The 128516-nt window shown below is 46.1% G+C and overlaps 3 protein-coding genes across 3 annotated transcripts; 2 read left to right on the forward strand and 1 right to left on the reverse strand.

The window, feature by feature from the left end:
• The first annotated feature begins 33150 nt into the window (after positions 1-33150).
• On the forward strand, positions 33151-46711 carry LOC140077509 (cytochrome P450 2B11-like). Its single transcript, XM_072124755.1, has 9 exons — positions 33151-33335; positions 35292-35454; positions 35536-35685; positions 42095-42255; positions 42328-42504; positions 42682-42823; positions 43342-43526; positions 45002-45079; positions 46598-46711. The coding sequence occupies exons 1-9, from the start codon at positions 33162-33164 to the stop codon at positions 46709-46711; spliced, it is 1344 nt and encodes a 447-aa protein (XP_071980856.1). The 5' UTR covers positions 33151-33161.
• Positions 46712-51135: 4424 nt separating this feature from the next.
• LOC140077510 (cytochrome P450 2B11-like) lies at positions 51136-87054 on the forward strand. Its single transcript, XM_072124756.1, has 9 exons — positions 51136-51235; positions 54737-54843; positions 67169-67331; positions 67413-67562; positions 75129-75289; positions 75367-75543; positions 75792-75933; positions 83780-83914; positions 86879-87054. Exons 1-9 carry the CDS (start codon positions 51136-51138, stop codon positions 87052-87054), a joined length of 1311 nt encoding a protein of 436 aa, XP_071980857.1.
• Positions 87055-92976: 5922 nt separating this feature from the next.
• LOC140076887 (uncharacterized) lies at positions 92977-109822 on the reverse strand. Its single transcript, XM_072123670.1, has 5 exons — positions 109686-109822; positions 97754-98012; positions 96309-96342; positions 94473-94593; positions 92977-93272 (listed from the first exon to the last, which is right to left on the reverse strand). The coding sequence occupies exons 1-5, from the start codon at positions 109726-109728 to the stop codon at positions 92977-92979; spliced, it is 753 nt and encodes a 250-aa protein (XP_071979771.1). The 5' UTR covers positions 109729-109822.
• Positions 109823-128516: the final 18694 nt, after the last annotated feature.

The following is a 128516-nucleotide window of genomic DNA, read 5'->3' on the forward strand; positions in this document are numbered from 1 at the left end:
TGATAGCTTGAGGGGTGCAGATTTGAAAATGGGTTGGTTATATAGGGGGATTTTAATACTAAATATTTAAAATTTCATTCAAAACAGTATTTATCCCCAAAATAGTAAATTCTGAAAATATGGAAAATCGCTATTCGATTTGTAAGCCACACGACATCAAAATGAATTATCCAGACATTTCAAAAATTATGAAAATGTAAAGTAGACGTATGGGAAACGTTTTACGGCAAGTTATTTAGGTGGCAAATCGATCTGCCTGAAAACGCAATGATTTTGAATTTCGAAAATGGCAAATTTTTCAAAAAATTCATCATTTTTTCTTTTTTTTCCAAATAAACGGAAAACTTATCAGCCAAAATTTACCACTAAAATGAAGTGCAACATGTGGGGAAAAAACTTTCTCAGAATCGTTTTGATAAGTAACAAAATTCAAAAGTTATAACAATATAAAGCGACGCAGGTCAGAATCCAAAAAATGGGGATGAGCCTTAAGCTATAAACTGGCTGCGTCCTTAAGGGGTTAAAAAAATAATAACTCTTCTGCATCCCCTTCTAATGTTTTTTCATATACCTGATCAGTACTGGAGTTTATTTGTGACTTTTTAACCACGTTTTTCTCCAAAATGGTGACTTTTTCATGTGTCTACATCTGAATTTAAGATCAATAACCCCCTGTATATATTTTTATTTTTTTTAGCTTGTGTTGGGTTCCTTGTTTGTAGGCTTTCTTTTATTATTTCAAATAAAATGTTTAAAATGTTCAAATAAAATGTTTTACCATTTTAAAAAATTTGTATGTTTTCTGCTTTGAATTTTTGTCATTATTTATTGATATTTGCCACCGTTAATTAGCAGCAATCGGAGATAACCAATCGCACCCCGTGTACCCTACTATATGGGATCAATTGAGTGCAACCAGATGAACTGTTGTATTGTGAGGTACCAGGACTCCGAACTTCATTCCTAAATCAATTGAACTGTTCAAGAAATCGATCAATACTAGAGATGAGCGAGCACTAAAATGCTCGGGTACTCGTTATTCGAGACGAACTTTTCCCGATGCTCGAGTGCTCGTTTCGAGTAACGAGCCCCATTGAAGTCAATGGGAGACTCGAGCATTTTTCAAGGGGACCAAGGCTCTGCACAGGGAAGCTTGGCCAAACACCTGGGAACCTCAGAAAAGGATGGAAACACCACGGAAATGGACAGGAAACAGCAGGGGCAGCATGCATGGATGCCTCTGAGGCTGCTTAATCGCACCATTATGCCAAAATTATGGGCAACAGCATGGCCATGACAGAGTGACAGAATGAAGCTAGATAGCATCTAAAACATCCAATAATTGACCCTGACACTATAGGGGACGGCATGCAGAGGCAGCGGCAGGCTAGAGAGTGGCATGGCGACATACCCTAAATGGACTCAGGCTTCAAACCAATGGGTGGCAGAGAGGAACCAAAGGAGGTGAGCAAGAAGCGCTGAAATAATATCGGTACATGATAAAAGTTTGCCAGTATATTTTGTGGATTACACAGCAGGGGGGCGACAAAGTTAACATGGAAGCCATGAAAACAATCCAAAATTCTGCCTGACACAGCTCGTTTGATAAGGGGACCATGTATGGAGGCAGTGAACTAGTAGTAGATTAAAGGTGCTGCAGTTAAAACTATGTTAGTTGGATCTTGGCATGGAGCTGGCGCTCCGCTGCCAGGCGAGCTTTCGCCAATCCAAGCCCCTGTCTCTAGGCTACTCCCCAAACAGCACTTCTAAGAACCTTTTGTATAAGATCAAGTGTAGTAGCGTTCTTATAAGTTTAGGATATGGCGGGTGAGAGAATGTAAACAGATGCGCAAGAAGCGCTGAAATAATATCCGTAAATGAAAAAAGTTTTCCAGTATATTTTGTGGATTACACAGCACGGTGGCGACAAAGTTAACAAGTTTGATGTGGAATGCCCTGTAATAGCTCTTGGGCGGTGTGCCTTTTATCACCTAGGCTCAGCAGTTTGAGCACCGCCTGCTGTCGCTTAGCGACGGCACTGCTGCTGTGCCTAGAGCTACCGACTGATGGCGCCATGCCCACGGATGGTAATTCGGAGGAGGTGGAGGAGGGGTGGGAGGAGGAGGAGGCATAGTAGGCCTGAAACACCTGGACCGAGGTAGGCCCCGCAATCCTCTGCGTCGGCAGTATATCACCAGCCCCAGGGTCAGACTCGGTCCCAGCCTGCACCAAGTTAAGTGTAGTAGCGTTCTTATAAGTTTGGAATATGGCGGGTGAGGGGGATGTAAACAGATGCGCAAGAAGCGCTGAAATAATATCCGTAAATGGTAAAAGTTTGCCAGTATATTTTGAGGATTACACAGCAGGGTGGCGACAAAGTTAACAAGTTTGTTGTGGAAGCCATGAAAACAACCCAAAATTCTGCCTGACACAGCACGTTTGATAAGGCGGCCATGTATGGAGGCAATGAACTAGTAGTAGATTAAAGGTGCTGCAGTTAAAACTATGTTAGTTGGTTCTTGGCATGGAGCTGGCGCTCCGCTGCCAGGCGAGCTTTCGCCAATCCAAGCCCCTGTCTCTAGGCTACTCCCCAAACAGCACTTCTAAGAACCTTTTGTATAAGATCAAGTGTAGTAGCGTTCTTATAAGTTTAGGATATGGCGGGTGAGGGGAATGTAAACAGATGCGCAAGAAGCGCTGAAATAATATCCGTAAATGGTAAAAGTTTGCCAGTGTATTTTGTGGATAACACAGCAGGGTGGCGACAAAGTTAACAACTTTGATGTGGAATCCATGAAAACAACCCAAATTTCGGCCTGACACACCTCGTTTGATAAAGGGACGATGTATGGAGGCAGCTATATGGACGACTTTTGAAGGTAGCAATGGAGACAACGTGTGGAGGCTGCTATGGAGACAATTCAATTTGGATAGTGCCTGTATGTGGCAGTCCAAAAAAGTTTTCAAACCAGAGGAGCAGGTAGGTGGCCCTCCAGAAAAATGGAATAGATTGAGTGCCTGTATGTGGCAGTCCAAAAAAGTTTTCAAACCAGAGGAGCAGGTAGGTGGCCCTCCAGAAAAATTGAATAGATTGAGTGCCTGTATGTGGCAGTCCAAAAAAGTTTTCAAACCAGAGGAGCAGGTAGGTGGCCCTCCAGAAAAATGGAATAGATTGAGTGCCTGTATGTGGCAGTCCAAAAAAGTTTTCAAACCAGAGGAGCAGGTAGGTGGCCCTCCAGAAAAATGGAATAGATTGAGTGCCTGTATGTGGCAGTCCAAAAAAGTTTTCAAACCAGAGGAGCAGGTAGGTGGCCCTCCAGAAAAATTGAATAGATTGAGTGCCTGTATGTGGCAGTCCAAAAAAGTTTTCAAACCAGAGGAGCAGGTAGGTGGCCCTCCAGAAAAATTGAATAGATTGAGTGCCTGTATGTGGCACTCCCAAAAATTGTTTAAAACAGAGGACCGGGTCGGTGGCCCTCCATAAAAATTAAATGCATAAAGTACTATAGCTAGAGCCAGTGGGCCCTGTCAAAAAATAGCCAGTTTCCTCTGCTTTACTGTACACAGAGGAGGAGAAGGAGGAAAATGAGGAGGAGGAGGAGTGCATAAATTATTCAGGTTGAGCTTCCTTCACCTGGTGGAGATTGGAAATTAGGAGAAATCCAGGCTTTATTCATCTTGATAAGCGTCAGCCTGTCAGCGCTGTCAGTCGACAGGCGTGTACGCTTATCGGTGATGATGCCACTAGCTGCACTGAAAACCCGCTCGGACAAGACGCTAGCGGCAGGGCAGGCAAGAACCTCCAAGGCGTACAGCGCCAGTTCGTGCCACATGTCCAGCTTTGAAACCCAGTAGTTGTAGGGAGCTGTGTGATCATTTAGGACGATGGTATGGTCAGCTACGTACTCCCTCACCATCTTTCTGTAAAGATCAGCCCTACTCTGCCGAGACTGGGGACAGGTGACAGTGTCTTGCTGGGGTGACATAAAGCTGGCAAAAGCCTTGTAAAGCGTACCCCTGCCAGTGCTGGACAATCTGCCTGGTCGCCTACTCTCCCTCGCTACTTGTCCCGCAGAACTACGCACTCTGCCGCTAGCGCTGTCAGAAGGGAAATACTGTTTCAGCTTGTGCACCAGGGCCTGCTGGTATTCATGCATTCTCCCACTCCTTTCCTCTCCAGGGATGAGAGTGGAAAGATTTTGCTTGTACCGTGGGTCCAGGAGAGTGAACACCCAGTAATCGGTGCTGGAATAAATTCTTTGAACGCGAGGGTCACGGGATAGGCAGCCTAGCATGAAATCTGCCATATGCGCCAGAGTACCAACGCGTAAGAATTCACTCCCCTCACTGGCCTGACTGTCCATTTCCTCCTCCTCCAACTCCTCTTCTTCTGCCCATACACGCTCAACAGTGAAGGACTCAACAATGGTCCCCTCTTGTGTCTCGCCAACATTCTCCTCCTCTTCCTCCTCATCCTCCTCCACCTCCACCTCCTCCGATATGCGCTGAGAAACAGACCTAAGGGTGCTTTGGCTATCAACAAGGGAATCTTCTTCCCCCGTCTCTTGTGAGGAGCGCAAAGCTTCCGACTTCATGCTGATCAGAGAGTTTTTCAACAGGCCAAGCAGCGGGATGGTGAGGCTGATGATGGCGGCATCGCCACTGACCATCTGTGTTGACTCCTCAAAGTTACTCAGCACCTGACAGATATCAGACATCCAAGTCCACTCCTCATTGTAGACTTGAGGAAGCTGACTGACCTGACTACCAGTTCTGGTGGAAGTTGACATCTGGCAGTCTACAATCGCTCGGCGCTGCTGGTAAACTCTGGATAACATGGTCAGTGTTGAATTCCACCTCGTGGGCACGTCGCACAACAGTCGGTGAGCGGGCAGTTGAGAGTGGCAGCATCTGTGCTGGACTTCCTGAAATGCGCACAGATGCGGCGCACCTTCGTGAGCAAATCAGACAGATTGGGGTATGTCTTGAGGAAACGCTGAACTATCAGATTTAACACATGGGCCAGGCATGGCACCTGTGTCAGTCTGCCGAGTTGCAGAGCCGCCACCAGGTTACGGCCGTTGTCACACACAACCATGCCTGGCTTCAGGTTCAGCGGTGCCAGCCACAGATCAGTCTGCGCCGTGATGCCCTGTAATAGTTCTTGGGCGGTGTGCCTTTTATCGCCTAGGCTCAGCAGTTTGAGCACCGCCTGCTGTCGCTTAGCGACGGCACTGCTGCTGTGCCTAGAGCTACCGACTGATGGCGCCATGCCCACGGATGGTCGTTCGGAGGAGGAGGTGGAGGAGGGGTGGGAGGAGGAGGAGGCATAGTAGGCCTGAAACACCTGGACCGAGGTAGGCCCCGCAATCCTCGGCGTCGGCAGTATATGACCAGCCGCAGGGTCAGACTCGGTCCCAGCCTCCACCAAGTTAACCCAATGTGCCGTCAGCGATATATAGTGGCCCTGCCCGGCAGCACTCGTCCACGTGTCCGTGGTCAGGTGAACCTTGTCAGAAACGGCGTTGGTCAGGGCACGGATTATGTTGTCTGACACGTGCTGGTGCAGGGCTGGGACGGCACATCGGGAAAAGTAGTGGCGGCTGGGGTCCGAATACCGAGGGGCGGCCGCCGCCATGAGGCTGCGAAAGGCCTCGGTCTCTACTAGCCTATAGGGCAGCATCTCCAGGCTTAGCAATCTGGAGATGTGCACATTAAGGGCTTGGGCGTGTGGGTGGGTTGCACTATATTTGCGTTTCCGCTCCAGCATCTGGGGTATGGAGAGCTGAAAGCTGGTGGATGCTGTGGAGGATCGTGGAGGCGACGATGGGGTTTTTGTAGCAGGGTCCTGGGCAGGGGGCTGACTATCAGCTGACACAGGAGAAGGAGCAGTGGTGTGCACGGCCGGAGGTGAACGCGCTTGTTGCCACTGAGTGGGGTGTTTAGCATTCATATGCCTGCGCATACTGGTGGTAGTTAAGCTATTAGTGGTGGAACCCCTGCTGATCCTGGTTTGGCAAATGTGGCACACCACAGTCCGTCGGTCATCCGGTGTTTCCTTAAAGAACCTCCAGACTTCTGAAAATCTAGCCCTCGCCGCAGGAGCCCTCGCCACGGGAGCTTCACTAGTTGACACATTTGGCGCTGATGCACCAGCTCTGGCCCTGCCTCTCCGTCTGGCCCCACCACTGCCTCTTCCAACCTGTTCTGGTCGAGGACTCTCCTCCGTCTCAGAAGCACTGTGTTCACCCGGCCTCTCAACCCAGCTTGGGTCTGTCACCTCATCATCCTCCGATCCCTCAGTCTGCTCCCCCCTCGGACTTCCTGCCCTGACAACAACTTCCCCACTGTCTGACAACCGTGTCTCCTCATCGTCGGACACCTCTTTACACACTTCTTCCAGTACGTCAACAAGGTCATCATCACCCACAGACTGCGACTGGTGGAAAACCTGGGCATCGGAAAATTGCTCATCAGCAACCGGACAAGTGGTTTGTGACTGTGGGAAGGGTCCAGAAAACAGTTCCTCAGAGTATGCCGGTTCAAATGGCAAATTTTGCTGGGAGGGGGCAGACTGGGGGGAGGAGGCTGAGGTGCAGGAGCTGGAGGAGTGCCGATTTCGGTGACATGGGTGAACTGCGTGGAAGACTGACTGGTGGACAAATTGCTAGAAGCATTGTCGGCAATCCACGACATCACCTGTTCGCACTGTTCTGGCCTCAACAGTGCTCTACCATGAGTCCCAGTAACTTCAGACATGAACCTAGGGAGTGTAGCTCTGCGGCGTTCCCCTGCTCCCTCATAAGCAGGTGGTGTCTCACCCCGCCCAGGACCACGGCCTCTGACCCCTGCAGTAGTTGGACGCCCACGTCCCCGCCCTCGTCCTCTACCCCTAGCCCTCGGGTTAAACATTTTGAAAATGAGAGTTATAACTTTAATTTTTTTTTTTACTTTTTTTTGTGTTTTTTTTTTTTGTGTGTTTTTTAGTTTTTAAAACCAAACGATGCTATCCTATTGCTATGGCTATTTTCTAGCCAAGTATGAAAGCACACTGCTATGCCAGATGAGATGACGCTGAGTTATTAAAAAAATAAACGTAAAATAAAAAAGGAAATGGCAGACTGTGCCTAATTGAAATCCAACCCCGGGCCCTAATAAGTTTTCCCACTTCGGTCTTTGCGATGGATATGTGCGTCATTAAGCGCAAAACACAGTGGTCGCAAGTCTCACTCCAAATTGCTCACAATTTGCTAGTAGATGCACTGCAGCAAGTACAGCCACCAGCAGATCAACCAGAAATCAAATATATAGAACGCTACTGTAGGCGTAAGTAAGCCGTTTGGATTCTCCTATGGCTATTTTCTAGCCAAGTATGAAAGCACACTGCTATGCCAGATGAGATGACGCTGAGTTATTAAAACAATAAACGTAAAATAAAAAGAAACTGGCAGACTGTGCCTAATTGAAATCAAACCCCTAATAAATTTCCCACTTTGGTGTTTGAGGTGGATATGTGTGTCACTAAGAGCTAAACACAACGGTCGCAAGTCCCCCTGCTAATTCCTCACAATATGGTACTAGCTGCACTACTAGTGCCAGCAAGCCCAGCCACAAGCAAATAAAAAAAAAAAGTATAACGTTATTGTAGCTCTAAGAAGGGCTGTTGGGTTGTTGTAGAATCACTCCTGCCTAACAGTAAGCTAATAGAACAGCCTAACGCTTTCCCTGACCAGCAGCAGCTCTCTCCCTAGCGGCATCCAGACAGAGAATGATCCGAGCAGCGCGGGCAGCGGCTAGTCTATCCCAGGGTCACCTGATCTGGCCAGCCAACCACTGCTATCGACGTGTAAGGGTACCACGTCATGCTGGGTGGAGTGCAGAGTCTCCTGGCTTGTGATTGGCTCTGTTTCTGGCCGCCAAAATGCAAAACGGCGGGAGCTGCCATTTTCTCGAGCGGGCGAAATACTCGTCCGAGCAACGAGCAGTTACGAGTACGCTAATGCTCGATCGAGGATCAAGCTCGGACGAGTATGTTCGCTCATCTCTAATCAATACCAACACAAAAAAAATCCCAATGCCAGCCTCACCCGTCCCCACAACCCACCCGAGTAATATGTTCTTCTTTTGTGTTTCTTTCGTTGTGTAATGATTTAATAGTTTTGGTGCCGTAATGTTTGATATGTTTATCTTGCTCGGATAGTTTGTCCAAAACAAGTTCCCCAAGGATTAATAAAGTTGTTTTGTATTGAATTTCATTTGATACAATAGATGTAATAGATAGATATGGATATGGATATAACAGAAGTTTATAAAACAGCACGTGTGGGTGATGCCCTTTTGGGACGGATCATGGCTTCCCGATGATGTCACGGGGAGCGACGATCCTCACCAAAACGGCAGACAAGCCCACAAGCCTCCAGGATATGGATGCAACATAAAAAATCCACATGCACATAAAGGTTTAACACCTGAGATCAGTGCCAGCTTTGATTGAAGGTTTAACTAGTTGTGTTCCCGGTTCTGTTTAAGTAGCCAAACCCAGACCTAACAGAAGTTAAGTCTCAGGTCTGCTCATCACTAATTATCACCCTACCATTTATGGTCAGAAAACGTGTAAATCGAGATTGGCCAAACATCTAGGTCTTGTATGGAAACCTGAGCCAAGATGCCAAACACTGAAGCTGTCATCCATAAAGGTCATTGGCTTCTTACCTCTTCGTGCCCTGGTGATGTTTGCACAGTAGGAAGAATTTTAGGGGGTCACCACAAACCCAGAGCAGTAAAGTACTGTGGGTAACATCTGACCTGATCTCTTAAGACCTTGACTTTACCTCTATCATATTGCTTGATTTCCTCTCACATGAGCTTCACTGGTTACTGTCCCATTTAGTCGCCATATTTGCATGTCAAAAACAAAGCCCACTTGCGAAACCCGGCCCATCACCTCTTTATACATGGCTTTCAATGTCAAACAGAAACCTGGTTTAAGGTCTTTTATGCCGCATCCTCAGTCAAGCCAAATCTTCATTGCAGCCCATGCGTACAACGCAAACATTAGGCTGTTGTGACCCTTGTCAATAATCAGTTTGACACCTCTGACCTGGAAGGTCCCATTGGTCTCACTTATAGGAGAAGAACTGTATGACACATAATTGTCATCTTTGTAATACAATGAGCCACATGGTCTATAAGGATAAGAAGAGGGACACTGGGTCAGGAGTTTTTCGAGGTAGAAAGGCGCTGCATTCATTTGGTATTTGACAAATAGCACAGTGGGGCAGATTTACTTACCCGGTTCTGTTGCGATCCAGCGGCGCGTTCTCAGTGGAGGATTCGGGTCTTCCGGCACCGATGTCCACTAGGTGTCGCTGCTGCGCTGAATTCCGTCGGAGTTCACTGAAGTTCACCGTCATACCCTGGGTGCAGGTAAGTGCGTGTCAAGTGACACAATTTTTTTTAAAAATACGGCGTTTTTTCCGAATCCGTCGGGTTTTCCCGACGGCCACGCCCCCCGATTTCCGTTGCGTGCATGCCGGTGCCGATGAGCCACAATCCGATCGCGTGCGCCAAAACCCCGGGCAATTCCGGGAAAATGGGCGCAAGACGTTAATATTCGTGTAACTCGACGGAAAAACACGATTCGGGCCCTTTGTAAATGACCCCCAGTGTCTTTATTAAGACAACACATATGGATCCAGTTCTTGGATCTTCTTCAGGCATAAGACATGCAGAACATTCTCATTTGCACAAACATACATATATATATACATTCTAAACAGGAAACATGATCCATCTGATTGACGATCAAAAACGGATGTACGACACTTGATTGACACTAAGATGCACAAATGGTTAACCATTGTTTTTAGTATTTACCATCTAAAGATTTAAAACATACTAATTATATATCTAAGTAAAAGTTGCATATAATTTGCCAACAAGAACCAGAACCACTCTTTGCTTTAGTCTACAGCAGGGGCTATTGTCAGGAACTGTATTGTCTTACTTTTTTAGACCCCAAACACACACAGCTATATCATAATGGGGCCAGTGTTATACAGGTACACCCCCGCGTTACGTACAAGATAGGTTCTTTAGGTTTGTTCTTAAGTTGAATTTGTATGTACCTTATATACTCGAGTATAAGCCTAATTTTTCATCACAAAAAATGTGCTGAAAAACCCAAACTCGGCTTATACTCGAGTCAAAAAAATAAATATATCTAAACTCACCTTTCTGGCGACCCCTGTATATCTTCTGTGCGATCTGTCCGGCAGCGGCGGCAGGCTATATACACTGGGGCAGGGTCTGGCATGCTATATACACTGGGGCAGGGTCTGGCAGGCTATATACACTGGGGCAGGGTCTGGCATGCTATATACACTGGGGCAGGGTCTGGCAGGCTATATACACTGGGGCAGGGCCTGGCAGGCTATATACACTGGGGCAGGGGCTGGCAGGCTATATACACTGGAGCAGGGTATGGCAGGCTATATACACTGGGGCAGGGTCTGGCAGGCTATATACACTGGGGCAGGGTCTGGCAGGCTATATACAGTGGGGCAGGGTCTGGCAGGCTATATACACTGGGGCAGGGGCTGGCAGGCTATATACACTGGGGCAGGGCCTGGCAGGCTATATACACTGGGGCAAAGCCTGGCTGGCTATATACTGGGGAGGCTGTGACCAATGCATTTCCCACCCTCGGCTTATACTTGAGTCAATAGGTTTTCCCAGTATTTTGTGGTAAAATTAGGGGCCTCGGCCTATACTTGGGTCGGCTTATACTCGAGTATATACGGTAAGTCGGAACTTTATAGATTATAATCTTAGCTCCAGGCAAAAAAAATTTTTTGTCCCAGTGACAATTGGATTTTTAAATTATTTTTGCTGTCATTGGACCAAGGATTATCCATTAAATGTCATTACAGACACCTTACAGCTGATCATTTTGGTTTGGGACTAAAATAAACCATCCAGAGATCTTCACCAGAGGTCTCATTTGGCAGAGAGCTCCATCTGTAACTAGGGGTCGTCTGTAAGTCGGGTGTCCTTAAGTAGGGGACCACCTGCAGTTCAGATCAGCTGTCTGGACTCACTGAAATGGAGAAGGAGGTCCTAAGGGTGGTATCCTCTTAAATGATACCTAAACACCTAAAAAGGTAATAGGACAGGAGTCGTATTCATGAAATTTCCATTTTGCTGGTTTCCTTGGAATTCCTGGAAATAGTGTTGGGATTTCTGCTCTCGTCATCTGTCCTGTGACTCCTGTATTAGTTAGAGGGGTCAGAGCGTTACTCCATTGTCCCATACATCAAGCACCATCTGTAATGCTGTGTAGGCATGGGAGAGGTCAATAACCTCTAACCTTCCTAACACAAAATTACAGACATTACCTGACAATCCGGCCACGAATACTGACCTGTGGTCAGAACATATTGTAAAGCACATGGACACGCAATGTCAGCAACTCACCCAAATTCAAATTCCAAAAGTTCACGCTGTGTCTGGAATGTTGTTATTAGAGATGAGCGAACACTAAAATGCTCGGGTACTCGTTATTCGAGACGAACTTTTCCCGATGCTCGAGTGCTCGTCTCGAATAACGAACCCCATTGAAGTCAATGGGAGACTCGAGCATTTTTCAAGGGGACCAAGGCTCTGCACAGGGAAGCTTGGCCAAACACCTGGGAACCTCAGAAAAGGATGGAAACACCACGGAAATGGACAGGAAACAGCAGGGGCAGCATGCATGGATGCCTCTGAGGCTGCATAATCGCACCATTATGCCAAAATTATGGGCAACAGCATGGCCATGACAGAGTGACAGAATGAAGCTAGATAGCATCTAAAACATCCAATAATTGACCCTGACACTATAGGGGACTTCATGCAGAGGCAGCGGCAGCAGCGGCAGGCTAGAGAGTGTCATGGCGACATACCCTAAATGGACTCAGGCTTCAAACCAATGGGTGGCAGAGAGGAACCAAAGGAGGTGAGCAAGAAGCGCTCAAATAATATCGGTACATGATAAAAGTTTGCCAGTATATTTTGTGGATTACACAGCAGGGTGGCGACAAAGTTAACATGGAAGCCATGAAAACAACCCAAAATTCTGCCTGACACAGCTCGTTTGATAAGGGGACGATGTATGGAGGCAGTGAACTAGTAGTAGATTAAAGGTGCTGCAGTTAAAACTATGTTAGTTGGATCTTGGCATGGAGCTGGCGCTCCGCTGCCAGGCGAGCTTTCGCCAATCCAAGCCCCTGTCTCTAGGCTACTCCCCAAACAGCACTTCTAAGAACCTTTTGTATAAGATCAAGTGTAGTAGCGTTCTTATAAGTTTAGGATATGGCGGGTGAGGGGAATGTAAACAGATGCGCAAGAAGCGCTGAAATAATATCCCTAAATGGTAAAAGTTTGCAAGTATATTTTGGGGATTACACAGCAGGGTGGCGACAAAGTTAACAACTTTGATGTGGAATGCCCTGTAATAGCTCTTGGGCGGTGTGCCTTTTATCGCCTAGGCTCAGCAGTTTCAGCACCGCCTGCTGTCGCTTAGCGACGGCACTGCTGCTGTGCCTAGAGCTACCGACTGATGGCGCCATGCCCACGGATGGTAATTCGGAGGAGGAGGAGGTGGAGGAGGGGTGGGAGGAGGTATAGTAGGCCTTTGAGACCTGGACCGAGGTAGGCCCCGCAATTCTCTGCGTCGGCAGTATATGACCAGCCCCAGGGTCAGACTCGGTCCCAGCCTGCACCAAGTTAAGTGTAGTAGCGTTCTCATAAGTTTGGGATATGGCGGGTGAGGGGAATGTAAACAGATGCGCAAGAAGCGCATGATGCGCATGGAGCTGGCGTTCCGCTGCCAGGCGAGCTTTCGCCAATCCAAGCCCCTGTCTCTAGGCTACTCCCCAAACAGCACTTCTAAGAACCTTTTGTATAAGATCAAGTGTAGTAGCGTTCTTATAAGTTTAGGATATGCCGGGTGAGGGGAATGTAAACAGATGCGCAAGAAGCGCTGAAATAATATCCCTAAATGGTAAAAGTTTGCCAGTATATTTTGTGGATAACACAGCAGGGTGGCGACAAAGTTAACAACTTTGATGTGGAATCCATGAAAACAACCCAAATTTCTGCCTGACACACCTCGTTTGATAAAGGGACGATGTATGGAGGCAGCTATATGGACGACTTTTGGAGGTAGCAATGGAGACAACGTGTGGAGGCTGCTATGGAGACAATTTAATTTGGATAGTGCCTGTATGTGGCAGTCCCAAACATTTTTCAAACCAGAGGAGCAGGTAGGTGGCCCTCCAGTAAAATGGGATAGATTGAGTGCCTGTATGTGGCAGTCCCAAAAATGTTTCAAACCAGAGGAGCAGGTAGGTGGCCCTGCAGTAAAATGGAATAGATTGAGTGCCTGTATGTGGCAGTCCCAAAAATGTTTCAAACCAGAGGAGCAGGTAGGTGGCCCTGCAGTAAAATGGAATAGATTGAGTGCCTGTATGTGGCAGTCCCAAAAATTGTTCAAACCAGAGGAGCAGGTAGGTGGCCCTGCAGTAAAATGGAATAGATTGAGTGCCTGTATGTGGCAGTCCCAAAAATTGTTCAAACCAGAGGAGCAGGTAGGTGGCCCTGCAGTAAAATGGAATAGATTGAGTGCCTGTATGTGGCAGTCCCAAAAATGTTTCAAACCAGAGGAGCAGGTAGGTGGCCCTGCAGTAAAATGGAATAGATTGAGTGCCTGTATGTGGCAGTCCCAAAAATGTTTCAAACCAGAGGAGCAGGTAGGTGGCCCTGCAGTAAAATGGAATAGATTGAGTGCCTGTATGTGGCAGTCCCAAAAATTGTTCAAACCAGAGGAGCAGGTAGGTGGCCCTGCAGTAAAATGGAATAGATTGAGTGCCTGTATGTGGCAGTCCCAAAAATTGTTCAAACCAGAGGAGCAGGTAGGTGGCCCTGCAGTAAAATGGAATAGATTGAGTGCCTGTATGTGGCAGTCCCAAAAATTGTTCAAACCAGAGGAGCAGGTAGGTGGCCCTGCAGTAAAATGGAATAGATTGAGTGCCTGTATGTGGCACTCACAAAAATTGTTTCAAACAGAGGACCGGGTAGGTGGCCCTCCAGAAAAATTAAATGCATGAAGTACTATAGCAAGAGCCAGTGGGCCCTGTCAAAAAATAGCCAGTTTCCTCTGCTTTACTGTACAAAGAGGAGGAGAAGGAGGAAAATGAGGAGGAGGAGGAGGAGTGGATCAATTATTCAGGTTGAGCTTCCTTCACCTGGTGGAGATTGGAAATTCTGAGAAATCCAGCCTTTATTCATTTTAATAAGCGTCAGCCTGTCAGCGCTGTCAGTCGACAGGCGTGTACGCTTATCGGTGATGATGCCACCAGCTGCACTGAAAACCCGCTCGGACAAGACGCTAGCGGCAGGGCAGGCAAGAACCTCCAAGGCGTAGAGCGCCAGTTCGTGCCACATGTCCAGCTTTGAAACCCAGTAGTTGTAGGGAGCTGTGTGATCATTTAGGACGATGGTATGGTCAGCTACGTACTCCCTCACCATCTTTCTGTAAAGATCAGCCCTACTCTGCCGAGACTGGGGACAGGTGACAGTGTCTTGCTGGGGTGACATAAAGCTGGCAAAAGCCTTGTAAAGCGTACCCTTGCCAGTGCTGGACAAGCTGCCTGCTCGCCTACTCTCCCTCGCTACTTGTCCCGCAGAACTACGCACTCTGCCGCTAGCGCTGTCAGAAGGGAAATACTGTTTCAGCTTGTGCACCAGGGCCTGCTGGTATTCATGCATTCTCACACTCCTTTCCTCTCCAGGGATGAGAGTGGGAAGATTTTGCTTGTACCGTGGGTCCAGGAGAGTGAACACCCAGTAATCGGTGCTGGAATAAATTCTTTGAACGCGAGGGTCACGGGATAGGCAGCCTAGCATGAAATCTGCCATATGCGCCAGAGTACCAACGCGTAAGAATTCACTCCCCTCACTGGCCTGACTGTCCATTTCCTCCTCCTCCAACTCCTCCAACTCCTCTTCTTCTGCCCATACACGCTGAACAGTGAAGGACTCAACAATGGTCCCCTCTTGTGTCTCGCCAACATTCTCCTCCTCTTCCTCCTCATCCTCCTCCACCTCCACCTCCTCCGATATGCGCTGAGAAACAGACCTCAGGGTGCTTTGGCTATCAACAAGGGAATATTCTTCCCCCGTCTCTTGTGACGAGCGCAAAGCTTCCGACTTCATGCTGACCAGAGAGTTTTTCAACAGGCCAAGCAGCGGGATGGTGAGGCTGATGATGGCGGCATCGCCACTGACCATCTGTGTTGACTCCTCAAAGTTACTCAGCACCTGACAGATATCAGACATCCACGTCCACTCCTCATTGTAGACTTGAGGAAGCTGACTGACCTGACTACCAGTTCTGGTGGAAGTTGACATCTGGCAGTCTACAATCGCTCTGCGCTGCTGGTAAACTCTGGATAACATGGTAAGTGTTGAATTCCACCTCGTGGGCACGTCGCACAACAGTCGGTGAGCGGGCAGTTGGAGGCGGCGCTGCGCTGCCCTGAGAGTGGCAGCATCTGGGCTGGACTTCCTGAAATGCGCACAGATGCGGCGCACCTTCGTGAGCAAATCAGACAGATTGGGGTATGTCTTGAGGAAACGCTGCACTATCAGATTTAACACATGGGCCAGGCATGGCACATGTGTCAGTCTGCCGAGTTGCAGAGCCGCCACCAGGTTACGGCCGTTGTCACACACAACCATTCCCGGCTTGAGGTTCAGCGGTGCCAGCCACAGATCAGTCTGCGCCGTGATGCCCTGTAATAGCTCTTGGGCGGTGTGCCTTTTGTCGCCTAGGCTCAGCAGTTTGAGCACCGCCTGCTGTCGCTTAGCGACGGCACTGCTGCTGTGCCTAGAGCTACCGACTGATGGCGCCGTGCCCACGGATGGTAGTTCGGAGGAGGAGGTGGAGGAGGGGTGGGAGGAGGAGGAGGCATAGTAGGCCTGAAACACCTGGACCGAGGTAGGCCCCGCAATCCTCGGCGTCGGCAGTATATGAGCAGCCCCAGGGTCAGACTCGGTCCCAGCCTCCACCAAGTTAACCCAATGTGCCGTCAGCGATATATAGTGGCCCTGCCCGGCAGCACTCGTCCACGTGTCCGTGGTCAGGTGGACCTTGTCAGAAACGGCGTTGGTCAGGGCACGGATGATGTTGTCTGACACATGCTGGTGCAGGGCTGGGACGGCACATCGGGAAAAGTAGTGGCGGCTGGGGACCGAATACCGAGGGGCGGCCGCCGCCATGAGGTTGCGAAAGGCCTCGGTCTCTACTAGCCTATAGGGCAGCATCTCCAGGCTAAGCAATCTGGAGATGTGCACATTAAGGGCTTGGGCGTGCGGGTGGGTTGCACTATATTTGCGTTTCCGCTCCAGCGTCTGGGGTATGGAGAGCTGAACGCTGGTGGATGCTGTGGAGGATCGTGGAGGCGACGATGGGGTTTTTGTGCCAGGGTCCTGGGCAGGGGGCTGACTAGCAGCTGACACAGGGGAAGGAGCAGTGGTGTGCACGGCCGGAGGTGAACGGGCTTGTTGCCACTGAGTGGGGTGCTTAGCATTCATATGCCTGCGCATACTGGTGGTAGTTAAGCTAGTAGTGGTGGAACCCCTGCTGAGCCTGGTTTGGCAAATGTTGCACACCACAGTCCGTCGGTCATCCGGTGTTTCCTTAAAGAACCTCCACACTTCTGAAGATCTAGCCCTCGCCGCAAGAGCCCTCACCACGGGAGCTTCACTAGTTGACAGTGGCGCTGATGCACCAGCTCTGGCCCTGCCTCTCCGTCTGGCCCCACCACTGCCTCTTCCAACCTGTTCAGGTCGAGGACTCTCCTCCGTCTCAGAAGCACTGTGTTCACCCGGCCTCTCAACCCAGCTTGGGTCTGTCACCTCATCATCCTCCGATCCCTCAGTCTGCTCCCCCCTCGGACTTCCTGCCCTGACAACAACTTCCCCACTGTCTGACAACCGTGTCTCCTCATCGTCGGACACCTCTTTACACACTTCCACTACGTCAAGAAGGTCATCATCACCCACAGACTGTGACTGGTGGAAAACCTGGGCATCGGAAAATTGCTCAGCAGCAACCGGACAAGTGGTTTGTGACTGTGGGAAGGGTCCAGAAAACAGTTCCTCAGAGTATGCCGGTTCAAATGCCAAATTTTCCTGGGAGGGGGCAGACTGGGGGGGAGGAGGCTGAGGTGCAGGAGCTGGAGGAGTGGGGATTTCGGTGACATGGGTGGACTGCGTGGAAGACTGACTGGTGGTGGACAAATTGCTCGAAGCATTGTCAGCAATCCACGACATCACCTGTTCGCACTGTTCTGGCCTCAACAGTGCTCTACCACGAGTCCCAGTAACTTCAGACATGAACCTAGGGAGTGTAGCTCTGCGGCGTTCCCCTGCTCCCTCATAAGCAGGTGGTGTCTCACCCCGCCCAGGACCACGGCCTCTGACCCCTGCAGTAGTTGGACGCCCACGTCCCCGCCCTCGTCCTCTACCCCTAGCCCTCGGGTTAAACATTTTGAAAATGAGAGTTATAACTTTTTTTTTTTTTTTACTTCTTTTTGTTTTTTTTGGTGTTTTTTTGTGTTTTTTTTTTTTTTTTGTGTTTTTTGTTTTTTTTTGAGTTTTTAAAACCAAACAATCCTATCCTATTGCTATGGCTATTTTCTAGCCAAGTATCAAAGGAAGCACACTACTATGCCAGATGAGATGACACTGAGTTATTGCCTAATAGAAATCCAACCCCTACTGAATTTTGCCACTTCGGCCTTTGCTATGGATATGTGCGCCACTAAGCGCAGAACACAGCGGTCGCAAGTCTCACTACAAATTGCTCAGAATTGGCAAGTACATGCACTGCAGAAACTACAGCCACCAGCAGATCAACCAGAAATCAAATATATAGAACGCTACTGTAGGCTTCAAGAAGCTGTTTGTATTCTCCTATGGCTATTTTCTAGCCAAGTATCAAAGGAAGCACACTACTATGCCAGATGAGATGACACTGAGTTATTGCCTAATAGAAATCCAACCCCTACTGAATTTTGCCACTTCGGCCTTTGCTATGGATATGTGCGCCACTAAGCGCAGAACACAGCGGTCGCAAGTCTCACTACAAATTGCTCAGAATTGGCTAGTACATGCACTGCAGAAACTACAGCCACCAGCAGATCAACCAGAAATCAAATATATAGAACGCTACTGTAGGCTTCAAGAAGCTGTTTGTATTCTCCTATGGCTATTTTCTAGCCAAGTATCAAAGGAAGCACACTACTATGCCAGATGAGATGACACTGAGTTATTGCCTAATAGAAATCCAACCCCTACTGAATTTTGCCACTTCGGCCTTTGCTATGGATATGTGCGCCACTAAGCGCAGAACACAGCGGTCGCAAGTCTCACTACAAATTGCTCAGAATTGGCAAGTACATGCACTGCAGAAACTACAGCCACCAGCAGATCAACCAGAAATCAAATATATAGAACGCTACTGTAGGCTTCAAGAAGCTGTTTGTATTCTCCTATGGCTATTTTCTAGCCAAGTATCAAAGGAAGCACACTACTATGCCAGATGAGATGACACTGAGTTATTGCCTAATAGAAATCCAACCCCTACTGAATTTTGCCACTTCGGCCTTTGCTATGGATATGTGCGCCACTAAGCGCAGAACACAGCGGTCGCAAGTCTCACTACAAATTGCTCAGAATTGGCAAGTACATGCACTGCAGAAACTACAGCCACCAGCAGATCAACCAGAAATCAAATATATAGAACGCTACTGTAGGCTTCAAGAAGCTGTTTGTATTCTCCTATGGCTATTTTCTAGCCAAGTATCAAAGGAAGCACACTACTATGCCAGATGAGATGACACTGAGTTATTGCCTAATAGAAATCCAACCCCTACTGAATTTTGCCACTTCGGCCTTTGCTATGGATATGTGCGCCACTAAGCGCAGAACACAGCGGTCGCAAGTCTCACTACAAATTGCTCAGAATTGGCAAGTACATGCACTGCAGAAACTACAGCCACCAGCAGATCAACCAGAAATCAAATATATAGAACGCTACTGTAGGCTTCAAGAAGCTGTTTGTATTCTCCTATGGCTATTTTCTAGCCAAGTATCAAAGGAAGCACACTACTATGCCAGATGAGATGACACTGAGTTATTGCCTAATAGAAATCCAACCCCTACTGAATTTTGCCACTTCGGCCTTTGCTATGGATATGTGCGCCACTAAGCGCAGAACACAGCGGTCGCAAGTCTCACTACAAATTGCTCAGAATTGGCAAGTACATGCACTGCAGAAACTACAGCCACCAGCAGATCAACCAGAAATCAAATATATAGAACGCTACTGTAGGCTTCAAGAAGCTGTTTGTATTCTCCTATGGCTATTTTCTAGCCAAGTATCAAAGGAAGCACACTACTATGCCAGATGAGATGACACTGAGTTATTGCCTAATAGAAATCCAACCCCTACTGAATTTTGCCACTTCGGCCTTTGCTATGGATATGTGCGCCACTAAGTGCAGAACACAGCGGTCGCAAGTCTCACTACAAATTGCTCAGAATTGGCAAGTACATGCACTGCAGAAACTACAGCCACCAGCAGATCAACCAGAAATCAAATATATAGAACGCTACTGTAGGCTTCAAGAAGCTGTTTGTATTCTCCTATGGCTATTTTCTAGCCAAGTATCAAAGGAAGCACACTACTATGCCAGATGAGATGACACTGAGTTATTGCCTAATAGAAATCCAACCCCTACTGAATTTTGCCACTTCGGCCTTTGCTATGGATATGTGCGCCACTAAGCGCAGAACACAGCGGTCGCAAGTCTCACTACAAATTGCTCAGAATTGGCAAGTACATGCACTGCAGAAACTACAGCCACCAGCAGATCAACCAGAAATCAAATATATAGAACGCTACTGTAGGCTTCAAGAAGCTGTTTGTATTCTCCTATGGCTATTTTCTAGCCAAGTATCAAAGGAAGCACACTACTATGCCAGATGAGATGACACTGAGTTATTGCCTAATAGAAATCCAACCCCTACTGAATTTTGCCACTTCGGCCTTTGCTATGGATATGTGCGCCACTAAGCGCAGAACACAGCGGTCGCAAGTCTCACTACAAATTGCTCAGAATTGGCAAGTACATGCACTGCAGAAACTACAGCCACCAGCAGATCAACCAGAAATCAAATATATAGAACGCTACTGTAGGCTTCAAGAAGCTGTTTGTATTCTCCTATGGCTATTTTCTAGCCAAGTATCAAAGGAAGCACACTACTATGCCAGATGAGATGACACTGAGTTATTGCCTAATAGAAATCCAACCCCTACTGAATTTTGCCACTTCGGCCTTTGCTATGGATATGTGCGCCACTAAGCGCAGAACACAGCGGTCGCAAGTCTCACTACAAATTGCTCAGAATTGGCAAGTACATGCACTGCAGAAACTACAGCCACCAGCAGATCAACCAGAAATCAAATATATAGAACGCTACTGTAGGCTTCAAGAAGCTGTTTGTATTCTCCTATGGCTATTTTCTAGCCAAGTATCAAAGGAAGCACACTACTATGCCAGATGAGATGACACTGAGTTATTGCCTAATAGAAATCCAACCCCTACTGAATTTTGCCACTTCGGCCTTTGCTATGGATATGTGCGCCACTAAGTGCAGAACACAGCGGTCGCAAGTCTCACTACAAATTGCTCAGAATTGGCAAGTACATGCACTGCAGAAACTACAGCCACCAGCAGATCAACCAGAAATCAAATATATAGAACGCTACTGTAGGCTTCAAGAAGCTGTTTGTATTCTCCTATGGCTATTTTCTAGCCAAGTATCAAAGGAAGCACACTACTATGCCAGATGAGATGACACTGAGTTATTGCCTAATAGAAATCCAACCCCTACTGAATTTTGCCACTTCGGCCTTTGCTATGGATATGTGCGCCACTAAGCGCAGAACACAGCGGTCGCAAGTCTCACTACAAATTGCTCAGAATTGGCAAGTACATGCACTGCAGAAACTACAGCCACCAGCAGATCAACCAGAAATCAAATATATAGAACGCTACTGTAGGCTTCAAGAAGCTGTTTGTATTCTCCTATGGCTATTTTCTAGCCAAGTATCAAAGGAAGCACACTACTATGCCAGATGAGATGACACTGAGTTATTGCCTAATAGAAATCCAACCCCTACTGAATTTTGCCACTTCGGTCTTTGCTATGGATATGTGTGCCACTAAGAGCTAAACACAACGGTAGCAAGTCCCCCTGCTAATTCCTCACAAAATGGTAAAAGATGCAAATTAAAATAAAAAAAGTAGAACGTTATTGTAGCCCTAAGAAGGGCTGTTGGGTTCTTTGAGAATCACTCCTGCCTAACAGTAAGCTAATAGAACACCCTAACGCTTTCCCTGACCAGCAGCAGCTCTCTCCCTAGCGGCATCCAGAGACAGAATGATCCGAGCAGCGCGGCCAGCGGCTAGTCTATCCCAGGGTCACCTGATCAGGCCAGCCAACCACTGCTATCGACGTGTAAGGGTACCACGTCATGCTGGGTGGAGTGCAGAGTCTCCTGGCTTGTGATTGGCTCTGTTTCTGGCCGCCAAAAAGCAAAACGGCGGGAGCTGCCATTTTCTCGAGCGGGCGAAGTATTCGTCCGAGTAACGAGCAGTTTCGAGTACCCTAATGCTCGACTGAGCATCAAGCTCGGACGAGCATGTTCGCTCATCTCTAGTTGTTATCTATGTAGATACAATGTTTAATTTAATTATAATGATAAACATGGAATAAAAAGTTACTGATGTGACGGATGGGATGGGTCAACCCCGTAGGCTGTTGACGGCACATATCAAAAATCATTGATTCAACAATGGGGCAATTCGGCGCAAAAAGGAAATATTGGGGAAACCCTACAGAATCGCGGTCCGTGGACCCTTAGTAAATGTGCCCCATTGTTATATAATGCTGGATCTAGCTCTGATTGATGGTACCTAGACTGGTCAGTAGGGGGAATAGTGGATAGAGCAACTATTGATAATCTATCTAGTCTTCTATTTCTCCGTACCCTCCCGGCTCTGCCTCTTCCATATAGAGCATTACAATTCACTGCATATATTTTTTGAGCCTTTTCATCTCCCAACACGTTTCTCCCTACATCGCGGATCACCAGGACAGTCAATACATGTTTCTTATTGTGAGAAAATAATAAACCTTGTGCCACATGTCCTGATGGTGGCCGGCGAGAAAACATTGAGTATAAAAGGACTAAGCTCTGCCCCCACCCGCCTACTCTATGACATCATCAAGCATGCCCATTGGTCCCGACATGGTGACCAATCACAATGCTCGAGGGGAGGGGACAATATCGGAGCTGTTATATCCTCAAAATACTACAAATTGTGACAATTTCATTCCAGATCTCCACTACTGCTGCCAACATTGTCGCTAGGGTTCCCTATCACCAAATAAAATGTTATTAAGTAACCAAATAACCAGAGCAAAACATTGATACTAGTGAATGCCCTAATTCAGGTCACATGTGTACAAGCTGGAATTTACTTTCCTGCCCGCTATTATATCTCCATGTCATCTTTCGTACAGGCGTCTATCTCTAGGGTGATATATATATATTGTGTTGATATAATAATTTCCCGGTTCGGCATTCATTAAGGAATAAACTCCCAAGAAAATTGTGGCCCAATATATCTTGTTGAATAGGCAGCTATTCCATCATATCATACTCGCAATATAACCTTTGTGGGGAGTCCTTAAAGGAAACCTACCACTTTAAAATTAGCCTTCTCAGGATGAGCTGATGCCGGACCACATCTTGACTAGAAACAGAAACCGCTGTATTCCTGGATAAAGTTTTTGTAGCGGTATATTCAAATCCCCCTTCGTCGCACCACAATATTGCTGTTCGCTCCATGCATGCAACTGTTGTGACGTCAACGAGCTCTCGGGCTCACCCACGCATGTGCACCACCGCCTTTTGGTGCGGTCGTCTTCCAGTGCAGCTGTGCGAACGACCATGGCTTCAGACGGTCGCGCGCATGGAGCGAACAGCAATATCATGGTGTGCCGAAGGGGAATTTGAATATAATGCTAAAAACTATTTTTCCAGGAATACAGCGGTTTCTGTTTCTAGTCAAGATGTGGTCCGGCATCTGGTCATCCTGAGCTGTTGCAAGGTATTTTTAGGTTAGAAGGCTAATTCTAAAGTGGTAGGTTTCATTTAAAGGGGTTTTCCCACGAACAAACGAAGTTAGGCCCTATTTCCGAGCGCCACCACCCCACGCGATGTGTGGGGGTCTCAGCACTGGTTCCCTTGGAATACCTTTAAAAGTAAGATTTGCATACTCTACAAATAAACTCTTTGTGATCTGCTGGATAGTCGAAAATTGGACTGGTGGTTCTTACAACAACCTAAATGTCCACATGTTACCGGCCTAATAAGCTAGGGAAAAAGGAAGGCCACCTCTGGAGTAGTAGTTTAAATGTTAGTCTTGTTATTGTGCTAAGATAAGGGTACATCCAGACGTGTTACTTACCCCTCCCGGGTTTAAACTGTCTTTCTGGCCAATAACCTTATTCCTGGGGTCAATCTCCAGTTCAAAAAAACATTAGATTTGGCAGCTGCAGCCAACACCTACACCTTGTATATTGTCCTCACTCATAGATACAAGCAGATTGCATCATTAGCCTTCCCTTCGTCCTCAGAAAAGGTCAAAGTGTTTATAAAGAACGTGATTGGTCAAATGCGATTGATTCCTTATCTCATGTTACTTACGGCAGTAAAACAATTCCATCTGATCTGACCTCTCGCTTGCTGCCCCTTACCCCCCTCACTCAGGTTATAGTTATCATCCCAGTTTTAGTTTGTATTCTATTTCACCCATCTGTGTACCACGGGAGATCACATGCGATGGGTGAACATTTTCTCGATCACAAAAACTTTTTAAAAGCTTCAGAGCCTTCCCTAATATGTAAATGTATTTATCGGATCATCTTCAAAAAACACAATGGGGCACATTTACTAAGGGTCCACGGACCGCGATTCCGTTGGGTTTTCCTGCATATTTCCGTTTTGCACCGAATTGCACGGGGTTTTTGGCGCACGCGATCGTATTGTGGTGCATTGGCGCCGACTTGCATGCAACAGAAATCGGGGGGGACAACCTGACAACGGACAAACCGTCGGATTCAGACAAACCGCAGAATTAAAAAAAAAATATATGTTGCAGGAGGAAGAAGGTGAACTCCTGTGGACCTCGGCGCAGAAGCGACACAAATTGGACGCACAACCTTAGTGAATTGCACCGGACAGGTTATGATGCCCCCTCTCCCCCGGCAAAATGTTGAGAGGAAATCACCTCTGCCTTATAACGTAATTATCACCTAGTCCCTAGGCCAAATGTCCCCCCCCCCATGTGTGTGCTCTGTCCCATGAATAGAAAAGGTTACTTGATGGAGTCACCAAATCTGAATGTGTGTATTACGTCTGCAAAACGTCTGTTTAGATTATGCATAACTATACGTCAAAACCAGCTTTGATATAGTTCATATATTTTGTTTTCTAGCCAATGAATCTATGCTCTATTCTCTGATACTTCTCGGGTGTCAAGAGCCATGGATTTCGGAACCAGGAATCCAACAAGAGGTAATCGGCAATTGGCTAAAGATTTCATAGTGGTGTTTGGTTTGGCTAGATTAGAAATTCATGCTGGGGAATGTGCTGGACATATCTTCTCCTTAGGAGACCCCTGGAAGAAGATATGACATAATTAGGAAACATGTCCCAAAGACCACACCTTGGTACAGGTGTAGCCACGCCCCTATCACATGACAAAGGGGACGCATTAGGTGGTTATTCAAAAAGAGCCTACCAACAATGATTCAGAGTCAGTTCCAGGTGATGCCACTAAGCTTTGCAAAGCTGTCCAGAATTTCATTGTTTCTCCTTCCGGGATCTCTTTGCCAATCTAATTAGTAAGAGGCCTTTATTTTGTCTCCTTTGACTGTTTTGCTTTTATATTTGTCTGTTAATTTGATCATTGTTTGCAACCTGTAAGCACTGTGCCTTTGCATATTAAATTGCTCTTTAATAAGTTCTTTGTTGTGGCTCTAGACATCCCCCTACCTTTGGAGATGTGAATTACCTCTAAGCTGTGTTACCCCATGAGTTAGAAGTTAGCTCTAAGCAGTGTGTGTCAGGGTATATGGAGGGGTGTGTATCTGGGTATATGCATGAAGTCCAGGTGTTGGCATCCCATTTGCCCATAATGTATGGTTGGTGGCAGCTAGGAAGTGCATGGAATAATCGTATGACAAAAGAACAGAAAGGCTCTAGGGGGTTCGCAGTGTGGTTTTTTGTGGTGCGTAGCATTAAGGTGAGTGATGAGTGGTTCCCCTAAAAAAACAGGGTGCTAGGCTCTCTATTGCAAGTTCACCCTGTGATGTAGCTCGAAAGTGGAGGTTTGTCACAAATGGTCTAGGTGCTCATTACATTATCTTATAAGGCGGAGGTGATTTTCTCTCAACATTCAGCTGGGGGCAAAGAGACTTCATAACCCATAATTCATCACACCTCCCCCTTTTCCAGATGGCATGGGAGATCAATCCACATATCATCTCACAAGACCATCTCCATTGCGATTTGTGTTGAATCCCCACATCATGGGGTGCACTTGCACTAGAGAGCCTTACAATTTAGTACATAAAACTCCGCCCACCTGTGCAAGATGGCATCTTTACTCTAAATTCTACTCCCCTAGCATCTAGCACCCAACTTACAAATCTAGCAACACTTAACACAACTATGAAATCTTTAGCCAATTGCCTAATTGTATTAATTATAACTGTACAACTGTATGACAGAAGAGCTCCTGGGGTCATTCCCTAGTACATAAACACACAACCTACACCATGTGTATTGTCCTCACATATTGACAGAAGCAGATTGCATCATTACCTTTTCATTTGTCCTCAGAAAAGGTCATGGAGAAGAGTGGAGACAGTGGAGACATGTTGTGGCCAAACATGAAAGCCCAGACTCCCTACTCTAAAGTTGTCATCCATAAAGTTCATTGGGGTCTTTAGTATCAGGTCAGGACTTTTGACAGTATCTTTCTTTTTTTTTCTGGGTTTTGGACTTGTTACATTTAGTGTGATGTATCAGACAAGAGTTTCTGTTGTTGTTTTGCACCTTTAAAAAAAAAATATACTAATTCTTCTACAACCAGCTTCAGCAATTTGCAACTTTTTTTATACGTACATATCTGGATTTTAAAGATCCGGTGCAACACTGACAAATTCTGGCGCAGCTAGAGTGGGAAAGTCAAAAATATGATGCAAATATGCAAATGTATGCATATATGCCAAAAGTGTAGAGCGTGTTGTGACTAGTGATAAGGAATCTTGGACAGCAACAGTATCCGTTTTTTGGCCAATCAAGCAGCTTACAGACCCTTCGCAACCATAGACATGTCCTCTGTAGGCATGCTTGTAATGGGCCAGGCTGGACATGTGACTGTGCAGTATAAGAGCAGGGTCACATATCCAGACACGTCATTACACACAAGACACAGCTAGGGAGAGGTCAGGCAAACAGACAAGGGCTTAGGAAAACCATCAACTGTCCTTTTCAGGGCACTTGGATGTATAGAGGAGGCTCCTGTTAGTAGGCACATATTATTATTATTCAGCTTCATAAAAGTCAAAAATCAGCAACAATCATACCTTGAGTGTAAAGTTACTCTTGTTAGTGAATAATGACCATTAATCTGTGGATCATAGACACGCTCATCATTGTGAATAGCGTGCACTAATAAGTGCATTATAAAAATGCTCATCATAGTGGTTAGAGAACATTACAATGTACATCATAGAAGTGCTCATCGAAGAAAATAGCATGCATTAATACATGGATCATAGAAGTACTCATCATATTAGATATCATCAACTAATACATAGATAATAAAAGTGCTCATCTTAGTGATAAGTGACTATTACTACGTTGATAAAAGAAGAGCTCATCATAGTTATTATTGACATAAATATATGGACACACATTAATACTTTGATCGTAGATATGCTCATCATAGTGGTTAGAACACATAAATATGTGGATTTCACAATTCCTCATCATAGTAAATAGTGCACATAAATATGTGGATCAAAGATGTGCTCATCATAGTAAATAGCACTCATTAATAAGTGGAAAATAAAATTACTATTCATAGTAAAAAGTGTGAACTAATATGTGGATCATAGAAGTGCTCATCATAGTGGAAAGTGTGCATTAATATGTGGATAATAAAAGTGCTCATCATAGTACTTGGTGTGTACTAATAAGTGGATCAAAGAAGTGCTCATTTAGTGAATAGTGTGCAGTAATACATTCATAATAAAAGTGCACATTATAGGGATAAGTGTGCACTAATACATGGATTACTGAAGTGATCATAATGATTAGCAAGTATTAGTATGTGGAACATAGAAGTACTTATCATAGTGAATAGTGCACATTAATACCTGGATAATAAAAGTGCTCATCTTAGTGAATAGTGCACATTAATACCTGGATAATAAAAGTGCTCATCTTAGTGAATAGTGCACATTAATACCTGGATAATAAAAGTGTTCATCACGGCGATCAGTGTATATTAATATTTAAATCATAGAAGTGCTCACCATAGTGAATACCCTGATAGGCCACACGAAGTTGAGGCATTGGCTTATTACATGGTAGACAACAACTTCTGTGGGATTATCTTCACCACGCTCTTCCTCAGGTGGAAATGCAGAGCCCTCCATCTCACCCCCTTCAAAGTTGCAAAGCAGTTTCAGCACTCTTTGCACAGCAGGAGTCTATAGCTACATCATCAACTGCTATGGCCTGCGTCCATTGATCGGTAAAAAGAAAATCTGGTCACAGGATGCAAGGGACAGAACATGTGTCATTCATCAGTCCACAAAGCATGCCCAAAGCCTTTACAATCTAAGCACCTCATATATGACCAGGCACCAGCAGGTAAGCTGCAGTACTTGAGACACCAAAAAGCCTGGAAACACCTAAGGCTAGTTTTAGATTTCTGTCCAGTCTAGTCACCAAATTTGAGAGCCAATTTTCCCTATCGCTATGTTTTTATATTGCCAGAAAAGAACAGAAGAAATCCGGAGCCCCAGATGAAGCCACCTGGCGAAACTCGGCCTTTTTATCTGAAGATTCTTTGTTCCCTCTCCGGATCAGAGCGGAACCAACATTGGCGGAGTTTGAATTTCCGAGTCGGAAGACCTGACACTCGCACCGCATTCCAGTGGGAGCCGCAGGATCCACGGGCACTTCGAGTTGATAAGAACGCTACACCAAGGGGGGATAACGCGCAAATAAGTTTTTTTTGCCTCTACTTGGGTATATGTGTTTGGAAATGGAGAGGTACTGTGTTTTTCCCTATTGACTGTTTTATCCAATAATACTGAATACATACTGAGGACATTGATGCAGAGGGACATTTGTATTTTAATATTTGGGGACTTGAATTCACTGAAAACATCACTACTAACAATAGAGTGTTTTTGGATATTGTTATTTTTCATCAGCACGGTGGCTCAGTGGTTAGCATTGCAGCCTTGCAGCACTAGAGTCCTGGGTTCAAGTCCCAGGGTCAACATCTGCAAACAGTTTGTGTGTTCTCTCTGTGTTTGCGTGGGTTTCCTCCAGGTCCTCCGGTTTCCTCCCACACTCCAAAACATACTGGTAGGTACTATAAAAATGGCTTACAAACTGGGCTGGATCATGGTGGAGGTCCCTCAATGCATATTATAGTGGGATACCCCACTGAATGTAGCCCAGATAGGGGTAAACATTACTGCTCTAAATAATCATTAAAATCCTAAACTTTCTCCTACTTACACATTAGCCTTGCTGGCACAGGGGCAGTAGTAATGACTAGTCCTACTTGCCGCACCAGTCCCACGCGCCACGGTATCCCTGAAAGTTCTGTTTCCTCCTCTCACAGGTCAGGCCTAGAGGAAGTAAACCTAGGACTTGGCTGGCAACCACTTCAGTAAATCAGTGTTAGGTCAAGCTCCAGGGGTAGTGAACCCACTGGACCACTGCGGACGATGATGACCTGGGACCGGATTTTAAGTTGCACCCGGTTTTCACCAGAGCCCGCCGCAAAATGGATTGGACTTGCTGCAGCATGGTGCCACCAGGTCCTTACAGAGGTGCGAGTTTGTCCGCGGTGGCAGCCAAGGCGAGGTGCAAAGATGTTAAACAGAATCATTGTCAGGACAGGCAGGAGGTCAGGGCGGGAAGCACGAAATCAGAGTCAGGGTCGAAGCAACAGGTCAGGGCAGGCAGAACAGGATCATCGACAAATACGGGGTCACAACTGGAAATCACACTAAGAATGCAGGGCATCAGGGAACAGAGAACTTTTTCAACGGCACTAGGCACGGGGTGTGTAGGAAGAGGCTGGCATATAAGGGATTCTGGGAGGAACCAGCACCATTCAGCAGTGCCCTTTAAATCTTCGTAAAACCGGCGTGCGTGCACCCTCGGATTCAGAAACGTGCACTTCACACATTGGGGCAGATTTACTTACCCAGCCCATTCGTGATCCAGCAGCACGTTCTCTGCGGTGGATTCGGGTCTTCCGGCGATTCACTAAGGTAGTTCCTCCGCCGTCCACCAGATGTCGCTGCTGCGCTGAAGAGCATCGGAACGCACTGGAGTACACCGAGCCGGGCTGAGTGAAGGTAAGTGCGTGCAGAGCGCCAATTTTTTATTTTTTTTTTAAATGCGGCGGTTTTTCCGAATCCATCGGGTTTTCGTTTGGCCACGCCCCCCAATTTCCGTCGCGTGCATGACGATCGCGTGCGCCAAAAACCCGGGGCAATACAGGGAAATATTCGGGTAACACGTCGGGAAAACGAAAACACGAATCGGACCCTTAGTAAATGACCCCCATTGTTACTATTCCTCTCTACTCCATATGTAATTCTTGTCATATGTAAATGTCATTATAATTTTATACTGTTGTATATACTATTATTATAATACCTCCCAAGTTTTGGTGGAGAGAAAGAGGGACAAAAAGGGGCACTTCGCATAGGGAGCTGCAAAAAATTTCGTGCTGTAGACCACACCCATGGCCAAGCCTATTGCCCCACCCTCAAGGATAGTACACTATTAACCGTAATGTTTGCCCAAATAGTATAATGCCCTTTTGTGGCCAACCCCCATGTACCCATAAAATATCCCCCCCCCTCCTTTCTGTGGCCTCACACACTTATATTGTGTACTTCTATCAAACTCCCCTTCAAGTTGGGGCCTCATGTCCTCCACTCCCCTCATATTGTGGCCCCCTGTTCTCCACCCCCCTTATTAAGTGGCCCCATGTCCTCAATGTCCCTTTGGCCTCCTTTTCTCCATTGCCCTCATATTGAGGCCTCCACCCTCTATCTTTTTTATATTCTGTCCCCCTGTCATCTGTGCCTTTTATATTGTGGCCTCTGCCCTCCTCCTATAATTGTATTAACCCCTTTACAACCAGGCCCTTTCCGTTTTTGTGTTTCCATTTTTCACTACCCAGCTTCATAAATCTATATGTACCGGCCAATAGGGTACTTTAACCCTATGTTTTTTGATTGATCTCACCATATACTGCCTCTGGCACATTGTAATAGATCTACTGCATATTAACAGCCTCTGCCGACTGTAAGGGGTTAAACAACAAAAAAAAAACTTTTTTACTTACCTTAGCCTTGTTCCCTTGCAGAAGTCCTGCTTCCTCTTCTTCCGGCAGTGATATAACTGGATAACTAAAGGGAAGCAGACGAGTATGGAATTAGCAGGAGGCTGATCCCTCATCCTCCTGGTCCCAATGCCTGGGCTACACCCACCCATCTATGCTAATTAGGTTTCCTCCTTACTGTTTTATGCCAGTCCAATATTTTGATAAAGGGTTATGGTGTCCGAAACGCGCCGTTTGGCAATATTGCTCTATGTTTGTATTAAAATTTTCAGAATTTTATCATTTTATAAATCCGTTTTAGTATAGATTGGGAGTAGATTCAGTGTTTCTACTGGTGTAGATATTCCCTATTGGAAAAGAGAGTAATCTCTCCAAAGCCAGCTGTGGATTCTACTGGGCTGGTGTGATGTCTGGGGCAAAGCTGGGTCTGTTCAGACCCAGCAGCTCTGCTTAACCCTTGCAGTGCCAGTTCCTACTGAGGTAGCGCTATGCAGTGAATAAAGAAGAGGGCAAAAGCTGTACTTCTACCTTTTACCTCTGGTCTCCGGCTGTTTCTAACAGCTACAGATCGGGTCCTGCTCCTGTGATTAGTGCAGGAGCAGGGGAAACTGCAGCGATGCAGAAACTTGTTGCACACATAGGTGTCATCCACTTTGGGCTTGTATTCATGAATTGGTTGCCATTTAACATAACCATTTGACTCTTCAAGGGTTTCTGACAAGATATAGAAATCATTTCACAGCCTTCTGTTTTGTTTGTGGATCAGCAAAAAACAAAAGAAATACGGGTAACACATGGACCATTTTCACAGACAAACTCAGAACCTGAACACATACACAGAGACCACAAAAATGGACCATGGTCTCGCTAGGGGTCATTTACTAAAGGCCCGTTTCTCGTTTTCCCAACGTGTTACCTGAATATTTCCGATTTGCGCCAATTTCCCCTGAATTGCCCCGGGATTTTGGTGCACGCGATCAGATTGTGGCGGCGCATCGGCGCTGGCATGCACGCGACGGAAATCGTGGGGCGTGGCCGAACGAAAACCCGACGGATTCGGAAAAACCGCCGCATTTTTTTAAAAAAATGTGTTGCGGAGCTTGCACTTACCTTCACTCAGCCCGGCTCAGTGTACTCCAGTGCGTTCCGGGGAACTTCAGCGCAGCAGCGCCACCTGGTGGCCGTCGGAGGAACTGCCTTAATGAATCCCGGCCGGACCCGAATCCATCGCAGAGAACGCGCCGCTGGATCGCGAATGGACCGGGTAAGTAAATCTGCCCCAATGTTTACAAAACCAGGACAGCCCATGTTCCTATGCAGGTAGTCTTACTGTGTAGAATATTTGAGATAAAAGACCTGTTAGCCACATAGATACAGTCTTAAATCTATTCGTTCAGCTCAAGAAAAAAAGCAAGAAAAAACAAGTGTTACATTCATATTCTTGTCAAAGGAAATCAACAATTTGAAAAAACACCTAGAAATACTTCAACTCCTCTTCATCCCCATTCCGGTGATGTTCTTCTCTAGTCTTCACACTCCAGGATCAACTAAAAAAGAAACGTATAATTAGCCAACCAGAGTGCAAGGACAGGATGTCCGGCACTCCGGGCTGCTAATTATGCACAGGCCCTGCACCACCCTCATTCATGCTGGGAGCATAGGTGAGGGAGGTGACATTACGAAAGAGGGTTGAATTCACGCCCCTCCAGTGACATCACATTCCTGTTCCAGCGTTTTGTCCCCACGCTTCGTGCTCCAAATGATATGTTTCTTTTCTAGGTGATCCCGGGGATGTCAAGACTAGCAAAGTACAACGCCGAGATCAGGATGAGGAGGAGCAGAGGGGAGTATTTCTAGATGTTTTTGTGTTTTTATTAACTGGTTGATTTCCTTTAAGTATAAGTTAATTTGATTGACTTTGTGATCTAACTAAATTTTTGTGCCAAAACAAGGAAACCATATAATTTCACAAAAATTTTTGCAACTGTATGCTCCATAGAAATAAGACATTTTTGTTCCCAGATTTGTTATTTTGAAACCTTTAGCTTTGACTCGCTGCTAGGTGACCAGACACAGGTCGGAGTATTTTTAGCTCTCAGGAATGTCCACAATACAAAACGTGCTTAATCTATTTCAACATAATAAAATATATTGCCAAAGTTGCTCGTTGCTTCTGATCCCTATTTACATGACCAGTAGGGCAGTAGCCGTGATTACCCAAGCCCCAACTAGGAGGTTGTATAAAACAGAGATTGTGAGATAAGCAGCGATACACTTATCCAGGAGAGACCACAAGAGAACATGCTTCTAGCTACAGATCTTCTCCTCCTCGTCATACTATGTCTGGTCTGGACAATATGGTGGAAACGAAAACCTAAAGCTCAACCAAATCTTCCCCCCGGTCCTCCGCCACTACCAGTGATCGGTAACATTCTCGAAGTGAATCCTAAGGAGCTGGTGCACTCGTTCAAAAAGGTATCTAATGGGGGTTCACAATAGAAATGTAATTTAACACAAAAATTTGCACAAAAATAGTTATTTCAAAAAATACCACTTCACAAGGGTCGTAGAATTTGTAAACAGGGGCCCAATTTTATGCAGAAACAGCTATTCCTTTTATTGCATTTCAGCTTTGCTCAAATCGACAGAAATGAGATAAAAGTTGAAAAATTTGAATATTTATGCTCATTAAAGGGGTTTTCCCACGAAAGAAAATTCTCCAATCTCAACCCCCTAGTGATGTTTACACAATACAGATCATTTTTAACCCTTTACTTTACAATTTGACAAGTTTTATTGCTGTTTTAGCTCCTATCACTGAGTGATGGTCAGTGTAAGATTCCAGAGTGTGAATGGTGACTCTCTAAGCAGACACTTCATGATCCCTTTAGTTCTGTGAGCTGACAATGTGGACTGATAGAGACAGGTTGGACTTGCTGCATTTTTGTTAATAGCAGTGAATTAGAGAATGTGTTATTTTGTTATCCTGAGTACATTTAAGTAACTTGTCCCCGTGGGAGGAATAAGGTTTGCCTTGGCAACTGTTAGATCTAACAGTGGCTGCCATTAAAAGATGCTTTTTGGTCCTGCCTTATGCTGGCCTGAAATGGACCTTAATTATGGTGCTGGTCCAGGTCATGTTGATAATGGGTTAAGTTTTGAATAATTAACCAGATTCAGGTTTTTGCTGTTCGGGAACAATGCCAAAAATGTTTAATTTTTAACGGCAGATTCTTCAATTATGCTTTATTTTTCCCTTGTTCACATGTGGGATTCATCCTAAAACACTTAATTTTGTAAAAAAAATCTATTTTTTCTAAAAATTATGGGGGTCATTTACTAAGGGCCCGATTCGCGTTTTCCCGACGTGTTACCCGAATATTTCCGATTTGCGCCGATTTTCCCTGAATTGCCCCTGGCTTTTGGCACACACGATCGTATTGTGGCGCATCAGCGCTGGCATGCACGCGATGGAAATTGGGGGGGCGTGGCCGAACGAAAACCCGACGGATTCGGAAAAACCGCCGCATTTAAAAAATGCACCAGGAAGAGATCAGTGAACTCCGACGCAACTCTGCGGACCTCGGCGCAGCAGCGACACCGGGTGGACTTTGGGCGCAGGACCTTCATGAATCGCCGGAAGACCCGAATGCTCGTCAGAGAAGCCGCCGCTGGAACGCGAATGGACTGGGTAAGTAAATGTGCCCCAATGTGACATCATAGATTTGCCCACAATGCTACCCATGTGGTCAATTACACTTTAACTCTATAGGTGAACATGAACTATCCATAGCTGTTGGAGTCTCCCACATACGTAGATGTTCTGCTTAATTCTGATTGCATGACACATTATTGTATCTGTAATACAAGAGTGGTCATTGATGGCAGGTTCTCTCGACCAGGTGGGAGTCATCACCTCCACTTATAAAGTTATTTTCATCTGGTTGCAATCTCCAAGCAATATTTGTATAAATAAGATACAAAGAAAGACCTTTCTCTGGCCTTCAATGACCTAATATAGGAGCCACCATGGACCTGAAGCAAAGCCAAAATGTATCTATCTTCAGAAGATATTGAAACAGGGGCGTAACTACAGGGGTAGCAGCCATAGCAGCTGCTATGGGGCCTGCAGTGTCAGGGGGCCCCAACATCTGGAATATTTTGTGTGAATATGCTATGTATGTATTTGTGATGTGTATATGCTGTATGTCTGTGTATATGATGCATGGGGTTATATGGTAGTGTATGTATGTGTGTACATATGGACTATATATACTGTGTATATATTTTTTAAGGGATAAGTGGGGCCCCATTCAGAAATCCACAATGGGGCCCTGCCTTTCCTAGTTACGCTACTGTATTGAAACAATTATTGTCCTAGGTACATCACAAATTTGTGAAATTTGACCTTAATTTTGATTACTTCTCAAGTTCCAGGACAAGTATGGCCCAATATTCACCGTATACTTTGGATCTAAGCCAACGGTCATGCTATGTGGATACGATGTGATACAGGAAGCCTTGGCAGACAACAAGGATGTATTCAGTGGAAGAGGGAGGATGCCACTGCATGAATTTTCTCTGAAGGGATACGGTAAGATGACATCTCAGAACTTGGAGTTTTTCTGTGAACACGAATCATATTTCAGAAGCCAATGAGTATCTTCTCTTCCAGGAATCATAGTCAGCAATGGCGAGCGCTGGAGACAGATGAGACGCTTTGCACTTACCACCCTTAGGAACTTCGGGATGGGTAAGAGGAGTATAGAAGAGAGAATCCAGGAGGAGGCGCAATTTCTTGTGGAGGAATTTAGAAAAACTGAAGGTATGGAAACACTTAAAGGACATCTACCACCGGGATGAAGGACTGTAAACCAGGCACACTGACATACTGGTGTGCGCCCGTTTTTTTAAGCCATTTGCTATGAGAAATATAAAATTTGAATTTAAAGGCAAAGTATACTAAAGTATAATTGTGCTACAATGTCTAACTGCATGCAAACAAGAAATATGTATAGATAAATTAATCTACCACCGGGATGAAGGATTGTGCATCAAGCACACTGACATACTGGTGCTCTTCTTTTAGCTTCTTATGCCTTGGTTTTTAAAGAAAAACTTTATTATGCAAATGAGCATAACACCATGGGTGTTAATGAAGCCTGAAGCCTCTCAGACACTTTGCATAATGTTTAAAACCAGGCTACAAGCAGCTGAAAGAAGAGCAGATCGTCCAGAGGGGGCGCACACCAGTATGTCAGTGTGCTTGATGCACAATCCTTTATCCCGGTGGTAGATTAATTTATCTATACATATTTCTTGTTTGCATGCAGTTAGACATTGTAGCACAATTATACTTTAATATACACTCACCGGCCACTTTATTAGGTACACCTGTCAAACTGCTCGTTAACACTTAATTTCTAATCAGCCAATCACATGGCGGAAACTGGGATTTTCACGCACAACCATCTCTAGGGTTTACAGAGAATGGTCCGAAAAAGAAAAAACATCCAGTGAGCGGCAGTTCTGTGGGCGGAAATGCCTTGTTGATGCCAGAGGTCAGAGGAGAATGGGCAGACTGGTTCGAGCTGATAGAAAGGCAACAGTGACTCAAATCGCCACCCGTTACATCCAAGGTAGGCAGAAGAGCATCTCTGAACCCACAGTACCTCGAACTTTGAGGCAGATGGGCTACAGCAGCAGAAGACCACACCGGGTGCCACTCCTTTCAGCTAAGAACAGGAAACTGAGGCTACAATTTGCACAAGCTCATGGAAATTGGACAGTAGAAGATTGGAAAAACGTTGCTTGGTCTGATGAGTCTCGATTTCTGCTGCGACATTCAGATGGTAGGGTCAGAATTTGGCGTCAACAACATGAAAGCGCGGATCCATCCGGCCTTGTATCAGCGGGTCAGGCTGGTGGTGGTGGTGTCATGGATCCATCCTGCCTTGTATCAGCGGCTCAGGCTGGTGGTGGTGGTGTCATGGTGTCTTTGGGCCCCTTGGTACAACGCCACAGCCTACCTGAGTATTGTTGCTGACCATGTCCATCCCTTTATGAGCACAATGTACCCTGTAACATCTGATGGCTACTTTCAGCAGGATAATGCGCCATGTCATAAAGCTGGAATCATCTCAGACTGGTTTCTTGAACATGACAATGAGGTCACTGGACACAAATGGCTCCACAGTCCCCAGATCTCAATCCAATAGAGCATCTTTGGGATGTGGTGGAACGGGAGATTCGCATCATGGATGTGCAGCCGACAAATCTGCGGCAACTGTGTGATGCCATCATGTCAATATGGAGCAAAATCTCTGAGGAGCTTCCAGCACCTTGTTGTATCTATGCCACGAAGAATTGAGGCAGTTCTGAAGGCAAAAGGGGGTCCAACCCGTTACTAGCATGGTGGACCTAATAAAGTGGCCGGTGAGTGTACTTTGCCTTTATATTCAAATGTTATATTTCTCATAGCAAATGGCTTTAAGAAATGGGTCTTCCCATTCGAGAAAATGAAATCTTATTGTTTTGATAATAAAAAGTTATTTAATTTTCCAATATACTTTCTGTATCCATTCATCACGGTTTTCTAGATTCTCTGCTTGCTGTCATTGTGACCAGAAGCTTTCTATAGAGCTAGAAAACCGCGATGAATGGATACAGAAAGTATATTGGAAAATTCTGGAACCTTTTATAATACTAACAATAATATTAATTTGCTGTAACTTGCTTTAAGTACAACCACCTAAGACCTGGATAAGCGATGGCTCACGGATATTGACTGAAGGTGTTGATATTTATGGACATCTAATGTCCCATGGTCATACATTATTGTTACATATAGACAATCCAGATTACTTTAGACAATATTTTGGCTGGGCACTTATGTATTTTCAATGAGACAATGGGGCATATTCATATGGGTATATATGGCATATGGGTATGATAGCCCACCGGACCGGACCAATTGAAGGTAAGCGCGTCCCAAGCGACACTTTTATTGTTTTAAATGCGGCGGTTTTTCCGAATCCGTCGGGTTTTCGCTCGGCCACGCCCCCCGATTTCCGTCGCGTGCATGCCGGCGCCGATGCGACACAATCCGATCGCGTGCGCCAAAAACCCGGGGCAATACAGGGAAAATCGGCGCAAATCGGAAATATTCGGGTAACACGTCGGGAAAACGAGAATTGGGCCCTTAGTAAATGACCCCCAGTGAGTCAGTCGTCTGCGCGGCGTTTGTTCTACGCTCGTCCGGCCGCTCTCCCCCCCCCCCCCCCTTCACTCCGCACTGGTGTGAAGTTGGCAGATTATTTACATACTTTGCACTTCTGCAAACAAAAAGGTCCTTTGACCTAAGTGAAAACGATTTTATTAAAATGTAACTTTTATTGATCGTTTATTTTAAACCATAAGGAATATTTTCCAATGTGTAGGAACAAGCAAAAAAATATTAAAAATAGGAATGGTGGGAAAAGAAATTGAATTTTCAATTTCCAAACACTTATTGGGTTCGCTCCCTTTTGTGTTTTGCAATTTCTCATTCATTCCCGCTCCTATTTCTGCTATCATTGCAGCCATTCAATGCCTCTGTGTTCTGGCATTGTTGGCTCTTTCTAATCCTCAAACACCACTCATTCTAAAATTGCACACATTCAAACAGCCCCCCCGACATGTTTCGGCATGAAATGCCGTCTTCAGGGGGTAACGGGGCTGATCTGAGGCAGATTGTGGCAAATAATCGCAAGTGCTAGCAATAAGCAATATTGACGTGCTCAGAGGTCCTGATAAATATGCCCCAATGGGTGTAAGACACTTCCATACACTGACTACTTATGTACCGTGAGATCAGAGGGACAGGCCGATGCTTCCTTCCCCCAATATTTTCTGTTGCCGAAAAAGTCTGCAGATCCCCCTATCATAAGATCATCGATTTGAATGCTTTTATCGTTACGTGTATTAGCTGCACCATCCGTTCCAAAACGTCCCTCTATTCGCAGTTGGCAGAAAAGGTGGAATTGTTTTGTGTGTGTGTGAACTGTGGCTTAGGTTTCTCCTGTGTTTGGACTTATGGAGCCACACTCTGCTCCCTGCACTGCAGCCCTGTCCTGCAAGGGTTACTAGTCTGATGGACAGCTGCTGCTGGAGCCATGTCCGGGAACTGCCTTATACACCTACCTGCTCCCATCAGACCTTGCTGGTTATTCAGTCTCCCGGTTCTCAAGTGCTCTCACTATTGTGTTGTTTGCTATTCAATGGGGCAGATTTACTTACCCGGTCCATTCGCGATCCAGCGGCGCTTTCTCTGCAGTGGATTCGGGTCCGGCCGGGATTCACTAAGGTAGTTCCTCCGACGTCCACCAGGTGGCGCTGCTGCGCTGAAGTTCCCCGAGGCCCGCCGGAATGCACTGAAGTTCACCGGCCTATACCTAGTGAAGGTAAGCGCAAGTCCTGCGACACTTTTTTTTTTTTAAATGTGGCGGTTTTTCCGAATCCGTAGGGGTTTTCGTTCGGCCACGCCCCCTGATTTCCGTCGCGTGCATGCCAGCGCCGATGCGCCACAATCCGATCGTGTGCGCCAAAATCCCGGGGCAATACAGGGGAAATCGCTGCAAATCGGAATTATTCGGGTAACAAGTCGGGAAAACGCGAATCGGGCCCTTAGTAAATGACCCCCTATGTCTGCTTTTCCTGCCGGCCATTCTGTTTGCTATACGATTCTGTACCTTTTTCACCATCTTGGTTTGACCCGAATTTCATATATAAAAAGTTTTCTCCTCTGCTTCTACGTTCCTCTATATACCGATAAAAACGCAGATGAACTAAGAAGCCGGTTGGGATGAAGCCGCGTGTGCATCTTTTAAAAAATAAAAATTAAACGTTTTTACTATTGAAGTATTGCTTTCTATCTCTTTCGGGAGAAATTGGCGTTATCTAGTGACGAGCGGAACCTAAAGCACAAGTCGGAAGACTCCCATACCTGCACCAGTATTATCCGTGAGCTGGACAAGTAAGACCAACAAGTAAGACATCTTCCCGAGGAAAGAGTTTGGCAATAAGAGATGTTACCTCTACTCATAAACCCTGAGCTAAAGTTCTAAAGTCACCGTCCATCCATTTTCATGGTTCATCTGTGTATTTATCGGTATATAGAAGCAGAGGAGAAAACTTTTTATCTATGAAATTTTGGACTTTGTGTTATTTTCTGACTTTTGATTCCATTAATTTCCTTCTGCGCGGTGACCTTCTATTCTAGCGTGGTTTTTTTTGGTGTTTATTTTTGTTCTACTTGGTTTCGACCCGTTTTTTCTCCAATTCCACTGTCTTCCCTGTCACCTTGTACGGACACTCAGGGACTGTTAAAAAATACTATACAAGAGGGATGATGGCACTCCTTATATTCACAGAGCAGAGGGTTCAGTCATCAGGCTTTGGAGTGCATGGGTTCCATGTGTATGGAGATAAATGTCTTCAGTGGTGCTCTAATCCTCTGGATGAGAACAGAAAGTCCAATATACGAAAGGTGCAATATAGAGAATAAGGATGGCACTCACCAGACTGTAGGGCGGGGCCTCAGTCTGTCTCATGGACGAATAGGCTGGCCGCCCGCCGGGACCCACAGAATCGTGGAGGATATGTCACTATGCGACAGGTGCAGCAACCAAACACATAGAGGTAAGCCCAGCTGTTGTGTACCCATGTGGGCAAATCGCCCTTGTATTGGTTTAGGGTGCCATTAGCCTGTCACTGAACTGCCTGGTAATAGGACACGCCCCATGGAGGCGTGCTCGCGATGTCTGTCAGCATTTAAAAACCCTATGGCTTTTAATCACTTCACACTTGGGGCTGGAAGAAGCGCAGCACAGCACGAAACGGCCGTTGCCCTCTCGGGGGTATTCAGCTCCCAATCCTTCCCTTGCACTTATGTTTGTGAGTATTTGTACTTGATGCAATAAAAGAAGAAATGTATCCACATCTACAGTCTGGTGAGTGCCATCCTTATTCTCTATATTGCACCACTCAGGGACTGTTAGTTAGATTCCTGATGGTGGCATTGGTTTCGACTTTTATGTCATAATATAGAACCCGATTTCCAGTAAATTAATAGAAATACTATACCATGGGCCACATTTATCACTCGTTTTTTCTGTTGTTTTTGCGCCTTTTCATTCAGGCGCACCGTTTTTGCGATTAAACGCCAAACTAGCCGCGCAGCACAAATAACCAGCTTTCCCTCATCTATCTTACCAATCCAGATGTTTTGCTGCGCCTAATGATATTCATCACTTGCAACGTTTTCATTTAGGCGCAAAAACGGGCACAAAAACACTTCAGACCGAAGGTGGCGTTATCTGAGAAGAAAGCACTGAGCCCCTTTGCAGAAGAGCTCATTTCTAGCAGCAAAGCTCAGCCAGACACTAGAACATATAATAGATACAATTAGATACATTACAGACACTGGAACATATAATAGATACATTAGATACTCTGCAGACAGGAGCTGCAGACTCTATTTACAGTTCATCACCTTCTATTTACAAAACATTCTGCAAAACCCTGAGCTCACAGCAAGAGAGAAGAGAACTTTGCACAAGTTTGCAGATACGACATACAAGTGTCCCCCATGTAATTCTGCACAGTATCACCAGTGTGTCTGAGGGGGATATTGTGCAGAATTACAGGGGTGCAGCAGGAGACTAGCACTGGGGGATCCCCTCCAGGAGAAGCCCCTGCTGAGGAGGTCACTGGCTGCAGGGTGTCACACACCTGGGTGCTGCTGAGGAGGTCACTGGGTGCTGGGTGTCACACACCTGGGTGCTGCTGTGAGTGTTATCTTCATTCTGGGCTGTGGGAGAAGCAGAGAGGAGCTTGTAGCAGGATGACATGTAAGAGCCCGAATCTAACATTGCACCTAAACTGCGCCAAAATTGCGCCTAAACTGTGTTAATGTAAAGTGATTAATAAGAGGCTGGAAATTACCTTATCACAGATGGTTGTAGCTTGTGATAATTCTGGCAAAACAGTGCGCCTGAATTTAGGCGCAACTACTACACTTAGGCGCACAAAAGTGATAAATGTGGCCCCATGTCTTCTATTACTATAATTGAGCCTCAGATATTTACAAAAAAACTATAAAAAGCGGTCTAATGTAGGGTCAACTCATAGAACAAGTGTGCAGCCTCACTAGTGCAATAGGTATTCATGTAAATATTTTATTTCTCACTCTATAGGGAAATTGTTTGACCCGACGTTTCTCCTCGGTTGTGCCGTAGCCAACATCATCTGCTCTATTGTATTTGGGAAGAGGTCTGATTACAAAGATGAACGTTTTCTGTTTCTTCTGAAAACCATCTCGGGGGCTCTTCGGTTTATGAGTTCTGGATGGGGTTTTGTAAGTACTAATATACACTTTTTGTCGTACAGCTCTTGTGCCGCCTCTATCCTGACTGATTTTATATTGTAGGTTTTCTACTACCTCGGAAGAATCATGTTCTATATGCCTGGTCCTCACCAGAAAGGTCTTTTGCATCTGACCAACCTCAAAGCATTTGTTCTAGAGAAGGTGGAGGAAAGTCTGAGAACACTTGACCCGGACTCTACGAGACACTTTATAGATTGTTTCCTGGTTAAGATGCAGGAGGTAGGAGGTCATAACCTTATACTGCAAGATGAAGACTTTAAATTGGTTGACTCTTAGGTGCCACCATGGTCCACAACTATAATCCCGAGACATCATCCTCCTAAACATGATCTCCATGTATAAATATAATAAAAATAAAAATAATAATAAAAATAATAAAAATTTGTTGTTGAACAGGATCAACAAAATCCTGATACAGAATTTCATCATGAGAATCTTGTAGCATCTTCCATGAACTTGTTCTTTGCGGGAACTGAGACCACCAGCACCACCCTACGATATGGCTTCCTGATTCTCCTAAAATATCCAGAAATTCAAGGTACATGACTTAAAATCATATAAAACTTATGATACATTGGGGCAGAATTACTTACCCGGTCCATTCACGATCCAGCAGCGCGTTCTGTGCGGTGGATTCGGGTCTTCCGGCGATTCACTAAGGCAGTTCCTCCGCCGTCCACCAGATGTCGCTGCTGAGCTGAAGTTCCCTGAGGTCCGCCGGAATGCACGACCCTATACCTGGTGAAGGTAAGCGCGATTCCCGCAACACAATTTTTTTTTTAAATGCGGCGGTTTTTCCGAATCCGTCGGGTTTTTGTTCGGCCACGCCCCCCGATTTCCGTCGCGTGCATGCCGGCACCGATGCGCCACAATCCGATCGCGTGCGCCAAAATACAGGCAATACAGGGAAAATCGGCACAAATCGGAAATATTCGGGTAACACGTCGGGAAAACGCGAATTGGGCCCTTAGTAAATGACCCCCATTAGCTCTATAGCCAACATTTTCCTCTTGTAATCATGCAGACCAATAAACTCAAAATATTTTTCCTGTCTAGCGAAGATCCATGATGAAATTGATCGTGTGATAGGTGATCGACAACCATCAATAGAGGATCGTTCCAAGATGCCTTACACTGATGCGGTAATCCATGAGATCCTAAGGTTCATTGATATTGTTCCCACTGGGGTTCCCCATTCTCCAACAGAGGATATCTCACTTCGTGGCTATACTATCCCTAAGGTAAACATTGCGGCTTTCGACAATACCAATATGTAACCTGAGCACTAAAACTTTCAGCTACTAAGACTTGGTTCACACCATGTATGGGCAGTAGGTTTTTGTACAGAGATAGCAAAAATTGAGTACATAAATGTCTACCTTGAATTCCACTGCAAAAATTTGTACGACATATCGTATATACTCCAGTATAAGCTGTCCCAAATATAAGCCTAGGCTCCTAATTTCACCACAAAAAAATGAGAAAACCTATTGACACGAGTATAAGCCTAGGGTGCGAAACACATTGATAACAGTCTGACCCCAGTATATAGCCAGCCACTCCCCTGAGTATAGCCACTTCAGCCCACCTGCCTCAAGTATATAGCCAGCTCCAGTATATAGCCAGCTCTATGCTGAACACATACCTGCCACTGCCGAAAGGAAGAAAATATCTGCAAGGGGCGTCGGAAAGGTGAGTATTGACTTTCTCTTTTTTTTTTTTTTTTTTAAATAAGAGACAAAGGGTATTTGGTTTCCAGCTCACCATTCGTTGTCCACCGGCTGTGCGGGTTGCTGGCTCCGGGACTTTGAGATCAGGAATAAGAAATGCAACTTTTTCTTATTCCTGATCTCTTTTTTTTTTTACTTGAGCATAAGCTGAGTTTGGGGTTTTCAGCACATATGCTCGGCTTGTACTCAAGAATAAGAGTACAGGCGGTCCCCTACTTAAGAACACTCGACTTACATATGACCCCTAGTTACATACAGACCTCTGGATGTTGGTAATTTCCTGTACTTTAGTCCTAGGCTACAATGATCAGCTGTAACAGTTATCACAGGTGTCTGTAATGAAGCTTTGTTGTTAATCCTGGTTCTTATGACAACCCAACATTTTTAAAATCCAATTGTCACAGAGACCAAAAAAGCTCTGTCTGGGATTACAATGATAAAATATACAGTTCCGACTTACATACAAACTCAACTTAAGTACAAACCTACAGACCCTATCTTGTATGTAACCCGGGGACTGCCTGTATTTCCCAGAGAGAGAAAAATAAGCTAGGTTGGTTTAGAAAATGTAAATCTAATGTGTATGTGCACATTTGAAGGGGATGACCAATTGACCTTATGTTTTGGGGACAGGATATTAAGTAATTTACCAATATACATCTATTACTAGTTCTGCTCCACTTTCTTCATATGTAAAGTGAAGCCTCCTGTCCTCAGCAGCCAGAGATTCCTGACCATAAAATGGGCGCAGATGGAGGGTCATGTGATCTCTATCTGTCCATGAGCAATCGCCCTGCCAGGACCTTATTATAGTACATATGAATATAACATTAAGGTCCTGGCAAGTCATTTACTTTCGTCGCCATATAATTTAACCTCCACAATAGTTAAAACATAAGACCGTCAGCACTTTTTCCCAAGCATAATATTTGTCTTAATTTTTTTCTGTACAGATAAAAAAAAAAAATCTAATCTTCTTTGTTTAGGGCACAGATGTGTTCCCATTATTGACCACTGTCCCGCCCATCCCGGCATGCGCGCAACGAAATCCGGGGGCAATTCAGGTACAATCGGCGCGAATCGGAAATATTCGGGTAACACGTCGGGGAAAACGCGAATCGGGCCCTTAGTAAATGACCCCCAATATGTATGTGTGTGTGTCCAATTGAGTGAGGGCAAATATGGAATGTGAGCTGTGATAAAGTCTGCTGAGTGAGCCATACCTTATAATAGGGTGCAGGTAGTGCCATTTGGACCTGTTCACTCAAGGACTATAGTGTGAACACAGCCACCCTTGTGGCTAAACTATAGTCCTAATACTAACCACATCAGGAGTGTGGAATGAATATACAGTCTATACTATCTAAGACTTACCTCTGAGACAATCAAGTGGCCACTTGAGACCACAGACTTGCGGCCTCTCAACTCAAATCACTATAGACATCTTGTTACCACACACTCAACATTGCTATGAGCATAGCTGGTTCATGCTCTACCTGTATACATATCTGTGTGTGTACAGAGAATGGTCCGAAAAAGAAAAAACATCCAGTGAGCGGCAGTTCTGTGGGCGGAAATGCCTTGTTGATGCCAGAGGTCAGAGGAGAATGGGCAGACTGGTTCGAGCTGATAGAAAGGCAACAGTGACTCAAATCGCCACCCGTTACAACCAAGGTAGGAAGAAGAGCATCTCTGAACGCACAGTACGTCGAGCTTTGAGGCAGATGGGCTACAGCAGCAGAAGACCACACCGGGTGCCACTCCTTTCAGCTAAGAACAGGAAACTGAGGCTACAATTTGCACAAGCTCATCGAAATTGGACAGTAGAAGATTGGAAAAACGTTGCCTGGTCTGATGAGTCTCAATTTCTGCTGCGACATTCGGATGGTAGGGTCAGAATTTGGTACAACAACATGAAAGCATGGATCCATCCTGCCTTGTATCAACGGTTCAGGCTGGTGGTGGTGGTGTCATGGTGTCTTTGGGCCCCTTGGTACAACGCCACAGCCTACCTGAGTATTGTTGCTGACCATGTCCATCCCTTTATGAGCACAATGTACCCTGTAACATCTGATGGCTACTTTCAGCAGGATAATGCGCCATGTCATAAAGCTGGAATCATCTCAGACTGGTTTCTTGAACATGACAATGAGGTCACTGGACACAAATGGCCTCCACAGTCACCAGATCTCAATCCAATAGAGCATCTTTGGGATGTCGTGGAACGGGAGATTCGCATCATGGATGTGCGGCCGACAAATCTGCGGCAACTGTGTGATGCCATCATGTCAATATGGAGCAAAATCTCTGAGGAGCTTCCAGCACCTTGTTGTATCTATGCCACGAAGAATTGAGGCAGTTCTGAAGGCAAAAGGGGGTCCAACCCGTTACTAGCATGGTGTACCTAATAAAGTGGCCGGTGAGTGTATGTCCACCTTTTCACAAAATGTATCATTTAGATTCAATCTTAATTTCCGAATAAAATTTCAACTATATTCTCTTCCCTCGTAGGAAAACGGATATGTCCAGGAGAAGGTTTAGCTCGTATGGAGATCTTCCTATTCTTTACCACTCTCCTCCAGAAGTTTACCATGACCACGGAGACATCTATAGAGGACTTAGATCTAAGCCCCGAGTTAAGCCGAGCCGTCCACCTGCCCCGTTTCTACAAAATGTCCGCTGTTCCTCGTCATTAACGTTTTTTTTTTATCTGTTACGATCCCTGCATGACTTATCGCCGCTGCTACCACCACAATTTTATAGATATCAGCTTGAAAATTTTTATATTATTTATTGTAAGCAGTTTCTCAAAGTTATAGGAGATAAGGTTCGAAAAAAAGTGTCAGTCGATCAGTTCCAACTCAACAAATTATGGAACAAAATTGCTCTCAAATACAAATATGGCAGCCAAAATAAATGTCTGGTGGCAGCCCGTCCCTCATCCTAGCCCCACCCCCATAAATGTAGATAATAAAAAGGATGCCCAAGATCTAAAGGAAATCTACCATCTGTTAAAGATAAACCAGGTAGAGAGAACAGAAAAACACAACAGGAGAGGACGGCGCCATGTGGAATATCGTAGGGATCACTGGATGGTGATAGAGAAGAATACTGCTCACCTGAGAGCACCTTGTTACGGTGCGATTTGCAGCCCAATCTGGGGAAGGGTCCCAGGTCGTATGGCAAATCAATGCCAGTAGTTAAAGTAGATGAGTGACTTGGACTAGAAGCTCCCACAGCTCCAAAAACCCCAGAAACCACAAAATGAGGCCGGTATAAACAATCGAGTGAAAAATCGAAAAATAGGGGGGAGAAGTTAACGTGGGGCGCTAATCGGCCAATGAGTGTCCACAATAGTGATAAATAGTTGGAAATATTCAGTTTTCTATTTAATGAAAATACTTTTATTATAAAATAAATAAACAGGAATAGAAAAATCTTAAAATACACTGATAAAAATAATGAGGCACATTTACTTACCTGGCCACAGTAGTTTCCGAAATACGAAGTGTCCGGCGATCATGCAGTCCGGCGAGATTTACTAAAATCGTGCGCCCGATATCCTGCATGTGTCGCTTCCCCGCTCAGGTCCCTGGAGTTCACCTTCTTCTTCCTGGTGCATGTTAGTGCATTGTCCGTGTATAATGTGCTGTGCAGGGAGTGACTAAGATCTTGCGCCTGATATCCTGCATGTGTCGCTTCCCCGCTCAGGTCCCCGGAGTTCACCTTCTTCTTCCTGGTGCATGTAAGTGCATTGTCCGTGTATAATGTGCTGTGCGGGGAGTCACTAAGATCGTGCACCAGATATCCTGCATGTATCGCTTCCCCGCTCAGGTCCCTGGAGTTCACCTTCTTCTTCCTGGTGCATGTAAGTGCATTGTCCGTGTATAATGCGCTGTGCGGGGAGTCACTAAGATCCTGCGCCTGATATCCTGCATGTGTCGCTTCCCCGCTCAGGTCCCCGGAGTTCACCTTCTTCCTGGTGCATGTAAGTGCATTGTCCGTGTATAATGCGCTGTGCGGGGAGTCACTAAGATCGTGCGCCCGATATCCTGCATGTGTCGCTTCCCCGCTCAGGTCCCTGGAGTTCACCTTCTTCTTCCTGGTGCATGTAAGTGCATTGTCCGTGTATAATGTGCTGTGCGGGGAGTCACTAAGATCCTGCGCCCGATATCCTGCATGTGTCGCTTCCCCGCTCAGGTCCCCGGATTTCACCTTCTTCTTCCTTGGTGCATGTAAGTGCATTGTCCGTGTATAATGCGATGTGCGGGGAGTCACTAAGATCCTGCGCCCGATATCCTGCATGTGTCACTTCCCCGCTCAGGTCCCTGGAGTTCACCTTCTTCTTCCTGGTGCATGTAAGTGCATTGTCCGTGTATAATGCGCTGTGCGGGGAGTCACTAAGATCGTGCATCCGATATTCTGCATGTGTCGCTCCCCGCTCAGGTCCCCGGAGTTCATGTAAGTGTATCAAACGGCACCCACCCCACCCACCCCCGATTTTTGTCACATGAAAGCCAGCCCAATTGTGACACATTCCCCAGTTAAATACCCATCACAGCGGCGCAAATCCCGGAAATGTCTTATTTCAGAAGAAGGTGCGATTGGCGGTACCCTTAGTAAATAAGTCCCAAAATATGTCTAGGTAAAGCGTTTCGGTTAAAAAATATATAAACCATGGATACTCATAGATTCAGGGCCGCCTCCTAAAATCAACTTTTAAAATTATGCCAATGAGCCAAGAGGGCTCTGGGAGGTACTTAAGGATGATAAATTGTATGTATTTATAATCCTCTACATGGATGATAATAGACTTTTTTTATATTTCTGTTTTTGTTAAATTAAAATATTTAAAAGCCTCAATCAGGAAGGTCCTCCTGAAAATTGGACTGTTGTTTCTTATATCAACCCGGGTCTACACATTGGGGGTCATTTACTAAGGGCTCGATTTGCGTTTTCCCAACGTGTTACCCGAATATTTCCGATTTGCGCCAATTTCCCCTGAATTGCCCTGGGATTTTGGCGCACGCGATCGGATTGTGGTGCATCGGCGCCGGCATGCACGCGACGGAAATCGGGAGGCGTGGCCGAATGAAAACCCGACGTATTCGGAAAAACCGCCGCATTTAAAAACGGAAAATGTGTCGCGGAGCTTCCACTTACCTTCACTCAGCCAGCTTCGGTGTATTCCAGTGCGTTCCGATGCTCTTCAGTGCAGCAGCGCCACCTGGACGCCGGAGGAACTGCCTTAGTGAATCCCGTCCGGACCCGAATCCACCGCAGAGAACGCGTCGCTGGATCGCGAATGGGCCAGGTAAGTAAATCTGCCCCATTGTACCAGACTATGAAATGAGAGCCAATTGAAGGCCACACCTTGAGTAGTAGTTAAAATGTTAGTCTTGTTCTTCTGCTTAGATGAAGGTACATATGGACCAGGTCCAATCGGTGTTCTGAGACAGGTGGAGAAATCTCTTGGTCTCATTACAAAATAATCACGTCCTTGACTTCTGCCTGATACAAAGTCGCCCAAACTGATGATGACGTTACATAATAGGGCATTGGTGTGCAAGACATTTCATCAAACAAGAACAAGTGGGGACACGATCTCTGCTACAATTCTTCTCACTCAAGTTTCTAATCTGTAAAATTTGGGTAAAAAATTTGAAGCCAAAAATAGAGACAAAGAAAGCTCATGGGGATTTACTATAAAAGAAATAGAGCAAGAAATTCCGGTGAGGTGACTGCTCGTCTGGTCCAGCTATGGTTAGTGCATAACCAATCTGCTCACAGTAACATGCAGACTGCTGGTGGCTCACTTCAGTTGGGGATGGGGTAGTCTTCTAGAGAATCCGGCAAAAATGCATCCGTGTCATGGAGTCCCGGCTGACCCTAAGCAAGGAGCACCTTTTTCCTTGTACATTTTAGTTGCATTATTTTGTATAGAAAACCTCAAGCAGAGCAGAATTTATCACAGTATACATCTGCAGTAAACATCTGCAATGTGTTCTTCACACACATATATATTGTTCTTCACATGCTATTTTGGGCGCACCGTTCCGCGCGTATCTTCCGACAGGTAAGCAGATGTGCCGAACATCTGTAATCTATTCTGCACTGTGTTCTGCACTGTGTTTTTCTCTTAAATGATCCTGTGTTCACTGTTTTCACTGTGTTCACTGGTTTTATTCTATTCTTCACTGTTCTTCACATCTGCTAACTTGTCGGGAGATAATATACACGGGGAACAGTGAAGAATAGATCGCAGATGTTTGCAACTTATCAGAAGACATTATTTTTCAATTAAATAACACATTTTAATCCCAAACCATGGTCCCTTTGAAAAATGCTCGAGTCTCCCATTGACTCGCGCGTGAAAAATGCACCGAAAACGCAAAAAAACGCTAACAACACACGCAAAAACGCTAAATACTCCAAGGAAAAATGGAACAAAACGCAGCCAAAAACGTCAGTTTTTCACGTATTGCACCCTGACGTGAAACGCAACGCTAGTGTGGAAGGGGCCTAAGTGCCCTCTCCACAAACTGCTCGTCCTCCTCGATTTTGAATTAAAAAACTCCTCCCACCTCCCTCCTCTACACTGCTTCTTGCTCCGCCTCCCTACATACTCTTGCGGGCCGAGCAAGTGATTCGCGCGATTACGCTGTCCGCATCAGATCGCGGACATGCGCAGATAGGAGTGGAGAAGCACTGACCGTCTCCAGTCTATCTGCGCATGCTGTGGGTTCAGCACAGGGTTGGACAGGTCTGTAAGAGTATGTAGGGAGGCGGAGCAAGAAGCAGTGTAGCGGAGGGAGGTGGGAGGAGTTTTTTAATTCAAAATCGAGGAGGATGAGCAGTTTGTGGAGGGGGCACTTACTTTGAGAAACAATGACCACGCCCAGGGGGCGACTAGGCAGGGAGCCAGGTAAAGTTTTATAAAAGTTATGCAAGTCAGAAATCTAGTGGAAACTGGATTCGGATATGCTTGGGATTGACTGTGGGCACGTGGGAGAACTTAAAAGCAGTGTTCTGGTGACAGGTTCCCTTTAATGTGTCTTGGATAGAAAACTAAAATTGAGAACGAGGACGGACATTAGTGAGGACACTCTCCTGGAACACCATGGAATATTTTGACTCTATACAATCAGTGGGGAATTTCTTTGAAGTCAATAGAGTTGACCTGGAAATCAACATGATGGAAATGGATGGCATTGATTTTGGTAGAAATTAAAAACCTCCTCTTATTGGGGCACATTTACTAAGGGTCCAAACGCCGCATTTTCCTGGGGTTTCACGTTTTTTTTCCGTTTTGTGTCGAATTGCCCCAGGTTTTTGGCGCACGCGATCGGATTGTGGCGCATGAGCGCCGGCTTGCATGCAACACAAATCGGGGGCCGTGGACGTCGGACAACCCGGCTGATTCGAACAAACTGCAGAATTTAAAAAGGAAATTGTGTCACAAGATCAGCACTTACATGCACCAGGAAGAGGAAGGTGAACTTCGGCGGATCTCAGTGGGGAAGCGACACATGCAGGAAATTGGACGCACGATCTTAGGGAATGGCGGAACACCCGAATCCTCGTCGGACATTCCTGATCGGTGGCGTCAACGGGACGGGTTAGTAAATATGCCCCATAGAGGATAAAAAAAATTCAATTTACATTCCATCATACAAATACCAAGTTGATTTTCTCAGCCTTATGGCCAAACTTATAAAATAGTGGTAGGAAACGGCCCGTAACAAAAATTCGGAAAAATATTGCTCCGGCGACGTTAGTTGATTTCCCACCAACGTCAATACGTTCAGTTTTGGTAAAAATTTGCTCTAAAACTTAGCGTCTATTTTGGATCTCCGCTGATGGTGATGCTTCATGAATATGATGTAGTAGAAGAGGCTTTAACCCCTTAATGACCAGGCCCCTTTTCCATTTTTTCACTCCCTACTTTCAAAAATCTATAAATTGCTTCACTTCATAGTGATGGTATTTCATATTCCATGCCGTGTACTGGGAAGCTGGAAAAAAATTCCAAATGCAGTCAAACTGGTGCAAAAATGCATTTTCTTGTGGGCTTGGATTTTTGCAGGTTTTACTCTTTATTCTTTGGGTCGTTATGATCACGGGGATAACAAATTTATATTGGTTTTATAATGTTTTAATATTTTACAGCACAAAATCATTTACGATAGTCGGCTCACCATATCCATATGTCATCATGCACATCTTGTATAGAAGGACAGCAAGCAGAAGAACAGCGAGGATTTAATACAGAAAGTATATTGGGAAATATCCCGACTTTTCATCACACAAACAATATTAATTATTTGCTGTAATGTCCTTAAATTGGACAACCCCTTTAAATGTTAGTCTTGTTCTTGTGCTGGGATAAAGGGACGGATGGACATACTACCCGCCCCTCCAGGGTCTGACCTGTGTTCCAGGACAATATCCTTACTCCCGGGGTCAGTCTCCAGTTCAGAAAAACATCAGACCTGGCAGCTGCGGGCAGAATCGTCCTCCGAAAAGGTCACTGTGTAGATAAGAACGCGATTGGTCAAACATGAACGCTTTGTTATGAAAAATGCTGAGACCACAGGAATAAGGGCAGCACCGTGGCTCAGTGATTAGCACTACAGCCTTGCAGCCCGGTGGCTCAGTAGTTAGCCCTACAGCCTTGCAGCCCGGTGGCTCAGTGGGTAGCACTACAGCCTTGCAGCCCTGGGGTCCTAGGATCAAGTCCCGTCCAGGTCAACATCTGCAAAGAGTTTGTATGTTCTCTCCTTGTTTGCCTGGGTTTCCTCTGGGTCCTCTGGTTTCCTCCCACACTCCAAAAACATACTGGTAGGATGATTAGATTGTGAGCCCCATGGGGACAAGGACTGATCTGGCAAGGTCTGAGTAGCGCTGCGTAATCTGTGTGCGCTATATAAATAAAGGAATTATTATAAAATACACATCAGTTTCATTCATATTTGCTAATAAGTTGTTTGTGGATAAGAAAAAACAGTTGACCAATGGGTAACACATGGACCATTTTTGCAGACTTACCCAGATTGATGATCGATGTGGATCACAAAAATGGACAATGGATTCATTGTTTACTGAACAAGAACAGCGCACGTTCATTTGTAGCCTCATTGTCAGGCCTGGCGCCAGCACCCGGCCAACCTGGGCAAGTGCCGGGAGCCCGGGGGTACTGGGGGGGGCACACTCGGGCCCCCGGATCAATTGTACCAGTGTCGCTATAAGGGTTAGGGTTAGTAGGTTAGAGTTAGGATTAGGGGTTAGGGTTAGTAGGGCTAGGGTTAGGGTTAGTAGGGTTAGGGTTAGGGTTAGTAGGGCTAGGGTTAGGGTTAGTAGGGCTAGGGTTAGGGTTAGTAGGGCTAGGGATAGGGTTAGTAGGGCTAGGGTTAGCGTTAGGGTTAGTAGGGCTAGGGTTAGGGTTAGTAGAGCTAGTGTTAGGGTTAGGGTTAGTAGGGCTAGGGTTAGGGTTAGTAGGGCTAGTGTTAGGGTTAGGGTTAGTAGGGCTAGGGTTAGTAGGGTTAGGGTTAGGCTCTGTCGCCCAGGGGCCCACTAAAACCTGGAGCCGGCCCTGCTCATTGTGCACAATATTTGAGAGGAGAAGGCTTGTTGGCTACAAAGAAAAACTCTTAAATCTTTGAGTTGAGCTCATGATAAAAGCGAGCAAAGCTAGTGCCACACCTGACCATGGTCAGTGCTGGTATTGCAGCTCAGCTGTATAGAAATGAATGGAGCTTAGTTGCAATACCACCCACTACCCATGGTCGGGTGTTTTTTGAGGAAAGCAGCCATGTTCTTCGACCCCTTTAAGTATAAATTACTTAGATTTCCACTATCATTCATTGGGACTTAGCTAATTGTATTTTAGTGCCAAAAACACGGAAATCTATACAATTTCACTTAACTTTTGCAACTGTATAGAAATAAGCCATTTTTGTCCATATGACCCTTCAGCTTTGACCAGACGCAGGTCGGAGTATTTTTAGCTCTCATGAATGTCCTCAACACAAGTATTAGGAAATACTGTAACCTCGTGTTCAGTCCATTGGTTCAGTCATATTAAAAAATATTGCCAAAAATTCTTCATTGCTCCTGATCCCTATATACATGACCAGAGGGACAAGAGCCGGGATCCCCGCTAGGAGGTTGTATAAAAGAGAGGTCCTGAGATAAGCAGCGCCTCACCTATCCAGGAGAGACCACGAGAGAACATGCTACTAGCCACAGCTCTTCTCCTCCTCGTCATACTATGGGGCAGATTTACTTACCCGGTCCATTCGCGATCCAGCGGTGCCTTCTCTGCGGTGAATTCGGGTCCGGCCGGGATTCACTAAGGTAGTTCCTCCGACGTCCACCAGGTGGCGCTGCTGCGCTGAAGTTCCCCGAGGCGCGCTGGAATGCACTCAAGTACACCGACCTACACCTGGTGAAGGTAAGTGCAAGCTCTGCGACACTTTTTGTTTTTTAAATGCGGCGGTTTTTCCGAATCCGTCGGGTTTTCGTTCGGCCACGCCCCCCGATTTCCGTTGCGCGCATGCCAGCGCCAATGGGCCAAAATCCAATCGCATGCGCCAAAATCCCGGGGCAATTCGGGAAAAATCGGTGCAAATCGGAAATATTCGGGTAACATGTCGGGAAAACGCGAATCGGGCCCTTAGTAAATGACCCCCTATGCCTGGTCTGGACAATATGGAGGAAAGGGAATCCTAAAGCTCATCCAAATCTTCCCCCCGGTCCTCCGCCACTACCAGGGATCGGTAACATGCTCAAAGTCTCAAAGTACATCCTAAGGCGCTCATTCAAGCAGGTGACTCATTTGGGTAACAATAGAAATCGGGGTTAATTCAAAAATGATATATAGGCGGTGCTCGGGTCACGTACAAGATAAGTTCTGTAGGTTTGTTCTTAAGTTGAATTTGTATGTAAGTCGGAACTGAATATTTTATCATTGTAACCCCAGACAAAAAATGTTTTGGTCTCTGTGACAATTGGATTTTGTAAGTAGGGGACCGCCTGGATTTCCAAAGTAGTTATTTCATAAGATACAACATAATTAGGATTTGTAAGATCTGTAAACCGGGGGGCCACTTCCTGGCAGTCACTAGATGTGTGGACTGATATTGTGTCCCAACCCATTTTTAACATATTGGGAGTCATTTACTAAGGGCCCGATTCGCGTTTTTGCAACGGGTTAACCAAATTTTTCCGTTTTGCGCCAATATTCCCTGTATTGCCGCGGGATTTCAGCGCACGCGATCGGATTGTGGCGCATCGGCGCCAGCATGCACGCAACGGATATCAGGGGGCGTGGCTGTAAAAAAACCTGACGGATTCGTGAAAACCGCCGTATTTTAAAAAAAAAGTGTCGAGCGGAGGACGGTGAACTTCAGTGCATTCCGATGGTCTTCAGTGCAGCAGCGACACCTGGTGGACGTCGGAGGAACTGCCTTAGTGAATCCTGGCCGGACCCGAATCCACCGCAGAGAACGCGCCGCTGGATCGCGAATGGACCGGGTAAGTACATCTGCCCCATTCAGGGGCGGACTGACCATTGTACCCACCGGGAATTTTCCCGGTGGGCCGGTCGGTCCTGGGCCGGTCCGGGGCCGGTCCGCACTCCCTCCTTACAACTTTTAACATAATCTATAGTACCGGCATCGTACGATGCCGGTACTATTGATTAGTACACAGACGCAGCACCGCTGCTTCTGCGTCTGTGTACACCCGCAGCTACACAGGTCGCGCAATTGACGTCATTGCGCGACCTGTGTAGCGTGGAGGAGGCTGACACTTACCCTGTCAGCTGTCCGGCCCTCCCTGCAGCTCCGCGGCTTGGTGTGGAGGCGCGGAGCAGTGACGTCACTATCCCGCGCCTCTACACCAAGCCACCGAAGACCGAGGGAAAGGAAGAAACCTGCTCCAAAGAGGTGAGTATGATGTTTTTTTTGTTTTTTTTTAATGATAGAATGGGGCAATAATTATGTCTGGGGCGGGGGGTGCATTAGGGCTGGCAGGGGACATAAATTATATGTCTGGGGTGGGGGGGCATTAGGGCTGGCAGGGGGCATAAATTATATGTCTGGGGTGGGGGGGCATTAGGGCTGGCAGGGGGCATAAATTATATGTCTGGGGTGGGGGGGGCATTAGGGCTGGCAGGGGGCATAAATTATATGTCTGGGGTGGGGGGCATTAGGGCTGGCAGGGGGCATAAATTATATGTCTGGGGCAGGGGGGCATAAATTATATATCTGGGGCAGGGGGGCATTAATTATATGTCTGGTACGGGGGGGGGCATTAGGGCTGGCAGGGGGCATAAATTATATATCTGGGGCGGGGGGGGTCATTAGAGCTGGCAGGGGGCATAAATTATATGTCTGGGGCGGGGGGGGGGTCATTAGAGCTGGCAGGGGGCATAAATTATATGTCTGGGGCGGGGGGGGGCATTAGGGCTGGCAGGGGGCATAAATTATATGTCTGGGGCAGGGGGGCATAAATTATATGTCTGGGGCGGGAGGGGGCATTAGGGCTGGCAGGGGGCATAAATTATATGTCTGGGGCGGGGCGGCATTATTCTATATCTGGGGCTGGCAGGGGGCATTAATCTATATCTGGGGTAGGCTGGGAGTATAAACTCTATGTTTTGGGTAGATTGGGGGCATAAATTCTATGTCTGGGGTAGGTTGGGGGCATAAATTCTATGTCTGGGGCAGGCTGGAGCCATTAATTCTTTTTCTGGGGTGGGATGGGGCCATTAATTCTATGTCTGGGGCAGGCTTGGGGCATTAATTTTATGACTGGGGTATGCTGGGGCCATTATTATTACACCTGGGTCATAGTCGGAGCTCTATCAATACTGGGGTGGGGTGGGGGGGTAAAGGAGGTTTCAGGAGAGAATATCCTTACCATTATGGGGCACTATTTGTGTGGTACTAATATTCTTTGGGGCACAGTATTGGTGGTAGCAGAAGAAGGGACAATGGGAAAGTGCAGAACATAAGACGTCTGTGTGGTAAACTCTGCAGGAAAGCTGTGTACCAGGAGGAGGAGACAAGGTGATGGAGGAACTAATGGAGAAGATGAGGAACGAGAACAATCCGAGGAAACGTCACCTGATGTCACTGGATGCAAAAGGTGAGGATCTCATGTGTTTTCTGTAGCTGCATATGATACATACTGATTTTTTGCATGTTCGCTTCTGTGTATATATGTAGTATTATAGTAGTTATATTCCTGTACATAGGTTGTAGTATTATAGTAGTTATATTCTTGTACATAGGGGGCAGTATTATAGTAGTTATATTCCTGTACATAGGGGCAGTATTATAGTAGTTATATTCCTGTACATAGGGGGCAGTATTATAGTAGTTATATTCCTGTACATAGGGGGCAGTATTATAGTAGTTATATTCCTGTACATAGGTTGTAGTATTATAGTAGTTATATTCTTGTACATAGGGGGCAGTATTATAGTAGTTATATTCCTGTACATAGGGGCAGTATTATAGTAGTTATATTCCTGTACATAGGGGGCAGTATTATAGTAGTTATATTCTTGTACATAGGGGGCAGTATTATAGTAGTTATATTCCTGTACATAGGGGGCAGTATTATAGTAGTTATATTCTTGTACATAGGGGGCAGTATTATAGTAGTTATATTCTTGTACATAGGGGCAGTATTATAGTAGTTATATTCCTGTACATAGGGGGTAGTATTATAGTAGTTATATTCCTGTACATAGGGGGCAGTATTATAGTAGTTATATTCCTGTACATAGGGGGCAGTATTATAGTAGTTATATTCTTGTACATAGGGGGCAGTATTATAGTAGTTATATTCTTGTACATAGGGGGCAGTATTATAGTAGTTATATTCCTGTACATAGGGGGCAGTATTATAGTAGTTATATTCCTGTACATAGGGGCAGTATTATAGTAGTTATATTCTTGTACATAGGGGGCAGTATTATAGTAGTTATATTCCTGTACATAGGGGGCAGTATTATAGTAGTTATATTCCTGTACATAGGGGGCAGTATTATAGTAGTTATATTCTTGTACATAGGGGGCAGTATTATAGTAGTTATATTCTTGTACATAGGGGGCAGTATTATAGTAGTTATATTCTTGTACATAGGGGGCAGTATTATAGTAGTTATATTCCTGTACATAGGTTGTAGTATTATAGTAGTTATATTCTTGTACATAGGGGGCAGTATTATAGTAGTTATATTCCTGTACATAGGGGGCAGTATTATAGTAGTTATATTCTTGTACATAGGGGGCAGTATTATAGTAGTTATATTCTTGTACATAGGGGGCAGTATTATAGTAGTTATATTCTTGTACATAGGGGGCAGTATTATAGTAGTTATATTCCTGTACATAGGGGGCAGTATTATAGTAGTTATATTCTTGTACATAGGGGGCAGTATTATAGTAGTTATATTCCTGTACATAGGGGCATTATTATAGTAGTTATATTCCTGTACATAGGGGGTAGTATTATAGTAGTTATATTCCTGTACATAGGGGGTAGTATTATAGTAGTTATATTCTTGTACATAGGGGGCAGTATTATAGTAGTTATATTCTTGTACATAGGGGGCAGTATTATAGTAGTTATATTCCTGTACATAGAGGGCAGTATTATAGTAGTTATATTCTTGTACATAGGGGGCAGTATTATAGTAGTTGAATTCTTGTACATAGGGGGCAGTATTATAGTAGTTATATTCTTATACATAGGGGGCAGTATTATAGTAGTTATATTCCTGTACATAGGGGGCAGTATTATAGTAATTATATTCTTGTACATAGGGGGAGTATTATAGTAGTTATATTCCTGTACATAGGGGCAGTATTATAGTAGTTATATTCTTGTACATAGGGGGCAGTATTATAGTAATTATATTCTTGTACATAGGGGCAGTATTATAGTAGTTATATTCTTGTACATAGGGGGCAGTATTATAGTAGTTATATTCTTGTACATAGGGGGCAGTATTATAGTAGTTATATTCTTGTACATAGGGGGCAGTATTATAGTAGTTATATTCTTGTACATAGGGGGCAGTATTATAGTAATTATATTCTTGTACATAGGGGCAGTATTATAGTAGTTATATTCTTGTACATAGGGGGCAGTGTTATAGTAGTTATATTCTTGTACATAAGGGGTAGTATTATAGTAGTTATATTCTTGTACATAGGGGGCAGTATTATAGTAGTTATATTCTTGTACATAGGGGGCAGTATTATAGTAGTTATATTCCTGTACATAGGGGCAGTATTATAGTAGTTATATTCTTGTACATAGGGGGCAGTATTATAGTAGTTATATTCTTATACATAGGGGGCAGTATTATAGTAGTTATATTCTTGTACATAGGGGGCAGTATTACAGTAGTTATATTCTTGTACATAGGGGGCAGTATTACAGTAGTTAAATTCTTGTACATAGGGGGCAGTATTATAGTAGTTGGCTTGTATATGGGAGAAGGTATTATAGTAGTTTTATTTTGTATACAGAAGGCAGGATTGAATGGGTTATTCTAAATGTGTTATTGTAGCAATATTCCTGTACATAGGAGGCAGTATCAATATATTCTTTCTCTGAATTGTACATGTATGGCACAGGGGAAAGGTATATAAGGCTTATCGGGTCGTGTGTTTGCATCATTTACTGATCGACAGGTCACATTAGATTCACTTACTAGCAAAACATGTTCTTGTTCTTGTTCCATCTACCAACAATTTGTCTGTTATAACCCCACCCACATTATATGACCACACCCACTTGTTTTGACTCCGCCCATAAAATGGGGCCACTTTTATAGTTTTTTTCAGGGCCGTTTTAAATTCCCAGTCCGCCCCTGGCCCCATTGTTCCGAGTGTTTCTCTTGTTGAATCTGTTTCTAAAAGGCAAATTATACTAAGTAGAAATGTTTTCATAGCATCAGAACCTGTGTTCCCTTTGATCCTCATACCTAACCCCCTAACATTACATTACCACATTTCCGCCCTTCCAACATTTCAAACCTGGGAATACAAACAATTTCTTTTAAACCTCTATCCGGCAAAAACTACAGAGGATCCAACCTCCCTCTCCGGGCAGAATCACCACCACCCCATACCTCACCCCATCTTTGATGACCTGACCCTAACACAGGGGTCCACAACCCACGGCCCACAATTTTTTTTGTTTTTACCGTGATTCGCAAAGTAGAACAGAGTGCAGGAGGGAGGGGGGAACTAGGGGCAGCAGGGGGGAACTAGAACTGGGGGCACGATGGGGGGGGGACAAGAACTGGGGGCAGGAGGGGGAACTAGAACTAGGGGCAGGATGGGGGGGACAAGAACTGGGGACAGTAGGAGGGGGGCACCTAGAACTGGGGTCATAAGGAGGGTGGGTGACTAACTGGGGGGCTGTTTGGGGGGCTAGAACTGGGGGCAGGAGGGGGGAACTAGAACTGGGGGCAGGAGGGGACTAGAACTCGGGGCAGCAGGGGGTAACTAGAACTGGGAGCAGGCGGGGGTACTTGGACTGGAGGCAGCAGGAGAAACTAGAAATGGAGGATGCGTGGGGACTAGAACTGGGGACTTGGGGGGGGGTAGAACTTGAGGCTGCAGGGGCAGACTAGAACTGAAGGCAGGAGGGGGGAGGCTTTTGCTGTTTAGGAGCATTGCCAAAAATTTTGCAAAATTAACAGGTAATTCTTCACTTATGTCAACAATTAACTTGATCTGAAATGCATTTTATTTTCCCTTGTTCACATGTGGAATTCATCCTAAACCACTTAATTCTTAATTATGTGAATAAATCTTCTTTTCCTAAAAATGTGACATCATAGACTTGCCCACAATGCTTAGTGGATTATAATCTAGATGGTTTGGGTGGTAGCCCGATTTCCAAGGCTTCTAGAGGACCCATGGCCACCCAAACCATCCACCAGGTTTTATTCTGAGTAGGACCTTCACCCATGAAATCCTCGGACATGTGTTTCTTCTCCCAGGACACACATAGACAAGAGCCAAGGGTCAGGGAACCACAGGCAAAAGGGACACATCCTCCATTCCCCAAGAAGCTTGATCCTAGTAGGATATTTAGGAACTGAATACCGGACTTATAAGGGCTATAAAACATTAGACTTTAACTCTAAAGGTGACCATGAACTATCCATAGGTGGTGACTACATGCTTTTCATCTGGAGTCTTCCACATAATCATTGTGTTTAGTTAAGATTGCTTGACATATCACTGCGATCTATAACAAGACAGTGGTCATTGATGGCCAGCGCCCTTGACCAAGTGTAAGCCATCACCTCCACATATAAAGTTATTCCTGTCAGGTTCGCTAGGGAGATTGCTGGGACTTCTGGTGGTACCAGCGGCGTTCTCCGAACCCCGGCGCGTATCCGCGCAAACTCCACTTCTCGTCCTGGGCAGCGGCTGCTAAGATCTCGCGCTGTCTAGGAGTGGCTGGGACTTTGAACCTCTGCTTGGTGCCTGGTTGTTCTGCACCATGAGGGGTTAATTCCCAGATGCTGTCCAGCTCCTATCAGGTTCTGGAGGTGGAGTTCTGGCTGCATAAATTGCAGCTTCACTAGTCACCTGTGCCAGTGTTTGAAAATCCCTTTCTCCACTCGCTGCTCTAGGTTGTATTGCTCAGTATCTGTATCTGTATTGTTGTTACCTCGGCTAGTTTTTGACTTTGACTTTTTGCTTACTGATTTTGCTATTGACGTACCCTCTCGTTGTGACTCCGGCTTGTTTACGATTCTTTTGTGTTTTATGTTGTCAGTCTGTTTGTGTTTTCCTTCCCACACTTATTCCAGTGTATCTCGAAGTCTTCAAGTAGTCGCCCCACGGTTTAGCGTGGGGGGGCTATAGGAAGGGACAGAGGTTGGGGCAAGCTCAGGGCTCACTATCCCCTGTCTTTTGTGTACCAATCTTAACAGAAACACTGGCCACACATAGGTCTGCATCCTGTATCCGACCTGCTACATTCTCTCCTCCCATGGAGCCTTTGTCAGCTGTGGTCACTCAGGTCCAGACCCTAACTCAGTTTGTTCAGGATCTAGCCTCCCGTCTCCAAATTCAGGAATCTATGCAGGTTCCGCGGCAGACATCACCGCAGGATCCACTGCCACCCACACCTGAACCTAAGGTTCCTCTCCCTGACGTGTTTTTTGGTGACCGTAAGAAATTTTTTTCATTTCGGGAGGGCTGTAAACTTTATTTTTCCTTACGTCCTCGTTCATCGGGCACAGAGATTCAAAGGGTGGGCGTGGTAATTTCCCTGCTGCGTGGGGATCCGCAAAATTGGGCCTTTTCTCTCCCACCTGACTCTCCATCCCGTTCTTCTCTTGACGCTTTTTTTTCTGCTTTAGGCCAGATTTATGACGAACCTGACCGCCGAGCACTTGCAGTTTCCCACCTTAGATCTCTGTGTCAGGGAAAACGGACAGCAGAAGATTATTGTGCCCAGTTCAGACAGTATGTGACTGACTCGCAATGGAATGACTGCGCCCTAAAAGACCAATTTATGTCCGGACTGTCAGACCGAGTACAGGACTTAGTCTTAGCTTATGCCGAGCCTCAGACATTAGATGATGCTATGACTCTGGTCATCCGAGTTGATCGTCGCCTAAGATCCAGGCGATCACCTCAGGTGTCCTCTGACTGTCAGCCAGCGGCCAGTCTGTCTCCAGGTAGTCCAGAATTGGAATCCATGGAGTTGGATAGCATCTCTCCTGCACAGCGGAAGCAACATCGACTGAGACGTCATCTTTGTTTCTACTGTGGAAGTCCTGATCATCTGGTCAACACCTGTTCCAAGAGGCAGCAGCAGGAAAACTTCCGCTCCTAAGCAGTAGTCGGGGGGACTGCTTAGGAGCTCAGGTACTCCCAATTGTGTCTAGAATGTATTTACCTTGTACTATTAAGTTTCAGTCTGTTTCCTGCACTGGTCGCGCCTTTTTGGATTCAGGTGCTGCGTCTAATTTAATCGATTATAAGTTTGTCTCTCAGTTTTGCATGTCATTGATTCCATTGTCCACTCCTATCCAGATGTCGGGTGCGGATTTGACCCCTCTACAGGCAGGGTTGATCAAATTCCGAACCCCGCAGATAAAGCTTATGGTAGGAGCTATGCATGAAGAATGGTGTTCTTTCCTAGTTATGGAAAACTTGTCTGAAAATGTCATCCTTGGTCTACCCTGGCTCCGGATCCATAATCCGGTAATTAATTGGGAAACTCTGGAGCTGGTTCATTGGGGTCCTCACTGTAAGGATCACCTGTCCAAAGTTTCATTATGTACAGTAATGGCGGAAGATCAGAGTCTTCCAGGTTTTCTCTCTGATTACTCAGATGTGTTTTCAAAACCCTTGTCCCAAGTCCTTCCTCCTCACAGGGAGTTTGATTGTAAAATTGACCTTCTTCCTGATGCTAGATTGCCAAAGGGTCGTATATATAACCTGTCAGTACCAGAACGGGAGTCACTGAAGAGTTATATTGATGAGAGTTTGGCAATCGGACATATCCGTCCCTCTGAGTCGCCCACTGGGGCCGGGTTCTTTTTTGTTGAGAAAAAAGATGGTGGTTTACGGCCGTGTATTGATTATCGAGAATTAAATAAGATAACGGTAAAAAACTCAGGTCCTCTCCCCTTGATCCCGGATCTCTTAAATCAGGTTTCTGGGGCCCAAGTTTTCTCTAAATTAGATCTCAGAGGGGCTTATAACCTGATTCGGATCCGAGAAGGGGATGAGTGGAAAACCGCATTTAATACACCTTTGGGGCACTTTGAATACCTGGTTATGCCTTTTGGTTTGAGTAATGCCCCAGCGGTTTTTCAAGGGTTTATGAACTCCATCTTTCATGATTATATCGGTGTGTTTATGGTGGTGTATCTAGACGATATTTTGATTTTCTCTCCTGATATGGTTTCTCACCAGCAACATCTCCGCCAAGTACTTACCAGGTTGCGCAAAAACCACCTCTTCGCTAAGCTGGAAAAGTGTGTTTTTTGCGTCCAGAAGGTTTCCTTCTTAGGTTATGTTGTGACTCCCTCTGATGTACAGATGGATCCGAGTAAGGTTCAGGCGCTCACGGACTGGGTTCGGCCTACCAATCTCAAGGCCCTACAACGTTTTTTAGGTTTCGCTAACTATTATCGGAACTTTATAAAGAGCTTTTCCGTGATCGCCAAACCCCTCACGGATCTGACCCGTAAGGGTGCTGATCCGAACAATTGGTCCCCTGCCGCTTACTCAGCGTTTGAAACTCTAAAAGCGGCATTCTCGTCAGCCCCGGTTTTGGTTCAACCTGACCTCTCTCTACAGTTTGTTGTGGAGGTAGATGCCTCCGAGGTTGGAGTAGGTGCAGTGTTGTCTCAGGGGTCTTCCACCCTCACCAGACTTAGGCCCTGTGCATATTTCTCTAGAAAATTTTCTTCTTGTGAGAGGAATTATGATATTGGTAATCGAGAGCTCCTTGCCATTAAGTGGGCATTTGAAGTCTGGCGACACTTTTTGGAGGGAGCTCTTCATCCGATAACTGTGCTCACGGATCATAAGAACTTAGTATATTTGGATACTGCTAAGTGCTTGAACTCTCGTCAGGCTAGGTGGGCCTTGTTTTTCTCTCGCTTTAATTTTGTGGTCACCTACCGACCTGGGTCAAAAAATGTGAAGGCTGATGCCTTGTCCCGTAGCTTCAGGACTCCTGAGCTTCCAGAGGCTGCTGACAGTAATATTTTGTCTCCAGGGGTTGTGCTGGCAGCTGTCTCCTCCCACCTCTCCTCTCAAATTTTAGCAGGACAAAGATCCGCACCTAAAGACCTTCCGGAAGGCAAATTATTTGTTCCTCCTTCTTGTCGTTTGAGAGTGTTGGAGGAGACGCATTGCTCGGTATTGGCTGGTCATCCGGGAATGCGGAGTACCTTGGATCTCTTAAAGAGAAGTTACTGGTGGCCTCACATGACTAAGGATGTGCACGCATTTGTCCAAGCCTGTCAGGTCTGTGCGCGAGGAAAGACTCCCAGGAGACGTCCTGAGGGGCCTCTTCTTCCGCTTCCAGTTCCCACCAGGCCATGGTCTAAAGTGTCTATGGACTTCGTCACTGATCTGCCAGCATCTCAAGGCTGTTCAGTGGTTTGGGTGGTAGTGGACCGTTTCTCTAAAATGGGACACTTTGTTCCATTAAAAAAGTTGCCTTCAGCTGAAGAATTAGCTGAATTGTTTATACAGAATATTGTACGCCTCCATGGTATACCAGATGATATTGTGTCAGATAGGGGCGTACAATTTGTTTCCAAATTTTGCCGAGCATTTTGTTCTAGACTGGAAGTTAATCTGTCGTTCTCGTCGGCGTTTCACCCTGAGACTAATGGTCAGTCCGAGAGAATGAATCAGGAGATGATTCAATATCTGCGACTCTTTGTCTCGGACAGTCAGGACCAGTGGGTGAAATTCCTTCCGTTGGCAGAATTTGCTATTAATATTCACTGTAGTTCGTCCACACAGGTATCTCCGTTTTTCTGCAATTATGGTTTTCATCCACGTTTCTCTTTTTCATCTGTGCCTGTCTCTAATATTCCTCGAGCGGAAGCTATTACATCCAAGTTGCGCTCGCTCTGGTCACAAGTTCGGGAGAATATTCAGAGGGCACAAAATTCTATGGTCCAACAAACTGAAAGAAGGCGCACTAAATCCGATACGTTTGTGGTGGGGGATAAAGTGTGGTTATCAACAAAAAACCTTAAATTGAAGGTCCCCTCTTTGAAGTTTGCGCCCAGGTTTGTGGGTCCGTTTGTTGTTACTCATATTGTTAACCCGGTTTCCTTCAAGATTACACTTCCAGCAGGGTGGCGGGTCCATAACACCTTCCATAAGAGTCTTCTGAAGCGCTATGTTGAGCCTGTTTTGCCTCCTTCTGACCCTCCTTCTCCATCTATTGTGGAGGGGAATCTGGAATTTGAGGTGGAAAAGGTGGTGAATTCCAGATGGGTAGGTAACTCCCTGCAGTACCTGGTCCATTGGAAAGGTTTTGGTCCTGAGGATAGGTCTTGGGTTCCGGCTAGAGATGTTCATGCTCCACGGTTACTCAGGTTATTTCATCAGACCTACCCTCAGAAGCCATCTTTAAAATCTAGGGGTCCGAAGGCCCCCCGTCAGGGGGGGGGGTACTGTCAGGTTCGCTAGGGAGATTGCTGGGACTTCTAGTGGTACCAGCGGCGTTCTCCGAACCCCGGCTCGTATCCGCGCAAACTCCACTTCTCGTCCTGGGCAGCGGCTGCTAAGATCTCGCGCTGTCTAGGAGTGGCTGGGACTTTGAGCCTCTGCTTGGTGCCTGGTTGTTTCTGCACCATGAGGGGTTAATTCCCAGATGCTGTCCAGCTCCTATCAGGTTCTGGAGGTGGAGTTCTGGCTGCATAAATTGCAGCTTCACTAGTCACCTGTGCCAGTGTTTGAAAATCCCTTTCTCCACTCGCTGCTCTAGGTTGTATTGCTCAGTATCTTTATCTGTATTGTTGTTACCTCGGCTAGTTTTTGACTTTGACTTTTTGCTTACTGATTTTGCTATTGACGTACCCTCTCGTTGTGACTCCGGCTTGTTTACGATTCTTTTGTGTTTTATGTTGTCAGTCTGTTTGTTTTCCTTCCCACACTTATTCCAGTGTATCTCGAAGTCTTCAAGTAGTCGCCCCACGGTTTAGCGTGGGGGGGCTATAGGAAGGGACAGAGGTTGGGGCAAGCTCAGGGCTCACTATCCCCTGTCTTTTGTGTACCAATCTTAACAATTCCTCTGCCAGGCATCTTCAAGCAGTATTTGTATGAATAAGATAGGGTCTCCTTATAGAGACTTTGTCAATTAAGACTGCCTTGTAGAGCCATTGATGCTCCACTAGGGGATTTTGGGAAATATGCAAATGGATTTACCAGAATGCCACAAGGAAAACAATGCAAAAAGGAAGCACCTCTCTCTGGCTTGTAATGGCCCAATATCTGAGTGACCATGGACCAGATGTGAAACCAAAATTACCTAATCTTCAGAAAATATTGAATAAAATTACCGTAGGTACATCACAGATATGTGAAATTTGACCTCACTCTTAGTTACTTCTCCAGTTCCAGGACACATATGGCCCAATATTCACCGTATACTTTGGATCTAAGCCAACAGTCATGCTATGTGGATACGATGCGGTAAAGGAAGCCTTGGTAGACAACAAGGATGCCTTCAGTGGAAGAGGGAGGATGCCGGTACATGAATATATTCTGAAGGGATATGGTGAGATGTCATACAAGAACTTGGAATTTTCATGTGAACACGAAAAATGTTTCAGAAGCAAATGAGTGTCTTCTCTTCTAGGAATCATAGTCAGCAATGGCGAGTGCTGGAAGCAAATGAGACGCTTTTCACTTACCACCCTTAGGAACTTCGGGATGGGAAAAAGAAGGATAGAAGAGAGAATCCAGGAGGAGGCCCAGTTTCTTGTGGAGGAATTTAGAAAAACTGAAGGTATGGAAACCCTTTAGCAGCTATAGCACAATGGGTAAAACTATTATAAACTTTGCCTTCCAATTCATATATTGGGGCACATTTACTAAGGGTCCGCAGGACCGCGATTCCGTTGGGTTTCCCGAATATTTCCGATTTGCCCTGAATTGCCCCGGGTTTTTGGTGCACGCAATCGGATTTTGGCGCACCGGCGCCAGCTTGTACACGACAGAAATCGGGGGCGGGCCGTCGGACAACCCGCCATATTCGGACAAACCACGGAATTTAAAAAAGGAATTTGCACCAGGAAGAAGAAGGTGAACTCTGGCGGATCTCAGCGCAGAAGCGACACATGCAGGAAATTGGACGCACAACCTTAGTGAATCGTGGCAGACCCGAATCCACGTCGGACAACGCACCGCAGGATCGCGACAGGACTGGGTAAGATAATCTGCCCCATTATCTTTCTTATAGCAAATGGCTTGAGTACAACCACCTAAGACCTCGATAATAAATATCCGCCTTCTTGGTCTCAATGCTTTCATGGTTTATTGTAACCTGTACCATAGGATGGCCCAATGTTGACTGAAGATGTGTCACGGGTGGTTCCGCTACCCATATCGTGGGTCACGGGCTCACCCGTGCCTCTCGCTCCCTGCAGGCGCAGCGTCAGCGCTTCCTACCTCTCCCCGCTCCCGAATCCTGTCCTCGCTCTGTGTGTGCGCGCGCGGCAGCTTTAGAAAATTTAAAGGGCCAGCGCGTTATTGATTGGCAGGTCCGAGTGTTCTTGCAGGTCGGAGTGTTGCACAAGGAAAGTCTTTCTTTTTATGTGCTACCTCGTTCCACGTCCTCTATCCTGTTCGTCTACCGTGGCTGCAGCTCCATGCACCTGTTCTCAACTGGATGACAGGGGAGATCCTTCATTAGGCTCCAGAGTGCCGGTCCCGCTGTATGGTGGCCTCTCTACCTGTACCTGTATTGGCCTCCTCCGTGTCTACGAAGCCTTTGGAGGGTTTACCCACGTGCTACCAGGACTTCTCTGACGTGTTCTCTAAAAAGCAGGCTGAGACTTTGCCACCTCATCGACCCTACGATTGCCCTATTGAGTTATTGAGTTATTGCCGGGTACTTCTCCTCCCAGAGGTCGGTTGTATCCACTCTCCGTTCCTGAGACCACAGCCATGTCCAGGAGAACTTGCAAAGAGGTTTCATACGGAAGTCCTCCTCTCCTGCGGGCGCAGGATTCTTCTTTGTTACCAAGAAGGACTGATTATCGTGGACTTAATCAGATTTCGGTTAAAAACCGCTACCCTCTGCCACTGATCACAGAACTGTTTGACCGCCTGCACAGTTCCAAGATTTTCTCTAAGCTGGACCTTCGTGGGGCCTACAATCTCATTTGCATTCGCAAGAGAGACGAATGGAAGACAGCATTTAACACCCGAGATGGTCATTTCGAGTACCTTGTGATGCCATTTGGACTGTGCAATGCTCCAGCTGTCTTCCAAGAGTTTGTCAACAACATCTTCAGGGACCTTCTGTATACTTGCGTTGTGGTCTACCTAGAGGGCCTTCTCGCTATTCAGAGGTTCCTGGGCTTTGCAAACTACTACCGATAGTTTATTACACATTTTTCTACTCTTGTCGCTCCCATCGTGGCACTCACCAGGAAAGGCGCTAATCCACGCCTTTGGCCTCCAGCAGCTGAAGAGGCCTTTGCAAAGTTGAAGTTTGCCTTTGCCACAGCTCCGGTTCTCTCTAGACCCGATACGGAGAAGCCTTTTATCCTGGAGGTGGACACATCTCCTGTTGGTGCAGGGGCTGTGCTTACCCAGCAAGGGGCCTAGGGGCCGAACACTCACGTGTGGCTTCTTTTCCATAGCTTTTTCTCCTGCTGAGAAGAACTACTCTATTGGAGATAAGGAACTTTTGGTTATCAAGCTTGACCTGGAAGAATGGCGATATCTGTTGGAGGGAGCTCACTATCCAGTCTGTATTTACACAGATCATAAGAACCTCTCGACCTCCAGACAGCCCAATGTCTTAACCCCAGGCAAGCCCGTTGGTCACTATTCTTCTCTCGCTTCAACTTGATGATCCACTTCCGACCTGCAGAGAAGAATATCAAGGCTGATGCCCTCTCCCGTGCCTCAGATGTTGTTGGAGAAGAGCCGGTTCCTCAGCATATAATTTCTCCAGAACAGTTGGTTGCAGCCGCTCCTGTGGATCTTCGGCAGCTTCCCCCTGGCAAGACGTATGTCCGACCTGCTCTGCGGAAGAGGATTTTGTTTTGGGGACATTCTTCCCTGGCTGGGCAACCTGCGGTACAATGCTCTGTGGCCCTCATTTCCCGCTACTACTGATGGCCTGACTTGCTCAAAGATGTTTGGGACTTTGTGGGATCCTGCACCTCCTGTGCTCATAATAAGCCTTCTCATCTAAAACCGGCTGGTCTCTTGCTTCCGTTGCCGATACCCAGTCGCCCGTGGTCACACATAGCTATGGACTTTGTCACGAACCTTCCATCCTCCTCGGGCAATACCGTCATCTGGGTGGTGACAGACCAGTTTTCGAAGATGTCTCATTTCTTCCCTCTTACAGGTCTACCATCTGCTCCACGTCTTGCCAGCCTCTTCTTCCAACATATATTCCGGTTGCATGGTCTCCCTCTGCACATCGTCTCTGATCGTGGAGTCCAGGTTGTTTCCCGCTTCTGGCGCTCTCTATGCAGTCAACTACAGGTTAAGTTGGATTTCTCTTCAGCTAACCACCCTCAGTCCAATGGTCAAGTGGAGAGGGTTAACCAGACTCTAGGCTGCTACCTTTGCCATTTCGTCTCTGCTCGTCAGGATGACTGGTCCACTTTGTTGCCCTGGGCTGAGTTCTCCTATAACTCTCTGGATTCAGAATCTGCTGGTGCAGCTCCATTCTTTGTTGTCTATGGAAGAATTCCACGCCCACCACTCCCTCTCTCAGTTCGCTCGGATGTTCCTGCGGTGGAAGAATTGGTGCAGGACCTCAGTTCTGTCTGGAGACAGACTCGTCTATCTTTACTTCGGGCCTCTGCTCGCACCAAAATCCAGGCCGATAAGAGACGCAGACCTCCTCCCGTCTTCTCTCCTGGGGACAAGGTCTGGTTATCTTCCAGGTACATCCGGCTGAAGATACCTGGTTACAAGCTCGGTCCTCGTTACTTGGGTCCTTTCGAGGTCCTGGCCCATATTAATCCGGTATCTTACAAGTTGCGCCTTCCTCCCACCATGCGCATCCCGAACACCTTCCATGTCTCCCTGCTCAAGCCTGTCATCCTGAACCGCTTCTCCCGGCAAGTACCTCCTCCCACCCCTGTGGCTGACTCCACAGACACCTATGAGGTAAAGGACATCCTTGATATGAAGACGGTAAGGGGGAAGCGGTTCTTCTTAGTCAACTGGAAGGGGTTCAGTCTGGAAGAGAAGTCATGGGAGCCGGATGACAATATCCTGGACCGTGATCTTCTGCAGAGATTTCTCCAGCCCAAGAAGAGGGGGAGGCCGAAGGGGGGGGGTGCTGTCACGGGTGGTCCCGCGACCCATATCGCGGGTCGTGGGCTCACCCGTGCCTCTCGCTCCCTGCAGGCGCAGCGCCAGCGCTTCCTACCTCTCCCCGCTCCTGATTCCAGGCCTTGCTCCGTGTGCGCGCAGACCGTGCCTCAGGGCGCGCTCGCGGCAGCTTTAGTAAATTTAAAGCGCCAGCACGTCATTGATTGGCGCTGGTCATTTCCCATGAGGCTATTTATACCTGCCTCTCCCATCTAACCCTGCCGGATCTTTGTGCCTCATAGCCTTAGAGAAAGCTCTGTTGCGATTTGCCTGCGTTCCAGTATCTCCTGCGTTCCAGTGTCTCCTGCGTTCCTGAGTCCCTCCGTGTTCCCATGTACCAGTGTTCCTCCGTGTTGCTGTCCTGTGTGCTGTGTTCCCGCACCCCTCTGCTTGTACCTCCTGTTGCTGACCCCAGACCGGACTCTTGCCGCCTGCCCTGACCTTGTGCCTGGACTTTGACCACGAGATTGTCTGCCGTCTCTGTACCTCAACCTTGGCCGCCACTGCAGACAAGTCAAGCCTGAGGAACGACCTGGTGGTACCACGCCGAAGCTTGTCTAACCCGCCTTTTCGGGCGGGCTTTGGTGAAAACCGGGGACCACTTAGACTCCGGTCCCAGGTAGTGGCTTGTGTCATCGTCTCCAGTGATCCAGAGGATCCACACCTGCAAGCCTGACAAGGTTTTGATATTTATGGACATCTAATGTCCCATGGCCATACTTTATTGTTACATATAGACTTGACTATCCCTGCCCATGTCTATTTCTTCTGGATATATATATTTGGTTGGGCGTTTATGTACTTTCAATTAGACAATGTGAATAAGACACTTCCATAACACTGACAGCTTATGTACCGTAAGAACAAAGGGGCAGGCCGGTGCTTTTCTGTTGGTGAAAATAAGTCTACAGAACCCCCTATTTTATAATCATTGATTTGAATGATTTTACGGTCTAAATAGCCCCTTTAACATATTCCATTCCTTACATAAGTATTGTGTGTGAATACACACCAAACGAACCTGCTTAAAACTCCAGGTGCACGGTCCTCTGAGAGTACTTCTCTTCTCCCAAGCAAACATAAACTTCAGAACAGATGAGGTCGGCACTTTTTGTTTCACCGGAAATCTTGAAACCTTTATTCAAACATGGTGACACAGCAAGTTACAGGTATTATCACATAAGTGCAGAAAAAAGCATCTTCTTACGCGTTTCTGACAAATAGGGTCCTTGGTCATAGTCATAGTCATCTGTAACTTAATACCTGTAACTTGCTGTGTCACCATGTTTGAATAAAGGTTTCAAGATTTCCGGTGAAACAAAAAGTGCCGACCTCATCTGTTCTGAAGTTTATGTCAGTCACTGCACTGGTTGCTCGTCTTCTTGCGAATACAGTTCAAGTTAATAACCCTCATCCACAAATCTCTTCATAATACTGCTCCCCCTCACCTCTCCTCTCTCATCTCAGTCCAACCCGTGCTCTTCGATCTGCTAGTGATCTTGGATTATTCTCTTCCTTAATTCTAACTTCCCAAGCACGGCTCCAGGACTTCTCCAGAGCTGCACCAATTCTCTGGAATTCCCTACCTCCGCTCTATCAGACTAGTACCCAAACCCCAATGTTTCCCACTCGCTAACTGCATGCAACTTTAACGCTTTATTAACCAATTCCGGTTACTCCCCCTGTCTGTTATCCGGAAAATGCTTCTCTGCAGTTCCACTGACTATGTATATAAGATGGCGGCTGATGGCTGGTGTAAGCTGCATAATTTTTATTTATTAAATTATTTTTATTCCATCCCCTTATAAAAATGTCTGGACCATTATACAAGCGCCTATACCTCTTGTGTCACCCCCTCATCATCATAGACTGTAAGCTCTTTTGTCACCCCCTCCTCCTCATAGACTGTAAGCTATTGTGTCACCCCTCATCCTCATAGACTGTAAGCTCTTTTGTCACCCCCTCCTCCTCATAGAATGTAAGCTATTGTGTCACCCCTCATCCTCATAGACTGTAAGCTCTTGTGTCACCCCTCATCCTCATAGACTGTAAGCACTTGTGTCCCCCCTCATCCTCATAGACTGTAAGCTCTTGTGTCACCCCCTCATCCTCATAGACTGTAAGCTCTTGTGTCCCCCCCTCATCCTCATAGACTGTAAGCTCTTGTGTCACCCCCTCATCCTCATAGACTGTAAGCTCTTGTGTCCCCCCCTCATCCTCATAGACTGTAAGCTCTTGTGTCACCCCCTCATCCTCATAGACTGTAAGCTCTTGTGTCCACCCCTCATCCTCATAGACTGTAAGCTCTTGTGTCACCCCCTCATCCTCATAGACTGTAAGCTCTTGTGTCCCCCCCCTCATCCTCATAGACTGTAAGCTCTTGTGTCACCCTCTCATCCTCATAGACTGTAAGCTCTTGTGTCACCCTCCTCATCCTCATAGACTGTAAGCTCTTGTATCCCTCATCCTCATAGACTGTCAGCTCTTGTGTCACTCCCTCATCCTCATAGACTGTAAGCTCTTGTGTCACCCCCTCATCCTCATAGACTGTAAGCTCTTGTGTCACCCCCTCATCCTCATAGACTGTAAGCTCTTGTGTCACCCCCTCATCCTCATAGACTGTAAGCTCTTGTGTCACCCCCTCATCCTATTAGACTGTAAGCTCTTTTGTCCCCCCTCATCCTCATAGACTGTAAGCTCTTGTGTGTCCCCCTCATCCTCATAGACTGTAAGCTCGTGTCACCCCCTCATCCTCATAGACTGTAAGCTCTTGTGTCACCCCCTCATCCTCATAGACTGTAAGCTCTTGTGTCACCCCCTCATCCTCATAGACTGTAAGCTCTTGTGTCCCCCCTCATCCTCATAGACTGTAAGCTCTTGTGTTACACCTCATCCTCATAGACTGTAAGCTCTTGTGTCCCCCTCATCCTCATAGACTGTAAGCTCTTGTGTCACCCCCTCATCCTCATATACTGTAAGCTCTTGTGTCACCCCTCATCCTCATAGACTGTAAGCTCTTGTGTCCTCCCTCATCCTTATAGACTGTAAGCTCTTGTGTCACCTCCTCATCCTCATAGACTGTAAGCTCCTGTGTCCTCCCTCATCCTCATAGACTGTAAGCTCTTGTGTCACCCCCTCATCCTCATAGACTGTAAGCTCTTGTGTCACCCCTCATCCTCATAGACTGTAAGCTCTTGTGTCACCCCCTCATCCTCATAGACTGTAAGCTCTTGTGTCACCCCCTCATCCTCATAGACTGTAAGCTCTTGTGTCACCCCCTCATCCTCATAGACTGTAAGCTCTTGTGTCACCTCCTCATCCTCATAGACTGTAAGCTCTTGTGTCACCCCCTCATCCTCATAGACTGTAAGCTCTTGTGTCACCCCCTCATCCTCATAGACTGTAAGCTCTTGTGTCCCCCCCTCATCCTCATAGACTGTAAGCTCTTGCGAGCAGGACCCTCCTATGTTGTGACTCTGTAATGTCTTATTTTATTTGTATGTTCCTCCAAATCTGTAAAGCGCTAGGAAGTTTGATGGCGCTGTACACGATTATTATTATTATTATTATTAATCCTCTTTTAATCTCTGTGATAAACAACTGGACCTCCAGTTACCTCATACAAATACTATAATACTATAATACTATAAGATACTTCCTATTACTATAGGCACAAACATTTAAAAAAGACTATGAAAAGTGGCTTTATCGAGGGTCAACTCAGGGTGCGGTCACACGTTGCGTTTACCGCATGCGTTTAAAAACGCATTGCAATAGCTGAAGACAGCTGTTCACACGTGTGTTTGCAAAACGCAACCGTTAACGCATTGTTAACACATGTGCTAACATCGCGGTTAACGTCTGCGTTTGTTAACGCAAGCGTTAACATTTGCGTTTTTCAAATCACTCTTCCGCTATTCCAATGCGTTTTTAAACGCAACGTGTGACCGCACCCTCGCGAGTGCAATAGTTATTAATGTCAAATATTTTATATCTCGCTCTATAGGGAAATTCTTTGACCCGACTTTTCTCTTTGCTGCTGCTACATCCAACATCATCTGCTCCATTATGTGTGGGAAGAGGTTTGATTACAAAGATGAACGTTTTCTGTTTCTCCTAAAAACCATCTCGGAATGTCTCCGATTCATGAGTTCTGGGTGGGGCTTTGTAAGTATCGATACATTTTCTATTTTTGTTGTAAAGTTCTTGTCCCGCCTCTAAACCCGACTCATTTTATATTGTAGGCTTTCTACTACTTCCAAGGGATCATGGTCCGTATTCCTGGTCCTCACCAGAAAGGTCTTCAGCATCTGACCAACCTCAAAGCATTTGTTCTAGAGAAGGTGGAGGAAAGTCTGAGAACACTTGACCCGGACTCTACCAGACACTTTATTGATTGCTTCCTGGTTAAGATGCAAGAGGTTAGAGATGATAACCTTCTACTTTTTAGGAATTATGTTTCAGTAGGTCAATGGAAAATATCAATATTATAGGTTATATATTTACTTTGTAGAAGATTACGTCAAGATCAAGACTCTTCATTGGTGGACTCTTAGGTGCCACCATGGTCTACATACTACGGGACAAACTTTGCTTGGGAGACATCATCCTCCTAAACATGATCTCCATGTATAATTATAATAAAAATGTCTTATTTGTCATTGCGCAGGAGCAACAAAATCCTGATACAGAATTTCATCATGAGAATCTTATTGCAACTTCCATGAACTTGTTCTTTGCGGGAACTGAGACCACCAGCACCACCCTACGATATGGCTTCCTGATTCTCCTAAAATATCCTGAAATTCAAGGTACATGACATAAAATGATTAAAAAAAAAAAAAACTCATGGATTACAGGCAGTACATACTGGCTTACATACAAGATAGGTTCCATAGGTTTGTTCTTAAGTTGAATTTGTATGTAAGTCGAAACTGTATATTTTATCATTGTAGATCCAGGCAAAATTTTTTTTTTTTTGCCCAAGTGACAATTGGAGTTTCAAAATTTTTTTGCTGTACAGGCAGTCGCCGGGTTACGTACAAGATAGTTTCCGAAGGTTTGTTCTTAAATTGAAATTGGCTGTAAGTCGAAACTGTATATTTTATCATTGTAGATCCTGGCAAAATTAATTTTTTTTTGGCCAAGTGACAATTGGAGTTTCAACATTTTTTGAAAACCAAGGATTATCAATAAAGCTTCATTACAGACACCTTACAGCTGATCATTGCAGCCTGGGACTATAGTAACATCCAGAGAGGTCACCAGAGGTCACAGGGGGCAGAGGGGTCCGTCTGTAAGTCGGGGGTCCTTAAGAAGAGGACCGTCTATATATAGAATATAGTTTAAGAATAAATTATTACTAGAGATGAGCGAACATACTCGTCTGAGCTTGATGCTCGTTCGAGCATTAGCGTAGTCGAAACTGCTCGTTGCTCGGACGAATACTTCGCCCGCTCGAGAAAATGGCAGCTCCCGCCGTTTTGCTTTTTGGCGGCCAGAAACAGAGCCAATCACAAGCCAGGAGACTCTGCACTCCACCCAGCATGACGTGGTACCCTTACACGTCGATAGCAGTGGTTGGCTGGCCAGATCAGGTGACCCTGGGATAGACTAGCCGCTGCCCGCGCTGCTCGGATCATTCTCTGTCTGGATGCCGCTAGGGAGAGAGCTGCTGCTGGTCAGGGAAAGCGTTAGGGTGTTCTATTAGCTTACTGTTAGGCAGGAGTGATTCTACAACAACCCAACAGCCCTTCTTAGGGCTACAATAACGTTCTACTTTTTTTTTTTTTGTTTGCTTGTGGCTGGGCTTGCTGGCACTAGTAGTGCAGCTAGTAACATATTGTGAGGAATTTGCAGGGGGACTTGCTACCGTTGTGTTTAGCTCTTAGTGACACACATATCCACCTCAAACACCAAAGTGGGAAAATTTATTAGGGGTTTGATTTCAATTAGGCACAGTCTGCCATTTACTTTTTATTTTACGTTTATTTTTTCATAACTCAGCGTCATCTCATCTGGCATAGTAGTGTGCTGTAATACTTGGCTAGAAAATAGCCATAGGAGAATCCAAACGTCTTACTTACGCCTACAGTACCGTTATATATATTTGATTTCTGGTTGATCTGCTGGTGGCTGTAGTTGTTGCAGTGCATCTACTAGCAAATTGTGAGGAATTTGGAGTCAGACTTGCGACCGCTGTGTTTAGCGCTTAGTGACGCACATATCCATCGCAAAGACCGAAGTGGGAAAATTTATTAGGGGTTTGATTTCAATTAGGCACAGTCTGCCATTTACTTTTTATTTTACGTTTATTTTTTCATAACTCAGCGTCATCTCATCTGGCATAGCAGTGTGCTTTCATACTTGGCTAGAAAATAGCCATAGCAATAGGATAGCATCGTTTGGTTTTAAAAACTAAAAAACACAAAAAAAAACTAAAAAACACAAAAAAAAGTAAAAAAAAAATTAAAGTTATAACTTTCATTTTCAAAATGTTTAACCCGAGGGCTAGGGGTAGAGGACGAGGGCGGGGACGTGGGCGTCCAACTACTGCAGGGGTCAGAGGCCGTGGTCCTGGGCGGGGTGAGACACCACCTGCTGATGAGGGAGCAGGGGAACGCCGCAGAGCTACACTCCCTAGGTTCATGTCTGAAGTTACTGGGACTCGTGGTAGAGCACTGTTGAGGCCAGAACAGTGCGAACAGGTTATGTCGTGGATTGCCGACAATGCTTCGAGCAATTTGTCCACCAGTCAGTCTTCCACGCAGTCCACCCATGTCACCGAAATCGGCACTCCTCCAGCTCCTGCACCTCAGCCTCCTCCCCCCCAGTCTGCCCCCTCCCAGGAAAATTTGGCATTTGAACCGGCATACTCTGAGGAACTGTTTTCTGGACCCTTCCCACAGTCACAAACCACTTGTCCGGTTGCTGCTGAGCAATTTTCCGATTCCCAGGTTTTCCACCAGTCGCAGTCTGTGGGTGATGATGACCTTCGTGACGTAGTGGAAGAAGTGTGTAAAGAGGTGTCCGACGATGAGGAGACACGGTTGTCAGACAGTGGAGAAGTTGTTGTCAGGGCAGGAAGTCCGAGGGGGGAGCAGACTGAGGGATCGGAGGATGATGAGGTGACAGACCCAAGCTGGGTTGAGAGGCCGGGTGAACACAGTGCTTCTGAGACGGAGGAGAGTCCTCGACCAGAACAGGTTGGAAGAGGCAGTGGTGGGGCCAGACGGAGAGGCAGGGCCAGAGCTGGTGCATCAGCGCCAAATGTGTCACGTAGTGAAGCTCCCGTGGCGAGGGCTCCCGCGGCGAGGGCTAGATTTTCAGAAGTCTGGAGGTTCTTTAAGGAAACACCGGATGACCGACGGACTGTGGTGTGCAACCTTTGCCAAACCAGGATCAGCAGGGGTTCCACAACTACTAGCTTAACTACCACCAGTATGCGCAGGCATATGAATGCTAAACACCCCACTCAGTGGCACCAAGCCCGTTCACCTCCGGCCGTGCACACCACTGCTCCTTCCCCTGTGTCAGCTGATAGTCAGCCCCCTGCCCAGGACCCTGGCACAAAAACCCCATCGTCGCCTCCACGATCCTCCACAGCATCCACCAGCGTTCAGCTCTCCATACCCCAGACGCTGGAGCGGAAACGGAAATATAGTGCAACCCACCCGCACGCCCAAGCCCTTAATGTCCACATCTCCAGATTGCTTAGCCTGGAGATGCTGCCCTATAGGCTAGTAGAGACCGAGGCCTTTCGCAACCTCATGGCGGCGGCCGCCCCTTGGTATTCGGTCCCCAGCCGCCACTACTTTTCCCGATGTGCCGTCCCAGCCCTGCACCAGCACGTGTCAGACAACATCATCCATGCCCTGACCAACGCCGTTTCTGACAAGGTCCACCTGACCACGGACACGTGGACGAGTGCTGCCGGGCAGGGCCACTATATATCGCTGACGGCACATTGGGTTAACTTGGTGGAGGCTGGGACCGAGTCTGACCCTGCGGCTGGTCATATACTGCCGACGCCGAGGATTGCGGGGCCTACCTCGGTCCAGGTCTTTCAGGCCTACTATGCCTCCTCCTCCTCCCACCCCTCCTCCACCTCCTCCTCCGAACTACCATCCGTGGGCATGGCGCCATCAGTCGCTAGCTCTAGGCACAGCAGCAGTGCCGTCGCTAAGCGACAGCAGGCGGTGCTCTAACTGCTGAGCCTAGGCGATAAAAGGCACACCGCCCAAGAGCTATTACAGGGCATCACGGCGCAGACTGATCTGTGGCTGGCACCGCTGAACCTGAAGCCAGGCATGGTTGTGTGTGACAACGGCCGTAACCTGGTGGCGGCTCTGCAACTCGGCAGACTGACACATGTGCCATGCCTGGCCCATGTGTTAAATCTCATAGTTCAGCGTTTCCTCAAGACATACCCCAATCTGTCTGATTTGCTCACGAAGGTGCGCCGCATCTGTGCGCATTTCAGGAAGGCCAGCACAGATGCTGCCACTCTCAGGGCAGCGCAGCGCCACCTCCAACTGCCCGCTCACCGACTGTTGTGCGACGTGCCCACGAGGTGGAATTCAACATTAACCATGTTATCCAGAGTTTACCAGCAGAGCAGAGCGATTGTAGACTGCCAGATGTCAACTTCCACCAGAACTGGTAGTCAGGTCAGTCAGCTTCCTCAAGTCTACAATGAGGAGTGGACGTGGATGTCTGATATCTGTCAGGTGCTGAGTAACTTTGAGGAGTCAACACAGATGGTCAGTGGCGATGACGCCATCATCAGCCTCACCATCCCGCTGCTTGGCCTGTTGAAAAACTCTCTGATCAGCATGAAGTCGGAAGCTTTGCGCTCGTCACAAGAGACGGGGGAAGAAGATTCCCTTGTTGATAGCCAAAGCACCCTCAGGTCTGTTTCTCAGCGCATATCGGAGGAGGTGGAGGAGGATGAGGAGGAAGAGGAGGAGAATGTTGGCGAGACACAAGAGGGGAGCATTGCTCAGACCTTCCCTGTTCAGCGTGTATGGGCAGAAGAAGAGGAGTTGGAGGAGTTGGAGGAGGAGGAGATGGACAGTCAGGCCAGTGAGGGGAGTGAATTCTTGCGAGTTGGTACTCTGGCGCATATGGCAGATTTCATGCTAGGCTGCCTATCCCGTGACCCTCGCGTTCAAAGAATTTATTCCAGCACCGATTACTGGGTATTCACTCTCCTGGACCCACGGTACAAGCAAAATCTTTCCACTCTCATCCCTGGAGAGGAAAGGAGTGTGAGAATGCATGAATACCAGCAGGCCCTGGTGCACAAGCTGAAACAGTATTTCCCTTCTGACAGCGCTAGCGGCAGAGGGCGTACTTCTGCAGGACAAGTAGCGAGGGAGAGTAGGCGAGCAGGCAGCTTGTCCAGCACTGGCAAGGGTACGCTTTACAAGACCTTTGCCAGTTTTATGTCACCCCAGCAAGACACTGTCACCTGTCCCCAGTCTCGGCAGAGTAGGGCTGATCTTTACAGAAAGATGGTGAGGGAGTACGTAGCTGACCATACCATCGTCCTAAATGATCACACAGCTCCCTACAACTACTGGGTTTCAAAGCTGGACATGTGGCACGAACTGGCGCTGTAATCCTTGGAGGTTCTTGCCTGCCCTGCCGCTAGCGTGTTGTCCGAGCGGGTTTTCAGTGCAGCTGGTGGCATCATCACCGATAAGCGTACACGCCTGTCGACTGACAGCGCTGACAGGCTGACGCTTATTAAGATGAATAAAGCCTGGATTTCTCATAATTTCCAATCTCCACCAGGTGAAGGAAGCTCAACCTGAATAATTGATCCACTCCTCCTCCTCCTCCTCATTTTCCTCCTTCTCCTCCTCTTTGTACACTAAAGCAGAGGAAACTGGCTATTTTTTGACAGGGCCCACTGGCTCTAGCTATAGTACTTTATGCATTTAATTTTTCTGGAGGGCCACCGACCCGGTCCTCTGTTTTAAACAATTTTTGGGACTGCCACATACAGGCACTCAATCTATTCAATTTTTCTGGAGGGCCACCTACCTGCTCCTCTGGTTTGAAAACTTTATTGGACTGCCACATACAGGCACTCAATCTATTTCATTTTTCTGGAGGGCCACCTACCTGCTCCTCTGGTTTGAAAACTTTTTTGGACTGCCACATACAGGCACTATCCAAATTAAATTGTCTCCATAGCAGCCTCCACACGTTGTCTCCATTGCTACCTCCAAAAGTCGTCCATATAGCTGCCTCCATACATCGTCCCCTTATCAAACGAGGTGTGTCAGGCAGAATTTTGGGTTGTTTTCATGGCTTCCACATCAAACTTGTTAACTTTGTTGCCACCCTGCTGTGTAATCCACAAAATATACTGGCAAACTTTTATCATTTACCAATATTATTTCAGCGCTTCTTGCGCATCTGTTTACATTCCCCTCACCCGGCATATCCTAAACTTATAAGAACGCTACTACACTTGATCTTATACAAAAGGTTCTTAGAAGTGCTGTTTGGAGAGTAGCCTAGAGACAGGGGCTTGGACAGGTGAAAGCTCGCCTGGCAGCGGAGCGCCAGCTCCATCTCAAAATCCAACTAACATAGTTTTAACTGCAGCACCTTTAATCTACTACTAGTTTCCTGCCTCCATACATGGTCCCCTTATCAAACGAGCTGTGTCAGGCAGAATTTTCAGGTGTTTCACCAGATACATAGTGGAACTCGGCCCATCTGTCGCCGCCATGCTGGAGACCTGAAGTTGCAATCATAGCAGCGCAATATGAATGCCCCATACTGTCGCTCTTAATCATGGAAGTCGTCTCCATGGCTGCCTCCACATGTCGTCCCCTTATCAAAAGAGCTATGTCAGGTTCATTTTTAGGGTGTTTCACCAGATACGTTATGGAACTTGGTCACTATGTCGCCACGATGCTGTGTTATCGACTAAATATACCGTCAACCTTTTGTTCACATAGGAAATCATTTCACCTCCTTTGGTGAAGCCTGAGTCCATTTAGGGTATGTCGCCATGCCACTCTCTAGCCTTCCGCTGCTGCCGCTGCCTCTGCATGCCGTCCCCTATAGTGTCAGGGTCAATTATTGTATGTTTTAGATGCTATCTAGCTTCATTCTGTCACTCTGTCATGGCCATGCTGTTGCCCATAATTTTGGCATAATGGTGCGATTAAGCAGCCTCGGAGGCATCCATGCATGCTGCCCCTGCTGTTTCCTGTCCATTTCCGTGGTGTTTCCATCCTTTTCTGAGGTTCCCAGGTGTTTGGCCAAGCTTCCCTGTGCAGAGCCTTGGTCCCCTTGAAAAATGCTCGAGTCTCCCATTGACTTCAATGGGGCTCGTTATTCGAGACGAGCACTCGAGCATCGGGAAAAGTTTGTCTTGAATAACGAGTACCCGAGCATTTTAGTGCTCGCTCATCTCTAGTCACCAGTTATGAGTGGTGCACCCCAGGGTTCTGTGCTTGGCCCACTACTATTTAATATATTTATTAATGATATAGAGGTAGGAATTAATAGCACTGAGCTGTGTAGTGTAATACGGTCTATGGAGGATGGGAGTAGTAGTATAAGCTGTGTAGTGTAATACAGTCCATGGAGGATGGGAGTAGTAGTATAAGCTGTGTAGTGTAATACAGTCCATGGAGGATGGGAGTAGTAGTATAAGCTGTGTAGTGTAATACAGTCCATGGAGGATGGGAGTAGTAGTATAAGCTGTGTAGTGTAATACAGTCTATGGAGGATGTTCATAGGCTGCAGGGTGACTTGGACAAACTGAATGTTTTGTCATCCACTTGGCAAATGAGGTTCAATGTGGATAAATGTAAGGTTATGCACCTGGGGGCTAATAATGTTGAGAAGGACCTGGGTGACTAGTAGATCAGAAATTGAATAACAGCACAATGTCAATCAGCTGCCTCTAAAGCCAGTAGGATCTTGTCATGTATCAGCAGTGGTCTGGACTCTGGGATAGGGATGTAATATTACCACTATACAAGGCACTGGTTCGGCCTCACCTGGAATATGCCGTCCAGTTCTGGGCACCGGTCCATAAAAAGGAGGCCCTGGAGCTGGAGAGGGTTCAACGTAGAGCCACAAAAAGGATAAGGGGTATGGAGGGTCGTAGTTATGAGGAAAGATTAAAGCAACTAGATTTATTTAGTCTGGAAAAGAGACGACTACGAGGGGACATGATTAATTTATATAACTATATGAATGGTCCATACAAAAAATATGGGGGTAAGTTGTTTCAGATTAAATCAAATCAAAAGACGAGGGGGCACTGTCTCCTCCTGGAGGAAACAAGGTTTAATCACCAGAGGCGACAGGGATTTTTTACTATGAGATCTGTGAATCTGTGGAATAGCTGAGCTCAGGCGCTGGTCACAGCAGGGACAGCAGAGAGCTTCAAGAAGGGTCTAGATGCCTTTTTACACCTAAATAACATTGATGGTTATGTTATATAGATTTCTTCCTCATCCAATCCCTTTGTCTTTTTTCAACCTTATAAACTATGACACTATGATAACACTTAAAGGCATCTACCACCAGGATGAAGTATTGTAAGCCAAGTATACTGACATACTGCTGTGTCCTGGTGGTAGATGTCCTTTAATTTAATCTTCTTTATTTAGGGCACAGATGTGTTCCCATTATTGACCACTGTCTTGAAGGATCCTGAACAGTTTCATGAGCCAGAGGTCTTCTCCCCGGATCGGTTCCTGGATGATAAGGGGGCAGTAAAGAAACATGCAGCCTTTATGCCATTCTCCGCAGGTAACTTCTGTGCCTCGTGACAATGTATTGTTGTAAACTTCACATTTACTTGGAAAGTCAAGTTCTTTACCGAAACTCTAAATTAGAACTTGCCCCCCCCCCCATTAAGTATATGTCCACCTGTAGCCATAATGTATAATTTAGATTTCAATTTTTCGACTATGTTCCCTACCTTCCTGTAGGAAAACGGATATGTATAGGAGAAGGTTTAGCTCACATGTAGATCTTCCTATTCATGACCACTCTCCTCCAGAAGTTCACCCTGACCACGGAGACATCTATAGAGGACTTGGATCTAAGCCCCGAGCTAAGCCACGCCGTCCACCTGCCCCGTTCCTACAAGATGTCCGCTGTTCCTCGTCACTAACGTTTTTTTTATGTGCTATGATCCCTGCATGACCATCCCCGCTGCTCCCACCACTATTGTATGGATATCAGCTTGAATACTTTTATTATAGTCATTGTTATATGTTTGATGTTCTTGAGGTCTTCTCAATCTTTCTTCACTGGCATCAAAGTCACAGTAGATAAGGTTTGACAAAGGTGCGGGTCCATCAAGTCCAACAGAACTAAGTGCGGAACAAAATTGCTCTTGAATACAAATATGGCAGCCAAGATAAATGCCTATTGGCAGCCCCCCCCCTCTCCCTCATCCTAGCCCCACCCCGACAAATGTTCATATTAATAGGGATATCCAAGATCTAAAGGAAATCAAAACCAGGAACACTCAGGGCCAGTGATTTGTATGGACACCTACAGATTAGCTTTCTCTTCCTGGCTTCGGTGGTATTTCATTTGCAACATCCCCCACCGGGGCCTAGCCTTTTCTTGGGGCCTGGAGACAGCCGGGCCCAAAATAACGGAGTGGCAGGCGGTTGCAGCCTAGGCACGCTAGTGTCACGGTGCTTGGTATGGGGACCGGAGGGCTGTCCTACAGCCTGGCAGCTCTCCAGCAGGTGGTGTGTGCAAGAAATATGGAGGGAGAGGCTGATGTGCTGGTTCTCCCTGGGGCAACCCCTGAGTGTCTGTAATATATGTCCCTGGGTAATGGATGGGGAACCCGTGGTGATACAGCCGTATCCAGGGATCAGACGGAGGCAACGTTGTGCAAAATAACTCACAGTTCTTTATTGGAACAACTGCAGGCAACTGGCCAAAACAATTTTCGAACAGATGCCGGTTTGTTGGAGATTCCGGATTACTGGAGTGGTCATGGAGAGTGATCCCTCAGGAGTAGATTCACCAACCTGGAAGTAACTGCAGGTTGGGATGTAGCTGTGTCCAGATGTGGATGCTACAGCTTGTATTGGGATAAGCTGTGTGTCTGTGCTAGTGGTGCACAGACACCGTCTCTGGTCACTCAGTGGGGCACATTCACTAAGGGTCCGCACACCGCATGTCTGTTGGGTTTCCCAACTATTTCCGATTTGCGCTGCATTCAACAGGGGGTTTTTGGCGCAAGCGATTGAATTTTGGCGCAATTGCGCCGACTTTCATGTGGCACAAATCGGATGGGAGGCCGCCAGACAATTCAACTGATTCGGACTAAGCACGGGATTTAAAATTCAAATTGTGTTGCAAGATAATGCACCAGGAAGAAGATGGTGAACTTCAGCGGACCTGAGCGGGGAAGCGACACATTGAATCGAGCCAGACTTCATCCTCGTCGGACAACGCACCTCAGGGAAGATGTGCTCTCTAGGAGAACTGGGGCCTAAGAGCTGCTCATGAGGTGAGAGCATGTGCTCAGTAGCAAGGCTCAGGCCTAAGACCTTTTGCTCCTCCCTGTCCAGGGTTTTTGTTAACTCCTGGTCAGGTGGTGGCTCACTCTCCAATCACACTCCAGTTCACATAAGGGAATACTATTGGATGGCATATCACATATAACTTAACCTGCAGTATCTACAGCTGCTGATGCCTAACAATTATACAGATAAAGGGCCTCATTAGCAAACACTCCTCTGCCCATGTGTTGGCAGGGGTGTTGCACACTGATGTCTTAATGACCCATCCTTTTCAATTGGCTTTTTCACACTTCAGTTGTTTTCCACTGATCCAATGTTGTCAGTGAACACAAAAAGAACAGGTTCTAAACTGATCACTGATAATTAAAAAAAAAACTGAAGTGTGAAAAAGCCCATTGAAAAGAATGGGTCAGTCTACCCTTACTCATAGATTCGGGTAATCTTCTTATATTTGTTATCCATGGCCTCCTTCCTTCTTAAAATCAACTTTTAAAATTATGCAAATGAGCCAAAAGGGCTCTGGCAGGTGTTCTGATGAATTGAAGGATCATAAATTGAATGTATTGATAATTATCATCCACTAAATGGAGGACATTGTATTTATTTCTTGCAAAAATAGACTTTTTAATATTTCTGTTAATATTAATGTTATTATTCTTTTAATAATTCTGTTTTTGTTAAAATAAAATGTTTGTTTTTACCGTGAACTTTAGTCGTAATTAAATCAAGTTTCTGGGCAGAACTATAATAATTAGTAGACGTAAGAAAGAATTAAGTTGTATAAAAATCATAAGATTCTAATAAGATTATACAAGGAATATTAAGCTCCATGTTCCACCAGGGAACTGTTAGAGATTTTTATCTAGGGCTTAACAGCCCTTCATGTTGTACAGGTGACTTTCAAATTAACTCTTTCATCTTCTGCTAAGATGAAGGTACATATGGACTGGGTCCAATCGGTGTTCTGAGGCTCTACCAGTGCCGTAACTACAAGCTGATGGGCCCCACTGCAAAGGCTGTGCCGGGCCCCCGATTATAATGTAGGGTTTATAGTAATAGTCTTCTCATATGGGAAAGTGACACCAAAAGGGCCCCCTAAACCTCTTGGGCCCAGTGATCGCAACCTCTGCACCCCCTAAAGTAACGCCCCTGGGCTCTACTCATACTTTAGTAAGAGAAATATCAGTCATCATTTTGCCTTTGACTTTGCTTGTTACAGGTGGAGAAATCATTAGGTCTCGTTACAAAATAATCGCGTCCTTGACTTGTGACGGACACAAGGTCGTCCAAACTGAGCCGGTGATGAAGTTACATAATAGGGCATTTCTATGTAAGAACAAGTGGGGACATGATCTCTGCTACGATACTTCTCATTCTCAAGTTTGTAATCTGTAAAATATGGGTTAAAGATGTTCTTATGTAACCAAAATCAAAGACAAAAAAAGCTCGTAGGGATTTACTATAAAACAAACCTTTGGCTTTAAATCAAGAATAGAGGCCGTCCCCAACTTAAGGACACTCAACTTACAGATGACCCCTAGTTACAGACGGACCTATCTGCCCACTGTGACCTCTGGTGAAGCTCTCTAGACACTTAAGGTGTCTGTAATGAAGTTTTGTTGAGAATCCTTGTTCCCCTTGTCAGCAAAAATGTTAAAATATAATTGTCACTGGGACAAAAAAAAAATGTTGGCACTTCAAATACTACAAATATACCAGTTCTGACTTAAAGGGGTTCTCCAGGTATAGCAATCCAGAAACTTACTGATTGGTGGGGGTCTCTGTGATGGGAGCCCCATGGATCTCGAGAATGGGGGTCCGTTGTAACCCTGTGGCAATCAAGATGACCAGAGCAGTTAGTTGTGCTCCATTCATCTCTATACTGGCCAATCTTTGTCAGCGCCATAGAAATTAATAGAGCATCCGGCGCATGCGCCACCGGCTGTTCTCTGCATCTTGAGTGCAACAGTGGTACATGGGACAACCTTTTTTTCCGAGATCTGTGAAGGTTTCAACACTGAGACCCCCACTGATCAGCAAGTCAACTTTCTATGACTGGAGAACCCCTTTAAGACCAAACCTAAAGAACCTATCCAGTACATAACCCTTAGACACAGAGGGGCCCATTTACTAAGGGTCCGTCGGCCGAGTTTACGTTGGGTTTCCCAAATTTTTCCGTTTTGCGCTGAATTGCCCTGGGTTGTTGGCACACTCGATCGGATTGTGGTGCATTGGCATTCATGCGACACAAATCCGGACAATCTAACTGATTCGGCCAAACTGCGGAATTTAAAAATCAAATTGTGTTGCAAGATCAGCACTTACATGCACCGGGAAGAAGAAGGTGAACTCCGGGGACCTGAGCGGGGAAGCAACACATGCAGGATACCGGGCGCACAATCTTAGTGACTCCCCGCACAGCGCATTATACACGGACAATGCACTTACATGCACCAGGAAGAAGAAGGTGAACTCCGGGGACCTGAGCGGGGAAGCGACACATGCAGGATATCGGGCGCAGGATCTTAGTGACTCCCCGCACAGCGCATTATACATGGACAATGTACTTACATGCACTAGGAAGGAGAAGGTGAACTCCAGGGACCTGAGCGGGGAAGCGACACATGCAGGATATCGGGGGCAGGATCTTAGTGACTCACCGCACAGCGCATTATACACAGACAATGCACTTACATGCACCAGGAAGAAGAAGGTGAACTCCGGGGACCTGAGCGGGGAAGCGACACATGCAGGATATCGGACGCACGATCTTAGTGACTCCCCGCACAGCGCTTTATACATGGACAATGCACTTACATGCTCCAGGAAGAAGAAGGTGAACTCCAGGGATCTGAGCGGGGAAGCGACACATGCAGGATATCAGGTGCATGATCTTAGTGACTCCCCGCACAGCGCATTATACACGGACAATGCACTTACATGCACCAGGAAGAAGAAGGTGAACTCCGGGGACCTGAGCGGGGAAGCGACACATGCAGGATATCGGGCGCAGGATCTTAGTGACTCCCCGCACAGCGCATTATACACAGACAATGCACTTACATGCACCAGGAAGAAGAAGGTGAACTCCGGGGACCTGAGCGGGGAAGCGACACATGCAGGATATCGGACGCACGATCTTAGTGACTCCCCGCACAGCGCATTATACATGGACAATGCACTTACATGGACCAGGAAGGAGAAGGTGAACTCCAGGGATCTGAGCGGGGAAGCGACACATGCAGGATATCGGGCGCACGATCTTAGTGACTCCCCGCACAGCGCATTATACACGGACAATGCACTTACATGCACCAGGAAGAAGGAGGTGAACTCCGGGGACCTGAGCGGGGAAGCGACACATGCAGGATATCGGGCGCACGATCTTAGTGACTCCCCGCACAGCGCATTATACACGGACAATGCACTTACATGCACCAGGAAGAAGGAGGTGAACTCCGGGGACCTGAGCGGGGAAGCGACACATGCAGGATATCGGGCGCACGATCTTAGTGACTCCCCGCACAGCGCATTATACACGGACAATGCACTTACATGCACCAGGAAGAAGGAGGTGAACTCCGGGGACCTGAGCGGGGAAGCGACACATGCAGGATATCGGGCGCACGATCTTAGTGACTCCCCGCACAGCGCATTATACACGGACAATGCACTTACATGCACCAGGAAGAAGAAGGAGAACTCCGTGGACCTGAGTGGGGGAGCGACACATGAAGGATATCGGGCGCAGGATCTTAGTGACTCCCCGCACAGCACATTATACACGGACAATGCACTTACATGCACCAGGGAGAAGAAGGTGAACTCCGTGGACCTGAGTGGGGAAGCGACACATGAAGGATATCGGGCGCAGGATCTTAGTGACTCCCCGCACAGCACATTATACACAGACAATGCACTTACATGCACCAGGAAGAAGAAGGTGAACTCCGGGGACCTGAGCGGGGAAGCCACACATGCAGGATATCGGACGCACGATCTTAGTGAATAGCCCCACAGTTGGTTTTGTAGTCTGTTTCCATGGTGACACATAAGAACTGTACACAACAACACATAAGCAGATTTTTCATCAAGATGGTGTATTATGGGGGTTAAAAGATAAGTTGCAGCCTACATGGACACACTGGGGCAGATTTACTTACCCGGTCCATTCGCGATCCAGCGGTGCGTTCTCTGCGCTGGATTCGGGTCCGGCCGGGATTTAATAAGGCAGTTCCTCCGCCGTCCACCAGGTGGCGCTGCTGCGCTGAAAAGCATCGGAACTCACCGGAATTCACCGAGGCCGGATGAGTGTAGGTAAGCGCGTCCCGAGCGACACATTTTCCGTTTTTAAATGCGGCGGTTTTTCCGAATACGTCGAGTTTTCGTTCGGCCACGCCCCCCGATTTCCGTTGCATGCATGCCGGCGTCGATGCGCCACAATCCGATCGCGTGCGCCAAAATCCCGGGCCAATTCAGGTACAATCGGCGCAAATCGGAAATATTCGGGTAACACGTCGGGAAAACGCGAATTAGTAAATGACCCCCATTGTGTTTATGAGTTTTACTGTTTTTTTTATATTATTTATAGGGAACGGGGGGTGATTTGAATTTTTAGATTTTTTATTATATATATTTTCTACTTTTTCAAATTTTTATTTTTACTATTTTTCAGACCCCTCGGATACTTTAACCCTAGGTTGTCTGATTGATCCTACCATAAACTGCCATAATACAGTATAGCAGTTTATGGGGATTTTCGACCTCATCATTACAATGTGCAAATCGCACATTATAATGAAAGGGTTACAACGAGACAGCCTTGGGTCTTCGAAAGACCCAAGGCTGTCATAGCAATGGATCGCCGCCACCTGATGATGTCACGGGGAGCGGCGATCTTTACCAAGATGGTGGCGCCCATGTGCCATCTTTTTGAAGCTGTTTTGCCGTCTGCGATTGACGGGCTAACACCCCCGATAAGTGCTGGCACCAATCATGGGTGTTACTGGTAAGCCTTTGCGGCAATATGCACTAAGCCAGTGAGCCCTCTCCATGCACCCAACGCGCGCCATACTAGTGAAGGGGTTAAAAAGAACCTGTCATCAGGTTTTACCCCACTAAACTAGCAGCCGCCTCGGGTCAAGTATAAAATGTCCTTTCTAGAATTTCCACTTTTATGTGACATCTCACCCATTTACCTATAAAAAAAAAGTCGGGCAAATATGACTCTTCTCACCTCATTTTCACATGAGATGAGACAAGTTTAGTGGTTGCAGGAGGAGCTTAATTTCAGAAGCCCCCACCTTCCGTTCTATCGCACCTACAAACATTTTGGGGGTCATTTACTAAGGGCCCGATTCGCGTTTTCCCGACGTGTTACACGAATATTTCCGATTTGCGCCGATTCCCCTGAATTGCCCCGGGATTTTGGCGCACGAGATCAGATTGTGGCGCATCGGCGCCGGCATGCACGCGACGGAAATCGGGGTGCGTGGCCAAACGAAAACCAGACGGATTCGGAAAAATCGCTGCATTTAAAAAAAGAAATGTGTCGCTTGGGACGCGCTTACCTTCACTTGGTCCGGCCCGGTGAACTCCAGCGCGTTCAGATGCTTTTTCGATTCCATCGGGTTTTCCCAATATATTTCCAATTTGCACCGTTTTGCGCTGATTTGCCCCGGGTTTTTGGCGCACGTGATCGGATTGTGGCGCATCGGCGCCGGCTTTCATGTGACAGAAATAAGGGGGCGTGGCCGTCGGACTGGACCGGGTAAGTAAATCTGCCCCATAGTTGGAAATGGAAGCTGCAGCTAAGTATCCAGTTCCTGACTATATTTAACTTGTACAGACGGTCTACAGACAGACCCTACTTAAGAACAGCCGATTTACAGACGGACCTCTGGATGTTGGTAATTTACAGTACTTTAGCCCCAGGCTACAATGATCAGCTGTAAGGTGTCTGCAATGAAGCTTTATTATTAATCCTGGTTCTTATGACAATCCAAAGTTTTTAAAACCCAATTTTTACAGAGACCAAAAAAAATTTGGCTGGGGTTACAATGATAAAGTATACAGTTCCGACTTACATACAAATTCAACTTAAGAACAAACCTACAGAACCTGTCCTGTACGTGACCCGGGGACTTCCTGTATATCCAGTTAATTACAGGCAGTCCCCGGGTTACGTACAAGATAGGTTCTGGAGGTTTGTTCTTAAGTCGAATTTGTATGTAAGTCGAAACTGTATACTTTATAATTGTAACCCCAGAGAAAATTTTTTAGTCTCTGTGACAATTGGATTTTAAAAATGTTGGATTGTCCTAAAAACCCGGATTAACAATAAAGCTTCATTACAGACGCCTGTGATAACTGTTACAGATGATTATTGTAGCCTAGGACTAAAGTACAGTAAATTACCAATATCCAGAGGTCTGTTTGTAACTAGGGGTTGTCTGTAAGTCGGGTGTTCTTAAGTAGGGGACCGCCTGTAGGTCACAGAAATGTAATACGATGGAGTCTAAAAGATGAGACTCTTATCTTTAATGTGACACAAGGCATATTTCCGGGTGCTACAGAACAGAAGATGGGGGGGTGGGCTTCTGAAGTGACACTCCCCCTGCAACCCCATAGGTCAGTGCTGTTTTTGGAAGTCACCACAACCAAATATTCTTTATAAAATTGAGTTTATTAAACAGACAGTTGACGTGTGTTGATCACATTCGGGAAATAGGAGGTTTTCCTCTCGGGAGATTCTTCCGTCTACCCAGGGCCGGATCAAGGGTGGTGGGGGCCCCTGGGCACAAACTGGTGGGGGCCCTTCCAACAATGTTTTAGGAAGTATCTAGCCAGCCCCTGTGGTATACAGCCTGCCAGCCTCTATATATAGCCTTTCAGCTCCTGTAGTATATAACTTGCCAGCCTTAGTCAGAAACTGGTGGGGGCCCCTTTAAAAGTGAAAGTGGTGGGGGCCCCGGGGCTCGAGCCCTGGGAGCCCCTCCGTTAATCCGGCCCTGCGTCTACCGTAAATAGGATGTGGAATGAATAAACTTGGAAATCGATTTGTCCGATATTGGAACAAAACACCTTCACAAGATCAATGAATTCAACAAACTGGCCCATAGTGGTCTAAAAGCCTCAAACACAAGTTAAACGTCATACAACATGGAGGACGATGTACGGGCTACACACGAGGGTCGTAACGTAATGACGGTGGAGAACGTCCATGGACAGTCATGTCACAGCAAGCAGAGGTCGTGTTAGGTGAAAGTAGGTCACGACATCCTTACTTTGGGGTCGAATGTACACAATAGACAATGTTTAAAAGGCAAATCCCCCAAAATCAAAGCCATTGAAATCCTGGTCCATGCCTTCAAAATCCACATCGTATTGGCAGCCGTCTACGTCGGTGGACGGGTGGTAGCCCAGCTCTCGGAAATCTGGTGGAGCGGTGTCCATAGAACGAGCACCATGACTTGAGGTCACCATGTATCCCAGAGTTGGACCCGCGGCAGCTCCTCCCATTAGTACACACGCGGTTTTCACCCCACAATGTAACTGAGACCCATGGCGCAGGCAGTGGGGGGGACACTTATCCTTGCCATGAGCTGCTTTACCTAAAAAAGAAAGAAATATCAAAAATTATTCCTGATATCTAATACATAGTAAATTTGATGATAATTGCCACTCGTATCCAGTAAGAACATCGGCTGAAGATCATTGGAGAGTGAATTTATTCTATAACTATATAACAACTGCAGATAGAAGGCGAGAGTACTAGGGGATGATATCTGAGGGAAACTAGGACCTAGAGGTGGAAACAAGCGTTGCATCTTTCTGAGACACCTCCCATCACTAAAACAGAGAGTGTAGTGAACCATGAGGGCACATTTACGGAGAGGGTTTCACGACTTTTTTCAATTTGCGCTGCATTTAACAGGGGTTTTTGGTGCAAGCAATCAGATTTTGGCAACTTTAATGCGACACAAATCAGGGGGCGTGGTCGTCGGACAACTTGACTGATTCAGGCTGAGCGCAGGATTTAAAATTCAAATTGGGGGTCATTTACTAAGGGGCCGATTCGCGCTTTCCCGACGTGTTACCCGAATATTTCCGATTTCCGCCGATTGTACCTGAATTGCCCCGGGATTTTGGCGCACGCGATCGGATTGTGGCGCATCGGCATTGCACGCGACGGAAATCGGGGGGCGTGGCCAAACAAAAACCCAACATATTCGGAAAACCGACGCATTTAATAACCGAAAATGTGTCGCTTGGGAAGCGCTTACCTTCACCTGTTCCAGCTCGGTGTATTCCGGCCACCTGGTGGACGGCGGAGGAACTACTTTCATAAATCCCCCAATGTGTCACAAGACAACGCACTTACATGCACCAGGAAGAAGAAGGTGAACTCCGGGGACCTGAGCGGGGAAGTGACACATGCAGGATATTGGGTGCACGATCTTAGTGACTCCCCGCACAGCGCATTATACACGGACAATGCACTTACATGCACCAGGAAGAAGAAGGTGAACTCCGGGGACCTGAGCGGGGAAGCAACACATGCAGGATATTGGGTGCAGGATCTTAGTGACTCCCCGCACAGCGCATTATACACGGACAATGCACTTACATGCACCAGGAAGAAGAAGGTGAACTCCGGGGACCTGAGCGGGGAAGCGACACATGCAGGATATCGGGCGCACGATCTTAGTGAATCGCGACACAGGACATTATACACGGACAATGCACTTTCGGTGAACTCCGTTGGATGGGTAAATGTGCCCCCATGTATAACGTATAACGCCATCACTCACCTTCTTTTCCGTGAGCCCTCTCCTTGGTTTGATTGGAAATATCGCTCCAGCAGCATTTCCGGATCGGGGATCTATTGTGAAGTCGGCAACTGTTTGGGGAGAGTGGAGGCTGTGACAAGCTCTGAAGGAGGCAGAGAAAAGTATGGGTTATATATAGACATATTTTATAAACTTCTAGTTGTACCTAAAACCCTCTAACCTGCCCAAAAAGAGATCCATGTTCTCTTCTTCTTCTGCTGGGTATTATATTCATTACAGCAATCGTTGATGTTGTAATGTCCTCTTCCTGTTGTTATTGGGGACAGGAAGTTGCACTTGGAGGCAGCCATTTTGAACTTATTGCGCAATGTGACCCCGTGTGTGCAAGTAATAACTAAGCCTTCATAATAATTCACTCCCTTATCTTATTAAAATGTCCCCCAATGTTACTGTTCCCACAGCCAGTAAGTTTCTATTGGTATCTAGAAGTTGTCTACCCTCTGTCAATATTAATTTAGTTTCCTGTGATCACTTGGTCTACAACCCCCCATGTGAGTCTATTTTTAAAAAAATACAGAATATAGTCCTCGTCAGACCTTGTTCTCAAGGCACTGACAGTGATTGTTCTATGGCTCCTTTCGTATGAAACCTTACCATTGAAATGACCTTCCATACATCCTCCATTAAAGGGAACCCGTCACCCTGACACCTCATTTTTACTGAAGACAGGTTATAGAAGCCCCTCACACCTGCAGTGCACATCTGTCTTTCTGCCTTTTATAAGCATTTGCAATACAATATAATTGTGTGTTATAACTTACCCTGCACCCTGACAAAATCCTGGGGTAGTCCCAGGGGTTGGGTTATGGTTTGGATGCATTTCAAAAAAACATGTGACTTCTCTGTACTGGAGACTCCTCAGCTCTCAGCCCCCACCTTTGTGCTCCTGTACAGCTCCTCCCCCACTGATGTCATCTCACCAGGCTTTGACCTCTGTGAATGAGCAGGAGGAGGAGCTGTACAGGAGCACAAAGGTGGGGTCTGAGAGCTAAGGAGTGAGTAACACAGACAAGTCACATGTTGTTTTTTGAAATGCATCCAAACCAAAGCTCAACCCCTGTGACTACCCCAGGGTTTTGTCAGGATGCAAGGTAAGTTATAACACACAATTATATTGTAATGCAAATGCTTAGAAAAGTAGAGAGGCAGATGTGCACTGCAGGTGTGAGGGGCTTCTGCAACCTGTCTTTAGTGAAAATGAGGTCCCTGGTGACAGGTTCCCTACAAGACCCACTGCTTCTATGACTGAACACCTCTATACGCTAGAGATATGGTAGACATATGGACCTCTATGGAACTATATCAATATAAATTTGTTATGTGGGTGGGTCGGTGAAAGTGGGGGTCAAAAACTTAGACCACCTGATCTGTCCCTTCCTGCTAACTGTGTCCACTCTAGTCATTTGCCAGTAACTGTGTGTCGTTCCCTCCTTACACCAGAAAGAAAACACGAAAGAAGACTACACAAACACAGAAATACGGTCACAGCAGAGATATCTACTCAATACAGAAATCACAGAACAGGAGAGTAGTCTGCACAAGAGCCAAATTAGAAATGTGAGAAATACAGAAGAAAAGTCTTTCTCACAACTTGGGTAAAGCAAAAACTATAACCAGCAGCGAACTGGTGACTCCGAGGTGGAGTCAGTCATTAGGATTAGCCGTTGTAAGTCAGGACCATGTTCAGACACACAAAAACAATAAAATGAAGGAACAAAATGATTGTCGTATCAGTTATATATCACGACCAAGGACGATGCCGACACAGATGTTACACTACAACTTGGTTTTACTGACCTCTTTTACTTTCCGGAGAATGTTAATCCATTTGCTACAAGAGAGAAGCAAATTATATACAAAAAAAACAAATGTTTTTTGATCAGTTTCGAAACACAAAAACTAACACTAATTACTCATATAGTCTAAGCCCACATAAACAGGCTGGATGACAAAATCACTGGGTCGCCGCTCCACCCATCCTCTACATTGACAAGAGACTCATAAATCCCAGTGGGCCTTGAAAAATGGTTTTAATGTGTTTGTCTATTTCAGTAGTACAGTATTTTTCGGACTATAAGGCGCACCGGAGTATAAGGTGCACCATCAATAAATGCCTGCTAAAACGTCTAGGTTCATATTTAAGGTGCACCGGATTATAAGGATGAATGACCAGCAGGTGGCAGCCCTGTGCACAGTTCAAGGCAGCTGTTGTCTGTAAGTGCGGTTCATATATAAGGCGCACCTTTGATTTCCGAGAAAATCAAAGGTTTTTTTGTGCGCATTATAGTCCAAAAAATATGGTACTTTTCAGATGACCCCTGGTCTATGACATGGGCTGGTATGGTGGGCAGATAATGGGGCACATTTACTTACTTGGTCCAGTCGCGATCCCGCGGCGCATTGACTGACGCTGATTCGGGTCTGCCGGGATCCGTGTGCCCAATATCCACCAGGTGTCGCTGCTGCGCCGAGGTCCGCCGGAGTTCACCTTCTTCTTCCTGGTGCTTGATCTTGTGACACAAATTCTTTTTTAAATTACGCGTTTTTTCCAAATCCGACAGATTGTCCGACGGCCACGCCCCCTCATTTCTGTCATGTGAAAGCCGCCAACTGATGCGCCAAAATCTGATCGCGGGCGCCAAATTTCCGGGGCAATTCGGTGCAAATCGGAAATCAGCGGGAAACCCGACGAAAGTGCGTCTGACGGACCCTTAGTAAATGAGCCCCACTGTGTTTGTCTATTTCAGATTATAAGGCGCACCATCAATAAATGCCTGCTAAACCGTCTAGGTTCATATATATAAGGCGCACCGGATTACAAGGATGAATGACCAGCAGGTGGCAGACCTGTGCACAGTTCTAGGCAGCTGTTGTCTGTAAGTACGGTTCATATATAAGGCGCACCGGATTATAAGGATGAATGACCAGCAGGGGGCAGACCTGTGCACAGTACAAGGCAGCTGTTGTCTGTAAGTACGGTTCATATATAAGGCGCACCGGATTATAAGGCGCACCTGATTATAAGGATGAGTGACCAGCAGGTGGCAGACCTGTGCACAGTACAAGGCAGCTGCTGTCTGTAAGTACAGTTCATATATAACTGGACTATAAGGCGCACTTTTGATTTCTGAGAAATTCAAAGGATTTTTTGTGCGCCTTATAGTCTAAAAAATACAGTACTTTTCTGATGACCCCTGCTCTATGACGTGGGCTGGTGTGGTGGGCAGACGCTATGTACATACCTGCACTCCTGTGAATCCGGGGCCAGAAGCAGAAGGGTCCTTCCATCACACAAGGTCAGACCTAAGCAGCTGCTTCTCTGGATGCCAATGGGCAGTTTGGGCAGGTCCTCCAGCTCGTTCCCCTCGAGTATCGCTTGGCAACGAGTAAGAAGTTGAATTTCTAGATCAGCTGAAGACTCTTGGTCCCTGGACAGGAGAAGGCGACCTTCCTGCGTGAGCTGCAGGTATCGCTCCTTCCACTGCTTGAACAGAAACCCTCCTAAAGGTAAGAAGAAAAGACGAAAACCTTCATGCAACCTGAGTCACGTTTGGAGGAAAAGTTTTTAGATATTTTTGGGAAGTTCTATGTAATGTGTAATAGGCAGCAGTGGATTAGAATATGGGCGGTTTGGGCTGCAGCCCAGGGCCCAAGCCTTCTAGGGGGCCCTGGGCCACCAAAACCACCCAACAAATACTCAGAAGGTCCTTCACCCATGAAATCCTCATAGATCTGTTCCTGCTCCTTTACACAGAAGCCATTTCATAGCCATTCAAGGTCCTCAAAAGGTCCTGAAACTGCAGAAGGGACGAGTCCTCCGTTCCACATCTGATTCTAGTCCCAGATGTAGGAAGTGACTCCAGACTTGTAGGGGCCATAATATTCATACACCCCCGGGCCCAGGGCTTAATCCACCCCTGGTAATAGGGGCAGTAGAAATACAAGTGCATTTGTTAGGTGTCACCTGCAGGGGGCGCACACCAGAACTTTTCTGTGCCTGAAAGTGCACAATATCTGAAACAGAGACGAGCGAGTTGATGGGTGCGCCTTAAAATACATCGAGCAGCATCATGCAGAGACCTTCTCTATAAGCTACAGATACAATAAGGTCTATATCCAGGGGAGGGAGGCGCACTATGGGGCTCATGTGTCATAGTTTTTCAGCTGCCACTTTTTCAAGTTTCCAGAAGTTGTCTACGTAATCATTACAATGTATCTTCAGTTTTTCCCTTTTTGCTGAGTCGCCTGTTTAGTCTCAGTTTTGTGACTTTTTGTGGTGTGCGACTTTTTAGTCCCAAATAGTAACTCCCAAAAGTATGTGCATGCTCTGTTTTGGGACTTAATGGGGCTCATTTAGCTCAGATGTAGCAGGCTGACAGTGTGTTATAGCTCAGATGTAGCAGGGCTGACAGTGTGTTATAGCTCAGAGGTAGCAGAGCTGACAGTGTGTTATAGCTCAGATGTAGCAGAGCTGACAGTGTGTTATAGCTCAGATGTAGCAGGGCTGACAGTGTGTTATAGCTCAGAGGTAGCAGAGCTGACAGTGTGTTATAGCTCAGATGTAGCAGGGCTGACAGTGTGTTATAGCTCAGATGTAGCAGAGCTGACAGTGTGTTATAGCTCAGAGGTAGCAGAGCTGACAGTGTGTTATAGCTCAGATGTAGCAGAGCTGACAGTGTGTTATAGCTCAGATGTAGCAGGGCTGACAGTGTGTTATAGCTCAGATGTAGCAGGGCTGACAGTGTGTTATAGCTCAGATGTAGCAGGGCTGACAGTGTGTTATAGCTCAGATGTAGCAGAGCTGACAGTGTGTTATAGCTCAGAGGTAGCAGGGCTGACAGTGTGTTATAGCTCAGATGTAGCAGGGCTGACAGTGTGTTATAGCTCAGATGTAGCAGAGCTGACAGTGTGTTATAGCTCAGAGGTAGCAGAGCTGACAGTGTGTTATAGCTCAGATGTAGCAGGGCTGACAGTGTGTTATAGCTCAGAGGTAGCAGAGCTGACAGTGTGTTATAGCTCAGAGGTAGCAGAGCTGACAGTGTGTTATAGCTCAGAGGTAGCAGGGCTGACAGTGTGTTATAGCTCAGATGTAGCAGAGCTGACAGTGTGTTATAGCTCAGAGGTAGCAGAGCTGACAGTGTGTTATAGCTCAGATGTAGCAGAGCTGACAGTGTGTTATAGCTCAGAGGTAGCAGAGCTGACAGTGTGTTATAGCTCAGATGTAGCAGGCTGACAGTGTGTTATAGCTCAGATGTAGCAGAGCTGACAGTGTGTTATAGCTCAGATGTAGCAGGGCTGACAGTGTATTATAGCTCAGATGTAGCAGAGCTGACAGTGTGTTATAGCTCAGATGTAGCAGGGCTGACAGTGTGTTATAGCTCAGATGTAGCAGGGCTGACAGTGTGTTATAGCTCAGAGGTAGCAGAGCTGACAGTGTGTTATAGCTCAGATGTAGCAGGCTGACAGTGTGTTATAGCTCAGATGTAGCAGGGCTGACAGTGTGTTATGGCTCAGATGTAGTAGAGCTGACAGTGTGTTATAGCTCAGATGTAGCAGAGCTGACAGTGTGTTATAGCTCAGATGTAGCAGGGCTGACAGTGTGTTATGGCTCAGATGTAGCAGAGCTGACAGTGTGTTATAGCTCAGATGTAGCAGGGCTGACAGTGTGTTATGGCTCAGATGTAGCAGAGCTGACAGTGTGTTATAGCTCAGGTGTAGTAGAGCTGACAGTGTGTTATGGCTCAGATGTAGAAGAGCTGACAGTGTGTTATAGCTCAGATGTAGCAGAGCTGACAGTGTGTTATAGCTCAGATGTAGCAGTGCTGACAGTGTGTTGTAGCTCAGATGTAGCAGGGCTGACAGTGTGTTATAGCTCAGATGTAGCAGAGCTGACAGTGTGTTATGGCTCAGATGTAGCAGTGCTGACAGTGCGTTATAGCTCCGATGTAGCAGAGCTGACAGTGTGTTATAGCTCAGATGTAGCAGAGCTGACAGTGTGTTATAGCTCAGATGTAGCAGGCTGACAGTGTGTTATAGCTCAGATGTAGCAGGCTGACAGTGTGTTATAGCTCAGATGTAGCAGGGCTGACAGTGTGTTATAGCTCAGATGTAGCAGAGCTGACAGTGTGTTATAGCTCAGATGTAGCAGAGCTGACAGTGTGTTATAGCTCAGATGTAGCAGGGCTGACAGTGTGTTATAGCTCAGAGGTAGCAGAGCTGACAGTGTGTTATAGCTCAGATGTAGCAGGCTGACAGTGTGTTATAGCTCAGAGGTAGCAGGGCTGACAGTGTGTTATGGCTCAGATGTAGTAGAGCTGACAGTGTGTTATAGCTCAGATGTAGCAGAGCCGACAGTGTGTTATAGCTCAGATGTAGCAGGGCTGACAGTGTGTTATGGCTCAGATGTAGCAGGGCTGACAGTGTGTTATAGCTCAGGTGTAGTAGAGCTGACAGTGTGTTATGGCTCAGATGTAGAAGAGCTGACAGTGTGTTATAGCTCAGATGTAGCAGAGCTGACAGTGTGTTATAGCTCAGATGTAGCAGTGCTGACAGTGTGTTGTAGCTCAGATGTAGCAGGGCTGACAGTGTGTTATAGCTCAGATGTAGCAGAGCTGACAGTGTGTTTTGGCTCAGATGTAGCAGTGCTGACAGTGCGTTATAGCTCCGATGTAGCAGAGCTGACAGTGTGTTATAGCTCAGATGTAGCAGAGCTGACAGTGTGTTATAGCTCAGATGTAGCAGAGCTGACAGTGTGTTGTAGCTCAGATGTAGCAGAGCTGACAGTGTGTTGTAGCTCAGATGTAGCAGAGATGACAGTGTGTTATAGCTCAGATGTAGCAGTGCTGACAGTGTGTTATAGCTCAGATGTAGCAGTGCTGACAGTGTGTTATAGCTCAGATGTAGCAGAGCTGACAGTGTGTTATAGCTCAGATGTAGCAGTGCTGACAGTGTGTTATGGCTCAGATGTAGCAGAGCTGACAGTGTGTTATGGCTCAGATGTAGAAGAGCTGACAGTGTGTTAAGCCCCTTCTACACTGGCGTTTTTCACGCGCGAGTTCTGCGCGTGCATTTGACGCGCAGAACTTGCATTGCACTCTGTCCCATTGTATTCAATGGCTCTTTCTCCATTAGCGTTGTTTTTGACGCGCGTGCTTGCGTTCGTTTGCACGCGCGTCAAAATCGCAGCATGCTCTTTTTTTGCGAGTCACGCGCAATTTTCACGCCCCATTCAAGTCTATGGAGATGCATCAAGAACGCATTGCACTCGCAATCATTGCAAGTGCAATGCGAGTGCAATGCGTTTTAAACGTAAGGGTTGCTAGGTGACCAGAATAAGAGTATTTCCCCTGCTCGCGAACGATCATTTAATTAAAAAAACACAGTGAAGAACAGTGAAGAATAGAATAAAACCAGTGAACACAGTGACCACAGGATCATTTAAGAGAAAAACACAGTGCAGAACACAGTGCAGAATAGATTACAGATGTTCGGCACATCTGCTTACTTGTCGGGAGATACGCGCGGAACGGTGCGAACAAAATAGCATGTGAAGAACAATATATATGTGTGTGAAGAACAAATTGCAGATGTTTAAATACATCTGCAATGTGTTCTTCACACATATATATTGTTCTTCACATGCTATTTTGGGCGCACCGTTCCGCGCGTATCTCCCGACAAGTAAGCAGATGTGCCGAACATCTGTAATCTATTCTGCACTGTGTTCTGCACTGTGTTTTTCTCTTAAATGATCCTGTGGTCACTGTGTTCACTGTTTTTATTCTATTCCTCACTGTTCTTCACATCTGCTAACTTGTCGGGAGATAATATACGCGCGGAACAGTGAAGAATAGATCGCCGATGTTTGCAACTTATCAGAAGACATTATTTTTTAATTAAATAACACATTTTAATCCCAAACCATGGTCCCTTTGAAAAATGCTCGATTCTCCCATTGACTCGCGCGTGAAAAATGCGCCGAAAACGCAAAAAAAACGCTAACAACACGCGCGTGAAAAACGCAAAAACGCTAATTACTCCAAGGAAAAATGGAACAAAAACGCAGCCAAAAACGTCAGTTTTTCACGCATTGCACCCTGACGTGAAACGCAACGCTAGTGTGGAAGAGGCCTTATGGTTCAGATGTAGCAGAGCTGACAGTGTGTTATGGCTCAGATGTAGCAGGGCTGACAGTGTGTTATGGCTTAAATGCAGCAGAGCTGACAGTGTGTTGTAGCTCAGATGTAGCAGAGCTGACAGTGTGTTATGGCTCAGATGTAGCAGAGCTGACAGTGTGTTATAGCTCAGATGTAGCAGGGCTGACAGTGTGTTATAGCTCAGATGTAGCAGAGCTGACAGTGTGTTAAAGCTCAGATGTAGCAGAGCTGACAGTGTGTTATAGCTCACATGTAGCAAAGCTGACAGTGTGTTAAAGCTCAGATGTAGTAGAGCTGACAGTGTGTTATAGCTCAGATGTAGCAGGGCTGACAGTGTGTTATAGCTCAGATGTAGCAGAGCTGACAGTGTGTTATAGCTCAGATGTAGCAGAGCTGACAGTGTGTTAAAGCTCAGATGTAGTAGAGCTGACAGTGTGTTATAGCTCAGATGTAGTAGAGCTGACAGTGTGTTATGGCTCAGATGTAGCAGAGCTGACAGTGTGTTATGGCTCAGATGTAGCAGGGCTGACAGTGTGTTGTAGCTCAGATGTAGCAGAGCTGACAGTGTGTTGTAGCTCAGATGTAGCAAAGCTGACAGTGTGTTATAGCTCACATGTAGCAGAGCTGACAGTGTCTTATGGCTCAGATGTAGCAGAGCTGACAGTGTGTTATGGCTCACATGTAGCAGAGCTGACAGTGTGTTAAAGCTCAGATGTAGTAGAGCTGACAGTGTATTATAGCTCAGATGTAGCAGGGCTGACAGTGTGTTATAGCTCAGGTGTAGTAGAGCTGACAGTGTGTTATAGCTCAGATGTAGCAGAGCTGACAGTGTGTTATAGCTCAGATGTAGCAGAGCTGACAGTGTGTTAAAGCTCAGATGTAGTAGAGCTGACAGTGTATTATAGCTCAGATGTAGCAGGGCTGACAGTGTGTTATAGATCAGGTGTAGTAGAGCTGACAGTGTGTTATAGCTCAGATGTAGCAGAGCTGACAGTGTGTTATAGCTCAGATGTATCAGAGCTGACAGTGTGTTAAAGCTCAGATGTAGTAGAGCTGACAGTGTATTATAGCTCAGATGTAGCAGAGCTGACAGTGTGTTATAGCTCAGATGTAGCAGAGCTGACAGTGTGTTAAAGCTCAGATGTAGTAGAGCTGACAGTGTGTTATAGCTCAGATGTAGCAGGGCTGACAGTGTGTTGTAGCTCAGATGTAGCAGAGCTGACAGTGTGTTGTAGCTCAGATGTAGCAGGGCTGACAGTGTGTTATAGCTCACATGTAGCAGAGCTGACAGTGTTTTATGGCTCAGATGTAGCAGAGCTGACAGTGTCTTATGATTTAGATGTAGCAGAGCTGACAGTGTGTTATAGCTCGCATGTAGCAGAGCTGACAGTGTGTTATAGCTCAGATGTAGCAGGCTGACAGTGTGTTATGGCTCAGATGTAGCAGGGCTGACAGTGTGTTATAGCTCCGTTGTAGCAGAGCTGACAGTGTGTTATGGCTCAGATGTAGCAGAGCTGACAGTGTGTTATGGCTCAGATGTAGCAGGACGGACAGTGTGTTATAGCTCCGATGTAGCAGGGCTGACAGTGTGTTATAGCTCAGATGTAGCAGAGCTGACAGTGTGTTGTATCTCAGATGTAGCAGAGCTGACAGTGTGTTATAGCTCAGATGTAGCAGAGCTGACAGTGTGTTGCAGGTCAGCTGTAGCAGGGCTGACAGTGTGTTATAGCTCAGATGTAGCAGAGCTGACAGTGTGTTATAGCTCAGATGTAGCAGTGCTGACAGTGTGTTGTAGCTCAGATGTAGCAGAGCTGCCAGTGTGTTTTAGCTCAGATGTAGCAGAGCTGCCAGTGTGTTATAGCTCAGATGTAGCAGAGCTGCCAGTGTGTTATAGCTCAGATGTAGCAGAGCTGCCAGTGTGTTATAGCTCAGATGTAGCAGAGCTGCCAGTGTGTTATAGCTCAGATGTAGCAGGGCTGCCAGTGTGTTATAGCTCAGATGTAGCAGTGCTGACAGTGTGTTATGGCTCAGCTGTAGCAGAGCTCACAGTGTGTTATAGCTCAGATGTAGCAGGACTGACAGTGTGTTATAGCTCAGATGTAGCAGAGCTGCCAGTGTGTTATAGCTCATATGTAGCAGGGCTGGCAGTGTGTTATAGCTCAGATGTAGCAGGGCTGACAGTGTGTTATAGCTCAGGTGTAGCAGAGCTGACAGTGTGTTAAAGCTCAGATGTAGTAGAGCTGACAGTGTATTATAGCTCAGATGTAGCAGGGCTGACAGTGTGTTATAGCTCAGGTGTAGTAGAGCTGACAGTGTGTTATAGCTCAGATGTAGCAGAGCTGACAGTGTGTTATAGCTCAGATGTAGCAGAGCTGACAGTGTGTTATAGCTCAGATGTAGCAGAGCTGACAGTGTGTTATAGCTCAGATGTAGCAGAGCTGACAGTGTGTTATAGCTCAGATGTAGCAGAGCTGACAGTGTGTTAAAGCTCAGATGTAGCAGAGCTGACAGTGTGTTATAGCTCAGATGTAGCAGGGCTGACAGTGTGTTTTAGCTCAGGTGTAGTAGAGCTGACAGTGTGTTATAGCTCAGATGTAGCAGAGCTGACAGTGTGTTATAGCTCAGATGTAGCAGTGCTGACAGTGTGTTGTAGCTCAGATGTAGCAGGGCTGACAGTGTGTTATAGCTCAGATGTAGCAGTGCTGACAGTGTGTTATGGCTCAGATGTAGCAGAGCTGACAGTGTGTTATGGCTCAGATGTAGCAGAACTGACAGTGTGTTATAGCTCAGATGTAGCAGAGCTGACAGTGTGTTGTAGCTCAGATGTAGCAGGGCTGACAGTGTGTTATAGCTCAGATGTAGCAGAGCTGACAGTGTGTTATAGCTCAGATGTAGCAGAGCTGACAGTGTGTTATGGCTCAGATGTAGCAGTGCTGACAGTGTGTTATAGCTCAGATGTAGCAGAGCTGACAGTGTGTTATGGCTCAGATGTAGCAGAGCTGACAGTGTGTTATAGCTCAGATGTAGCAGGGCTGACAGTGTGTTGTAGCTCAGATGTAGCAGAGCTGACAGTTTGTTGCAGCTCAGATGTAGCAGGGCTGACAGTGTGTTATAGCTCACATGTAGCAGAGCTGACAGTGTGTTAAAGCTCAGATGTAGTAGAGCTGACAGTGTATTATAGCTCAGATGTAGCAGGGCTGACAGTGTGTTATAGCTCAGATGTAGCAGAGCTGACAGTGTGTTATAGCTCAGATGTAGCAGAGCTGACAGTGTGTTATAGCTCACATGTAGCAGAGCTGACAGTGTGTTAAAGCTCAGATGTAGCAGAGCTGACAGTGTGTTAAAGCTCAGATGTAGCAGAGCTGACAGTGTGTTATAGCTCAGATGTAGCAGGGCTGACAGTGTGTTATAGCTCAGGTGTAGTAGAGCTGACAGTGTGTTATAGCTCAGATGTAGCAGAGCTGACAGTGTGTTATAGCTCACATGTAGCAGAGCTGACAGTGTGTTAAAGCTCAGATGTAGCAGAGCTGACAGTGTGTTAAAGCTCAGATGTAGCAGAGCTGACAGTGTGTTATAGCTCAGATGTAGCAGGGCTGACAGTGTGTTATAGCTCAGATGTAGCAGAGCTGACAGTGTATTATAGCTCAGATGTAGCAGGGCTGACAGTGTGTTGTAGCTCTCTGCCCCTCTCATTGTCCTCTCCCTTTGCGGACCATCTTGTTTGTGCGGCTGAATTTGCAGACACATCTGTCGGCCGCTGCATCTTTCTCATATTAAATCCCGGCCTTCGGATGCGCTCGGAGGATTACACAACATTCCCGGAGCTCAGGAGCAGTCCCTATGGATTAAAACGCAATTATATCCGTAGCAGTGATCTAATCCTATACAGGACACATCATATACCCGGGCACTGAGCAAAGGCAGAACCGGATTATATGCCCTGCGCACCCCGTGGGACTGATTGTCATGTACCATATGACCCGAGTTCTGGATCCGCTCACTGTAACCTCAAAGACATATGTGCACAGCTGATGAGACCAGTGATCCACTGCAGCTGTATGTGCTGATGAGACCAGTGATCCGCTGCAGCTGGATGTGCTGATGAGACCAGTGATCCGCTGCAGCTGGATGTGCTGATGAGACCAGTGATCCACTGCAGCTGGATGTGCTGATGAGACCAGTGATCCGCTGCAGCTGGATGTGCTGATGAGACCAGTGATCCGCTGCAGCTGGATGTGCTGATGAGACCAGTGATCCGCTGCAGCTGTATGTGCGGATAAGACCAGTGATCCGCTGCACCTGTATAAGCTGATGAGACCAGTGATCCGCTGCACCTGGATGTGCTGATGAGACCAGTGATCCGCTGCAACTGGATGTGCTGATGAGACCAGTGATCCACTGCAGCTGGATGTGCTGATGAGACCAGTGATCCGCTGCAGCTGGATGTGCTGATGAGACCAGTGATTCGCTGCACCTGTATGTGCTGATGAGACCAGTGATCCGCTGCAGATGGATGTGCTGATGAGACCAGTGATCCGCTGCACCTGTATGTGCTGATGAGACCAGTGATCCGCTGCAGCTGGATGTGCTGATGAGACCAGTGATTCGCTGCAGCTGTATGTGCTGATGAGACCAGTGATTCGCTGCACCTGTATGTGCTGATGAGACCAGTGATCCGCTGCAGATGGATGTGCTGATGAGACCAGTGATCCGCTGCACCTGTATGTGCTGATGAGACCAGTGATCCGCTGCAGCTGGATGTGCTGATGAGACCAGTGATCCACTGCAGCTGGATGTGCTGATGAGACCAGTGTTCCACTGCAGCTGGATGTGCTGATGAGACCAGTGATACGCTGCAGCTGGATGTGCTGATGAGACCAGTGATCCGCTGCAGCTGGATGTGCTGATGAGACCAGTGATCCGCTGCAACTGGATGTGCTGATGAGACCAGTGATCCGCTGCAGCTGAATGTGCGGATGAGACCAGTGATCCGCTGCCGCTGTATGTGCTGAGCACAGCGCCATCACTTCCCTTATAATAGCCATTGGTGTATATAGATGAAACATGTATACGTGACTGCTGAGGACAGCGCAGGACTGACCGGTAATGGACATTATCACTTCTGCTGTAATAGAATTCCTTAAAGATTCCGAAACGCGTTGTGTAACCGACACACCAATAAAATCCTTTTGTGAAAGTTTTTCCGGATTCCTGTGACTACCAGTGTGCGCCGCAGCGACAACCACCCTATTACCCAATGCACTGGATCCGGACCGGTGATGGGCAGCGCAAGTTGGTACCATTTTCAAGCTTCCTTCTAGTGTTGTGCCTGGTATTTGCAGAACTCCCACCATCCCACCTAAATCTACTACTCTATGAGCGCTCTCTGGTCTTTCCTTGTTCGCCTTTTCTATACACCCTGATGTTAGGTGTGAGGAGACTTCACGTCCTGCTTTGTGGCGCCGCCTGAGGCAAGAGGTTGAAATCACCTCATGGTTGGAGCACTACTCTACCTACCTTAGATCTACCATCTATCTCATCTCTCTATCGATCTATCCACCTACTATTTATCCAGGTTGCATTTTATATCATCATTGAAACTGTTAACTCTTAGAGCAGGGGTAGGGAACCTATGGCTCGGGAGCCAGATATGGCTCTTTTGTTGGCTGCATCTGGCTCTCAGACAGATCTTTAATAAATAGTGATGGCTGCTGATCACTGGACACAGGCAGCGACGTTACCGCTGCCTATGTCCTTTGTACGACCCCGGGGCCATCGTCTAAGCCTGGTTCAAACCGAAGAATTTGGGAGCGATGAGGCGCTGCATGCAGAGAGTGCTGGTAAGTGAATATTTTTTATTTTTTTTTGCTGTGACTACCTATCTAATGGGGCTACCAATATACTGTGAGGCATGTGCTGTGGCTACCTATTTACTTGGGGGCATTTGCTGTGGCTACCTATTTACTGGGAGTATGTGCTGTAGCTACTTTTCTACTAGAGGTATGTACTGGGACTACCTATCTACTGGGAGGCATGTGGTGGGTGTCAGGATTTGGAGTAGTGAACCCCCTTGACCACCGCGGTCAATGAAGTAAGCAGACACCTGGGACTGGAATCTAAGTGGCACTCGGTTTTCATCAGAGCCTGCCGTAAAGCAGAATGGTACCACCAGGTCGTTCCACAGGCGCGGCTTATCCACGGTGGCAGCCAAGGTCGAGGTACAAGATCACTATGCAGTCTCGTGGTCAGGAACAGGCAGGAGGTCAAGGCAGGCGGCAATGATGCAAGGTCGGGGATGGAGCAAGAGGTCAGGGCTAGCAGTGAAGGAGCAGAATCAGGAACAGGTCCGGGGTCACAACATTAAGATCCAGCGGGGAAGAACCCGGGAAGTGGGCAGCACCAATCAGCGGCGCTGGCCCTTTAAATCCGTGAGTGCCATCTGGAGCGCGCTGGCCAGCCGGGACAGGAGCCGGAAAGTGGTGAGTTGAGTGAGCTCAGAAAGGGGCGCCGCCAAGGAGAGGGGCACGTGTATGCCTGCGATCCGAGACGTAGATCGCTGGGACTACCTATCTATTGGGGGGCATGTGCATATGGTACGGCTCTTATGGAATAACATTTTAAAATATGTGGTGTTCATGGCTCTGTCAGCCAAAAAGGTTCCTGACCCCTGTATTAGAGGATCCTATTTGTGCAGAGTCCAGGGGACACATATAATATATAACACGTCTATGATGAGTCCGTCTCTATACATTACACCACATGTATATATGTTACTACACACAGACTCCCCGTGACACCACAACTCCTATCATGCCCTGATAGTGGCCCTATGTATAGAGAGTGGACTCCGCTCGCAGCCTATTTCCAGGGATTCGGCTGCACAATCCCCGTCCCTCCAGATGTTCCGGTTACATAACATCTGCTGCAGGAATCCACCTCTCCCCGTTCTCTATGAAAGGACCCACCATAGTGTTTGCTCCTTCCATCGCCCCCATCGTTGGCTTAGGACCCCACTCACCATATTTCTTGAGGTAGCCTTGGTGTATGGGGGACGAGTCCATCTCCGATCAGATCTTCCATGAGAGACAGAGCGAGACAGATGGAGAGGGGGCAGCGCAGGAGGCGGCAATGTGACTGATCTCTTAATCCCACTCGTGTCCTATCAGAGAGTCCACATCGCTCCCACCTCCCTGGAGAGTCACAACTATACAGACTTCTATGTATTCACCCCCAAACATGCTCTGGTCACCCCGCGCATGCACCACTTAGAGGGAGAACGAGTCTTCTCATGGACATCAATCACCACTGGAGGGTGTACTAATAATTATCTAATATACAGTAGGGGAAGACAAAAGGAGTAAAAGCCAGAATATTACTGGTTCCATCCAGCTAATGCCCCCCACTTATACACCTTAGAAAGCTGCTGACCCAGGGCTTGTACAGAAACTTTCTGAACAGAAAGTTTAGATATGTATCCATATCTGTGTAGTAAGCTTGTTTCTGTTGCCGGATCTGTACAGTTAGATATGGATACATAACTAAACTTCCTGTACAGATACGGCAACAGAAACAAGCTTACTACATAAATATGGATACATAACTAAACTTCCTGTACAGATACGGCAACAGAAACAAGCTTACTACATAGATATGGATACATAACTAAACTTCCTGTACAGATACGGCAACAGAAACAAGCTTACTACATAAATATGGATACATAACTAAACTTCCTGTACAGATACAGCAACAGAAACAAGCTTACTACATAGATATGGATGCATAACTAAACTTCCTGTACAGATACGGCAACAGAAACAAGCTTACTACATAGATATGGATACATAACTAAACTTCCTGTACAGATACAGAAACAGAAACAAGCTTACTACATAGATATGGATACATAACTAAACTTCCTGTACAGATACAGAAACAGAAACAAGCTTACTACATAGATATGGATACATAACTAAACTTCCTGTACAGATACGGCAACAGAAACAAACTTACTACATAGATATGGATACATAACTAAACTTCCTGTACAGATACGGCAACAGAAACAAGCTTACTACATAGATATGGATACATAAATAAACTTCCTGTACAGATACAGCAACAGAAACAAGCTTACTACATAGATATGGATACATAACTAAACTTCCTGTACAGATACGGCAACAGAAACAAACTTACTACATAGATATGGATACATAACTAAACTTCCTGTACAGATACGGCAACAGAAACAAGCTTACTACATAGATATGGATACATAACTAAACTTCCTGTACAGATACAGAAACAGAAAGAAGCTTACTACATAGATATGGATACATAACTAAACTTCCTGTACAGATACAGCAACAGAAACAAGCTTACTACATAGATATGGATGCATAACTAAACTTCCTGTACAGATACGGCAACAGAAACAAGCTTACTACATAGATATGGATGCATAACTAAACTTCCTGTACAGATACAGAAACAAGCTTACTACATAGATATGGATACATAACTAAACTTCCTGTACAGATACAGAAACAGAAAGAAGCTTACTACATAGATATGGATACATAACTAAACTTCCTGTACAGATACGGCAACAGAAACAAACTTACTACATAGATATGGATACATAACTAAACTTCCTGTACAGATACGGCAACAGAAACAAGCTTACTACATAGATATGGATACATAACTAAACTTCCTGTACAGATACAGCAACAGAAACAAGCTTACTACATAGTTATGGATGCATAACTAAACTTCCTGTACAGATACGGCAACAGAAACAAGCTTACTACATAGATATGGATACATAACTAAACTTCCTGTACAGATACAGAAACAGAAACAAGCTTACTACATAGATATGGATACATAACTAAACTTCCTGTACAGATACAGAAACAGAAACAAGCTTACTACATAGATATGGATACATAACTAAACTTCCTGTACAGATACGGCAACAGAAACAAACTTACTACATAGATATGGATACATAACTAAACTTCCTGTACAGATACGGCAACAGAAACAAGCTTACTACATAGATATGGATACATAAATAAACTTCCTGTACAGATACAGCAACAGAAACAAGCTTACTACATAGATATGGATACATAACTAAACTTCCTGTACAGATACGGCAACAGAAACAAACTTACTACATAGATATGGATACATAACTAAACTTCCTGTACAGATACGGCAACAGAAACAAGCTTACTACATAGATATGGATACATAACTAAACTTCCTGTACAGATACAGAAACAGAAAGAAGCTTACTACATAGATATGGATACATAACTAAACTTCCTGTACAGATACAGCAACAGAAACAAGCTTACTACATAGATATGGATGCATAACTAAACTTCCTGTACAGATACGGCAACAGAAACAAGCTTACTACATAGATATGGATGCATAACTAAACTTCCTGTACAGATACAGAAACAAGCTTACTACATAGATATGGATACATAACTAAACTTCCTGTACAGATACAGAAACAGAAAGAAGCTTACTACATAGATATGGATACATAACTAAACTTCCTGTACAGATACGGCAACAGAAACAAACTTACTACATAGATATGGATACATAACTAAACTTCCTGTACAGATACGGCAACAGAAACAAGCTTACTACATAGATATGGATACATAACTAAACTTCCTGTACAGATACAGCAACAGAAACAAGCTTACTACATAGATATGGATACATAACTAAACTTCCTGTACAGATACAGAAACAGAAAGAAGCTTACTACATAGATATGGATACATAACTAAACTTCCTGTACAGATACGGCAACAGAAACAAACTTACTACATAGATATGGATACATAACTAAACTTCCTGTACAGATACGGCAACAGAAACAAGCTTACTACATAGATATGGATACATAACTAAACTTCCTGTACAGATACAGCAACAGAAACAAGCTTACTACATAGATATGGATACATAACTAAACTTCCTGTACAGATACGGCAACAGAAACAAGCTTACTACCTATATATGGATGCATAACTAAACTTCCTGTACAGATACAGCAAGAGAAACAAGCTTACTACATAGATATGGATACATAACTAAACTTCCTGTACAGATACGGCAACAGAAACAAGCTTACTACCTATATATGGATGCATAAATAAACTTTCTGTACAGATACGGCAACAGAAACAAGCTTACTATATAGATATGGATGCATAACTAAACTTCCTGTACAGATCCGGCAACAGAAACAAGCTTACTATATAGATATGGATGCATAACTAAACTTCCTGTACAGATACGGCAACAGAAAAAAAGCTTGCTGTGTAGATATAGTAACGGAACCAAGCTTAATGTATAGTACAAAACAAGATGCACAATGATATCAGGGCAAGAGAGAGTAATGTGTAGATATGGTAACAGAACAAAGCTTATTATATAGATACAGTTACATACCGATATGAGAAGAAAACTTACAATGTTTATATGGTAACAGCACCAGGATTTACGGTATAGATATGAGAGAGAACCATGCTTAGTAGATTTTATGGTAATGGAATGAGATTTACTCTATAGATACAGTAGTTAAACAAAGCTGTAATGATACGGTAAGAGAACAAAGCTGCCTGAATAGAAATGGTAACAGAACCAAGCTAACTGTATAGATACAGTAACAGAACCAATCTTACAACATAGATATGGTTACATAATCAAGGATACAGTGCACATAGGGAAACAGAACCAAGATTACTGTATACATACTGCTACATAACCAAGCTTAATGTATAGCTATAGTACAGAACCAAGCTTACTATTTGTATATACAGTAACAGGACCAAGCTTACTGTATAGATATGGTTATAACCACTGTTAGAGGTTACTTTTTATACATTGTAGTCGGCTTTATTACTGTGCATTATGAGCCTCCTCTAAGACATAACTTTGCTTGGGGCCCCTTAAATGTCTCTCCCTGGATATATGGGGGGCAGTGAGATTTTGTTTGGGGAATTATTGGAGATCTGCCCTGAATATATAGGGAAAGGGATATCTTTTCTCTTATCCATATGTGTCACAATGTAAGTGAATTTAGAATCAAGTCAATGATTTCCGACTTATAGAACGGGAAATGATGTTGTGTTTTACTGACCTGCAGAACCACTACTGACCACTAGATGGCAAAATTACATAAGTCCTAGAGTTTTCTATGTAACTAAATGGTAAATTCCTGGAATTGTGTCCATGTGGCAGCGCTAAGCAGATGGCTCTCCCGGGGTTACACCATCCTATACAAGAACGCTACTATATACAGTGTACATGGCTAAGATCCAGGAACAACCTCAGAAGACCTGAGGGAATAAGTCAATAAATAATCATTCATTTTCATCTGTATTTCTTGCATATACCATAATAATGGCTGAAAAACTTTTGGACAGGGCGGCACGGTGGCTGAGTGAGTAGCGCTTCTGCCTTGCAGCGCTGGGGTCCTGGGTTCGGATCCCACCCAGGTCAACATCTGCAAAGAGTTTGTATGTTCTCTCCGTGTTTGTGTTGGTTTCCTCTGGGTCCTCCAGTTTCCTCCCACACTCCAAAACATACTGTTAGGTTGTTTAGATTGTGAGCCCCATGGGGACAGGGACCAATTTGCCATGCTTTGTGCAGCGCTGCATAATCTGTGTGCGCTATATACATAAAGAATTATTATTATACATACATCAACCTCCAATGGATAACATATTTTAACGCTGTCTTATAAGAAGTAGAGAGAATCCTGACATATCTCCTGGGAAAGATAATGAAAGTCCTTACTCCTCCACCTAAAAACAGTGATTGGCAATGAGAGTCCTGATTACTCTGCCCACATGCAGTGAATGACAGTTAGAGACCTGATTCTCCACCATCACACATAGTGATTGACAGTGAGTCTTAATTACCCCGCCCACACATAGTGATTGACAGCGAGTCCTAATTACTCCGCCCACACATAGTGATTGACAGTAAGAGTCCTAATTACTCCGCCCACACAAAGTAATTGACAGTAAGAGTCCTAATTACTCCGCCCACACACAGTGATTAACAGTAAGAGTCCTGATTACTCTGCCCACATGCAGTGATTGACAGTTAGAGACCTGATTCTCCGCCATCACACATAGTGATTGACAGTGAGTCTTAATTACCCCGCCCACACACACAGTGATTGACAGCGAGTCCTAATTACTCCGCCCACACATAGTGATTGACAGTAAGAGTCCTAATTACTCCGCCCACACACAGTGATTGACAGTAAGAGTCCTAATTACTCCGCCCACACACAGTGATTGACAGTAAGAGTCCTGATTACGCTGCCCACATGCAGTGATTGACAGTGAGAGTCCTGATTACTCTGCCCACACACAGTGATTGACAGTTAGAGACCTGATTCTCCGCCATCACACATAGTGATTGACAGTGAGAGTCCTGATTACGCTGCCCACATGCAGTGATTGACAGTAAGAGTCCTGATTACGCTGCCCACATGCAGTGATTGACAGTTAGAGACCTGATTCTCCGCCATCACACATAGTGATTGACAGTGAGAGTCCTGATTACCCCGCCCACACACAGTGATTGACAGTGAGAGTCCTGATTACCCCGCCCACACACAGTGATTGACAGTGAGAGTCCTGATTACCCCGCCCACACACAGTGATTGACAGTGAGAGTCCTGATTACCCCTCCCACACACAGTGATTGACAGTGAGAGTCCTGATTACCCCTCCCACACACAGTGATTGACAGTGAGAGTCCTGATTACCACGCCCACACACAGTGATTGACAGTGAGAGTCCTGATTACCACGCCCACACACAGTGATTGACAGTGAGAGTCCTCATTACTCCGCCCACACACAGTGATTGACAGTAAGAGTCCTGATTACCCCGCCCACACACAGTGATTGACAGTGAGAGTCCTGATTACCCCGCCCACACACAGTGTTTGACAGCGAGTCCTGATTTCTCCGCCCACACACAGTGATTGACAGCGAGAGTCCTGATTATCCTGCCCACAGGATGTCGATTGCTTTTAATTGATAAGTTCCAAATAATGTAATCTTATACATATATTCTATATTTTGGCCTCTCTCCCTTTTCACATCCTGCACTACAAAATAACGCCAACAGAATATAAAATCTGGAACAACTCCCTCAACATATTTGACAAGTTCTTCTTTTTTGTACCAATTTGTGACTGACCTACTTTGTACTAATATCTTGCACTATAAACTAGAGAAGAGCGGACATGTGTGAGAGGCCGGGATGACAAGTCCTGGAATGAAGGAAAAGTAACCGAGGGGAAGGGCTTTATGGTGGCACTAACCGAGGTGCTGGTTTGAAATTGTTGGGGGGGGGGAAGAAATTGAAGAGCCATTGGGGGTCATTAACTAAGGGCCCGATTCGAGTTTTTGCAACGGGTTAACCGAATATTTCCGTTTTGCGTCGATTTCCCCTGTATTCCGCCGGGATTTCGGCGCACACGATCGGAATGTGGCACATCGGCGCCGCCATGCATGCAACGAAAATCAGGGGGGCGTGGGTGTACGAAAACCCTACGGATTCGGAAAAACCGCCACATTTTTCTTTAAAAAAAGTGTTGCTGAACTCGCACTTACCTGCACTCGGCCCGGCTTGGTGAAGTTCAGTGCATTCCGATGAACTTCAGTGCACGTGGACGTCGGAGGAACTGCCTTAGTGAATCGCTGGAAGACCCGAATGCACCGCAGAGAACGCGCATGGACCGGGTAAGTAAATCTGCCCCATTGTGTGCAGAACAGAGTTCCATGATCCATTGAGCCCTTTGGGTGGTGTGAAGGATATGACAACTTGTCACGCAGCAGGTTGGGAGAGGAGGAAGGTTCTGGCATTGGAGTAATTGGCAGTTCGGGGCTCCCGCTGGGTGGTGTCCCGGGTCGTGGGGACAATAACCATCTACAATGGAGTTGGTGACCTTGAACCTGTGGTTGCAGTTGGAGATAAAGTCGAAGAAGGCGACAGATTGGCAAGGACCTCCTTCTGGTGGTGGATCAATGATCGGGGGGGGGGCTTATAGTGTTGTGATAAGAGTTATTGATGCGTGATAATAAAATATTATTTATTATTATTTAATTTTTAAGCGTTTATATTTGTTCTTAGGCAATGAGAACTGTCGATGTGGTGCCGGAGGTCAGGGAGGGAAAGGGCAAAAGGGCAACTTCTGAGTGACCAAAATATACAGTGTGGATGTCACATCACATGCTAAATGGGAAGTTACTATTACATCACGGCACCTCAGTACACAATGCGGGACATGTGACTTTATTTTGACCTGTTTTTGTTTTCTCTTCTTTTTGCAGGTTTTTTTCGTCTTTTGGGACTTTTTGGTGCATTTTTTGCGACTATGCCCTGGGGCTAACAAAGTGAGTCGGTGAGCGTGTCTGTTGCATCGTTCCTAAATGTATCTTTCCAAGACAGATGTTTTCTTTGGTTTGCGACTTTTTGTAGAGTAAATTAGAGACATTTTACATGCAAAAACAAGTAAAACTGACCCCGTGCCCTCAGTTCCATAAATGCACCTAAAAAGTTGCAAAAAATTTAAAAAAAACAACAAAGAGAGACAAAGAAGAAAAAACAAGACCTGTATCACAATTAGAAAGATACATAGAGCTGATAGAGAATCCGACTTCAGCCACAAAGAAACCAAATGATACGTGTGCCCCAATGAGCTGCTAAACATGTGACCCGGGTTCCTTCTATATCATATTTTATCAATCTTGCTTTTGGCAGCGTCTTGTTACACGATGTATTAGTAAGGGGATAGAACACGTGTTCTGCATTGTTTAGGATGGAGCCGCTCGGAATAACTGGCAGCACATTCACTCCGGAGCGTCCTGGAGGCTCATAACAAGGAAAAACCTCCTGGGCTCCACTACATACGGAGCAGCGCCGGCTCAGCTGCATCCACTACAACATGAGCTAGAGCCCGGCCAAGAGCACTTTCCCAGGCACCTTCTCTGCAGTGCGCTGCCCCGGGGGCCCCTTAATATAGCTCCGCCGCTACGTGGTCTAAGGGACTTTTTAGGAAATTTGTTTTTGATTTCAGACTCAAATCCAACTACAAACTCTCAAACTTTAGATTTGATGTAAAGTCTACATAACTTTTTAAAAAATCAGTGGTTCTGTATGTGCACATATGAAATGATGCAATTTTTGGACAGCGGGGTTCATTTACTAAGGATCGGGCTTTTGTCGGACTGTTCATGGTTTTCGGGATTTGCGCAGTTTTAAAAGGTATTCAACATGGGTTTGCACTGGGATTGTGTGGCACCCGATCAGATTGTGGCGCAGCTGCGCTGCTTCCACGCGACAGAAATCGGGGGACTGGCTGTCGGATGATCCAAAGGATTCGGACTGAGCACGGGATTTAACTTTCAAATTGTCTCGCAAGACAATGCACTTACAGGGACCTGAGCGGGGAAGCAACACATGCAGGATATCGGGCGCACGATCTTAGTGACTCCCCACACAGCGCATTATACACGGACAATGCACTTACATGCACCAGGAAGAAGAAGGTGAACTCCGGTGACCTGAGCGGGGAAGCGACACATGCAGGATATCAGGTGCACGATCTTAGTGACTCCCCGCACAGCCATTATACACGGACAATGCACTTACATGCACCAGGAAGAAGAAGGTGAACTCCGGGGACCTGAGCGGGAAAGTGACACATGAAGGATATCGGGCGCAGGATCTTAGTGACTCCCCGCACAGCGCATTATACACGGACAATGCACTTACATGCACCAGGAAGAAGAAGGTGAACTCCGGTGACCTGAGCGGGGAAGCGACACATGCAGGATATCAGGTGCACGATCTTAGTGACTCCCCGCACAGCCATTATACACGGACAATGCACTTACATGCACCAGGAAGAAGAAGGTGAACTCCGGGGACCTGAGCGGGGAAGCGACACATGCAGGATATTGGTCGCACGATCTTAGTGACTCCCCGCACAGCGCATTATACACGGACAATGCACTTACATGCACCAGGAAGAAGAAGGTGAACTCCAGGGACCTGAGCGGGGAAGTGACACATTCAGGATATCGGCGCACAATCTTAGTGACTCCCCGCACAGCGCATTATACATGGACAATGCACTTACATGCACCGGGAAGAAGAAGGTGAACTCCGGGGACCTGAGCGGGGAAGCGACACATGCAGGTTATCGGGAGCACGATCTTAGTGACTCCCCGCACAGCGCATTATACACGGACAATGCACTTACATGCACCAGGAAGAAGAAGGTGAACTCCGGGAACCTGAGCGGGGAAGTGACACATGCAGGATATCGGGTGCAGGATCTTAGTGACTCCCTGCACAGCGCATTATACACGGACAATGCACTTACATGCACCAGGAAGAAGAAGGTGAACTCCGGGGACCTGAGCGGGGAAGCAACACATGCAGGATATCGGGCGCACAATCTTAGTGACTCCCTGCACAGTGCATTATACAGGGACAATGCACTTACATGCACCAGGAAGAAGAAGGTGAACTCCAGGGACCTGAGCGGGGAAGCGACACATGCAGGATATCGGGTGCACGATCTTAGTGACTCCCTGCACAGCACATTATACACAGACAATGCACTTACATGCACCAGGAAGAAGAAGGTGAACTCCGGGGACCTGAGCAGGGAAGCGACACATGCAGGATATCGGGCGCAGGATCTTAGTGACTCCCCGCACAGCGCATTATACACGGACAATGCACTTACATGCACCAGGAAGAAGAAGGTGAACTCCAGGGACCTGAGTGGGGAAGCGACACATACAGGATCTCGGGTGCAGGATCTTAGTGACTCCCTGCACAGTGCATAATACACGGACAATGCACTTACATGCACCAGGAAGAAGAAGGTGAACTCCAGGGACCTGAGCGGGGAAGAGACACATGCAGGATATCGGGTGCAGGATCTTAGTGACTCCCCGCACAGCGCATTATACATGGACAAAGCACTTACATGCACCAGGAATAAGAAGGTGAACTCCGGGGACCTAAGCGGGGAAGCGACACATGCAGGATATCGGGCGCATGATCTTAGTGAATTGCGGCAGAGTCACTGATAATGCACTTTCGTGAACTCATATTTCATGCCCCAATATGTGACTTTTTAACTTCATTTTCCAGAATTTTTTATCTCTTTTATTTCTGTCTGTATATATGTAATCTAATGGTGGTTGGAGACCCAGCTGCTGTGACTCCTCCTTCCTTCTCCATAGACTTCTGCCTCAAATTCTGTGCATCGTGCTAGCAAGATGGAATCAAGCAGAGATTTCTGAATGAAAGGCAGCAGGAATGGGTTTAGTAGGGGATCACCCCGTTACAACACTTGTCTTCTATACATAGAATAGTAAATCTGATCACCGGAGGTTCCGTCCTACAACTAATCACTAGAAGCAAAGTCCTGTGTCACCTTGTCTAAATGGATCAGCAGTCACTAATGTCTCTACTTCTCATTCAACTCTACTGGACTGACGTTTATAAGAGCTTTACCCCTCTACCATTGGTGGCTTCCAAAAGTTCAACATCATGCGTGACCACCACAAGGTCTTTGTTTGGATGGGGACATATCTGCTATTATATTGGTTGTATCTCCTCTTTAACAAATAATATAACTGTGACACTAGGTCACCACCACTAGGGGGAGCTTACCGCATACAGATTTGTAACATTACAATGAAAACTCAATCTAGATTTTCTAAGATTTCTAAAAAGTTGATGATATCTGGATACTGGGCTCTTTCAGGACTGTTTATCCAGTACTCTGGATAAACTGGTAAAGACATTATGGGTGGACATGACGGTTGACCGCGACTTAGACATTAACCATGGCCCCGCTATGTCTTGAGGGAAGATTCTCTGCTTTGGTTTGAGGAATCCTTGTTCCATCCTCATCATCTTCTACCCAATTTTTTGTTTGTGGGGGGAGCAATTTCTAAGCAGACGGTATGGAAATCAGACGGACCCACCAGAAGACCATAGGACCTTCCACTGACCTCTAATATCACAGAACCATAGCAGGAGGTGATGACAACTCCATAAACTATACAAATTAGGGTTTGTTACAAATTTTTTTGGACAACATATAGCAATGATTCAGGTGATGGATCCAATCTCTTATTTTTGGTTTTCTTCTTCTGCCACGTGGATGTAGATATGAACCGAGCCTAAAATATGAGAACCACTTGCGACCAGAAATGTAACTGTAAGTTGCTCATCACATCCCCCAACGTCTGAGGTCCTATTCTGAAGCTTTGTCCACTTTAAAGGGAACCTGTCACCCGGGACCTCATTTTCACTACAGACCGGTTACAGAAGCCCCTCACACCTGCAGTGCAGGTCCTTCTGCCTTTTCTAAGCATTTGCATTACAATATAATTGTGTGTTATAACTTACCTTACACCCTGCCAAAATCCTGGTGTAGTCACAGGGGTTGGGCTTTGGTTTGGATGCATTTCAAAAAACAACACGTGCCTTGTCTGTGTTACTCCCTCCTCAGATCTTAGCCCCCACCTTTGTGCTCCTGTACAGCTCCTCCCTCCTGCTGCTTCTCAGATGTCACAGCCTGATCAGCCTGACATCAGTGGGGGAGGGACATGCTGTACAGGAGCACAAAGATGGAGGCTGTCTGCAGCTCAGACAGGTCACATGTTGTTTTTTGAAATGCATCCAAACCAAAGCCCAACCCCTGGGACTACCCCAGGATTTTGTCAGGATGCCAGAGTAAGTTATAACACACAATTATATTGTAATGCAAATGCTTAGAAAAGGCAGAGAGACAGATGTGCACTGCAGGTGTCATGGCCTTTTACAATCTGTCTTTAGCGAAAATGAGGTGTCAGGGTGACAGGTTCCCTTTAATAGGAAGCATCTGCCCATAACCCACCAGATTATATAGAACGATATTGTCATCTGCTTTGTGTTGGAATGCAATAAGCTCCACTGGACTGGAGGACCGACAATCTGCCCTTAAGGACATCTAGCATCTGCCTCACTGTCCCACTAACCAGTGGAGTAACTTGAATCTGTTTGGCCCCAGTGTAAAATGTGTCCCAAGCCCCCAATTATAATGTATTGTTTATAGCACTAGTCTTCTCATATAGGGAAGGGACCCCCTGGGCTTCTTGGGCTGGTTGCGACCGAACCCTCTGCACCCCTCAAGTTATGCCCCTGCTACTAACCAGTTCCTGAGGAACTATGATCTATGAGGAACTGTGCTCAGGAACTATGATCCTCAGGACTTGCAGGGATTTTGGCAATAAAGAGTTATAAAAATTATGCAAATCAGCCTGGACCCCCCCCCCCCCATAGCGACTCAGTAGGGCATGTAGCGCACCATGCACGCTACCGTGCGTGCGGATTCTGAACTGCCAGAGAGTCGGTGCAACTTCGCATGGGGGAAAAGGCCATGGTGCGCCGAAACAAATGTGCCATGTATCTGTGGCTTAGAACTACCACTTTTAAGTGCTAGGTTTCCTTTAAAGACTTAAAATGGGATTTTTAACCTCCGCCTCCCCTTGAAGCACTTAATGTATTGCAGACGTTGTTACGATATAGGTGACCAGTAATAGATGAATGTCATAGACTTGGGGCTTCATACAGAATTGCACTTAATGAGGGTCATTTACGTGCTCAGGGTATAATATTTCTTAAGTTTGTGCACAATTTAACCAAAGTCTTCTGGGAATTGTAGGACGTTATAGGAATTGGGTGTAACTGTTGTTTTACAATCTGCTTGCGGTGACGTTCCTGGTCTGGATTCTTGACCCACCCAATGACTTAAGGAGACCCTTGCAGAGTTAACTCTGTCCCAGCTCCGCTATTACACTACATAGTACAGCTGTGGGCACAGTGTGGGGAACGTAGTGATGCCCCATGATACAAAATATGAACAGCAGAAATCTTTGCAAACTCACAATTTCTTTAATAACAGACCCGGTCCTTACCAGGCACAGAAGGCGTTGGATTGGTTGGCTGTCGCCATGATTCCAATGTGGAGCATTAACTGGGGAGTACCGATCACATCCTGTGGTTCTGGGTGAAGAACTTCTGCAAAACATACTAAGGGCCCAAATAGCTTTTTTTCATGGGGTTTCCCGAAAATTACCGATATGCGCCCAATTGCCCCGGGTTTTTGGCGCACGCGATCAGATTGTGGCACATCAGCACCGGCATGCACGCGACGGAAATCGGGGGACGTGGCCGTCGGAAAACCCGTCAGATTCAGAAAAACCGCAGAATTTAAAAAAAAAATGTGTCGCTTGACACGCACTTACCTGCACCCGGCCTCGCTTGGTGAACTTCAGTGCACTCCAACGGACTTCAGCGCAGCAGCGACACCTGGTGGACATCGGGCGCACGACCTTAGTGAATTAGTGCCGGTATTGGCATTAACAGTTCTGGGTGGAGAAGAGGTCCTGAAACGGGACAATATTTGCTTCCCCATGTCCCCCCCCCCCTCCCCATTTATATAGGACATATCCCTTAATTTACAACATTTGAATCACAAATAGTAAACATGACCCCCTGCACACCCGATACAGATCCCAAACTAGACCAACTCTGTCTGTACAGTCCACCAAAATCTGTACAGACCAAGTTCACACCATCCTTAACTGTACAGATACTAGACCAGACTAGAACATACCACACTACTTCCAGCTATACAGACTGCAGACTATCTATGAGGCTCTAGTCCCATCTGGGTAGACAAGGCACAACGTTCCTTACAGAACCATGTCAAACCACCATTAACGTTATATACTTAATACAAGACTAGAGCCCAGTTCATGTGTAATGTCCCGCAGGACAGGTCATCACTGCATTCAGCTTCAATTAGTTTCCTGGTTGGCTGGAGAGGGTCTGGCCAGCTCTTCCATGCCACCTTTAAACTTCCAATACCTTTAGGCTGGTATTTCCCTTGGTTTGAAACCTAATTACTGCTTTAGCTATCTAACCATGATACTTTACTGAACAAAGATAATATTTGTACCAGTATATGTTTGCTGTGATAGGATCTCCTCAAAATCCTGCTCCACAATGGAATCACGGCCACAGCCAACGAATCTAATGCCCTATGAACATGGTAAGGACTGGGTCTGCCATTAAAGACACTTTTGCATAGATTTCTGCTGTTCAGTGTGATCCCTGGCTGCCGCTAACATCACAGGCCTCCCGTACACTAACTGGCTGAGGATCTGTTACCACACACCGGGAGTGCCCCAGGGGGAACCCTTCTGTTCACTGTGGCATCTCTCTCTTCTTCCTTCTCCTTGCTGGCTCTGATAGGTGTGGACGAGGCCTATTCCTGTTGACCAAGCCACCCTAGATACATTCTGTTGCTGCTGCTTGCACTACAAGCCAGTCACTCTCATCCCTGGAAATGCAACTGCCCCCACACTGTAGTCAGGCCCTTGTGGTATAATTTTTCACATGCAGTTATACTGACCCCAGATCAAGTCCATCTATGCAGACTCCAGGCCAGATACAACCCATCCGAGCGATCCGAGCCAAGATCACATCACTTGTAAAGACCCAGATCATTTATAACTATACAGACCCTAGACCAGACCACACCATCTCAATCCATACAGACCCCAGATCAGATTCCCCCAAATGTGTCAGGCAAGTCCCATATTTTCTATATCAAAGTACCGGTCCAATAATGGGGTGAAGCCTCTAAAGCTCTGCACCCAAGTGGGTTATCCTGTCTTATTTAGGAGCAGGACCATGCGGTCCTTGGGTGGGTCCATTGGCAGATTGTGTATCAATAAAACTGGTTGTCAAACCTAGAAACCTCAGCCCTTTAAAAGTGAAGCACAATCATGTTATTATTAAATCTGCCTTGTGACCTCTCGGATCGCTCACCCCTGGGGTCTCACTTCTCTCCTCACTGTTGCGTACACGTATTTGGGAGGACAAGTTCTAGATATTTCATAGATTTTGTAAGAAGCAAAACACTTGGCTGTTTACCTTGGTTACTGACTTACAGATCTCCAGGGGAGGAAGAGGGTGACGTGCGATGGTCGGAATCTGGAGCTGAGAACTCCATGCATGACATAATATGGTGAGGTATCTGAGGAGGCCACCGTACCGCATCTAGTACCTGGTACATGAATGGAAGCTCCGGCTTTGTGTTAACATTTTATCTAAGAGTAAACATGTATAATGTGATATATGGGAACCATGGTATCTTATCAAAACTGCTGTAACATGACCCAAAAAACAAACCCGATCCAATGTATCATCCAAAGAACGTAGCAGTAATTTCACTCAGTGCTTTTAGAGTTGAACCTATCAACCATCCAGGATCTGGTGAAGTGGTCATGGATATCACCGTCTGCCCTGGTGTCATATGTGGGACGGTGGGATGTATGTCCTGGGCTTTAATTCAAAAGTTCTTGAGCCCAACACTGAAGCAGGGAGCCGCTGACTCCTCGTATCACTTTTGAGCCTCCTGTGCTCACCACTTTGAGCTTGCTGGCTTTGGAGTCGCACATGGCAGCGGCAGTGAAGACAAAAGCGGAGAGAACTGATGCAGGGATATGGGGACAGGATGGGGTGCAGATGGGAATGGGAGGTTTTCATAGACTACAGTCAGAGATCTTGAAAACAGAGAGTTTTCACAAAAGTAAAAAAAAATTCTCGTAAATAATTTCTTGATACAATAAAATTTTCTTGTTATAAAGTCAGGAATGTTTAAACTACTTTAGGCCCCTTTCATATGAACGTATACGGCGGCAGCTTGCATACAAATGCCATAGAAGTGCATTGTGCATGGCACGGTACAGTGTCAAGGTCCTGTGCTATCAGTGGAAAATACATAGAGCGCACTCTATCTTTTGCCGAAAATATGGCTGTACAGCTCCCTATGGAGAGGGGAGGGGTGAGGAGCACCTCCCCCCCCCCCCCTTCCCTTCTCCAGCCGGCCGGATGTTATGCCCAGGACCCGGGCCGGGCATAGGATACATATGTGTAAAAAGAACCTTAGATGGTCCATCCTTTATTGGAAGGGACTTTGGTTACACCCACCAGAGCTCTTCAGGCTCCTTAGCACCAATTTTTGAAAATATTTTAGAAGGAAGGAGACCGTGGATAACAGATCTAAGAAGATCCCACAGTCCCGGTGCCTGGATCTATGAGTAAGTGTCCCTGGTTTATCAGGATGGATTTTGATGGTAGATTTCCTCTGATCAGTTGGACGTTCCTCAATCATCTGCTGTCAGGAGATAACTTGACTTGACCGGACACCTCGGGAGCTGTTACACTTCACATTAGCGCTAAGTTATCGTTGTTCACTCTTCCATTGACTTCTAAGACGAGAAAATTCCAGTTCTGTCTGCACAGTACAACTTAATCTCCATGAAATTGCCTCCAATATATTTGTGTGCGAGAGAGGGGGGGGGATAAATAGGGGCAATAATGAAGCCTCTTGTAGAGACGGCAGGACAACTCGTATCCGCTAACTTAAAGACAATGAAGGCCTTGTCTCCAGAGAAGACCATTTCTGAGAAGACTTCCCGGCTCCTGTTATAGATTGTTACATGTGTGGTCACCGTTAATTTTTAGGAAATATCAGATAAAAATTAAAAACACTCATTAAAATCACCTTATTTGTGACCTCCATGATTTTTCTTGACTTGTCCTTTGTATGGATATGAGAGGCATTAGGAGAAGGTTCAACACTGAAGCCTGAGAAGACTCACAGATTGCTCTATCACATGGGACGTAACGGTTATAAAAATAACACATGATTGGCTAGAGCCCCGTTATAGGTTAGCATTGGGCATTGGGTATTGGGCATTGGGCATTGGGTATTGGGCATTGGGCATTGGGTATTGGGCATTGGGCATTGGGCATTGGGCATTGGGCATTGGATATTGGATATTGGATATTGGATATTGGGCATTGGGTATTGGGTATTGGGCATTGGGCATTGGGCATTGGGCATTGGATATTGGGCATTGGGTATTGGGTATTGGGTATTGGGCATTGGGCATTGGGTATTGGGTATTGGGCATTGGGTATTGGGCATTGGGTATTGGGTATTGGGCATTGGGCATTGGGCATTGGGTATTGGGCATTGGGCAATGGGTATTGGGTATTGGGCTTGCGTTTCATTTTAAGTCTTTCTTAGAGCCGGAGCTTTCACTAAGACTAGACAGTCAGTATTTTTCTTTATGGCCGTCTAATTATCAGTTCTGAAGATCATACTTGAGGTGGGTTTCACACTTGGCACACACTCCCCTATCTACCGAGACATCAATCAGCAGGACTTTTACCACTGGAGTCACCTCTCTCCCCGATCCTTGGGAATCCAGATTTCTCTCCAAGGTGCAAGGATTGTGTCTTCCAGCAGTGCGACTAAATGTAGAGTAGGATATTTTACAGACAATCTGGACTGACTTTCCTCCCATTCGCTTGCAAATCTTACGGGACCCTCCACCTTAGTGGGTAGCGTATCCTTCAGCTTCAACATTTATTTGACGTCCTTCCATCCTTGCTCTCAGTTGCCTGCAATAAGACTTCTTTGGAGAGTCTGTGTTTGGCCACTGGTCATCTTCATCGCAGCATATCCTCAACTTACTCCATAAACTTCTAGGGAAACACTAAAAACATTAGGGCTATCCCCCAAAACAAGTTTACTTTTAGGAATGTCCTACATTAATCCATCTTAAGATTTGGAGAACTAATTTTAAAGGTAAAACCTCTAGTATAGAATGTAATGGTTTTGTAACAACTCCAGACATTTTTAATAATCATTTTTTTTGGGACTCTATGATGCCTGAGTTCTAAAGTTATGATATCCAAAGTCTTACCTTATTTTAGGGGGTACAATATTAACATTGATATAAATTACTGTATATACTCGTGTATAAGCCCAGTTTTCCAGCATAAAAAGTGTACTACCCCCCCTCCCCCACCTATGCTCATACACAAGTGCATAAAAACAATAAACCTACATACTCACTGTCCGGCGCTCCCCGATGCTCCCTGCGGCTCCTCTTGCTTCTTCTCTTCACTCACAACAGAACGGGCATGCGCTCTGCCCACCGGTGCTCAAATTGACTTCAGGCAGAGCGCATGGACGTGTCCCCTGCCCGCTCTGTAACGAGTGAAGAGAAGAAGGGAGAGGAGCGGTGCCGAGCATTGGAAGGTGAGTGTGTAAGTTTATTGTTTTACACAACCAGGGGCTGCAGGGGATCTCTATTATGGGGGCTGTAGAGCATTTAATGAATACGGGGGTTGCAGGACATTTTTTATTATTTGGGAGGCTGCAGGGCATTTCATTACTAGGGGGACTGCTGCAGGGCATTTCATTACTAGCGGGACTGCTGCAGGGCATTTCATTACTAGGGGGACTGCTGCAGGGCATTTCATTACTAGGGGGACTGCTGCAGGGCATTTCATTACTAGCGGGACTGCTGCAGGGCATTTCATTACTAGCGGGACTGCTGCGGGGCATTTCATTATAGTGGGGGTGCATGGAGCATTTCTTTATTGGGGAGGCTGCTGGGCATTACATTAGGAGGCTGTGCCCAATGCTTTTCCTACCCTAGGCTTCAGTTTTCCCAGTTACTTGTAGTAAAATGAGGGGTCTTGCCTTATACTGGAGTATATACAGTAAGTTGAGGACCACTGCTACAGATTTTGTATTAGGACCCGGTGGCTTTGAGCTACATCCTAGTGATCAGACATAAACACACTAGAAATATAAAGAAGAAAGTAAAATAAAG

Source organism: Engystomops pustulosus, chromosome 9 (assembly GCF_040894005.1).
Source record: "Engystomops pustulosus chromosome 9, aEngPut4.maternal, whole genome shotgun sequence".
In the NCBI taxonomy this organism is placed as follows: Eukaryota; Metazoa; Chordata; class Amphibia; order Anura; family Leptodactylidae; genus Engystomops; species Engystomops pustulosus.

What these genes read in the sequence shown, in the direction of transcription:
- LOC140077509 (XM_072124755.1), top strand. Translation starts at nt 33,162, where the DNA reads ATGCTTCTAGCTACAGATCTTCTCCTCCTCGTCATACTATGTCTGGTC. An exon ending in GGAATTTAGAAAAACTGAAG is followed by an intron (nt 35,686 to 42,094) that starts GTATGGAAACAC and finishes CTCACTCTATAG; the next exon opens with GGAAATTGTTTGACCCGACG. An exon ending in GTGGCTATACTATCCCTAAG is followed by an intron (nt 43,527 to 45,001) that starts GTAAACATTGCG and finishes TTCTTTGTTTAG; the next exon opens with GGCACAGATGTGTTCCCATT.
- LOC140077510 (XM_072124756.1), top strand. Translation starts at nt 51,136, where the DNA reads ATGGAATATTTTGACTCTATACAATCAGTGGGGAATTTCTTTGAAGTC. An exon ending in TAAGGCGCTCATTCAAGCAG is followed by an intron (nt 54,844 to 67,168) that starts GTGACTCATTTG and finishes TTACTTCTCCAG; the next exon opens with TTCCAGGACACATATGGCCC. An exon ending in AAAATATCCTGAAATTCAAG is followed by an intron (nt 75,934 to 83,779) that starts GTACATGACATA and finishes TTTAGGGCACAG; the next exon opens with ATGTGTTCCCATTATTGACC.
- LOC140076887 (XM_072123670.1), bottom strand. Translation starts at nt 109,728, where the DNA reads ATGGACTCGTCCCCCATACACCAAGGCTACCTCAAGAAATATG. An exon ending in TTCTCCGGAAAGTAAAAGAG is followed by an intron (nt 94,594 to 96,308) that starts GTCAGTAAAACC and finishes TGCCTCCTTCAG; the next exon opens with AGCTTGTCACAGCCTCCACT. An exon ending in GAGGGCTCACGGAAAAGAAG is followed by an intron (nt 93,273 to 94,472) that starts GTGAGTGATGGC and finishes TTTCTTTTTTAG; the next exon opens with GTAAAGCAGCTCATGGCAAG.